The 119,640-nt window shown below is 36.6% G+C and overlaps 8 protein-coding genes, 1 long non-coding RNA gene and 31 other non-coding genes across 44 annotated transcripts; 35 read left to right on the top strand and 5 right to left on the bottom strand.

The window, feature by feature from the left end:
- Positions 1–6,429: 6,429 nt before the first annotated feature.
- LOC143470757 (multicopper oxidase mco-like) lies at positions 6,430–10,970 on the top strand. The gene is made up of 14 exons (XM_076969029.1): positions 6,430–6,567; positions 6,732–6,931; positions 7,081–7,182; positions 7,265–7,396; positions 7,519–7,724; positions 7,938–8,042; positions 8,164–8,170; positions 8,576–8,749; positions 8,888–8,967; positions 9,325–9,418; positions 9,686–9,800; positions 9,953–10,119; positions 10,265–10,370; positions 10,707–10,970. Exons 1-14 carry the CDS (start codon positions 6,465–6,467, stop codon positions 10,892–10,894), a joined length of 1,779 nt encoding a protein of 592 aa, XP_076825144.1. The 5' UTR covers positions 6,430–6,464; the 3' UTR covers positions 10,895–10,970.
- A 5,671-nt stretch (positions 10,971–16,641) lies between these two features.
- Trnal-aag (transfer RNA leucine (anticodon AAG)) lies at positions 16,642–16,723 on the top strand. Its single transcript has one exon. It is a non-coding gene; the product is annotated as a tRNA-Leu (tRNA).
- A 153-nt stretch (positions 16,724–16,876) lies between these two features.
- Trnal-uag (transfer RNA leucine (anticodon UAG)) lies at positions 16,877–16,958 on the top strand. Its single transcript has one exon. It is a non-coding gene; the product is annotated as a tRNA-Leu (tRNA).
- Positions 16,959–17,388: 430 nt separating this feature from the next.
- Positions 17,389–17,461, top strand: Trnak-uuu (transfer RNA lysine (anticodon UUU)). Its single transcript has one exon. It is a non-coding gene; the product is annotated as a tRNA-Lys (tRNA).
- Positions 17,462–17,819: 358 nt separating this feature from the next.
- Trnal-aag (transfer RNA leucine (anticodon AAG)) lies at positions 17,820–17,901 on the top strand. Its single transcript has one exon. It is a non-coding gene; the product is annotated as a tRNA-Leu (tRNA).
- Positions 17,902–18,054: 153 nt separating this feature from the next.
- Trnal-uag (transfer RNA leucine (anticodon UAG)) lies at positions 18,055–18,136 on the top strand. The gene has a single exon. It is a non-coding gene; the product is annotated as a tRNA-Leu (tRNA).
- Positions 18,137–18,566: 430 nt separating this feature from the next.
- Trnak-uuu (transfer RNA lysine (anticodon UUU)) lies at positions 18,567–18,639 on the top strand. Its single transcript has one exon. It is a non-coding gene; the product is annotated as a tRNA-Lys (tRNA).
- Positions 18,640–19,233: 594 nt separating this feature from the next.
- Positions 19,234–19,315, top strand: Trnal-uag (transfer RNA leucine (anticodon UAG)). Its single transcript has one exon. It is a non-coding gene; the product is annotated as a tRNA-Leu (tRNA).
- Positions 19,316–19,745: 430 nt separating this feature from the next.
- Trnak-uuu (transfer RNA lysine (anticodon UUU)) lies at positions 19,746–19,818 on the top strand. The gene has a single exon. It is a non-coding gene; the product is annotated as a tRNA-Lys (tRNA).
- Positions 19,819–20,176: 358 nt separating this feature from the next.
- Trnal-aag (transfer RNA leucine (anticodon AAG)) lies at positions 20,177–20,258 on the top strand. The gene has a single exon. It is a non-coding gene; the product is annotated as a tRNA-Leu (tRNA).
- Positions 20,259–20,411: 153 nt separating this feature from the next.
- On the top strand, positions 20,412–20,493 carry Trnal-uag (transfer RNA leucine (anticodon UAG)). Its single transcript has one exon. It is a non-coding gene; the product is annotated as a tRNA-Leu (tRNA).
- A 430-nt stretch (positions 20,494–20,923) lies between these two features.
- On the top strand, positions 20,924–20,996 carry Trnak-uuu (transfer RNA lysine (anticodon UUU)). The gene has a single exon. It is a non-coding gene; the product is annotated as a tRNA-Lys (tRNA).
- Positions 20,997–21,355: 359 nt separating this feature from the next.
- On the top strand, positions 21,356–21,437 carry Trnal-aag (transfer RNA leucine (anticodon AAG)). The gene has a single exon. It is a non-coding gene; the product is annotated as a tRNA-Leu (tRNA).
- Positions 21,438–21,590: 153 nt separating this feature from the next.
- Trnal-uag (transfer RNA leucine (anticodon UAG)) lies at positions 21,591–21,672 on the top strand. Its single transcript has one exon. It is a non-coding gene; the product is annotated as a tRNA-Leu (tRNA).
- A 430-nt stretch (positions 21,673–22,102) lies between these two features.
- On the top strand, positions 22,103–22,175 carry Trnak-uuu (transfer RNA lysine (anticodon UUU)). Its single transcript has one exon. It is a non-coding gene; the product is annotated as a tRNA-Lys (tRNA).
- A 359-nt stretch (positions 22,176–22,534) lies between these two features.
- On the top strand, positions 22,535–22,616 carry Trnal-uag (transfer RNA leucine (anticodon UAG)). Its single transcript has one exon. It is a non-coding gene; the product is annotated as a tRNA-Leu (tRNA).
- Positions 22,617–23,046: 430 nt separating this feature from the next.
- Trnak-uuu (transfer RNA lysine (anticodon UUU)) lies at positions 23,047–23,121 on the top strand. Its single transcript has one exon. It is a non-coding gene; the product is annotated as a tRNA-Lys (tRNA).
- A 1,556-nt stretch (positions 23,122–24,677) lies between these two features.
- Positions 24,678–24,750, top strand: Trnak-uuu (transfer RNA lysine (anticodon UUU)). The gene has a single exon. It is a non-coding gene; the product is annotated as a tRNA-Lys (tRNA).
- Positions 24,751–25,108: 358 nt separating this feature from the next.
- Positions 25,109–25,190, top strand: Trnal-aag (transfer RNA leucine (anticodon AAG)). Its single transcript has one exon. It is a non-coding gene; the product is annotated as a tRNA-Leu (tRNA).
- Positions 25,191–25,856: 666 nt separating this feature from the next.
- Positions 25,857–25,929, top strand: Trnak-uuu (transfer RNA lysine (anticodon UUU)). Its single transcript has one exon. It is a non-coding gene; the product is annotated as a tRNA-Lys (tRNA).
- A 594-nt stretch (positions 25,930–26,523) lies between these two features.
- On the top strand, positions 26,524–26,605 carry Trnai-uau (transfer RNA isoleucine (anticodon UAU)). The gene has a single exon. It is a non-coding gene; the product is annotated as a tRNA-Ile (tRNA).
- Positions 26,606–27,036: 431 nt separating this feature from the next.
- On the top strand, positions 27,037–27,109 carry Trnak-uuu (transfer RNA lysine (anticodon UUU)). The gene has a single exon. It is a non-coding gene; the product is annotated as a tRNA-Lys (tRNA).
- A 360-nt stretch (positions 27,110–27,469) lies between these two features.
- Positions 27,470–27,551, top strand: Trnal-aag (transfer RNA leucine (anticodon AAG)). Its single transcript has one exon. It is a non-coding gene; the product is annotated as a tRNA-Leu (tRNA).
- Positions 27,552–27,704: 153 nt separating this feature from the next.
- Trnal-uag (transfer RNA leucine (anticodon UAG)) lies at positions 27,705–27,786 on the top strand. The gene has a single exon. It is a non-coding gene; the product is annotated as a tRNA-Leu (tRNA).
- A 430-nt stretch (positions 27,787–28,216) lies between these two features.
- Positions 28,217–28,289, top strand: Trnak-uuu (transfer RNA lysine (anticodon UUU)). The gene has a single exon. It is a non-coding gene; the product is annotated as a tRNA-Lys (tRNA).
- An 830-nt stretch (positions 28,290–29,119) lies between these two features.
- On the top strand, positions 29,120–29,201 carry Trnal-uag (transfer RNA leucine (anticodon UAG)). The gene has a single exon. It is a non-coding gene; the product is annotated as a tRNA-Leu (tRNA).
- A 430-nt stretch (positions 29,202–29,631) lies between these two features.
- Trnak-uuu (transfer RNA lysine (anticodon UUU)) lies at positions 29,632–29,704 on the top strand. Its single transcript has one exon. It is a non-coding gene; the product is annotated as a tRNA-Lys (tRNA).
- Positions 29,705–30,534: 830 nt separating this feature from the next.
- Trnal-uag (transfer RNA leucine (anticodon UAG)) lies at positions 30,535–30,616 on the top strand. The gene has a single exon. It is a non-coding gene; the product is annotated as a tRNA-Leu (tRNA).
- A 430-nt stretch (positions 30,617–31,046) lies between these two features.
- On the top strand, positions 31,047–31,119 carry Trnak-uuu (transfer RNA lysine (anticodon UUU)). The gene has a single exon. It is a non-coding gene; the product is annotated as a tRNA-Lys (tRNA).
- Positions 31,120–31,714: 595 nt separating this feature from the next.
- Positions 31,715–31,796, top strand: Trnal-uag (transfer RNA leucine (anticodon UAG)). The gene has a single exon. It is a non-coding gene; the product is annotated as a tRNA-Leu (tRNA).
- Positions 31,797–32,226: 430 nt separating this feature from the next.
- Trnak-uuu (transfer RNA lysine (anticodon UUU)) lies at positions 32,227–32,299 on the top strand. The gene has a single exon. It is a non-coding gene; the product is annotated as a tRNA-Lys (tRNA).
- A 14,648-nt stretch (positions 32,300–46,947) lies between these two features.
- Positions 46,948–58,584, bottom strand: LOC143471222 (multicopper oxidase mco-like). Of its 3 annotated transcripts, XM_076969623.1 has the most exons (20): positions 58,517–58,584; positions 58,184–58,312; positions 57,969–58,044; positions 56,283–56,427; positions 55,909–56,108; positions 55,663–55,764; positions 55,448–55,579; positions 55,119–55,324; positions 54,791–54,904; positions 54,357–54,564; positions 53,834–54,007; positions 53,600–53,679; positions 53,149–53,242; positions 51,888–52,002; positions 51,566–51,732; positions 50,695–50,800; positions 49,975–50,121; positions 48,095–48,281; positions 47,702–47,995; positions 46,948–47,514 (listed from the first exon to the last, which is right to left on the bottom strand). In XM_076969623.1, exons 4-18 carry the CDS (start codon positions 56,383–56,385, stop codon positions 48,136–48,138), a joined length of 2,094 nt encoding a protein of 697 aa, XP_076825738.1. In that variant the 5' UTR covers positions 56,386–56,427; positions 57,969–58,044; positions 58,184–58,312; positions 58,517–58,584; the 3' UTR covers positions 46,948–47,514; positions 47,702–47,995; positions 48,095–48,135. The 3 variants fall into 3 exon arrangements, with proteins under 3 accessions (XP_076825738.1, XP_076825739.1, XP_076825740.1); XM_076969624.1 differs by lacking the exon at positions 58,517–58,584 and having other exon boundaries at positions 58,184–58,503; XM_076969625.1 differs by lacking the exons at positions 51,566–51,732; positions 51,888–52,002.
- Positions 58,585–59,329: 745 nt separating this feature from the next.
- Positions 59,330–59,806, bottom strand: LOC143469983 (uncharacterized). Its single transcript, XR_013119247.1, has 2 exons — positions 59,635–59,806; positions 59,330–59,500 (listed from the first exon to the last, which is right to left on the bottom strand). It is a non-coding gene; the product is annotated as an uncharacterized LOC143469983 (long non-coding RNA).
- Positions 59,807–61,088: 1,282 nt separating this feature from the next.
- LOC143470916 (multicopper oxidase mco-like) lies at positions 61,089–66,609 on the top strand. The gene is made up of 15 exons (XM_076969208.1): positions 61,089–61,216; positions 61,375–61,559; positions 61,756–61,857; positions 62,037–62,168; positions 63,222–63,427; positions 63,520–63,663; positions 63,798–64,005; positions 64,314–64,487; positions 64,619–64,698; positions 64,824–64,920; positions 65,087–65,207; positions 65,441–65,589; positions 65,659–65,764; positions 66,190–66,272; positions 66,407–66,609. Exons 1-15 carry the CDS (start codon positions 61,126–61,128, stop codon positions 66,509–66,511), a joined length of 1,983 nt encoding a protein of 660 aa, XP_076825323.1. The 5' UTR covers positions 61,089–61,125; the 3' UTR covers positions 66,512–66,609.
- Positions 66,610–72,735: 6,126 nt separating this feature from the next.
- On the top strand, positions 72,736–78,614 carry LOC143470184 (multicopper oxidase mco-like). The gene is made up of 14 exons (XM_076968141.1): positions 72,736–72,875; positions 73,040–73,239; positions 73,391–73,492; positions 73,571–73,702; positions 73,824–74,029; positions 74,192–74,305; positions 74,539–74,746; positions 76,023–76,196; positions 76,336–76,415; positions 76,775–76,868; positions 77,136–77,250; positions 77,403–77,569; positions 77,715–77,820; positions 78,157–78,614. Exons 1-14 carry the CDS (start codon positions 72,773–72,775, stop codon positions 78,342–78,344), a joined length of 1,989 nt encoding a protein of 662 aa, XP_076824256.1. The 5' UTR covers positions 72,736–72,772; the 3' UTR covers positions 78,345–78,614.
- Positions 78,615–84,552: 5,938 nt separating this feature from the next.
- LOC143470186 (uncharacterized) lies at positions 84,553–98,489 on the bottom strand. Of its 2 annotated transcripts, XM_076968142.1 has the most exons (24): positions 98,404–98,489; positions 98,083–98,270; positions 94,859–94,985; positions 92,094–92,170; positions 91,895–91,972; positions 91,362–91,487; positions 91,200–91,284; positions 90,945–91,049; positions 90,807–90,854; positions 90,701–90,730; positions 90,504–90,533; positions 90,057–90,071; positions 89,865–89,888; positions 89,702–89,728; positions 89,555–89,593; positions 89,393–89,437; positions 89,283–89,321; positions 88,864–88,908; positions 88,151–88,195; positions 87,665–87,749; positions 87,430–87,521; positions 87,223–87,321; positions 87,057–87,153; positions 84,553–85,519 (listed from the first exon to the last, which is right to left on the bottom strand). In XM_076968142.1, exons 2-23 carry the CDS (start codon positions 98,098–98,100, stop codon positions 87,086–87,088), a joined length of 1,347 nt encoding a protein of 448 aa, XP_076824257.1. In that variant the 5' UTR covers positions 98,101–98,270; positions 98,404–98,489; the 3' UTR covers positions 84,553–85,519; positions 87,057–87,085. The 2 variants fall into 2 exon arrangements, with proteins under 2 accessions (XP_076824257.1, XP_076824258.1); XM_076968143.1 differs by lacking the exon at positions 90,057–90,071 and having other exon boundaries at positions 98,404–98,426.
- A 925-nt stretch (positions 98,490–99,414) lies between these two features.
- Positions 99,415–99,487, bottom strand: Trnaf-gaa (transfer RNA phenylalanine (anticodon GAA)). The gene has a single exon. It is a non-coding gene; the product is annotated as a tRNA-Phe (tRNA).
- A 1,139-nt stretch (positions 99,488–100,626) lies between these two features.
- LOC143470635 (uncharacterized) lies at positions 100,627–102,590 on the top strand. The gene is made up of 2 exons (XM_076968888.1): positions 100,627–101,204; positions 102,319–102,590. The coding sequence occupies exons 1-2, from the start codon at positions 100,698–100,700 to the stop codon at positions 102,484–102,486; spliced, it is 675 nt and encodes a 224-aa protein (XP_076825003.1). The 5' UTR covers positions 100,627–100,697; the 3' UTR covers positions 102,487–102,590.
- A 138-nt stretch (positions 102,591–102,728) lies between these two features.
- On the bottom strand, positions 102,729–107,984 carry LOC143470634 (uncharacterized). Its single transcript, XM_076968887.1, has 9 exons — positions 107,834–107,984; positions 107,512–107,613; positions 105,876–106,094; positions 105,541–105,577; positions 105,190–105,241; positions 104,942–104,995; positions 104,602–104,759; positions 103,859–104,032; positions 102,729–103,725 (listed from the first exon to the last, which is right to left on the bottom strand). The coding sequence occupies exons 1-9, from the start codon at positions 107,866–107,868 to the stop codon at positions 103,630–103,632; spliced, it is 927 nt and encodes a 308-aa protein (XP_076825002.1). The 5' UTR covers positions 107,869–107,984; the 3' UTR covers positions 102,729–103,629.
- Positions 107,985–109,227: 1,243 nt separating this feature from the next.
- Positions 109,228–113,367, top strand: LOC143470632 (uncharacterized). Of its 2 annotated transcripts, XM_076968886.1 has the most exons (6): positions 109,228–110,243; positions 110,364–110,835; positions 110,929–111,038; positions 111,252–111,395; positions 112,256–112,313; positions 112,571–113,367. In XM_076968886.1, the coding sequence occupies exons 1-6, from the start codon at positions 109,917–109,919 to the stop codon at positions 113,200–113,202; spliced, it is 1,743 nt and encodes a 580-aa protein (XP_076825001.1). In that variant the 5' UTR covers positions 109,228–109,916; the 3' UTR covers positions 113,203–113,367. The 2 variants fall into 2 exon arrangements, with proteins under 2 accessions (XP_076825001.1, XP_076825000.1); XM_076968885.1 differs by having other exon boundaries at positions 109,228–110,835.
- The last annotated feature ends 6,273 nt before the right edge of the window (positions 113,368–119,640 follow it).

Genomic DNA, 119,640 nt, shown 5'->3' with positions numbered 1-119,640 from the left:
TGAACGGAACTTAGTCCAACAATAAAATAACAACATTTTTGTTGTAATATCCATCCGATATATACAGAAATAACATTTACCGGAAAATTGTGAACCATGGTCTACTTAAAAGTTATAATTTTAGGTGAAGATACCGAAGCCGAGACCGCATCTGGAACTGCATATCCCGGCCAATGTAAAAAGAACGATCCTTATCCTTTTAATAAGGTAAACCATTACAAGATACTTATATACCAATAACAAAGTATTTAAATTGTTATAATTTGCATGGCGTTCATGTTAAAGGTTAAATGCGTTCCCTTATTAAAGTAAATACAACTACACAAAAGCATGTTTTTCAGGTGACTAGTGACGATGACGATTTTGGTTACCTTATCCAAAAACTGAAGACGGAGAAAAGTCCGGATGAAACTTGGCAAGGTCAAAGGCAACGCTGGATGACGTAAAGTGCAAAACCCGAAGAAAAAGCCTAAAAATAACTTTGAAATACCAAACTAGAGTAAACGTTTATACCAATAACTAATCTGTTAATTTTGCTTTGGCCGCTTATTTGCGATTTCAAATGTTTTAATTGCGATTAAAAATTCGAGGCTTATTTTGGTTTTGCCAAACTGTTCACTTATTTCAAAGTAAAACACGTTTGATCAACCAATTAAAAAGTAAGGTGGTGTTGTCAGAGGAATTGTCAACGACATGAAATGAAGAAGCAGAGCAACAAAAAAGATAGATATTTTGCAAAGTTTCTTTATTAAAGACCTGTATAAGTAAAAGAAAAGAAGAAAAGCAATATGATTGATTTTGTGCACTTTCACTGATCACTGTCTTGTCTGTGTTGGTAGAAAACTTTCTTTTGTTTATCCACCCAACATCGAAGAACTGCATGGAAATGTACAACACAACTTTACAAGAGTTGTTTAATGGTCCAACTCTTTAAAAATAAAATATTTACCAAACCACATTAACAATATTTAGAATCCGATTTATCAGCTCGGGATGCATATAATAATTAATTCAGGAAACTACATAACCCGTTTCTATAAGTCCAATCGCAATACTGCAATATATCTTTTTTAAACTGTAGTTTGAATAATTCCACTGTGTGTTTAATATGGAACGCCGACTTGCTACTTCCAAATAAAAGTTTATTTTATTATAAATCATTTGTAAGTGGAATTAGATCTACAATTTAAAGTACATATGAAGTCATCGTCGCATATATAGTTAAAGTGCAAATATTAACATTAAAATCCTAAGATTTCGCTAAAGCAGCCGCCGTCAACATACAAATATTGATCCTGTTAGCCGTCAAAATATTATATGGTTTTACGCCACACCAAAGTAAAGAAACGTTGATGTGTAGCGACACAAATTTCAATAAAAGCTGAAAGTCAATTCCAAAACCAATACGACATTATAAGCATGTTCCTGAATATATACGTATAAATATGCTGCAGTCTATATATACAGTATGTTTCAGTGTTGCAGAAGATGTGTTTTTGTGTTTGTGGTGTACGGTACTTTTGGATTGTCAAAAAATCCATAAAATTCTGCAATATAAACTATAATTTTGTTGGCTATTGCTTTATTAAATGGCTATTGGCTATTGCTTTATTAAACTATTTTGTTTTGTTAATTTGGCGGTGGAAGGTATAGAATATTAGCCGTACTCCAACCAATCCCGCTTATGAAACCTAATTATCTAATTATGTAGTAGTCTATTTTCCTTTATAGAACCTCGCATTGTTCGGCCTCTTTAGACTTTAGGCCTATATTCTTTACGACGGGTTTGATTAGTTTGTGTTTTAATGTTTTTCACCCACTCGGTTGCCTTTGTCAGTTAATTGGCACGTGATTCCTATACAGCTCTATGGAGCAGTGACTGATTTGAAATCTTTACTTCTGTGTGTTTGGTGTATTGAAACATTTTTGGATTAAACGTTTGAACAACTAGGATTATTAGAATTTTCTGCAAAGACTCAAGTATAGTAGTAGTAGTAGAAGTAGTATAACCTTTATACTTCAAAGTACAAACGATGCGTAAGACCACGGCACTTATAGGTCTACAGATTTTAAAGCAGTTTGAAATCACTTACAGATAAAAAAAAGTGATAAAAATAGAATTGTGTGTAAAAGTTTGGCGGGAAATTTTACTTGGCCCAATATTGAATTGGTTGGGCGGGTCTTGAAATACGTTCGAGATTTATCGCAGAATAAACACCAGTCCTAGAGAAAGTTTGGAAAGATCAGCAAGATATAAGAGGCAAAATCTTCATTCCAATTTTATTTTTTCTTAAATGCTTATTACGATAAGTATAGCTTTGGAATGCTTGGCAATGTTTTCCGAAGCCTTTGTTTGTATGCACAAAGCAGTAAATCTATATTTACGTTAACATTATTCTAAAGCACTTCACCGTTACAAAATCGTCGTAATCGGACGAGCAAACATTTTAACTGACTGCGCGGGAAGTTGAAAAGCCAATGCAACCAACCATATCCATTGAAGCGCAAACTCGCAACGATTTGGCAATAATATTCACCTTTTTGCTGTGCCTTTTGCATTTGCTTCGTATTGCTGCAAGTCTTGAAATTGACCGATCTAATGCGTTATTGTTGTTGTAATGGTATTAATTTCTCACTGTTGTCAACAAGGCATATATGCTGTTACATAATGATATGAGCATCGACGATGCAAACTTGTTCGCAAAGTGTAATGGCTGTGGTTAATTTTATTTACAGTACTTTCAGTAATGTTAAAAACTTTTCATGACCACTGTAACGATATATTTTTCTTATTTCAATTTGCGTTTACTGTCTGACTAGTTACTTATGTAATTGTGAGTTTCACAGTATCAGTTTACTGCGCTTTTCATTGTTTTGAAAATAAGGTTAGACCCTATACCGTTTTGCTTCCTTCGTATTATTTTATTTCTCGCCTATATGTTTTTCACAGTTGTGAGTTGATTTTCCTTGTGTTTCTATGCCTTTGTTCGCACGCAAGTGTTACTTGCTTGGGCCTAAGGCCGTCACTCTGATTTCGTTGACCCCTCGGTTGATTAGATCCCCGTGCTACATGCTAGAATGGGAAGGGTTACCGACGTTGATATGATGGATTGCCAGATGTGACCGGCTGGGGTACTGACGTTTTGTCAGTTGTATCTCCTGAACAAGTATTTTAGTGGATAGCCAGTAGTTAACGTTCCATTCCTTGTTCCCGTTTTGTTAAATGGTGGGATTGACCTAGTGAGTTCTTGCAGTAGTGATTGAAGACAGCCCGGTTGTTGCGGCAGCAGTTACCTCAGTAAGAACCTGGCAGTGTACTACAGACTTATCCGTTACCAAATTGGCGAGCGCGCCAGGATCGAGATCGCAATATTATGGCTTTCAGTATACAGTCCTGAATCTACTTCGATATTTGACCGGGGGAAATTTTGACGTATTCGTGACAGCATTCAGCGCACATGTTGAAGCTCTCAAGGCTGATGAAAAAGCGAAGAAGTCTATGTTGGTTTCGTCCTTCGTTCGGTATTTCATTATGGATGTTTAAAGTCGGGACGCTTCCATCTTATACGCATTGGAATTGGAGAAGATCATAAAGACGGCTTTTGCAAGACCTTTAACATCATTTTAAAGCCACCATACCAGAAAGAATTAATTAAAATTTTAATAAGTTACATTTGTGTATAGAATTTCATGATGTGTTTAATCCTGAGTCAACGCCACATATATACGATCAGATTTTGAGTTCAAATACAATAAAGGATAAACTATAATAGTGCTTTAAAGGCAGCATTTGTTCTTTCAGTGTGGAAAAGTTTGTTAGGATTTAAACATTGAAGCTACTACATGTTTATGTTATAGTCAATATAGGCTATGGGCTGATTCACTTAACGAGGTAAAAGTATATGTACAAGTGTCGCATCGTTTCGTATTTGTCGTCACAGTTTGTTATGTATATATAGGAAATGATTAAAATCTTTCATGCAAATGAAGAAATAAATCTGGAACTAGAAACAACTCGTTTTGTAAATTTGCTTATAAGACTTTGCCGGAAATCATCTTCAACCATCTTTTTTCAAAGTACGCGGTGTTTCATTTCGTTATGGGATACTGTCTTATACAACTATGTAGAATATACACTCCGTTATAATTATAAAACGTTTTACAGCAAGGATATGATACTCGTTGTAAATCCAAGTATCATTTTTGTCCGAGAGCTTGGTCAAAACAAAAATTATTTGCAAGCTTAACGTTTACTAATAGTTCGTTCGATTGAGCTTAAATAAAAGTGAAATCTTTTCGCGAAAATGTCTGTGTTAACATAACTATTAAAAGATCCTAAAAGTAAACACAAGGTTATGTATCTTGCAACCATAAAGTGAAAAATAAAACGCAAATCAAAGTACCAAGTATAAGCAAAACATTATCTGCACAATCATTGTCAAAATTTCTTATTAAATCATCTTGTTTTAAACAAACTGTACTAAATCAGAGTAAGTAAGAAATCATTAAAGTTCAATAAAAATACACTACATGTAACTGTATATAGTATTTTCAAACCCACACATTTGCAAATAGTGGCATTGGACACAATGTTTATACACACTGTCTTAAAGCGACTGACTCCAGTAGAATTCCCCAGTTGCAAATCCAACTGGTTTCCGTCATTTACTGCGATAGAGGAGGTGGTAGCATCCGCACACCACACAAAAATCATCGGTAAAATTGTTGTTTTTATATTTCGTCATTACTGTCAAAAAACCCGATCTAAAAGGAACAATGCGTAACTTGGTTAATTAACATTGATTCATAATAACTTATGAAACGTATCTGTTCTTTATCGTTGTTGCGTGTTATTGTTAAGCTTGTGTGACGTAAATATTTTCAAAACAATCTTCGACGTCTACAGGTACCAAAAGTTATGGTGTCATCGTCTTGTACGTAACAGCACTTGGGCTTCTTATACATGTTGGCATATTTGAGCAGAGTCAGGCTACTTCCGTACCTTGAGCATCTAGCAGCATGGTATTAAACACCACTTAGCTTATTATGTATTTTGTTTAACACGAGAGGTTTGGCGATTGAAGTATGGCGCATCACTACAGTGTAGAACGAAAAAACACTTAAATTAAGGTTTAAAAAACTATACCGACAAAAACCCATAAGTAAGATTATTATAACAGCAAACAAAGTAAGTTCAGCTGCAAGCTTGAAGTTAATTGAAGTCAAATGAACACTCCATATACCGAATTTAATTGCACTCTGCGCTTGAAAATAGTAACTTGCTGGTGTCACAATAAACACAAAATACAATTACGTAAATACAAAATACAATTACGTATGAGCAGAAGCACGATAGAGAACTAAACTCATAACAATCACCAGCGGGGGGATAAATCTCGGAAATTGGTAAGGATGTGCCGAACCCGAGCTCTAATGCTCGACTCAACGTCATCGTTTTTCAGCGTTCCCTCGAACCCGAGCTTTACTTTTGGTTTTACACGAACGTTTGCGTTTTCGATTAAAAAAACAAAACGTAATAATTATTCTATTTTTTTGCTATCGGGAATAGTTTCTAATCTTACTGTGCCCGTTGTAACTTCAAAATTTTAGTGGAATATACAAAACAGTGTATGATTTTGAAAGATAACTTTGTGAAATATAGTTTCTGTTGCTACATCAATAAAGAAGAACGGTATATTGTACGTATACCTTTCACAAAGGCTTTCAATGTAACCAACAGTATATCGATAAAGACTCTTCTGCTTTCACAAATCAGTTTTTTGTTTATTTTATTGTTCATGTGTTCGTGCTCGGTTTCGGGCTCGCACAAGCTTTGAATTCGAAAGCTTGGGTTCGCACGAGAACAAGTTTTTCACATTTTTTTACATTTTTCTACAACCCCAGTATTGGTTCATTTAAGTTATCATAAATAACAAAAGAGCGTTATTTTTCTGCATTGGCCGTCAAGATATTGTCTTAGTTTTAATAAACTTAATTTACTACAATTTGAAAACAATTCTTTCGTCTTGTTAGTTTAAACCAGTTCTTACCGCACAGCACATCATTATAGCAACTGATTGCATTGCTAGTCCACAAATAGATAACTATTTTTAATCTTTTAGCATATTGTGAGCGTGTTTGAGGCAGCATAATAAAACAAGACTTGTAAATTGAATAATAATAAAGAAATTCTTGTATAGAGACAAACAAGCCCGGAGAGATTTGCATTTATGCTCTTTTACAAAACTAAATCTACTAAAATCGCATCGTTATGACGAGACTATTATATTGTTATAATGTTGTATTAACAACAATACACAGCACCTCCATATAAGGCTCAAGTTGTGTTTTGCATGTTTTGCTACACTGTCATCGTTGGCAGATTTTTGATACACCAACGACATTATCAAATTTTTGTGCAGTTGGTAAGGAGGACATACCTTTATTTTCTAATTTGAACGATTATGAGGGGCGTGGTCGTCATTTTCCTACTCTTAGCAATATGTCAGTGCAATGTTCGAGTCACATCGCAAGAGTGTTCTGAGAGCCAACCTTGCCCATTTGTGGGTAAGTATTATAAACATATAAAATAGAACATGAATCTTCTCACAGTACAGTACACACTTGTTAAAGTACTGTTGCGTTAATTAATGTTATTTAAGTTTTGTAGACCAAATACTATCTTTGTGATATATTTTGTAATTGAAAAATTTCTTTCATGAACCACATAGGGGGAGATCTGTTCAACTTATCTCTTTCGGGACCAATGTCGGATCTTGTGTCGTCTGATGGGTTTTTGGAAGTGGACTTGACTGTAGCAGTAAACCCGGTAGTTATAGAGTGGTTGACTTTGTTCAGAAGAACATACAATGGAGGTTTCCCAGGTCCAGTATGGCGTTTTAAGCCTGGTGACACAGTGATGGTAAATTTGGTAAGTGAGATATCTGCAATCCCTAATAAGCAAAAGGTTAATTCAATTATTTTTTCCAGTTTTGTCTTTAAAAATAAAAACCAAAATTTATCGCTTTTAAGATTGGACAAAATATTATTTTCTTTTTGTAAAAGAAAAATCTAATTTAGATAAATACATTGGAATATCGTGACAGCAGTAACAGTTTTAATGAGCTAAGGTTCCCTAACACCACAAACTTGCATACGCATGGACTGCATATCAGTAGCGAGGTATGTACAGTAGCTGAGAGCTCGTTTGTTTTCTGTTACGTTATTGATATTGTTTGACTTCTTTTATATTTACTACTTGTAGGAACCTCAGGATGACGTTTTTATCCACGTAAACCCAGAGGAAACTTTCACTTATGAATACCAAATCGATTCACAACACCCAGCTGGAACCTATTGGTACCATCCTCATTTGCACGGAAGCACCTTGTTTCACGTAAATACCGCAACAAAAAAGCAGGAAAATCAAAATATCAGATTTTAAAGATAATTTTTTACTTGTCATGCTTATGTTGCATCGGTGCATGATAAACAGCGCTTGTATATAAACTTTATTAGGTACACAGCGGGATGGCGGGCATGATCATCGTGGAGGATAATCCTAATCCTTCCATAACTCCTCAGCATCTCCTGGATGTCTCGTGCCCCGAAAATTGTCATCACGAAGTGAGACTCCTGTTTCAACCGACTTTACTCTACGCCGATAATTACTTCCCAAGCTTTCCGTTTATCGAAAATAGGATGAACGTCAACGATTCATTTCAGTAAAGTTTTAGCTTTTTAAATTTGTATCGAATTGAACTTGATTGTATTAATTATCAGCAACTGAAAAAATTATTGTTTTAATCTTTTAGTTTTAATTGTCAAATTTAATTGTTTTAATTTAATTTTAATTTAATTGTTTTAATTTAATTATCAATAGAGTGTTCAACAAAGTTTACACATACAAGGTTTTAAGTAAAATATGATCTGTATAGGATGAGCGACACATTAAAAGACTGGCTAAAAAACAATGAGGTTGATTATTTTACCACCAACGGACAACTTTGGCCCGAAATAACTTTTCAAGCTGGTCAGATGAAGTAAAAGCAAGATGCTTTCATTTGTTTTGCCAACTTAGAAGCAAATTATATAATTAAGAAAAACTGAAAATTTTAGATATTAACTATATTTTTAACGTTAACAAGAATAAGCTTGTGGCAGAAAAAAAGTGGTTTCAAACCTTTGTAAAAGGACCCTATACTGGTATGAAAGATAAAAAAGTAAAAGACAAGCATAAATATAAGGTTTTAAACATATTTGCCCAGCATGAATTATCACAACATGAGTTTCAGTGAGCGGTTTACCCATGAGTAGGCCTATATCCTTTCGTGAATGACTTCCTGCTATGAAACAAAAGATTGATTGTTTTAAAGTGCGCATAATATCGAAGGTTCAAAATTTGACTGTTTGAGAAACCTTGATGAAAATGCCAAAGACCGTCCTGCCTACTTCTATGAAATTTAACACTTAATTTTTTCCATACAAGTGTCAGCTTGGTTTCTATAGATTCTTATGTATATACCATGGCAAAACAATTTCGCAATAATTATACGGATGGTTATTCCCATTTCAGCTGAGATCAGTAAAATCACCTGATGACGATGTATCAATGGGAGGTATGCAGCAATACCAAGGCAAGCTCCTGACTATAAAAATCAACGGAACACAAACCTCAACTGTCATACCGACATCGCTTCCCGCAAAACAATCTTTTGTGTCTGATTTTCGAAATTTGACGGAAGACGAAGTGAGACTATAACGAATATTTCTTTATAAGATGTACTTTTATTCAAGCATTTTTGAAAATTTATTCATCAAAATTAAAAAACAACAAAGTTAAAAATCACCTCTACAAAGTCATTTCAAAAAAGTTGTTCTTCTTTAGGTAACTGGACGATTTGTTATCGAAGTTGGACCAGATTTGACGTTGAACAGGGAAAGATTTCAATCGAAAACAAATTTTAGGTATAGTACTCTATTACAATGGTCTATGTTAATTGTTTTTATCCTGAACGTTTGTCTTTGCAACAACTTCTGAAATAAGCTTTTAAATGTAGTTTACTATTTAATTTTTACCTCTTTATATGAACATTTGCTCTTACCAAAAAGAAGGTATGTGACCGAAACCAGTCAGCTTTAAAAAGGTTATGTGTTTATCTACATGCAGTTGTATTGCTTTTAGTAAACTCTTGGTACTCGAAAACCATTTGAACATCACCCTATACTCTATAAAATTACACAAGTGCATAAATGCACAAATCACTGGCAGCAGAGTGACCTATACCAATTGTCAAACTTCTTTTGATTTTTTAATTGTTATAGATTTGTAGCGAACTTAGACACTGTTCAGGAATGGTACATCATCAATACTGCTACGTCAGCCCATCCAATTCACATTCACGTGAATAATTTTCAGGTAGTCTATAAAGATTTTTTATGGTATAGTGTTTTTTTAGTTATAATTTAGTTTTATTTTCAATTTCAAAATGTTGAAATTATCTCTAACATGATTTCGTTATCGTTCAGTTAACGATGTAGACAACGACTATAGACACACGTGCATATGTATACACCTATACGGAAAAATAACAATGTTGTGTAAATAAAGCAAGTTTCGCTTAAGGCTTTTTTCTGGGTTTTCAAAAATGTTTTGTAAAATTTCTTGTAATAAAAAACATTTCAGGTCATCAGTTACAACAACTACACTGGACCAATTGGAGCCAAGGTGATGGAAAACAAAGTCTTTTTTGATCAGAATAAACAACAATGTGATCGCCAGTACGAAAACTTCAACAAAAGTAAACACATAGAAGCACGTTTTTATACGTTTTCTATCAAAGTGGTATTTTTAGAAGTCGATCGAGAAAAATCAAACGATTTTGCAAATATCTGTTCATTCCACAATCTACATTGTAGCTCATAAATATAATTGCGTGTAAATTTTTTTTAGGCATACAGGCTATGTTACCTGATAATGATTATAACAAATGGTTGAAGTATCGAGGCCATGCGCAGCGCTGGAGAGATATGGAAAGTCATCCTAATGGAACTTTGGGCTATTCACCAAGTGGAATTTTCCATGACGTAATTCTTGTCCCACCGTTTAGTAATATTACGGTAAGAATATTTCGCGTTATATTTGCCGACTTGCTTCCATCTATAAAACTCTGTATTTTCATGTTATTATAATCGCGTTTTATAAAATTATCCTCCTAATTACTTATTTTGATACTATTAATATTTTGCATATTTCGCATTGAAGATTCGATTCCGAACGGATCGTTTTATTGGTACCGTGGTCATTCACTGTCACATTCTATATCACGAAGATCAGGGTATGATGATGGTTACAAAGATCGTACCAGCCGGTAAGATACTTTATTGAAAAAACTATCACAGCAGATCAGGCCTAATTAACAGAAATTGTTTAGGGTGTTGTTTCTTTTTATTTTTGAAATCAAAATTAGAATAATATTATCACCAAATTAAATACATAATACCTGGCTTGAATAATTCTATCAAAGCAATAAGGTATCAAAACTTTTTTGTACACATTTAGCTATTTTATTCCATCCCTTAATTTAGTGTTGCAATAGCTTTAATGTTGTTTTCATGTTAACTTCATTCGGTTGATCGACTTAATATGGGTTTTCTACCACGCTCCTTTCTACCGCATTTGTAACGAATTGATTAAAATTTTCAAGGAGCCAATACTACTGGCGCACACATTAAGTCCGGCGATGCTTATCCAGGGCAGTGCAGCAAATGCGACCCGTTTCCATTCAACCAGGTTGTCGGAGAATGTTCAGGATCAAGGAGGAAACATTTCAACATCATCATCTTGGTGACAGGTGTCCTGGCTACCTTTATTCTTTTCATTGTCACTGAATAACATTAAATGTATACAGTGATCTGCATTCTTGTGCTTATGCACATTTGTTTGTGAGCGCTCTGAATTGTTCGATTCAAAATCGCTTGTAAGCACTTTATAGTACAGTCGACTCCGCTTAATTCGGACACTTTGGTTCCGCTCACTTTTGGCCGAATTAAGCGGAGAAATAGCTTTGTCCGAATTAAGCGGAAAATCAATTGTTCGTTTCATGGTCATGCATAAAGGCAAAAAACGCATTTAAAATACTGTACTGTTGCGTAATAAATGAATTGCAGCTGCGCTATACTGCAGTAACTGGCACTGATCGCATAAAACGTCTTCGTTTACTTTAGTAAGCAATTTCACTTTTTCTGCTAAACTTTTCTGTACAATTTTGTCCTACAAGATGGACGCAATTGTACCGAAGTAAAAGCGACTTTGAAGCTGGCACGGCGTTATATGAGTTCATTGTTGATTGTTACTGCATGAATCGTCATTGTTTCACCATAATCACTCATAATGCAATTGCATCTTGTGTTAAAACGAAGGAAGTACTGTTTATTGTGTAATAACTAATAACCTAACGATGGAATTGCGAACCTGTGTCCGAATTAAGCGGAGAATTGTCCGAATTAACAGAAGTTTTTTACGTTCAATTTTTACTTTTGTTCCGTTCCCGAGCATTTTGGCCGAATAAAGCGGTTGTCCGGGTTATCCGGTGTCCGAATTAAGCGGATTCGACTGTAATTACTTTTTCTGCTGTTTTCTTATATCCTTGGAAACATTATTGTAAATAACAAAAAATATCACTTCTTTGTAGTCTTTGTATTTACGTTAATTAATAATGCTGGTATATACAGCGATGTATATAGCTGAAAATAATATAGAAAAAGAGAATTTGAAAAATGTTTTCAGATTGCTACATTAATAAATAAAATATCTTAATCATTTTGTTATTAAGTTTATGTTTGTTGCAAGGACAGAAAGCTGACTGCTTGATATTCTGGGGAGGAATAGTTTTAAATAGCATTTATTAATATTCACTAACTTATAGCTATATTTATTAAGTCTTCCATTAAGTATTCACGGCCGAAAAACGTAGGTTTATAATTTGTTTTAGATATCTTCATAAATTATTGGCAGATTATCGAAAAATTATGTTAAGGGAAAATTGTCTAAATGCGTTTCTACCGAAAATAAAAATTCTTTGCGCGCCACCATTATTAGTATATAGGATATTGTAAAACAAGGGATATATGAACAAAATTAAGTGAAACAATTAATTTACTAAGCAGTTTTTACCAAAAGTGACACATTGAATTCCACCAAGTTCGGCCATCATTGAGATCTAAAGAAACGCCGGCAAAAAATTTAACGTGATTTTGTCCCAGAAAAACATAAGAAACCTCACTAATATTTTCCAAAGGCTTATAAGCTTTCCGCAATTTTTTCGTTTTTGCTATAAACTTGCTTGCGTGTATGCATGGTTATTATTTTTACTGACTTTTGATGAAACCTGGGTTGCAAATTGCTATGATGTACAGCAAAGCGATTGACAAAAGGAAACACATTACATCTTGTGTCCGCGTTTACACGTGAACAATGAAAAGAGTTTAGAAAAAACTCGTGAAAAAAACGAAGGAATGTGGGTTGGGATCGGTTCTAGTCTGTGTTGGCTGGCACCTGCAGCATATACTTGCAATTATTGATTGGGTTTAGGCTAAAGGCTAGGTTGAACAGTAACTATAGTCCGACATATAATCCAAAGCGGAAAGTTAATCACCTGTACGCACGAGATTTATCAGCGTTCACGCCGAAATTTTCATTCCAATTAAGCTACATGATGTTTCCGTTCTCTTTGACTGGATAATCACCTTCAGTGCGGTATATTCGTCAAATTGCAAACTTATTGGTTCAAGTTAAGTGCAGCAAAAACAATAACCGCCGTTCTGAAAAGTTTTTCAAGCAAATTAAGTTAGTAAAGGTATTTATATCTTAAATATTCAGTAATAGGCGAACCGGGAAATTAATTTAGAAAGATGAAACTGCCTTTTTATCCTAATCTGCTGAATAAATTTGTGCAGCCCAACAAATCAATGCATTCCTAATATAATTTATTGAGAGCTGTAATTGTCATTCTTGTAATGCAGTCACCAGTCCACTGCGGTTTCAAATGCAAGCGAAACGTTGAGTTTGAGTCTTCATTATACGCTAAACATCTGACATATTACGGCCAGTACAAGCAAGCCTGAGTGCACGAACCGTAGTTCCACTCCAATTGCTTTTCACAGGCTTCCGCAAACTTCTTTAAAAGATGCTGTATAAGGCTCTTTGTTTTATTTAGATTGTATTCTTTACTGCAGTCAACCAGTGATTCTATTTTTGAGGAAAGGATAATCCCAGAATTTGCCAGAAAGAACAAAGACAGTTATTAGGCACTTAGAAATTTTTCGTTACCACTACTCGAAAGGCTAAACTAATTGCTAAACAAGATTACATATTTAGTTTGTAATATGTAGGCTAATTCATGTGTAATTTTACAGAATAACAAATCAAAACATAGTATGATGACCAAGAAAAAGATTTTGCTTATTGCAACACTTTTAAGTGCCTTTTTGTGTTTGCTTTATCTCTTTTTCATTTCTGCTCTTACAAAAATAAAAAAGCATCATGCCATCTCAGCATGGGCAAGAAGAAACGAAAGGAATGGAGCCAGTAACGTCTTAGCCTAAGCCCGCTGCCAATCGATTTACAAATTTTATGCTTAACTTCACTTCTCAATCGTAGAGTGGTCTTCTCTACTTTAATAAATCAATGAGACTTGCCACTTGCCAAACACAAAATATGAAAATACAATTACGTATGAGCAGAAGCAAGATAGAGAACTAAAATCATAACAGTCACTTGAAACTTACTTAAAACTCGTTGCTGAAAATAGGCTTATGAAGACCTAGAGATTCATTGTCGGAAAATTAGGTTATAGTGAGGCTGAAATATTCCATTATATCATTCTAATATAGCCTTGAGCAACGTAACAATAAGAATATTTCTACTTTTTGAGCTAAATTTATGGTTTGTGCAAACGTTTGAATAATGCTGATACGCTGCTGCTATGGTTTTTTCGAAGTTTCAAAGTATTTTTTGTGAACTAAAAAAGTCGATCCTCGCCCATTAATATATCGGCGATGTTAATATTCGCTGCCACCTTCTTAATCATGAGGACATCGGTATGGTGGCACTGGCAAAGTTTGTAAGAAAAGGTGATCTTCCAAATTTTTCACAGGAATCTCAGCATTTTTACTTTCATTCTCCAAGACCTAGCTGTTTGGCGCTTTCTTTATTCCTTCGCTTTATTGTATATTATGCCTCACAACTATTTATAAGGCTTCCATAACATGTTATCCTTTAATTTGACTGAATTTTTTATTTTTCGAATTACGTCTATGTTGCACGTATATAAACGACAGTTGCTGTACGTATAATGCATTTCTAAAAGAAAGAAGTTGGTACTTCTTAGTAGAAATTTTAGAAAACTATTATGGCAATGTTTTATAAGTTATTTGACAGGTTGGCCTGTTATAAGCTTTATTTTAGCAACGGTGACATGTAGGCCTCTCACGAGTTTAGTAAAGTCTACTGGATACTCAACTTGACTTTTATTAAAATAACTTGCTATGACCAGCACTTTGTTAACTTAAAGTTTTAAGGAGCCGTGTATGCTTAAATTTTGCCATTTCCATTGTTTTGTTGAACGTTCTACGTAACTGTATACAGTATAAGCTTATATTTAGGCTATACCGCTAGTGTCACTTATTCACTACACGTTGTGGTATTCCCAAGCAAACAATAGGCTAGTTTTGCGATGTACCGCTAACCAATGTTCCCTCTAATCTTTCACGAGTCTGAGCAAACACACTAACTCCCTGAGCGGTCCCTTGGACCACTGTGAGCAACATCAGACGTGCGCACTGAGGCCATTATTATGCCTTTATTTTATTTTCAACTCAGGCTGGATTTTTTTCTTGTGCGCAGCACAGATTAAATTATCTGTGCGCGGAGACCGTGTCAGCAGTGCGCATTTGCGCAGCTTAGAGGGAACATTGCCGCTAACATGATTTTCCAGTCTTGTCCGAAACGGACAATTTTAGAATTTTGTTTAACTTTTTCACCTTTGGCTATGTAATGGTAATACGGTAGTTAATCGTAGGTTACTATCAAAGTTTTCGAAGTCCACTTTTCGTATGTCAATTCTCAAATCGTTTAAAGTGATTCAGTGATGGTGTTATTAAGCTTTAGAGCAAGGGTCTCAAACTCAAATTGCTCTGGGGGCCAAATGAGGACGTGTAAAATGCCCAAGGGCCACAAGTCACAATGAAATGTCAACCAACAAGAACACAATAAGAGATAAAGCAAATGGGCTGATGATTTAAACTAGTTATTTTTTGTTCTGGCTGCTTAACTGGCAGCGTTTTTCATGGACAAGGACATCGATATTGGGCTTCAACTTGTCAGCAGAAACCAATGTCAGAGTTGCTTGCAGATGTTCATCAGTGATACGTGACCTTCCGTCAGATTTTGAATGCAGGCTACACCCCTGATAAACACAGCACATTGTGCGGTGTCGGAAAAATCTGTGCTCTCATCAGGGCAATCGAAATTGCTTCGAAGTCTTTTACCGTTGCAACTAAATCTGTGACCCTACTTGCAACTGTATTTGGTGATAAGCTTATGCCTTCAACAGTTTTTTTTTACCTGGACATAAAATGTCACTTGCTTTTACAAGGCATTCTTTTATGAACAAACCCTCGGTAAAGGGCCGTGATGACTTTGCTATCATTTCACTGATAACAAAACTCGTTTTTGCAGAATCTTCGTTGGACTGATTAATATTGGTAAAGAAACTTCTTTGTTTGCAAAATGTTGATTTTAGTTGTTTAATTTTTTCTTCTCTTACTTTGCCCTGGTAACCATCATATTTATCGCGGTGCATTGTTTCGAAGTGCCGACTGCCGACGCATGTAATACTTCTTCATAACAGCTATCTTTTGCTGGCAAATAAGGCAATGACTAGTATCTCTGACCGCGGTGATAAAAATAACTCCTACCACTTATCTTGAAAAACTCTCCTTTCGTCTGTGATTTTTCTTTTTTTCGAAGCAGAAGACATGTGTAATTTTGCTTTTTAAACTATATCAATTTATTCAATACTAGCCTAGCTTACACCTCGACAACCAATTTGAACATTATGACTAAGGCAAGTTTTTGCAACTTTTTTTTACAGCTTCCGGCAGCTTCCTAAATAGTCAGAATTTATGTAGTGTGATGTTTTAAGCTGTTTGTAGGAATTTTATATTGCAACTTTTATCAAGTATTGCGCAAAATGTGCAAAATTTTCACTGGGTCACCTTTTTTAGGCTATTGATTTTGTTAAAGTCGCCAACACTGAGTTTTGCTGCAATGCCTTGGATCAAGTTTGCAGAGCGTTAATCAATCTCGATTGGTCTTGTTCAGAGTCAGTCTAAACACTAAATTGGAACATTTAGGAGACACCCTAAATCGTGCAAGTTAAACATGACGCGAGACAGTAGAAACGCAAACTTGTGAAACTTTTATAAATGTTGTGTTACAACCATTATGGTGTAAGATATTTGAAAGTGGTTTGGAACAACAATTACACGTAAACTCTTTTTTATCAAACTTGTTCCCTCGAAGACCGATCTGGTGCAGGGAGGTTAAAACGAGACTCCGATCGCTAACTTAGCAACATAGGTAGCGTGGCCGAGCGGTGTAAGGCGCTGGTTTAAGGCACCAGTCATTTCGATGGCGTGGGTTCGAATCCCACCGCTGCGATTGGATTTACAAATTTTATGCTTAACTTCACTCCGCAATCATGGAGTGGTCTTCATTACTTTAATAAATCAATGAGATGGCCGCTTGTTAGTGTTTCGTACGTTTGAAGATGTACTGAAAATGGAATTAAGATTTCAAATCGCTTGTAAACGCGGTAGTGTGGCCGAGTGGTCTAAGGCGCTGGTTTTAGGCACCAGTCATTTCGATGACGGGGGTTCGAATCCCACCACTGCCAGTGTAATTACGGTGCGTCTTGTCAATATTTCTTCATCCCATCGCGCTGAATAGCGGCTAAGAAATATTCTTTACACACCAAGATGGCTTTCTTTACCTATCGCTTTCGCATTGTATTGGAGAAGAAAGTTAAAGTTGTAAAAGTGACACAAATTTTCAAGCTATCATTTGGAGTAAATCAACATCAAGTTTTCACTTTCGCTGGCTTGAATGGTTGGATAAAATGTAGACGCCTCTCATCAAACAATACATGAAACCAACCAACACTATGTAACACAATATCAACCTCTTCACACTTGAAATTGTTTCCTAATTCAGCCTTATCACAAATGTGCCTGTTAAATTTGAATTTTGTTGCATCAGCCTCCAAGCTTAATATTTAAATTCAAATTTGATAGCACCCATTTCCGATGTAATCTAACAAAAGAGGAGCCCGGTTAGCTCAGTCGGTAGAGCGTTGGACTTTTAATCCAACGGTCAAGGGTTCAAATCCCTTATCGGGCGCGGCTTTTACAGTATTCTGACAGAAAACTGTAAGCCAGATCTTTCGCAAAAGTTATTATTTCATCTCCAGAGCGTTAATCAATCTCGATTGGTCTTGTTCAGAGTCAGTCTAAACACTAAATTGGAACATTTAGGAGACACCCCAAATCGTGCAAGTTAAACATGACGCGAGACAGTAGAAACGCAAACTTGTGAAACTTTATAAATGTTGTGTTACAACCATTATGGTGTAAGATATTTGAAAGTGGTTTGGAACAACAATTACACGTAAACTATTTTTTATCAAACTTGTTCCCTCGAAGACCGATCTGGTGCATGGAGGTTAAAACGAGACTCCGATCGCTTACTTAGCAACATAGGTAGCGTGGCCGAGCGGTGTAAGGCGCTGGTTTAAGGCACCAGTCATTTCGATGGCGTGGGTTCGAATCCCACCGCTGCCATTGGTTTTACAAATTTTATGCTTAACTTCACTCCGCAATCATGGAGTGGTCTTCATTACTTTAATAAATCAATGAGATGGCCGCTTGTTAGTGTTTCGTACGTTTGAAGATGTACTGAAAATGTAATTAAGATTTCAAATCGCTTGTAAACGCGGTAGTGTGGCCGAGTGGTCTAAGGCGCTGGTTTTAGGCACCAGTTATTTCGATGGCGTGGGTTCGAATCCCATCACTGCCTGTGTAATTACGGTGCGTCTTGTCAATATTTCTTCATCCCATCGCGCTGAATAGCGGCTAAGAAATATTCTTTACACACCAAGATGGCTTTCGTTACCTATCGCTTTCGCATGGTATTGGAGAAGAAAGTTAAAGTTGTAAAAGTGACACAAATTTTCAAGCTATCATTTGGAGTAAATCAACATCAAGTTTTCACTTTCGCTGGCTTGAACGGTTGGATAAAATGTAGACGCCTCTCACGAAACAATACATGAAACCAACCAACACTATGTAACACAATATCAACTTCTTCACACTTGAAATTGTTTCCTAATTCAGCCTTATCACAAATGTGCCTGTTAAATTTGAATTTTGTTGCATCAGCCTCCAAGCTTAATATTTAAATTCAAATTTGATAGCACCCATTTCCGATGTAATCTAATAAAAGAGGAGCCCGGTTAGCTCAGTCGGTAGAGCGTTGGACTTTTAATCCAACGGTCAAGGGTTCAAATCCCTTATCGGGCGCGGCTTTTACAGTATTCTGACAGAAAACTGTAAGCCAGATCTTTCGCAAAAGTTATTATTTCATCTCCAGAGCGTTAATCAATCTCGATTGGTCTTGTTGAGAGTCAGTCTAAACACTAAATTGGAACATTTAGGAGACACCCCAAATCGTGCAAGTTATACATGACGCGAGAGAGTAGAAACGCAAACTTGTGAAACTTTTATAAATGTTGTGTTACAACCATTATGGTGTAAGATATTTGAAAGTGGTTTGGAACAACAATTACACGTAAACTCTTTTTTATCAAACTTGTTCCCTCGAAGACCGATCTGGTGCATGGAGGTTAAAACGAGACTCCGATCGCTTACTTAGCAAAATAGGTAGCTTGGCCGATCGGTCTAAGGCGCTGGTTTAAGGCACCAGTCATTTCGATGGCGTTGGTTCGAATCCCACCGCTGCGATTGGATTTACAAATTTTATGCTTAACTTCACTCCGCAATCATGGAGTGGTCTTCATTACTTTAATAAATCAATGAGATGGCCGCTTGTTAGTGTTTCGTACGTTTGAAGATGTACTGAAAATGGAATTAAGATTTCAAATCGCTTGTAAACGCGGTAGTGTGGCCGAGTGGTCTAAGGCGCTGGTTTTAGGCACCAGTCATTTCGATGACGGGGGTTCGAATCCCACCACTGCCAGTGTAATTACGGTGCGTCTTGTCAATATTTCTTCATCCCATCGCGCTGAATAGCGGCTAAGAAATATTCTTTACACACCAAGATGGCTTTCGTTACCTATCGCTTTCGCATTGTATTGGAGAAGAAAGTTAAATTTGTAAAAGTGACACAAATTTTCAAGCTATCATTTGGAGTAAATCAACATCAAGTTTTCACTTTCGCTGGCTTGAATGGTTGGATAAAATGTAGACGCCTCTCATCAAACAATACATGAAACCAACCAACACTATGTAACACAATATCAACCTCTTCACACTTGAAATTGTTTCCTAATTCAGCCTTATCACAAATGTGCCTGTTAAATTTGAATTTTGTTGCATCAACCTCCAAGCTTAATATTTAAATTCAAATTTGATAGCACCCATTTCCGATGTAATCTAACAAAAGAGGAGCCCGGTTAGCTCAGTCGGTAGAGCGTTGGACTTTTAATCCAACGGTCAAGGGTTCAAATCCCTTATCGGGCGCGGCTTTTACAGTATTCTGACAGAAAACTGTAAGCCAGATCTTTCGCAAAAGTTATTATTTCATCTCCAGAGCGTTAATCAATCTCGATTGGTCTTGTTCAGAGTCAGTCTAAACACTAAATTGGAACATTTAGGAGACACCCCAAATCGTGCAAGTTAAACATGACGCGAGACAGTAGAAACGCAAACTTGTGAAACTTTATAAATGTTGTGTTACAACCATTATGGTGTAAGATATTTGAAAGTGGTTTGGAACAACAATTACACGTAAACTATTTTTTATCAAACTTGTTCCCTCGAAGACCGATCTGGTGCATGGAGGTTAAAACGAGACTCCGATCGCTTACTTAGCAACATAGGTAGCGTGGCCGAGCGGTGTAAGGCGCTGGTTTAAGGCACCAGTCATTTCGATGGCGTGGGTTCGAATCCCACCGCTGCCATTGGTTTTACAAATTTTATGCTTAACTTCACTCCGCAATCATGGAGTGGTCTTCATTACTTTAATAAATCAATGAGATGGCCGCTTGTTAGTGTTTCGTACGTTTGAAGATGTACTGAAAATGTAATTAAGATTTCAAATCGCTTGTAAACGCGGTAGTGTGGCCGAGTGGTCTAAGGCGCTGGTTTTAGGCACCAGTTATTTCGATGGCGTGGGTTCGAATCCCACCACTGCCTGTGTAATTACGGTGCGTCTTGTCAATATTTCTTCATCCCATCGCGCTGAATAGCGGCTAAGAAATATTCTTTACACACCAAGATGGCTTTCGTTACCTATCGCTTTCGCATGGTATTGGAGAAGAAAGTTAAAGTTGTAAAACTGACACAAATTTTCAAGCTATCATTTGGAGTAAATCAACATCAAGTTTTCACTTTCGCTGGCTTGAACGGTTGGATAAAATGTAGACGCCTCTCACGAAACAATACATGAAACCAACCAACACTATGTAACACAATATCAACTTCTTCACACTTGAAATTGTTTCCTAATTCAGCCTTATCACAAATGTGCCTGTTAAATTTGAATTTTGTTGCATCAGCCTCCAAGCTTAATATTTAAATTCAAATTTGATAGCACCCATTTCCGATGTAATCTAATAAAAGAGGAGCCCGGTTAGCTCAGTCGGTAGAGCGTTGGACTTTTAATCCAACGGTCAAGGGTTCAAATCCCTTATCGGGCGCGGCTTTTACAGTATTCTGACAGAAAACTGTAAGCCAGATTATTCGCAAAAGTTATTATTTCATCTCCAGAGCGTTAATCAATCTCGATTGGTCTTGTTGAGAGTCAGTCTAAACACTAAATTGGAACATTTAGGAGACACCCCAAATCGTGCAAGTTATACATGACGCGAGAGAGTAGAAACGCAAAGTTGTGAAACTTTTATAAATGTTGTGTTACAACCATTATGGTGTAAGATATTTGAATGTGGTTTGGAACAACAATTACACGTAAACTCTTTTTTATCAAACTTGTTCCCTCGAAGACCGATCTGGTGCATGGAGGTTAAAACGAGACTCCGATCGCTTACTTAGCAACATAGGTAGCGTGGCCGAGCGGTCTAAGGCGCTGGTTTAAGGCACCAGTCATTTCGATGGCGTTGGTTCGAATCCCACCGCTGCCATTGGATTTACAAATTTTATGCTTAACTTCACTCCGCAATCATGGAGTGGTCTTCATTACTTTAATAAATCAATGAGATGGCCGCTTGTTAGTGTTTCGTACGTTTGAAGATGTACTGAAAATGGAATTAAGATTTCAAATCGCTTGTAAACGCGGTAGTGTGGCCGAGTGGTCGAAGGCGCTGGTTTTAGGCACCAGTCATTTCGATGACGTGGGTTCGAATCCCACCACTGCCAGTGTAATTACGGTGCGTCTTGTCATAATTTCTTCATCCCATCGCGCTGAATAGCGGCTAAGAAATATTCTTTACACACCAAGATGGCTTTCGTTACCTATCGCTTTCGCATGGTATTGGAGAAGAAAGTTAAAGTTGTAAAAGTGACACAAATTTTCAAGCTATCATTTGGAGTAAATCAACATCAAGTTTTCACTTTCGCTGGCTTGAACGGTTGGATAAAATGTAGACGCCTCTCATCAAACAATACATGAAACCAACCAACACTATGTAACACAATATCAACCTCTTCACACTTGAAATTGTTTCCTAATTCAGGCTTATCACAAATGTGCCTGTTAAATTTGAATTTTTTTGCATCAGCTTCCAAGCTTAATATTTAAATTCAAATTTGATAGCACCCATTTCCGATGTAATCTAACAAAAGAGGAGCCCGGTTAGCTCAGTCGGTAGAGCGTTGGACTTTTAATCCAACGGTCAAGGGTTCAAATCCCTTATCGGGCGCGGCTTTTACAGTATTCTGACAGAAAACTGTAAGCCAGATCTTTCGCAAAAGTTATTATTTCATCTCCAGAGCGTTAATCAATCTCGATTGGTCTTGTTGAGAGTCAGTCTAAACACTAAATTGGAACATTTAGGAGACACCCCAAATCGTGCAAGTTAAACATGACGCGAGAGAGTAGAAACGCAACGTTGTGAAACTTTTATAAATGTTGTGTTACAACCATTATGGTGTAAGATATTTGAAAGTGGTTTGGAACAACAATTACACGTAAACTCTTTTTTATCGAACTTGTTCCCTCGAAGACCGATCTGGTGCAGGGAAGTTAAAACGAAACTCCGATCGCTTACTGAGCGACATAGGTAGTGTGGCCGAGTGGTCTAAGGCGCTGGTTTTAGGCACCAGTAATTTCGATGACGTGGGTTCGAATCCCACCACTGCCAGTGTAATTACGGTGCGTCTTGTCAATATTTTTTCATCCCATCGCGCTGTATAGCGGCTAAGAAATATTCTTTACACACCAAGATGGCTTTCTTTACCTATCGCTTTCCCATGGTATTGGAGAAGAAAGTTAAAGTTGTAAAAGTGACACAAATTTTCAAGCTATCATTTGGAGTAAATCAACATCAAGTTTTCACTTTTGCTGGCTTGAACGGTTGGATAAAATGTAGACGCCTCTCATCAAACAATACATGAAACCAACCAACACTATGTAACACAATGTCAACCTCTTCACACTTGAAATTGTTTCCTAATTCAGCCTTATCACAAATGTGCCTGTTAAATTTGAATTTTGTTGCATCAGCCTCCAAGCTTAATATTTAAATTCAAATTTGATAGCACCCATTTCCGATGTAATCTAACAAAAGAGGAGCCCGATTAGCTCAGTCGGTAGAGCATTGGACTTTTAATCCAACGGTCAAGGGTTCAAATCCTATATCGGGAGCGGCTTTTACAGTATTCTGACAGAAAACTGTAAGCCAGATCTTTCGCAAAAGTTATTATTTCATCTCCAGAGCGTTAATCAATCTCGATTAGTCTTGTTGAGAGTCAGTCTAAACACTAAATTAGAACATTTAGGAGACACCCCAAATCGTGCAAGTTAAACATGACGCGAGACAGTAGAAACGCAAACTTGTGAAACTTTTATAAATGTTGTGTTACAAACATTATGGTGTAAGATATTTGAAAGTGGTTTGGAACAACAATTACAAGTAAACTCTTTTTGTATCAAACTTGTTCCCTCGAAAACCGATCTGGTGCAGGGAGGTTAAAACGAGACTCCGATCGCTTACTTAGCAACATAGGTAGCTTGGCCGATCGGTCTAAGGCGCTGGTTTAAGGCACCAGTCATTTCGATGGCGTGGGTTCGAATCCCAACGCTGCCATTGGATTTACAAATTTTATGCTTAACTTCACTCCGCAATCATGGAGTGGTCTTCATTACTTTAATAAGTCAATGAGATGGCCGCTTGTTAGTGTTTCGTACGTTTGAAGATGTACTGAAAATGGAATTAAGATTTCAAATCGCTTGTAAACGCGGTAGTGTGGCCGAGTGGTCTAAGGCAGGGCTTCCCAAACTGGGGGTCGCGACCCCGCAAGGGGTCGCGTAACGAAAGTCAGGGGTCGCAGAGCGTATACCAATTTTACACGAAGTACAAAATACAATCAAAACAAAATATCATTCCCGCCTAATCAACATTAAAACCGCCTTGAGACCAGCATTAGCAGATGTTGAGCCACGGCTGGACTTGCTTTGTAGCAGAAAGCAGTCGCACCAATCACACTGAATAAATGTGTGTGCTTTTTTTGTTTCCAGTGGCCTACATATGTGTAAAGTAGTAAGTAGGCTTTGAGTACTGGTTGCTTGAATTCAGTCTTTGCATATCAATAAATGTCACTAATGACAAAGGTATATTTCGCACTGCTAATCAATTTAAACGTGAAGGGTCGCGGAAAACTTAAGAAGTTTGAAAGGGGTCGCGAGCAAAAAAGTTTGGGAAGCCCTGGTCTAAGGCGATGGTTTTAGACACCAGTCATTTGGATGACGTGGGTTCGAATCCCACCACTGCCAGTGTATTTACGGTGCGTCTTGTCAATATTTCTTCATCCCATCGCGCTGAATAGCGGCTAAGAAATATTCTTTACACACCAAGATGGCTTTCTTTACCTATCGCTTTCGCATGGTGTTGGAGTAGAAAGTTAAAGTTGTAAAATTGACACAAATTTTCAAGCTATCATTTGGAGTAAATCAACATCAAGTTTTCACTTTCGCTGGCTTGAACGGTTGGATAAAACGTAGACGCCTCTCATCAAACAATACATGAAACCAACCAACACTATGTAACACAATATCAACCTCTTCACACTTGAAATTGTTTCCTAATTCAGCCTTATCACAAATGTGCCTGTTAAATTTGAATTTTGTTGCATCAGCCTCCAAGCTTAATATTTAAATTCAAATTTGATAGCACCCATTTCCGATGTAATCTAACAAAAGAGGAACCCGGTTAGCTCAGTCGGTAGAGCGTTGGACTTTTAATCCAACGGTCAAGGGTTCAAATCCCTTATCGGGCGCGGCTTTTACAGTATACTGACAGAAAACTGTAAGCCAGATCTTTCGCAAAAGTTATTATTTCATCTCCAGAGCGTTAATCAATCTCGATTGGTCTTGTTGAGAGTCAGTCTAAACACTAAATTGGAACATTTAGGAGACACCCCAAATCGTGCAAGTTAAACATGACGCGAGACAGTAGAAACGCAAACTTGTGAAACTTTATAAATGTTGTGTTACAACCATTATGGTGTAAGATATTTGAAAGTGGTTTGGAACAACAATTACACGTAAACTCTTTTTTATCAAACTTGTTCCCTCGAAGACCGATCTGGTGAAGGGAGGTTAAAACGAGACTCCGATCGCTTACTTAGCAACATAGGTAGCGTGGCCGAGCGGTGTAAGGCGCTGGTTTAAGGCACCAGTCATTTCGATGGCGTGGGTTCGAATCCCAACGCTGCCATTCGATTTACAAATTTTATGCTTAACTTCACTCCGCAATCATGGAGTGGTCTTCATTACTTTAATAAGTCAATGAGATGGCAGCTTGTTATTGTTTCGTACGTTTGAAGATGTACTGGAAATGTAATTAAGATTTCAAATCGCTTGTAAACGCGGTAGTGTGGCCGAGTGGTCTAAGGCGCTGGTTTTAGGCACCAGTCATTTCGATGGCGTGGGTTCGAATCCTAACACTGCCAGTGTAATTACGGTGCGTCTTGTCAAAATTTCTTCATCCCATCGCGCTGAATAGCGGCTAAGAATTATTCTTTACACACCAAAGATGGCTTTCTTTACCTAACGCTTTCGCATGGTATTGGAGAAGAAAGTTAAAGTTGTAAAAGTGACACAAATTTTCAAGCTATCATTTGGAGTAAATCAACATCAAGTTTTCACTTTCGCTGGCTTGAACGGTTGGATAAAATGTAGACGCCTCTCATCAAACAATGCATGAAACCAACCAACACTATGTAACACAATATCAACCTCTTCACACTTGAAATTGTTTCCTAATTCAGGCTTATCACAAATGTGCCTGTTAAATTTGAATTTTGTTGCATCAGCTTCCAAGCTTAATATTTAAATTCAAATTTGATAGCACCCATTTCCGATGTAATCTAACAAAAGAGGAGCCCGGTTAGCTCAGTCGGTAGAGCGTTGAACTTTTAATCCAACGGTCAAGGGTTTAAATCCCTTATCGGGCGCGGCTTTTACAGTATTCTGACAGAAAACTGTAAGCCAGATCTTTCGCAAAAGTTATTATTTCATCTCCAGAGCGTTAATCAATCTCGATTGGTCTTGTTCAGAGTCAGTCTAAACACTAAATTGGAACATTTAGGAGACACCCCAAATCGTGCAAGTTAAACATGACGCGAGAGAGTAGAAACGCAAACTTGTGAAACTTTTATAAATGTTGTGTTACAACCATTATGGTGTAAGATATTTGAAAGTGGTTTGGAACAACAATTACACGTAAACTCTTTTTTATCAAACTTGTTCCCTCGAAGACCGATCTGGTGCAGGGAGGTTAAAACGAGACTCCGATCGCTTACTGAGCGACATAGGTAGCGTGGCTGATCGTTCTAAGGCGCTGGTTTAAGGCACCAGTCATTTCGATGGCGTTGGTTCGAATCCCACCGCTGCCATTGGATTTACAAATTTTATGCTTAACTTCACTCTGCAATCATGGAGTGGTCTTCATTACTTTAATAAATCAATGAGATGGCCGCTTGTTAGTGTTTCGTACGTTTGAAGATGTACTGAAAATGGAATTAAGATTTCAAATCGCTTGTAAACGCGGTAGTGTGGCCGAGTGGTCTAAGGCGCTGGTTTTATGCACCAGTCATTTCGATGGCGTGGGTTCGAATCCCACCACTGCCAGTGTAATTACGGTGCGTCTTGTCAAAATTTCTTCATCCCATCGCGCTGAATAGCGGCTAAGAATTATTCTTTACACGCCAAAGATGGCTTTCTTTACCTATCGCTTTCGCATGGTATTGGAGAAGAAAGTTAAAGTTGTAAAAGTGACACAAATTTTCAAGCTATCATTTGGAGTAAATCAACATCAAGTTTTCACTTTCGCTGGCTTGAACGGTTGGATAAAATGTAGACGCCTCTCATCAAACAATGCATGAAACCAGCCAACACTATGTAACACAATATCAACCTCTTCACACTTGAAATTGTTTCCTAATTCAGGCTTATCACAAATGTGCCTGTTAAATTTGAATTTTGTTGCATCAGCCTCCAAGCTTAATATTTAAATTCAAATTTGATAGCATCCATTTCCGATGTAATCTAACAAAATAGGAGCCCGGTTAGCTCAGTCGGTAGAGCGTTGGACTTTTAATCCAACGGTCAAGGGTTCAAATCCCTTATCGGGCGCGGCTTTTACAGTATTCTGACAGAAAACTGTAAGCCAGATCTTTCGCAAAAGTTATTATTTCATCTCCAGAGCGTTAATCAATCTCGATTGGTCTTGTTGAGAGTCAGTCTAAACACTAAATTGGAACATTTAGGAGACACCCCAAATCGTGCAAGTTAAACATGACGCGAGAGAGTAGAAACGCAACGTTGTGAAACTTTTATAAATGTTGTGTTACAACCATTATGGTGTAAGATATTTGAAAGTGGTTTGGAACAACAATTACACGTAAACTCTGTTTGTATCAAACTTGTTCCCTCGAAGACCGATCTGGTGCAGGGAGGTTAAAACGAGACTCCGATCGCTTACTTAGCAACATAGGTAGCGTGGCCGAGCGGTCTAAGGCGCTGGTTTAAGGCACCAGTCTTTTCAATGACGTGGGTTCGTATCCCACCGCTGCCATTGGATTTACAAATTTTATGCTTAACTTCACTCCGCAATCATGGAGTGGTCTTCATTACTTTAATAAGTCAATGAGATGGCCGCTTGTTAGTGTTTCGTACGTTTGAAGATGTACTGAAAATGTAATTAAGATTTCAAATCGCTTGTAAACGCGGTAGTGTGGCCGAGTGGTATAAGGCACTGGTTTTAGGCACCAGTCATTTCGATGGCGTGGGTTCAAGTCCCACCACTGCCAGTGTAATTACGGTGCGTCTTGTCAATATTTCTTCATCCCATCGCGCTGAATAGCGGCTAAGAAATATTCTTTACACACCAAGATGGCTTACTTTACCTATCGCTTTCGCATGGTATTGGAGAAGAAAGTTAAAGTTGTAAAACTGACACAAATTTTCAAGCTATCATTTGGAGTAAATCAACATCAAGTTTTCACTTTCGCTGGCTTGAACGGTTGGATAAAATGTAGACGCCTCTCATGAAACAATACATGAAACCAACCAACACTATGTAACACAATATCAACCTCTTCACACTTGAAATTGTTTCCTAATTCAGCCTTATCACAAATGTGCCTGTTAAAATTGACTTTTGTTGCATCAGCCTCCAAGCTTAATATTTAAATTCAAATTTGATAGCACCCATTTCCGATGTAATCTAACAAAAGAGGAGCCCGGTTAGCTCAGTCGGTAGAGCGTTGGACTTTTAATCCAACGGTCAAGGGTTCAAATCCCTTATCGGGCGCGGCGTTTACAGTATTCTGACAGAAAACTGTAAGCCAGATCTTTTGCAAAAGTTATTATTTCAACTCCAGAGCGTTAATCAATCTCGATTGGTCTTGTTGAGAGTCAGTCTAAACACTAAATTGGAACATTTAGGAGACACCCCAATTCGTGCAAGTTAAACATGACGCGAGACAGTAGAAACGCAAACTTGTGAAACTTTTATAAATGTTGTGTTACAAACATTATGGTGTAAGATATTTGAAAGTGGTTTGGAACAACAATTACAAGTAAACTCTTTTTGTATCAAACTTGTTCCCTCGAAGACCGATCTGGTGCAGGGAGGTTAAAACGAGACTCCGATCGCTTACTTAGCAACATAGGTAGCTTGGCCGATCGGTCTAAGGCGCTGGTTTAAGGCACCAGTCATTTCGATGGCGTGGGTTCGAATCCCAACGCTGCCATTGGATTTACAAATTTTATGCTTAACTTCACTCCGCAATCATGGAGTGGTCTTCATTACTTTAATAAGTCAATGAGATGGCCGCTTGTTAGTGTTTCGTACGTTTGAAGATGTACTGAAAATACAATTAAGATTTCAAATCGCTTGTTAACGCGGTAGTGTGGCCGAGTGGTCTAAGGCGCTGCTTTAAGGCACCAGTCATTTCGATGGCGTGGGTCCGAATCCCAACGCTGCCATTGGATTTACAAATTTTATGCTTAACTTCACTCCGCAATCATGGAGTGGTCTTCATTACTTTAATAAGTCAATGAGATGGCCGCTTGTTAGTTTTTCGTACGTTTGAAGATGTACTGAAAATACAATTAAGATTTCAAATCGCTTGTAAACGCGGTAGTGTGGTCGAGTGGTCTAAGGCGCTGGTTTTAGGCACCAGTCATTTCGATGACGTGGGTTCGAATCCCACCACTTCCAGTGTAATTACGGTGCGTCTTGTCATTATTTCTTCATCCCATCACGCTGAATAGCGGCTAAGAAATATTCTTTACACACCAAGATGGCTTTCTTTACCTATCGCTTTCGCATGGTATTGTAGAAGAAAGTTAAAGTTGTAAAAGTGACACAAATTTTCAAGCTATCATTTGGAGTAAATCAACATCAAGTTTTCACTTTCGCTGGCTTGAACGGTTGGATAAAATGTAGACGACTCTCATCAAACAATACATGAAACCAACCAACACTATGTAACACAATATCAACCTCTTCACACTTGAAATTGTTTCCTAATTCAGCCTTATCACAAATGTGCCTGTTAAATTTGAATTTTGTTGCATCAGCCTCCAAGCTTAATATTTAAATTCAAATTTGATAGCACCTATTTCCGTTGTAATCTAACAAAAGAGGAGCCCGGTTAGCTCAGTCGGTAGAGCGTTGGACTTTTAATCCAACGGTCAAGGGTTCAAATCCCTTATCGGGCGCGGCTTTTACAGTATTATGACAGAAAACTGTAAGCCAGATCTTTCGCAAAAGTTATTATTTCATCTCCAGAGCGTTAATCAATCTCGATTGGTCTTGTTGAGAGTCAGTCTAAACACTAAATTGGAACATTTAGGAGACACACTAATTCGTGCAAGTTAAACATGACGCGAGACAGTAGAAACGCAAACTTGTGAACCTTTTATAAATGTTGTGTTACAAACATTATGGTGTAAGATATTTGAAAGTGGTTTGGAACAACAATTACACGTAAACTCTTTTTGTATCAAACTTGTTCCCTCGAAGACCGATCTGGTGCAGGCAGGTTAAAACGAGACTCCGATCGCTTACTTAGCAACATAGGTAGCGTTGCCGAGCGGTCTAAGGCGCTGGTTTAAGGCACCAGTCTTTTCGATGGCGTGGGTTCGAATCCCAACGCTGCCATTGGATTTACAAATTTTATGCTTAACTTCACTCCGCAATCATGGAGTGGTCTTCATTACTTTAATAAGTCAATGAGATGGCCGCTTGTTAGTGTTTCGTACGTTTGAAGATGTACTGAAAATACAATTAAGATTTCAAATCGCTTGTTAACGCGGTAGTGTGGCCGAGTGGTCTAAGGCGCTGCTTTAAGGCACCAGTCATTTCGATGGCGTGGGTCCGAATCCCAACGCTGCCATTGGATTTACAAATTTTATGCTTAACTTCACTCCGCAATCATGGAGTGGTCTTCATTACTTTAATAAGTCAATGAGATGGCCGCTTGTTAGTTTTTCGTACGTTTGAAGATGTACTGAAAATACAATTAAGATTTCAAATCGCTTGTAAACGCGGTAGTGTGGTCGAGTGGTCTAAGGCGCTGGTTTTAGGCACCAGTCATTTCGATGACGTGGGTTCGAATCCCACCACTTCCAGTGTAATTACGGTGCGTCTTGTCATTATTTCTTCATCCCATCACGCTGAATAGCGGCTAAGAAATATTCTTTACACACCAAGATGGCTTTCTTTACCTATCGCTTTCGCATGGTATTGTAGAAGAAAGTTAAAGTTGTAAAAGTGACACAAATTTTCAAGCTATCATTTGGAGTAAATCAACATCAAGTTTTCACTTTCGCTGGCTTGAACGGTTGGATAAAATGTAGACGACTCTCATCAAACAATACATGAAACCAACCAACACTATGTAACACAATATCAACCTCTTCACACTTGAAATTGTTTCCTAATTCAGCCTTATCACAAATGTGCCTGTTAAATTTGAATTTTGTTGCATCAGCCTCCAAGCTTAATATTTAAATTCAAATTTGATAGCACCTATTTCCGTTGTAATCTAACAAAAGAGGAGCCCGGTTAGCTCAGTCGGTAGAGCGTTGGACTTTTAATCCAACGGTCAAGGGTTCAAATCCCTTATCGGGCGCGGCTTTTACAGTATTATGACAGAAAACTGTAAGCCAGATCTTTCGCAAAAGTTATTATTTCATCTCCAGAGCGTTAATCAATCTCGATTGGTCTTGTTGAGAGTCAGTCTAAACACTAAATTGGAACATTTAGGAGACACACTAATTCGTGCAAGTTAAACATGACGCGAGACAGTAGAAACGCAAACTTGTGAACCTTTTATAAATGTTGTGTTACAAACATTATGGTGTAAGATATTTGAAAGTGGTTTGGAACAACAATTACACGTAAACTCTTTTTGTATCAAACTTGTTCCCTCGAAGACCGATCTGGTGCAGGCAGGTTAAAACGAGACTCCGATCGCTTACTTAGCAACATAGGTAGCGTTGCCGAGCGGTCTAAGGCGCTGGTTTAAGGCACCAGTCTTTTCGATGGCGTGGGTTCGAATCCCAACGCTGCCATTGGATTTACAAATTTTATGCTTAACTTCACTCCGCAATCATGGAGTGGTCTTCATTACTTTAATAAGACAATGAGATGGCCGCTTGTTAGTGTTTCGTACGTTTGAAGATGTACTGAAAATACAATTAAGATTTCAAATCGCTTGTAAACGCGGTAGTGTGGCCGAGTGGTCTAAGGCGCTGGTTTTAGGCAACAGTCATTTCGATGGCGTGGGTTCGAATCCCACCACTGCCAGTGTAATTACGGTGCGTCTTGTCATTATTTCTTCATCCCATCGCGCTGAATAGCGGCTAAGAAATATTCTTTACACACCAAGATGGCTTTCTTTACCTATCGCTTTCGCATGGTATTGGAGAAGAAAGTTAAAGTTGTAAAACTGACACAAATTTTCAAGCTATCATTTGGAGTAAATCAACATCAAGTTTTCACTTTCGCTGGCTTGAACGGTTGGATATAATGTAGACGCCTCTCATCAAACAATACATGAAACCAACCAACACTATGTAACACAATATCAACCTCCTCACACTTGAAATTGTTTCCTAATTCAGCCTTATCACAAATGTGCCTGTTAAATTTGAATTTTGTTGCATCAGCCTCCAAGCTTAATATTTAAATTCAAATTTGATAGCACCCATTTCCGATGTAATCTGACAAAAGAGGAGCCCGGTTAGCTCAGTCGGTAGAGCGTTGGACTTTTAATCCAACGGTCAAGGGTTCAAATCCTTTATCGGGCGCGACTTTTACAGTATTCTGACAGAAAACTGTAAGCCAGATCTTTCGCAAAAGTTATTATTTCATCTCCAGAGCGTTAATCAATCTTGATTGGTCTTGCTGAGAGTCAGTCTAAACACTAAATTGGAACATTTAGGAAACACCCCAAATCGTGCAAGTTAAACATGACGCGAGACAGTAGAAACGCAAACTTGTGAAACTTTTATAAATGTTGTGTTACAACCATTATGGTGTAAGATATTTGAAAGTGGTTTGGAACAACAATTACACGTAAACTCTGTTTGTATCAAACTTGTTCCCTCGAAGACCGATCTGGTGAAGGGAGGTTAAAACGAGACTCCGATCGCTTACTTAGCAACATAGGTAGCGTGACCGAGCGGTCTAAGGCGCTGGTTTTAGGCAACAGTCATTTCGATGGCGTGGGTTCGAATCCTACCACTGCCAGTGTAATTACGGTGCGTGTTGTCAATATTTCTTCATCCCATCACGCTGAATGGCGGCTAAGAAATATTTTAATAATTCTAAATAATAGATCTTTCGCAAAAGTTATTATTGCGCAAAATTCCTTTACGTTTCGAAACTACATACAAAGTATTGCTTAAAACTTCATGTTTTAGTAATATTTCACAAAATTATTCTGAAAAAGATAGGTGTTAGTGTCTACTTTAAAAAGAAAGCAGTTGCTGTTGTTGCAGAACAAGTAAACATTGACCTGGAGTGTCGCATTTGGCACATTTTAACCAAGCGGTTGTGTTTGCACGAAGTAACTGGTGGTGGTCAACTCAGTACGCACTGATGGTGGATGCCACCACCTCCTTTTTGCTTTCAAGATGGTTTATGTTTTATTTTCCTGAGCAACATATATGATAGATGTCTACTTTCGGCCTTCAAAAAGAAGAACAAAAATTCGTAGGTGAGTAAGTTTTAAAGTGTGAGACGAGATTGTGGTTCCGTTACCTCGAAGAAGATAAAATGTGGTTCGATAAAGTGTCTTTCGATAAAGTGTCATAGTACCTGTTAGAGGGGCCAAGCCTGTTCAAACTATTCGATAATTCGCCTCGGATCTTCCAAATGTCACCTCAGGTACAACTGATGTATACCCGGGGTGCCTGAAACAAATTTACCATCGCATTTGCTTTGACGGCCTCTACCGACGACAAACAATATAAAAGAAAAGAAAAAAGAAGTAGAAAAACACACAAAAATACAAAACTTACGTTTATAGAAGCTATTTAGTCCGATAGTAGAATGTCCCTTCGGTACGACAAAATAATTACGTCCATGTTTGTATTTTGAAGTTTATTGCGTCAACTTGGTTGATTTTCATTTCATTTCCACAGACATCATAGATTGCGGGTTTAAGCTCAAAATTACTTCTCAGCTTTTTACGCGGATAATTTTGGAAGGAAGCCAAACTTTAATCAACGCGCCCCGCGCCGAATGCCAGGTGACGTCACAAACAAATACAGAAACTCGTGGTCATTTTATTTTGACGGTGGCAGAGAAGGTCGCAGCTGTAAGAACTTGTGCGTTGGCTTGGTCAGTTCAACATTTCCAGAGTTGAGTGAAAGCTTGTTCTGGTACGTTTGGTGAGTTGTGTAACCAAACTTTGTTTACCAGGTAAGCTCCCCGCTTAACGGCTAGTCAATTAGCCAGACTGTCTTATTTCTACGAGTCTTCCTTAGATAAAAACAAACGTCTTCCTTTATTAAAACCAAACGTAGACTGCCTTCACTCGCCCAGCCGAGCGCGACACCTCACAAAACACAAATTCCACGTAATCAAAGAATCAACGTGGGACGCTGAATACTAATTAAGCGCTCGGGGTAGCGAGACGAGACGTCACTAGTGAAAAAATACGTGTACACATAAACATGTAAAATATAGCAGAACGTGAACATGCACGAAGAGACAATACGATGCAAATAAAACGGTGTATAAAACGTGATGGTGATAATGCGAATAAAAACGAATAAAACGTGACGGATATAAAAATAATTCTCGTGACAAGTTGAACATTCAGTATTTTGTTGATAGCGATAAACATGCTTATGATAGTGGTATATTTTGTCCAAACTTGTTAGCTTGATCCTAACTTAATATTATGTAGCACAATTGTATTGTTGTCATCTTGCATGTTTGTAAAAGTTCGAGTTTTACCACTTTTTCCTTTTCGTTAATTGTGCGAGAGCATGTTCTCTATTGTGCTATGACTAAATGGCTGAAGTTTATGAGACTGTCAGTTTTAAGTATTGGTGATTAAGTATCCAAGTCGCGTGATTAAATGTCCTAGTGATTATGTGTCGCGTGATTAAATGTCCTAGTGCAGGGATGTCCAACCTTTTATTAAAGTGGGCCGCATTGTCACTTGAAATAATTCAATGGGCCGCAGAACCTATTAAATTTTAAGAAAAATGGGTACATAAAGTACATACTTTTGGAGTGAAAATGACTAACGCGCCGCACAAAAATCTCAGGCGGGCCGCAGGTTATGTGTCGCGTGATTAAGTCTCCTAGTGATTATGTGTCGGTGATTAAGCGTCGCGTGATTAAGTGTCGGTACACCGTTATTTAAACTGGTTTATAGCTTGCTAGGTTATATAAGTACAAGTTAGCTTTCAAACTGGTTTTGGCTTGTTATATTTTTGTAAACAATATGACAACATTTTTGATCAAATTTTGTAATCTACAATTATAGGCTTAAGTTTTTGTTGTAAAATATAATACGTTTTTAACTTGGAAACTTTAGATGCAAAATAGCGTAAACGATATCTTCAATCGAGCCATTATGTTTGTAGGTTCAAGCGGTGATTCTCGGATCAACAAGCCGCCAATGACGTACACTTTCTACAAAGGTTCTGTCTTCCAGCGGAACAAAGTTTTCATTCTTATGCAGCTAATTCTCAGAATTAAGGGGCTGTAGCAAACTGTAGAATTGTTTATTACAGTTCACATAATTAAACTTTGTTTTTTGTAGTGGATCAGCTTTGTTCATGTGCTTAGTGAAGTTCTCCGATGATAATGTATTCATGAAATTTCAACTACTTTTGGTGTTAATTTTTGAGCTGTCGCTATTTCAACGAAAACATCGTACATTCATAATTACCTTTCCATACCTCACGTTAATTAAACTTCAATGTTTTATCATATACTGTTGATAACTAAACCTAACTATATATGTTTTTTAGACTAAATCAAACACCCAGTAAAATTAAAGCAGCTTCGAAGACTGGCTGCGTGACCTATTTCGAGTACGGCTGAGAGTGAAATAGTCAGTTATTTTTTTGCGGTCCATTTAACAAAATTAAAGACACGTTTAATCCGTGTGAAATATATGGTGGGCCTCTAATGGACACCGAATCACTCAATACTAATAGTGTTTTGGAGTTTTCAAGAAATTTTCCATGTTTATGAGGTTTAGCCACGCTACAAAACGCTGTTCAATTTTTTTTTCAAGCTTGTCGTTTGCTGACCTGGATGTCGTACATATTGGTTTGGTGGAGCTGCTTCGTATCCTGCTTGACCTTGTGGTTGAAACGCAGGAGAAGTCGACCAATGGGTCTGGATCTAGAGATGATTTCACTGTGAGAGATGTCCTTTGAAATTCCGACATAGGGACGTCCGCGACCTTGCCTTAGCTTTTCGAGCTAGCGTGCTTTGATGTGATAGGGTAGAGAGCTGCAGCCAGTGCGCTCGGTCACACTGCTGTTCCTGATCTTGGTGCGCCCAAGTGACTCATTAACTGCGTCGCAGACAGCGCCTATTAAGGTGTCAAACACCTAAATCTAAGATCTCTATGAGTTTGTTGGACGTCCAACGTAGGGCTTTAAAAAAATGTTTAGACCAATCAGAAGGCAGCATGGTTGGTGTTGTTTTCTAGCCTGGGAATTACCCTAGCAGTTGGCGTGCTTCAATATCTCAGCTCGCGTACAGAATTTGGCTAAAACTTAGCATGAAAGTAGCTAAAATTGGGTTTTTTAGACCAAAACTTCTAGTGTTTATTTTGGGCCTCTGTTATTTTGTTTTTTTAATGGCGTTTTATGGAATGGCAGTTCAAAGAATACTAAATTGACATGCAAAATTTCAGTGAGCCCCGTGGAGGATGTTATGGGGATGGGTGGTGTAATGGTCTAGGGATGGCCTAAGCCAAACCCAGTCTTTCAGTTTTATTGTCTGACTCCTATGATTGTCTTTGACTCCTTTGCGTTTACTGTCTCTATATTGCTTCTTAAATCAACACCAATTTCGTAAGTTCAAATTGTTATATTGTCCGAATAAGTTGTATCGAAATAGAGACGTTTACACCATTCCCATTTTTGAATAAAACTATCACTTGAATTCAATACTGAATAAGCCAAAACGTAAAACAGATCCAAAACTAAAAACCGAGAGAAGTACTAGCAAGTCCTGAAGGGACAAGCCCTTGCAGAGACTCGCCAGCCAGAGCATCCAGGACCATTTGAACCAAGCTTAACCTTTTATATCATACTCGTCAGCCAATCAGCTAACGCCATGTTAATTTATCGTTGCTACGTGTATGTGTGTAATATCTATTATTCTACGAATCTACGTCATCCAAACGTTTCATCAAGTACACTTCAAACTTTACGCCGTGAAAACAATGCTATTTGAAATACTTCAATCTGCGTCAATATGTCGGTTAGAATTTCTTTGTTTGAATAAGAGCTTAGCATGAATACGAAGCTTTTGCAAACATTACATTATCTAAACTGGAGAAAAAATACAAAAACTCATACAATGCCAATTTATATAACTAATTGCAATTTCTACATGATCCCCACAATGTTTCGAGTAAACAGACTTTTAGTAAATTCACTGTTTAATAAAACAAACAAAGATTTTATGGCATTTTTTGGTGTTTGACCTTAAAGCGTTCAACTTTCTCTTCTGTTACGTATATGTAAGACTTCTCATTTACTAGGTTGTTTGATTTCGTTACGGTTTTGTGGCAGATGCTGCGCATCAGTGTTGGTGCTGATGACCATTGAGAACCTCCCGCATTTGTTTGCAAAATCATTCATGAGTGTAAGGCCGCTTGTACACTTAGGCAAAGTTCTCTAAAATGTATCCTTTAGTTGTACACAAACTTTCGTGCCGTCAGTTAAGGGTCTAAACTCTAATGAGCACGATGGGACGTCCTTGTTCTCGATACTTTTCTGGGTTAGTCGGATAGAGAAAATAAAGTCAATTGATGACCTGTTTCTTTAAAGTCGCCTTATGATTCGGGATAAAAACTGTTTGCTAAGATTTATAAAAGTTTAAATTGTACTCTGGCAATAACTTCGCCAACAACGCTCACCAAAGAGATATCTCTACGGTTGTTACAAGCTTTTCTAGTAACTGTTGTTGCCACGGCACTTTTCAGCTCCTCGAGAGTTGTCAATTGTTTAAGCTCGTGCATCGGTGGAAAACTTTGTGTTTTGCTTCCGTCATGTTTTTGTTTGCTCATTAATTGCCACTGTTCCGTTTCATCACAGTAGTTATTTCAAAATTATTTGCAAAACAACGTCACACCTTTTTCGGATTTCTTCTTGTCGTGCTCAGACATTGGTCTGTTTCTCGATTCTCCTCCACCTACTCCACTGTTAAGAGATGTTAATGCACAGTGGTGTTGCGATCGATGTAGCGCGTTTAAGTTTTCTCTGGTCCAGTTAGTTTGAGACTTTAGGGCTAGGCAGTCGACAACTAGTCCTTTTTTTATCGGGCTTGTACATGGACACATATTAGGTTGAGGGGAAAAGGCAGTGCTGGCATCTAAGATAGGTTCAGAAACATGTAGCCTACAGGCGTGATAATTTTAGCCGACGTATTCAATTAAGGTCGTAGCGTCATCAGTAGAAACGGTGATCGGTGGATCCGCAGGATCGTTGTCTAGTTTACGAAAGGCCCTGTTAACCCAAGCCAATCAGCTAGCGAGTAGGCACCTTTTAGATTAAGGTCGGCTGGACGGGATATCTTTCGTATGGTGGCCATCTAGTGGACACCTAAACATTTTTATGACTGAAAGGCGTCATAAATAATTTTACTGCATCTGCTGCACTAGCTGGGTATCGAACCCGCTACCTCCATGCTAGCAGGCAAATTTTATCCAAAAGAGCTATACACAGGAATTTATTTTGCTTAGAATTTCAAATATATATTTTTCGAAAACACTAAAAAAAATAAAAAAGCAATGTACACTCACGGAATCGAATCCCCTCGTCCCTTCCCATTCTTGCAGGACCTTCGGTTCTACATCCTGTTGAGTGGTTTTTCACCTCCCTGTATTGCATTCTTTTCTACCATAGCTGGGGATCGAACCTGGAACCTCTAGCACCGAGTGCAGTGTCCAAGCACACGAGCTATCAAGTTGCACACGTATAGGATGTGGTGTAACAAATATAACCAACAACGATGCATCAGTTGTTAAATTTTGAAAAGGGAAAGACACAGGTCATATGGCTCCACAGAGACCTGAACTCGGTAACTTTTTCTCCGATTTCTGTGATAAACGTCGCAAGCTACAACGCGTCTGGCCTAATCGACATTTGTTAGCAAAGATACCATCACATCAGTTAAAAAAAATAAGTTGAAGTTTGTGAGGAATCAAAGCAAGAACCTTTGCACCGATGTCAATGACGGAAGGCGCGATCAGTTCTGTGAAGTATGCATGCCTTGCTCCTGCTCTTCGTTTAACCCTTTGTTCGTCAGGATAACATTCATTTCAACTCACGGTCGATTCAACTCTGGAACTCAACCAACGTAAGATGAAACCAAGGATAATTGAGTCCAAGGTTTCAATCCACAGATGTTGGTTGGGTCATCCTGAGTTTAATTGTTCTAGAAGTATCTTCCTCGACTGTACAGAAATCGAATTCACCTGAAACCGTTCATCAATATCATAGAAAAGGATAAGTGACTCGGACGTGATTTGAACACGAAATCTTATCATCTGGAGTCGGACGCGCTACTGTTCAGCCACGTAGTCATCATGTTGACAAACATTGTACCAAGATATATGATGCAAAGGTATACATGTAATCATTACACACATTATGTCGTGATGTCAGAAAGCTAAGTTTATACGATCGTCGATCATGTTAAATACATATTTTCACTTTGCTGACTCAGTTCCAGTTTCGAAGGTTATTATCAGTCGGAATTACGTTACACTTGTGACCGTGGACCAGGCTGCTTATGTTTTATTCACGCATGAGTGGCTTAAGAGCTTAACGCCGGGAATCGAACCTGGAACCTCCAGCACCGAGTGCAGTGTCAAGTCACATGAGCTACGAATTAACTCATGTAAACGATGTGATGTAACAAATGTGACCAATGTACATGCATCAGTTCGAAAAAATTAAGATACAACCATTCCACTGCAGGGGGATCTGAACCCAGGATCCTTCGCACCGAATCCTGCGATTCCTATCGCGAGCTACAAATCGTCTAACGAGCGTCCTTAATCAACACTCATATGTTCACCATTTTAGAGCGAAATACACAAGTTAAACCATAACATTATCAATTAATATAACCCACACACAAAACATACAAAATCTACACAGTAAATGTAAAACTGAATACAATGAAACAGAAATTAGCGCAATAGATGCAAAATAAATATGATGACAACAGAAAACAGTATGACAAACTTAATTGTAACTTATTAATAAGCCGTGCCATTTATAAAGACGAGGGTTCCAATGTTTTATTAATAAAGCTTCCATCACTAAGCTGTTATACTCCCAAATTGCTAAATATTGTTTATATGTTTTCGATAGATATGTTTTCCAATCCCACCATTACTCACAAAGTGACGCGCAGTGTCACTGATGAAAGCTCGTTATCAGCCAATCATCAGGCGGTTACTACAAATTTATTGTTTATTTACTAGGTTTAAAACGTACACGAATAATGGTATTATTTTGCGGACGATAGCGGGCAAGTTAAGTTGACGAGATGTTTGTTTCAGCAAAAATGCCAAATTACAAGTCATGGTTTCATCAGCATACCAGCAAATAATCATGGTCGAAAATCGAATGATTTGCTACGAACTTTGTTGATCGATTTGTTATATTTATATTGTTACACAATTCTATATTAGAATTTTACTACATTATATTTTATTATATTGAACCAATGATACTGTTTTGCGGCCACAAGTTCGGAATCACTTAAACCGTACGAGTATTTTTTACGAGCTAATATATTATTTTATCATATTACAGTGCCCGTCATTGGGACTCCAGAACACAGGAAAGAATTGGAAATGACCTTCAATCTGTTTCCAATCATCAATCATCAATTGGTTGTTCGTTGGTATCATGTTGTTTGTTTCATTTATATTGCATTAGCATTGTGTATTTTATATATTTTATTAAAAGAATTAGGTTACCGTGAGGCTTTGTAATAATAATGTTAATAACCAATAATGTTTTCCAGTGATTTAATTCCAACCAATTAATTATTTATATTGTTTATATTGTTTTGTGCGGAAATATTTGGAAATGACCTTTAACCTGTTTCCAGTCACTAATCAGCCGTGTTGCGAATACGATTGCGGTTTGTTGACGATTTCAATTTTATTATGTATCATGCAGTTGTACAGTTCATTATTTCTAGAATTTTGTATATTTTGTGTATTTTATTGTAAGAATTAAGTTACTGTGATCTTTTAACCGATGGTAACGAGGGTAGTCTACAAGATTAGCCAGTACCTGTAACCATTAAGAGCCAAGGACCATCAGTCAGAAATTAAGACCATTTAGAATGGAACATGCCAAGGATTTGTGACGTAATATGCAGTGTGACGTGCAATGCAGTGACATGATGTGAGAACTAAAAACACAGCAATGGTATAAACATTGCATAGATAATATTGAACACTGTTATAGAAAGTCATGTTGTCGTCGTTCCATCAGAGAAGCTTGAGCGTACGTCTTAGGCACAGGATCAAACGACGACTTTTTTTGGCTGAAAAAAATATAGAACAAAATCTTGATTAAAAGTACGAAGCCATAGAATTAAAGCTGATGTAAGCCTGCTATAACGCCAACGTTAAAAATTCGTAAAACATCTAAACGATTAATGCTGGTAAAAGCTTAAAATTGAATGCGTTTGGCGATGTTGCCAGAAAGTAGGCAGTCGTCGGAACGGTTCTTTAGGAACGGGGAGAATCCCCCACTTCGCTACCGATGGGTGTAGAGAAGCAGGATAATGACCGTTGTAAAAAAACAAATACCGAATTCTACTTTTGTATATATTATATGTTTTATACTTTATACTTTTTTAGTATATAATTTGGTACGTTACGACGCGACCTCCTTCTCTTAAAGCCAAGGGGAATCCGCCCAACCGTTGATTGTTGTTTCATTTCATATAATTACCTGTAACCTGTAAATAACCGCCGCAATCGCGCAAAATGAAACAACGAGGTTGGGCAAACAAGCATTTGGGGACCCAAGAAGAAATTTTTTAAAACTTTTCTATGGAGGAAAAGGCAAAAACAAAACAAGTCATGACCCTACCTCATCTAAGAAATGTCGGAGGGACCTAGCCGGTATCGCGCGGTGTGGTGTAGTGTGGGAATTTTATACAAGGCATTAAGAGAAGGCATATGGTCGCGTTAGATGTTGTGGCCTATTGTTGTTGTTTCAATTTTATTTGACTGAAAATTCAGTCAACAAGACCGAAGTACGGTCAATCTAGGATTGTTTTACTTAGTAATACTTTACCTGATAACCTGAAAAAAAAAATAGTTGAAACCAACACCGGTAACTCAAAACGGCCATACAGTATGTGAATCATCTTAAAGATTGTGTTTGTTTTAGTTTGTGTTGCGCGCGAAGGCACCATAAAAAATAGAAATATAACTGCACTGGAGTCGATGGACACAATGGGAATAACTAAATAGAATTGTGTGGTTCCAAAAACAAAAACCCTAAAAGTTTATTCGTAAGATTGAAATAAAATAGTGCTGGATAACCTAAGCGAGCTACACCCTAGGAGCACTATTTTATCTGAGGACCCACAACAAACTCCATAAACGTCGAATTGTTTGTGTCTGTGGCTTAATGCCCCGTCGGACCTACTTGTTATATTGAGTGCCACCATCTAGGGGAGGCGCGAAATGTCGGAGGTCCCTACCCTATTCTACACGGCACTTTGTCCCCCTAGGATAGGGTTATGAGAATGCAGGGTAGTATAGGGGCGCGAGGGCAAAATGTTCTTAATTTGGGCCGGGGACACTGGATCGCTTTGGGCTTCGCGAATCCAGTGCTGCATCGGGTCCTGCACCCTCCCGACGATAAAACAGTCAACACACAACAATATAAGACAGAAGAACTCACTGATTCAGACCATGAGAGAATAAGACAAGCGATAAAACAATACACAACAACAATCCCATCAATTTTAAGAGATAGAGAAAGTCATTATGCCATCGACTCCAGCACCTCCACTATCTTATTGTAGGCCTATATAAGGTAATCCCAGTAAATTTGTTACTGGTTTTAGATATCTGTCCTTTGGTTAAATCGCAAAACAGTTTTATTGAAAAAATGTTTAAAATTATCTTTGCATTTATGGTAAAATGTAAATGTAACGGGTATCAAAATAAGCAATAGTTAATCTGCTCCATATTATTATTGCTATTATGTTAACACCCACAATTATTAGCAAAATAATTGTAACAAAAATAATATCATTGTAAACTATGCAACATATAAAAGGCCTAAGAAAACAAGATATTTGAAAATTTACCTCGGATCTTCCAAACTTTACTACTTCAGGTACATTTGGGATATACCCTAACTGAAAAAAAATTACCATCGTATTTGCATTGACGCCCTCTACCGACGACAAAAATAATAGAAAAAGAGAAGGAAGGAAGGAAGTAGAAACACACAAAAATACAAAAATACGAAATGTCCCTGTCTTTCATAGAGGTGAATTTAATGAATTCTTATAGAAGTTATATTAGTCTGATAACATAATGTCCCTTTTTGCTGCACTACATGGTTTAACATTTCTACACCAGGGGCGCAATGTGCGATGGTAATGCCGCCTGAACCGTAACCTACGATGCACTGGCGCGCCGGCAACTTGTAGTCGGAAGCTTTCTCTCTCTTCCGTGTTTGTCTCATCGCTACTTCTTCTCATCGTCCCTCGTTGGTTACCAGCGCGCTCCTAACATTATAAAGCCCTGCCACTAAATATTGCTTTGGTTGGTTGGTTGGTTGATTGGTGGTTGGACTTCCATGAGACCTTAAAAGTAACAGAAGGGTCAACCCATGCTTACACAGCCAAGTCATCACCCATGATTAATAGCTTGACACCAGCAATTCATTAGTTTAATTCAGGAAAATAGTTGCTCAAACGAGACCTACCGATGGCGAGCTATAGCTGGGTTGAGGCCGCACCGCCAGCTTCTTGATATTGAACAAACGCTATCGAAGTTATTGAAGTGGAATTGAATGTTGGCAAAGAGTCTGAAACAATATTGTTATTATTAGTTGACGATCGAATACACTTGCTAAAACTTTGAAGTAGCTTTTAATCGTAGCTATGTGTCTAATAATTTCATTACTGTTTTGAAGTCTTGTACGTCTTGTATATGTACGTCTTGAAGCTTGTGTAAGATGTCACAATGGTTGGGAAACGTGAAACGTGAAAATGTTTGGTTTATACGAGAAACTATCAGGGAAATGACCTGCAAGAAATTAAAACCAGGAATGAAAATAAACAAATATCAACACCGATTCTCGCGAAAAGCGATATTTAACATGGTGAGAATTAGATACGGGCCCAAGAAAGACATTACATTACCACTTACTATGGGCGTAACCACTATTAGTTACTGGTTGCACGGAAGTAGATGAAAGTGACTAGAAGACTTGGAACTTCAAAGTAGAATCTTCAGCTGATGGAAGAAATATCTTGGGAAACGAGTATGAAAAAATTTAAGTTTTATTTTCAGCAATAAAACGAACTCACCTGAACTATAAATTATCGTAGGATGGTGACGACCCACAAAGGGGCGATGGGGAGGACACAATCATTATCAAACTTGGCCTCCAATGACATCATAATTGTATTGTTGGCAATTATTAAGGCCCTGGAACTTTTATGAAATAGAAAAATTCCTAGAAATATTTACAACATACCTTGCAAATATTAATGCCGTCGTAGAATAGACGTCATGTTTACACGTCACCACTTGCGTCATCTGAAAAAGGGGAACTTTTGGCAACGTGACCGTAATGTTCAATAAAGCTTAAAATACACCCCCAACACAATCTTACTGAACTGAACAAAGCCAAAGCAGATTTCTAAGTTTCTATGCTGCCTACGTATACTGTAGTTCTGGTACAAATCTTGACATGTTCAGTTCACAGCAAGAAATGTTCAGATTTGCAGATTTCAGATCAGCTTTGGGGGTACAAATTCTCCTGAAACACCGATGCCAGATATCTCGAGCTCAAATTTTGAACAGAATCCAGATAAACTGAACATATTTAAACTGAAGGTCACTGCATGGCCAGGACAAAATAAATAAATAAACTCCAACAAAAAAAACTCAATACAAAATCCAAAAAAATCACCAATTTACAGGCTCCAAAAATACTCTTTAACACAAACTGTACAAACGCCAAAGCGCAAAAACGCAACAACGAGACCAAGACGCTAATGCGCGCGCAGAGAGCAGTTGCAACAAAGCAGGAACAAAGGTTAACAACAAGAACATCGAAGTGTACAACAAAGGTCAAACAAATACCAAACTCAACAACAAGCGCGAGCTGTGTTTCAGCATCAAACAAAATACAACTTGCAGTCCTGACCAAAAATTTATCGTTATTAAACAAGTCAGACAAATCGGCCAACAAATATGGGCCTTAAGCCAAGCAGTGACGTTTCAAATCAGCATAGACAAGCTGTTACTTCAAACCAGTCACACCAAACTGTACTCCGCTTTATTGTAAATCCATTGTATCGCATCCATTGTATTGTACATTCTAAACTACTCATAACCACCAACCAACCACCTCAACTGCACGAGGTAAAAGAATGAAATGTGGAACGAACACGCGCAGTGAAAATTCAAGAAATCTCGCGCAAATTCCTCAGCTGATGAAATAAGCGCGAAACTTGCTCCAAGGTTGACTCGAAGCAAAAAGGTGCCAGCTTCTTGCTAGAAAATTTGCCACAATCTCGCCTATTGCTTAACAATGCCACAGCCCTACACAATAATATAGTATATTGTTGTGAATTACGATTCAACTGAAACGTTTGAAACTGTTTTGAGCGGAACAACGAAATGGTTTCCGAGTTTCCAAAGTATTGAAATACTCTTGCTAACATTAAATGAAAACCAATTACGACGAATTATTCGAGCATCAGAATGACAGTGCCTATATACACCGTATTTGCTAAGGAAAATGTCCGCTAGACGATGAAGCGGAGCTGCACAAATGGCGCTGATTTATAAATGAGATAAAAGAATGACGGAGTAAAAGTTCCAGTTTATTAGATTAAAATTAGCAGTTAACCTTTAAAATTTTTTGAAATATTTTAGCTTTCGCCAAAGTCAAACCTGATGCTCTGTCTTTGGCTGCTGCTTCATAATGATAGGTGTTACGTCATTAACGACCAGGCAATGTTTACAAATGTCATCAACAACTGATGCTTACAAATCACGTGACCTTTGTTGGAAATAGCTCAGATTACTCTTAACGACTGTGAAGTTGTCTCTGATGACGACTGATCCAGATGATAGATGATCTGATTTTGTTCCATCCGTAAATCGGTTTTGCTTCTAAACTCTTTTCGACAATTTAATTCAAAATTTCTGAAGAGATAAGTAGAATGCTTTGTATGAAGAGCAATCAACTTCTCCGTGAAGTTTAAAGTCAAATTCCATTTTCATTCGGATCCGCAATGGCAACGCACAATGCCAGAATAATCCATATACATGTAAGATTCTTAACAACAAAATTCTCGGACCGGTATCTCTTGCAGAAAGGAGTTTTATATTTTGGTGTTATTGCTTTTACGCGTTTCCGTTGGTTTCCATCGCTTCCCAACTAAGCGCAAAAAGGATGATTGTGAATGGACGTTTTTGATATGAACATCGAAGGTGGAAAATACAACAAAACAAAATAGTACTTTTGAAATCTCTTTCATTTTAACCTGGTTAATTTTAACGTTACATTCCCGAAACTGTTTACACCGGAGATAAACTCACGCTAAGCAATAAAGCTTCAGCGTAATATGCGAATGTTCCATTAATCAACAAATTTTCCAAAGCTGCTAATCACAAACTTCCACATTTAAACAAATTGATTTCAATTTTTTCTACTTGCACGACTGTTTATACTTATTATAGCCTACATCGTTTGTTGAGGATTCGAGTTAAAGGCACATTCAGTTAAGAAATTAAATTAAATCCATTAAAATGTTCTTTGTTTGTTCTTTTCATTACATTTTTTCTATTGTACTTGTAGTGAGGTCATTTTCTTCGTCATTCTTCGTCGTGACGTCTTACTTACTCTAGCGGCGAGCAGAGCATACGGATAAAAGCAAACGTTTATGTATTTGAACGAACACTCCGGCTCCGCTACTATTTGCAACCACTCTTCTATTTGCACACCTTGTTCTTCATGCACTTGTCGCAAGCAAATACACGCCAGCGTGAAGTTCATGATTGCTTTGCCGTAATATGTGAAAAATATTGCAACGCGCTCATGGGAAAAGTGACGACACATCAAGAAAGTTCGCGACTTACCACTGCAAAGGAGTTTTTACGCGGAACTCGAAAGTTGTACATTTTCAATTATTGGAAAGATTTTAAATGCTACCATCGCGAAATGTTACTGCTTGTTAAATATTAACGAAAGGAAGGTGTTGACGAATTTGCAGTTAATTTACATTCAAGTTACTGATTATATGCGAGTCAGACAGAAAAACAAGAAATTGACATTTGGAAAACCGCCAGATAAGACCAATGTGCTCAAAATTTCTCCAGTATCGGTGCTCGGGTTCATCATAGAAGGGGTCATGACAAACAGCATCAGAAAGTTCCATTGCAAAGTCCTCGGTCGAACTGGCAAAACCTTCGCGGAATACAAAGAGATGATTCTTCACGCCGACTATGCTTTCAAGCTGGTCGACGTCAAGTTTACCACGCGAGGACTGAACTCGATCCAAGCGCAAATATCTGAAAATTGTATATGTAGAGAGTTCTGTTACCACGTGAGAAATTTACTGGTAAAAATGTTTATAGGTTACAAAACTCAGCCTGTATAATATGGAAGCCTATGACGCAACACTACGCGTTGCGTCAATGTATGCGTAAGTGCACAATAAATTCAGGTCGTGGTTTGCATGCTTATTTAGAACTTTACCAGGACACCCTTGTTTCGAAGTTTCATCGCCGGCACCGCCACGTCCATCAAAGGGTTGTCAGGACAAGGCACTGCAATAATACTCTTCTATGTTGTTGTGAATTATTAAGGTAGTTTTGTAAATATTCGATATCCTCTGGCATTGTTACACATTTAATGATGTAATCACAGTAGACCGAAAAAACGCTGCAGCTCATGTGGTAGAAAAACAAGTGTGGACGATTGGTTCCATTTGTAACTACCAGATAGTTGACAAAAGAAAACATGTCGTACCGTCATCAGTTTTGTTCCGATCTTCAACATTATGACGTAAGTGTTTATATTTTGCATTCAACTCACGGGATAACGTATGCAGTATAAATTTTTATATCTTATATGTTTCTAATAACGTACATGTTTGCTGGGTTTGCAGGTTCACGGTTCGTTAAAATGTTTTAGTCACTCCGTATGCTCTCGCAAACAGTCTTTATTTTCATCCGGCATAGTTTCCGAACCAAGCAAGATGTTACGGGCTCCATTCCTTTCGTTTCTTCATGCGCATGTTGGGATGGCATGATGATTTTTTGTTTTTGTAAGAGCACTAAAGAAAAAGGGATAAAGCAAACACAAAAAGCCGCTGAAAAATGTTGCAAAAAACAAAACCTTTTCCTTAGTCATCATACCTTATACTTTGATCTGTTATTCTAGAAAGTTACAGCATATGTAATCTTAATTTTTTTACCAACTGTTTAGCAATTAGTTTAGCCTTTCCAGTGGTGTTAACGAAACATTTCTAAGTGCCTAATAACTGTCTTTGTTCTTTCTGGCAAATTCTGGGATTATCCTTTCCTCAAAAATAAAATCACTGGTTGGCTGCAGTAAAGAATACTATCCAAATAAAACAAAGAACCTTAAACAGCGTCTTTTAAGGAAGTTTTCGGAAGCCTGTGAAAAGCAATTCGAGTAAAATTACGGTTCGTGCACTCAGGCCTGCGTGTACTGGCCATAATATGCCAGATGTTTAGCGTATAATGAAGACTCAAACTCAACGTTTCGCTTGCATTTGAAACCGCGGTGGACTGGTGACTGCATTACAAGAATGTCAATTACAGCTCTCAACAAATTATATTAGGAATGCATTGATTTGTTGGGCTGCAAAAATTTATTCAACATATTTTGATAAAAAGGCAGTTTCATCTTTCTAAATTAATTTCCCGGTTCGCCGAACGATCCCAACCAACTTTCCTTTGTTTGTACACGCGTTTTTTCCAAACTCCTTTCATTGTTCACGCTTAAGCACGGTTACAAGATGAATTGTGCTTTCTTTTGTCAATCCATTGGCTACATCATAGCAATTGGCAACCCAGGTTTCATCAAAAGTCAGTAAAAATAATAACCATGCATACATGCAAGCAAGTTTATAGCAAAAACGAAAAAATCGCGGAAAACTTATACGCCTTTGGAAAATATTAGTGAGGTTTCTTATGTTTTTTCTGGGACAAAATCTTGTTAAAATTTTTCGCCCGCGTTTCTTTAGATCTCAATGATGGCCGAACTTGGTGGAATGTGTGTGTCACTGTGTCAAAATGCGTCACTTTTGGTAAAAACTGCTTAGTAAATTAATTGTTTCACTTAATTTTGTTCATATATCCCTTGTTTTACAATATCCTATATACTAATAAGGGTGGCGCGCAGAGAATTTTATTTTCGGTAGAAACGCATTTAGAAAATTTTCCCCCAACATACTTTTTCGATAATCTGCCAATAATTTATAAAGATATCCGAAACAAAATTTAAACCTACGATTCTCGGCCGTGAATACTTGATGGAAGACTTAATAAATATAGCTATAGTAAATATTAATAAATTCTACTTAAAACTATTCCTCCCCAGAATATCATGCAGACAGCTTTCTGTCCTTGCAACAAACATAAACTTAATAACAAAATGATTAAGATATTTTATTTATTAATGTAGCAATCTGAAAACCTTTTTCAAACTCTCTTTTTCTATATTGTTTTCAGCTATATACATCGCTGTATATACCAGCATTATTAATTAACGTAAATACAACGACTACAAAGAAGTGATATTTTTTGTTATTTACAATAATGTTTCCAAGGATATAAGAAAACCGCAGAAAAAGGTAATTACTATAAAGTGCTTACAAGCGATTATGAATCGAACAATTCAGAGCGCTCACAAACAAATGTACATAAGCACAAGAATGCACATCACTGTATATATTTAACGTTATTCAGTGACAATGAAAAGACTAAAGGTGGCCAGGATACCTGTCACCAAGATGATGAAGTTGAAATGTTTCCTCCTTGATCCTGAACATTCTCCGACAACCTGGTTAAATGGAAACGGGTCACATTTGCTGCACTGCCCTGGATAAGCATCGCCGGACTTAATGTGTGCGCCAGTAGTATTGGCCCCTTGAAAATTTTAATCAGATCGTTACAAATGCGGTAGAAAGGAGCGTGGTAGAAACCATATTAAGTCGATCAAACGAATGAAGTTAACATAAAAACAAAACTACAACTATTGCAACACGAAAATCAAGGGATGGAATAAAATCAATATCGTATTTTGCTATATGTTTACAACATAGTTTTGATACCTTATTGCTTCGATAAAATTATTCAAGCCATGCAGGTATTTTGAATATAATTTGGTGATTATATAATTCTAAATTTGATTTCGAAAATTAGAAGCAACAACACCCAAAACAACTTCTGTTAATGTTACCGGCCTTTTTCTATGCTGGTTCGAAGAGACCTGCAGTTAAACTATAAAATTGTATTTGATAAGAATGGTAAAAACATGGCACGTCTGCACACAGTTCAGGCATCGATAGAGTGACATGTTAGCCAACTAGCAAGGCGCAATTACAACCATCAGCGCCCCCGGCCGAAGGCAGAAACACAAGGCACGTCAAACGAGCACAAAACACGTAACATTAATTAGGTATGATCTGCTATGATAATTTTTTCAATAAAATATCTTACCGTCTGGTACGATCTTTGTAACCATCATCATACCGTGATCTTCGTGATATAGAATATGACAGTGAATGACCACGGTACCAATAAAACGATCCGTTTGGAATCGAATCTTCAATGCGAAATATGCAAAATATTAATAGTATCAAAATAAGTAATTAGGAGGATAATTTTATAAAACGCGATTATAATAACATGAAAATACAGAGTTTTATAGATGGAAGCAAGTCGGCAAATAATACAGTCGACTCCGCTTAATTCGGACACTTTGGTTCCGCTCACTTTTGGCCGAATTAATTAAGCGGAGAAACAGCTTTGTCCGAATTAAGCGGAAAATCAATTGTTCGTTTCATGGTCATGCATAAAGGCAGAAAACGCATTTAAAATACTGTACTGTTGCGTAATAAATGAATTGCAGCTGCGCTATACTGCAGTAACTGGCACTGATCGCATAAAACGTCTTCGTTTACTTTAGTGAGCAATTTCACTTTTTGTGCTAAACTTTTCTGTACAATTTTGTCCTACAAGATGGACGCAATTGTACCGAAGTAAAAGCGACTATGAAGCTGGCACGGCCTTATATGAGTTCATTGTCGATTGTTAATGCATGGATCGTCATTGTTTCACCATAACCACTCATAATGCAATTGCATCTTGTCTTAAAACGAACGAAGTACTGTTTATTGTGTCATAACCTAACGATGGAATTGCGAACCTGTGTCCGAATTAAGCGGAGAATTGTCCGAATTAACAGGAGTTTTTTACGTTCAATTTTTACTTTTGTTCCGTTCCCGAGCATTTTGGCCGAATAAAGCGGTTGTCCGGGTTATCCGGTGTCCGAATTAAGCGGATTCGACTGTATGCGAAATATTCTTACCGTAATATTACTAAACGGTGGGACAAGAATTACGTCCTGGAAAATTCCACTTGGTGAATAGCCCAAAGTTCCATTAGGATGACTTTCCATATCTCTCCAGCGCTGCGCATGGCCTCGATACTTCAACCATTGGTTATAATCATAATCAGGTAACATAGCCTGTTCGCCTAAAACAAATTTACACGCAATTATATTTATGAGCTACAATATAGATTGTGGAATGGACAGATATTTTGCAAAATCCTTTGATTTTTCTATAGACCGACTTCTGAAATTACCACTTTGATAGAAAACGTATAAAAACGTGCTTCTATGTTTTTACTTTTGTTGAAGTTTTCGTACTGGCGATCACATTGTTGTTTATTCTGATTAAAAAATACTTTGTTGCCCATCACGGTGGCTCCAATTGGTCCAGTGTAGTAATTGTAACTGATGAACTGAAATTTTTTTTATTACAAGAAATTTTTTGAAAACCCACAAAAAAGCCCGAGATGTCATTAAAGAAGCAAGGAAACATCTGGTAAATTGTCCTGAGCCTTAAGCGAAACTTGCTTTATTTACACAACGTTGTTATTTTTCTGCATATGTGTATACATGTGCACATATGTCAATACTCGTTGTTTAGATCGTTAATTGAACGATCACGAAATCATGTAAGACATAATTGCAACTTTTTGAAATTGACTATAAAGCAAAATTACAATTAAAAAAAAACATTATACAGTCGACTCCGCTTAATTCGGACACTTTGGTTCCGCTCACTTTTGGCCGAATTAAGCGGAGAAACGGCTTTGTCCGAATTAAGCGGAAAATCGATTGTTCATTTCATGGTCATGCGTAAAGGCAAACAACGCATTTAAAATACTGTAGTGTTGCGTAATAAATGAATTGCACCTGCGCTATACTGCAGTAATTGGCACTGATCGCATAAAACGCACAAGAGTACGAGTAAATGAGTACGCATAAAACGCACATTCTGAGCCGATTCCTCTCTGTCTTTAAACCTCGTCCACGAAGCATAGTCTCTTCACGTTGTTCACGCAGATTTGCATCATTTTTCTGCCAATCTTGCAAAGTACGTTTTGATATCCCCACCAACGCAACTAACTGCCGAACTGTCAATGAAGCGTCGTCATTTTTTTCTTCGTTTACTTTAGTGAGCAATTTCGCTTTTTCTTCTAAACTTTTCTGTACCAATCTGTTCTACAAGATGGTCGCAATGGTACCGAAGTAAAAGCGACTATGAAGCTGGCACGGCGTTATATGAATTCATTGTCGATTGTTACCGCATGAATCGTCATTGTTTCACCATAATCACTCATAATGCAACTGCATCTTGTGTTAAAACCAACCAAGTATACAGTACTGTTTATTGTTTCATAACCTAACGATGTAACGATAGGAATTGCGAACCTGTGTCCGAATTAAGCGGTGAATTGTCCGAATTAACGGGAGTTTTTTACGTTCAATTTTTACTTTTGTTCCGTTCCCGAGCATTTTGGCCGAATAAAGCGGTTGTCCGGGTTATCCGGTGTCCGAATTAAGCGGATTCGACTGTACTATAAAAAATCTTTATAGACTACCTGAAAATTATTCACGTGAATATGAATTGGATGGGGAAACGAAGCAGTATTGATGATGTACCATTCCTGAACAGTGTTTAAGCTCGCCACAAATCTATAACAATTAAAAAATCAAAAGAAGTTTGACAATTGCCATAGGTCACTCTGCTGCCGGTGATTTGTGCATTTATGCACTTGTGTGATTTTATAGAGTATAGGGTGATGTTCAAATGGTTTTCGAGTACCAAAAGTTTACTAAAAGCAATACAACTGTATGTAGATAAACACATAACCTTTTTAAAGCTGACTGGTTTCGGCCACATACCTTCTTTTTGGTAAGAGCAAATGTTCATATAAAGAGGTGAAAATTAAATAGTAAATTACATTTAAAAGCTTATTTCAGAAGTTGTTGCAAAGACAAACGTTCAGGATATAAACAACTAACATAGATTATTATAAAAGTTTACTATACCTAAAATTTGTTTTCGATTGAAATCTTTCCCTGTTCAACGTCACATCTGGACCAACTTCGATAACAAATCGTCCAGTTACCTAAAGAAGAACAAACTTTTTGAAATGATTTTTTAGAGGTGATTTTTAACTTTGTTGTTTTTTTTTAAATTGATGATGATTGATTGATGAATGATTTTTCAAAAATGCTTGAATAAAAGTACATCTTATAAAGAAATATTCGTTATAGTCTCACTTCGTCTTCCGTCAGGTTTCGAAAATCAGACACAAAAGATTGTTTTGCGGGAAGCGATGTCGGTATGACAGTTGAGGTTTGTGTTCCATTGATTTTTATAGTCAGGAGCTTGCCTTGGTATTGCTGCATACCTCCCATTGATACATCGTCATCAGGTGATTTTACTGATCTCAGCTGATGATTTCAAATGATAATTTTAAAGTTATTTCATAACTCATCGTGTATTATGATAATGAATAAATGCAACGTAGAATGAAAAAATTGGACCCAATACTTCGATCAGAAAACACAAAAGTTCTCTTCTTTATACTGGTAATAACTGATTAAAAACAAAAGTTAACTTTGTGATTCAAAAAATTCATTCCGTTGTCTCTTTTTAGGTTCATCATGGGTGACTTCCCCTTTTCTACTAACATAACTAAAATAACATCCCTAACTTTACCAAAAAAATTTTGAAATTTTTCACTGTATTCATCCTACACTTGTGTCAGGTAGGACAACATTATAATCAACAATTACGAACTTCGTAGGTTCTAGGTATGTTGCAGACTACCAGCCAGTCAGCTTTTGCCGATGGAACAAGCATTGTTTTACCGAGTCGTGGAGGTGTTGCCGAATCAAAATAAATTCCATCCAATGCAATTTGGTAAACAGTACACCCTTCAGCAATAGCGCCGTTAGTGTCCGTAATTTGAAGAATAAGCGCTGCATTGCCACCAGCGTTAACCATCCTATACAAAAAGAAACTTGACTGTTTGACCATAAGTCATATTACTGTCTGTTGGAACTTCAACAATCTGTTTCATTTTTATTTCTTAATCGGTAAAGCTACATTGAATTAGAAAAGCGTAAGTAACATTTAACATTTTCAACTCTTGTTTAATCTTTTTTTAATCTTAGTTTAATTAATCTTAATCATTTTATTTACTGCACACCAGCTACTCATACGTTTTCTACCTGAATCTTTTCACTTGACCAGCTTGAAAAGTTATTTCGGGCCAAAGTTGTCCGTTGGTGGTAAAATAATCAACCTCATTGTTTTTTAGCCAGTCTTTTAATGTGTCGCTCATCCTATACAGATCATATTTTACTTAAAACCTTGTATGTGTAAACTTTGTTGAACACTCTATTGATAATTAAATTAAAACAATTAAATTAAAATTAAATTAAAACAATTAAATTTGACAATTAAAACTAAAAGATTAAAACAATCCTTTTTTTTAGTTGCTGATAACTAATACAATCAAGTTCAATTCGATACAAGTTTAAAAAGCTAAAACTTTACTGAAATAAAACGTTGTCGTGAATATCCTCTTGGATAAACGGAAAGCTTGGGAAGTAATTATCGGCGTAGAGTAAAGTTGGTTGGAACAGGAGTCTCACTTCATGATGACAATTGTCTGGGCACGAGACATCCAGGAGATGCTGAGGAGTTATGGAGGGATCAGGATCATCTTCCACGATGATCATGCCCGCCATCCCGCTGTGTACCTAATAAAGTTTATATACAAGCGCTGTTTATCATGCACCGATGCAACATAAGCATGACAAGTAAAAAAAATATCTCTAAAATCTGATATTTTGATTTTCCTGCTGTTTTGTTGCGGTATTTACGTGAAACAAGGTGCTTCCGTGAACATGAGGATGGTACCAATAGGTACCAGCTGGTTGTTGTGAATCTATTTCGTATTCATAAGTGAAAGCATCCCCTGGATTTACATGGACGAAAACGTCATCCTGGGGTTCCTACAAGTAGTAAATATAAAAGAAGTCAAACAATATCAATAACGTAACAGAAAAAAAAACGAGCTCTCAACCACTGTACATACCTCGCTACTGATATGCAGTCCATGCGTATGCAAGTTTGTGGTGTTGGCCAACCTTAGCTCATTAAAACTGTTATTGCTGTCAGGATATTCCAATGTATTTATCTAAATTGATTTTTTTTTTAAAAGAAAATATTATTTTTTATAATCTTAAAAAAGATAATTTTTGGTTTTATTTTTAAAGACAAAACTTGAAAATATATTTGCATTAAAATTTTGCTCAATAGGGATTGCAGATATCTCACTTACCAGATTTACCATCACTGTGTCACCAGGTTTAAAACGCCATACTGGACCTGGGAAGCCTCCATTGTATGTTCTTCTGAACAAAGTCAACCACTCTACAACTACTGGGTTTACTGCTACATTCAAGTCCACTTCCAAAAACCTATCAGACGACACAAGATCCGACATTGGTCCCGAAAGAGATAAGTTGAACAGATCTCCCCCTATGTGGTTCATGAAAGAAATTTTTCAATTACAAAATATATCAAAAAGATAATATTTCGTCTGCAAAACTTAAATAACATTAATTAACGCAACAATACTTTAACAATTGTGTACTGTACTGTACTGTACTGTAAGAAGAAATATGTTCTATTTTATATGTTTATAATACTTACCCACAAATGAGCAAGGTTCGCTCTCAGAACACTCTTCCGATGTGACTCGAACATTGCACTGACATATTGCTAAGAGTAGGAAAATGACGACCACGCCCCTCATAATCGTTCAAATTAGAAAATGAAGGTATGTCCTCCTTACCAACTGCACAAAAATTTGATAATGTCGCTGCTGTATCAAACATCTACAAACGATGCCAGTGGAGCAAAACATGTAAAATACAACTTGAACCTTACATGAAGGTGCTTTGTATTGTTGTGAATACAACTTTATAACAATATAACAGACTCGTCATAACGATGCGATTTTAGTACGAAAAATAACATTAAAAGCACTATAATGACATCAATTTTGAACGTAAAGAACAAAGTGCTTCTATTTTGTTTCGGAAAATATGTTTCGGGAAATGCTGCACGTTCGGTTCGTTCGCTGCGATGCGTTTTGTAAAAGAGCATAAATGCAATTCTCTCCGGGCTTATTTGTCTCTTTACAGGATTTTCTCTAATATTATTCAATTTACAAGGCTTATTTTATTATGCTGCCTCAAACACGCTCACAATATGCAAAAAGATTAAAAATAGTTACCTATTTGTGGACTAGCTATGCAATCAATTGCTATAATGATGTGCTGTGCGGTAGGAACCGGTTTAAACTAACAACACGAAAGAATTGTTTTCGAATTGTAATAAATTAAGTTTATTAAAACTAAAACAATATCTTAACGGCCAATGCAGAAAAATAACGCTCTTTTGTTACTTATGATAACTTAAATGAACCAATACTGGAGTTGTAGAAAAATGTAAAAAAATGTGAAAAACTTGTTCTCGTGCAAACCCGAGCTTTCGAATTTAAAGCTTGTGCGAGCCCGAAACCGAGCACGAACACATGAACAATAAATTATATCGCAGTAAATGACGGAAACCAGTGGGATTTGCAACTGGGGAATTCTGCTGGAATCAGTCGCATTAAGGGGAGTGTGTATAAACATTGTGTCCAATGCCATTATTTGCAATTGTGTGGGTTTGAGAATACTATATACAGTTACGTGTAGTGTATTTTTGTTGAACTTCATTGATTTCTTACTTACTCTGATCTAGTACAGTTTGTTTAAAACAAGATGATTTAATAAACATTATTGATAATGGTTCTGCAGATAATGTTTTGCTTATACTTGGTACTTTGATTTGCATTTTATTTTTCACCTTATGGTTGCAAGATACATAACATTGTGTTTACTTTTAGGATCTCTTAATAGTTGTGTTCAAACAGACATTTTCGCGAGAAGATTTCACTTTTATTTAAGCTCAATCGAACGAACTATTAGTAAACGTTAAGCTTGCAAATAATTTTTGTGTTGACCAAGCTCTCGGAAAAAACTGATACTTGGATTTACAACGAGTATCATAGCCTTGCTGTACGACGTTGTATAATTATGACCGAGTGTATATTCTACATAGTTGTATAAGACAGTATCCCATAACGAAATGAAACACCGCGTACTTTGAGATAAGATGATTGAAGATGATTTCCGGCAAAGTCTTATAAGCAAATTTACGAAACGAGTTGTTTCTACTTCCAGATTTATTTCTTCATTTGCATGAAAGATTTTAATTATTTCCTATATATACATAACAAACTGTGACGACAAATAAAAAAAGATGCGACACTTGTGCATATACTTTTACCTCGTTAAGTGAATACGTCGATAGCCTATATTGATGCAGTAGCTTCAATGTTTAAATTCCAACAAACTTTTCCACACTGAAAGAACAAATGCTGCCTTTAAAGCACTATTATAGTTTGTCCTATATTATATTTGAACTCAAAATCTGATCGTTTATATGTGGCGTTGACTCAGGATTAAACACATCATGAAATTCTATACACAAATGTAACTTACAAAAATTTTAATTAATTCTTTCAGGTATGGTGGCTTTAATACCGTGGTTTTCAACCTTTTTCGTACGGCGTCACTCTTAGCAACTCAAGATGACCTGACGACCCCCTTGCAGTATGTACACAAGTACAACTAAAAATAAGGCAAAATTAATGTATGAAAGGTATAAATAAGTAAGTCTAATAAATAAGTCTATTTATATTATATTCTACAAACACTGTACATTGCTTGGCAGCATAAAATCAATAAAAAATTCTTAAAAATTACTAATTGTCTTTCACTTAAGACTAACTGTTAAAAGTCTGCATGCAGCAGTTGTTAGTGTTAAGAACTGACCGTATAATGTTTTACAAGAAAAGAGCTGTTTACGCAACTAACAATGCTAATCAAGATTATCGAAAAGCAACCGCCGAATGGGGCATAGACAACAACTGAAGCTGATGTTGTGATGTTGTTTGGAATGTTAAGATAAATGACCAAAATTCAAAAGAATTGAAAACGGATAGTTTCGAAAAGGATAAAACAAAAGAGACGAACTGGTTGTGAAACTCTCACATAACATTCCGGACAACATCACATGATGTCTGGCCTATAACTGAGCCCAAGCAAGTATGCTTCACACCTCACCGCCCAACCGTTATAGCAATTACACAATACATATACACAATTTAACCAAGAAAGTGCAAAACCCGGCCGAAGTGTATGAGCACATGATAAGAAGCGAAGCAATTTATTTTTCGCATACTGTGGTGCAGCCTATTTTGAATATGGCTTTCTTCTTCTTCATTCGCGTTCATGGACTGCACTGATCAAAAAACCATTGCGTTAAGTTTTTGTTAGAAGAAGATTGGAAATGGTTAGCTTTGTTTCTACTTGTTTTCTTCTTTTCTTTTACTTACACAAGTCTTTCAGAAAGAAACTTTGCAAAATATCTATCTTTTTTGTTGCTCTGCTTCTTCATTTCATGTCGTTGACAATTCCTCTGACAACACCACCTTACTTATTAATTGGTTGATCAAACGTATTTTACTTTGAAATAAGTGAACAATTTGGCAAAACCAAAATAAGCCTCGAATTTTAAATCGGAATTAAAACATTTGAAATTTGCAAATAAGCGGTCAAAACAAAATTAACAGACTAGCTATCGGTATAAACTTTTTCTATAGTTAAGCATTTCAAAGTTATTTTTAGGCTTTTTCTTCGGGTTTTGCACTTTACGTCATCCAGCGTTGCCTTTGACCTTGCCAAGTTTCATCCGGACTTTCCCCCGTCTTCAGTTTTTTGGATAAGGTAACCAAAATCTTCATCGCCACTAGTCACCTGAAAAACATGCTTTTGTGTAGTTGTATTTACTTTAATAAGGGAACGCATTTAACCTTTAACATGAAAGCCATGCAAATTATAACACTTTAAATACTTTGTTATTGGTATGTAAGTATCTTGTAATGGTTTACCTTATTAAAACGATAAGGATCGTTCTTTTTACATTGGCCGGGATATGCAGTTCCAGATGCGGTCTCGGCTTCGGTATCTTCATCTAAAATTATAACTTTTAAGTCGACCATGGTTCAAACATCATGAAAAGTGCCCGCGTCGCTGTAACCTAATGTACCTTTTCCTCCAGCTTTCCAGCGTTGATCATGCCCGAGGTATTTCAAGGGGTCATCTGATCTCTTAATTCCATCAGTGCCTATGGTATACAAAATGCATTACAAAACATGTAAAATCTTTAAATATGCTCATAAACTATACAGAAAGCTTTATTAAGGCTTCAAATCGACAGTAATGAGAAAGGTTAAGCATTTTGGCTCTATTTAACATATAGATTAATAAAAAAGTTTATTTGTAAAAGTTCGAATTTGATCTCATTGATACTGTCTGCGTCTCAATTCCAAAGCTACGCCATTTAGCATTAAATTACCTGTATACAATTCGTGTTGATGGAAGCACACTGAACCATCTTGGGCGTAAAGCGCCATTGGATTCAGGCTGCTAGCTGATGTTTCTGTATATGGACCCGTATAAGGATTGTAGCTTATCACCTATTGTAGATGAAAATAAAGCTAGCTACCTTCACTGTGTATTGCCGTATAGACGTTCATTGTTTTACTAGTTTTGTTAAAACTGCATAACCCAAGCCGTTTCCGGATCGGTTAAAACAATCTGTTACAAAATTACCTGGAAATGATTGACGTGAATATCACGTAAATGTCAATGTCTTTAATGTCAACATTAATTTTAAACGTTAATGTCAACATAAATATAGGTTTACTGCGTTGTGCATACAAACGAAGGCTTCAGAAAACTTTCCCACGCATTCCAAAGCTGAATACTTATGACCATAAGTATTTAAGAAAAAATAAACTTCGAATGAAAATTCTGCCTCTTATATCTTGCTGATCTTTCCAAACTTTCTCTAGGGCTGGTGTTTATTCTGCGATAAATCTCGAACGTATTTCAAGACCCGCCCAACCAATCCAATATTGGGCCAAGATAAAATTCCCGCCAAAATTTAACACACAATTATATTTTTATCACTTTTTTTTTATCTGTAAGTGATTTCAAACTGCTTTAAAATCTGTAGACCTATAAGCGCCGTGGTCTTACGCATCGTTTGTACTTTGAAGTATAAAGGTTATACTACTACTACTACTACTACTAATATTACTACTGCTGTACTGCTATATTACTGCTTGCCAGGATAGTGGAGATGCGTCCTTCTCGCGCACTGATGGAAAACACGATTTTAGGCAAATTTCTTTCATAAACTGGTTAAACGCTTACATTTAAATAGTGAGCTGATGCTGGTGTGAGCAAAATTTGAAACAGCTGAGCGTTGAAAAAAGTTAAAAATGTTGCGTACTTTTGCCCATCTTCCTTTAAGGCATTACTTGCTTTTGCAATTTTAGTTCAAAGTAGTATAGAACGGTTATTACAAAACAGTGATGAAAATCATTGCTATTGCAAGTATTTGTTTTGTCGTTGCATGTGTGTCCTCAAATGAGTGTTCACATAATAAACCGTGCAAGTTTATTGGTGAGTGGTAGATTTTTTTGCAATATTTTGCTCTAATTCATTCTGGGAAGTTTTAGTTTGAAAACGGAACCTCATTAAAACCAATTTAGCTCGGATAACAATATCTTCAATTTCACGCTTGTTAATTTGTAATAACTTTGACGTGAATAATTTCTCAGGCGGAGAAGTCTTTTCGGAACCAAGAGAATATGACGCCGTCAATGGAGCTCTGAATCTGGAATTGCAAGTACAAATGAAAGACTTTAAAGTGGAATGGCTAACAATGGTACGAAGAACGTATAATGGAGAAATACCGGCACCCACTTGGAAAATAAGGAAAGGTGACCGCGTAAATTTAAAATTGGTGAGTCAATGATGATATGTAAGTCTTGACTTCTTATAGCATCACCTGGCAGCTGAATGCAAACATGCAGTAAACCACAGGCCAGTGACATAAAAAGGACCCAAATTTCTAACAGTAAAAGTTTTACTGTTTAACGTAGCCTATATTTTGTTGCTTGTGCTTGTTTAAGAAAACTTTTATTCTCTATCATTTGTAGGTTAATAACTTGGAGCTCACACAGAAAGTGCTTCCCTTTAACGGGTTTAGGTTTCCTAACAGCACTAACCTTCACACACACGGTCTTCACATCAGCGGAGAGGTAAATTTGAGGGATGCCCTCATGGGGTGACATTATCACAACTTAAACAAACCTATGAATACAGTTTGTGTGTATATAATTTACTTTTAGGCTCGCATATTTTGGGTAAGTTATTTGAAACGTATATTAAGTTGTACATACAGGAGTATACGTTGTAATGCATTTGATGCTTACCACAGGAACCTCAAGATAATGTCTTCGTTCATGTGGGACCTGGAAAGAACTACAACTACTACTACCAAATAGACGAGGATCACCCGGCCGGGACCTACTGGTATCATCCTCACCTACACGGCAGCACTTTGTTTCAGGTTCTTTTAATTTGTTATTATCGCTAAAATGTAAAACATAATTTGAAAAGCACTCAGAAAGTGTGTGCCTCCGCCAAAGAAATAAAATGCTTTTATGTTGTATTTGTCATAATACAGCATGTTTTTCACGGCAATTCGTTTATACTTTCCTTCGTTATGTCAACGTTTAACAGGTAATTGGAATAAAGTTTCGAATGTAAATTAACCACAGTGTTTTGCAAACATACCTCCATTCTCTCATGATGAGGTATTTAGAGTAAATTTGATGATATAAAGATAGAGTCGCTTTTAAATATTAACGTTCAATAGTTACTTGCTGGCTGCTGCAATTTGCATTCAAAAGCGGCCTAGGATCGTTTGAGATGACTCTTTCGTATGACCTATTAAGAAGCGTGCTGGTTCATAATTGCAGCAATGCGGTATGTTACGCTAACACCAACAAAACCGAATGATGGACAGGTAGAAAGTTGACGTTTTTATATATCTTAAAAACTTTTAATATTTGTAGCCGACCAAATTTGTATTGAGTTTACTAATCACATGTTGCACAAAAATCTACTATACACGCGACACGTATGTTTTTTCTCTCACAGCAAGGGTAAGCATGACCTGAGATTAGTTTCAGTAACGGTTTTTTTAATTTAAACTTATTTCCCAAAATTTAATCATTTTTTACTTGTATCATATAGAATAGACAATACACCTTGAAAACTTGATTAAAATACGATAGCAGGTAAAAGCGATACTAAATCATTCAATCATTTTATTTTTCGTTAAAAGCGCGGTGGGGACGAAAATTCAAAGCCAGTTGCTACTAGCACGCGCCAATGAACAGTACAAGGTGTGTGGGCTTAAAACATGCTCAAACATAATCAGCGTAATAATCGCTGGTAACAACTAGCACGGCCACTGCACCTATAACAACATACTCGAGCGATGCTGTTAACAGACAAACAAACAAAAGGTAATAATTTTCTTTGGCGGAAATAATTAGGAAACTATAACACTGAACATGATAACCAAATAAATTTCGGGAATATTTTTTTGTGATAGGTACATAGCGGGATGGCGGGCATGATCATCGTGGAAGATGATCCTGACCCCTCCATAACTCCTCAGCATCTCCTGGATGTCTCGTGCCCAAACAATTGTCATCACGAAGTGAGACTTGTGTTTCAACCAACAATGATGTTCGTAAACAACGGTTTCCGCGGTTTTGTACATCAGCAAGAAGAGATGGAAGACTACGATGGATTCAGGTACCTTGACTCAACTTCTTTTCTGTCACCATACAACCCTTTAAGTTCGAAATACTGCATTTCGTTGAGTTATACTGAAATTACTTGTGCAGGCATCGACAATTTCGTTTATTTGGCGAAAGCAGAACATTAGAGGACTGGCTATCTGACAAAAACGCCGGCATCGAATACTTTACGACCAATGGAAAACTGTGGCCTACTTACACTCTTGCGAGCGGTCAAATAAAACGATTCAGGTACTGCGTGTTTCGTCTTATATTGTCCAGCATAATGAATATAACTACTTACACATTTTACCGTGACTATTTACCCAGATAATCAAAACAATATCTCAATAAACGGACCCAAAATATTTATTACTTTCTTCAAGGCTGGTCAATGCCGGCGGAAGTGCGTCACTCGAGCTAACAATTACGGACACTTCCGGTGCTAAAGCAAAAGGATGCCAAGTCAGGGAAATTGCTCAAGACGGAATATACCTTGACAAAGCAAGGTTTCAGAAACACAAAAGAACACTGCTCGTTCCATCTGCTCGTGCTGATTGGCTGGTCGTGTGCAACACTCCTGGAACATACAAGGTAGTTGGATTGCATCCTTCATGTACATTGTACTGGTTGACTTAGATCGCAAAAGATCCTAAGTTGGCTTGGACCGTTTCTATCCAACCCTTTGACAACTTTGGCAATAAACTGATCATTTCATCAGGTTTGTCCGTGCCACATAAGCTTTGCAAATTATTTTTAAACTGAAGGAGTGAGCCTGTTGATTTTAGATGCAAGCTTATAGTAATCCAGTCACTAATCACTTTTATAGGACTTTTTTACAAGTTAGCTCGTTAGCTTAGACAAAGTTAATGACAACATGACAACAGTAGCAATTGTTACAGCTACAATCTGTTGCGTTGTACGAAGACAACATGTCTATGGGACCTGTTCAACGTTGGAACGGAACGCTTTTGAAACTTGTCGTTACGGGAACTGCAAAGAAGACTTTTATACGCACAAAGTTACCAGCAAGGCAGCATTTTATTGGCGACTTTCGACAACTATCCCAAGAAGAGGTAAAATAATTTTGTTTGCTTTAAGTTTTTAAAGGTATTTCTGAAAAGAAATTAGATTTAAAACTTAGGCATATGCTTTGTAACTGTTTTCTTGTAGTTTTATGATTTTATAGACCTTAGTATTTATACAGGTTACGGGAAGATTTGTGATTGAACTCAATCCATGGACGAGACTGAACAGAGAAATCTTCAAATCTCCGACTTACTATAGGTAGGCTACTGTACAATTCTGCACATTTGAAAAGTAATGAAAACATCACATTTTGTGTATTTAAAAGAATTAATGCGTTTTGTCTGTAAAAAAACTTTAAGCAGTACTTTGGTTTTTTCAACTAGATTTAAAGCTCATCTTGGCACTGTACAGGAATGGTATTTTGTCAATACCGATCATGTGACCAGTCACCCAATTCATATTCACGTCAATCATTTCCAGGTAATTTTGTAACGCATTGTTTTAATGATTAAAACAATGCGTTATTAAAATTTAATCGATCAGGAAACGGCTTGCGTTATGCAGTTTTAATAAAGCTAGTAAAACAATGAACGTCTATACGGCAATACACAGTGAAGGTAACTAGCTTAATTTTCATCTACGATAGGTGATAAGCTACAATCCTTATACGGGTCCATATACGGAAACATCAGCAAGCAGCCCGAATCCAATGGCGCTTTACGCCCAAGATGGTTCAGTGTGCTTCCATCAACACGAATTGTATACAGGTAATTTAATGCTAAATGGCGTAGCTTTGGAACTGAGACGCAGACAGTATCAATGAGATCCAATTCAAACTTTTAGAAATAAACTTTTTTATTAATCTTTATGTTTAACAGGGCCAAAATGTTTAAAGCCTTTCTCATTACTGTCGATTTGAAACCTTAATAAAGCTTTCTGTATAGTTTATGATCACATTTAAAGATTTTACATGGTTTGTAATACATTTTGTATACTATAGGCACAGATGGAATTAAGAAATCAGATGACCCATTGAAATACCTCGGGCATGATCAACGCTGGAAAGCTGGAGGAAAAGGTACATTAGGTTACAGCGACGCCGGTACTTTTCATGATGTTTTGCTTATCCCACCCATGAGTAATATTACGGTGAGTTTTCCGTAATAGGTCAACAAATTTGTGTAATTTCTATGTCTAATCGTTTCTTTTTTTAATTAGATTCGTTTTATGGCGCACAAGTACGTCGGCGTTGTTGTCATTCACTGTCATCTTCTCAATCACGAGGATGAAGGCATGATGATGGTGGCACAGATAGTGCCAGAAGGTATTGTACAGTATAATTTTATAAATCATCAGTTTATTTGTAGACTTAGTTGTTGATGAATAACCAACTAGTGCTTAACCATAGTGGAACAATCACCGGATTTAACAACGCTTTTTCGGTTACGCCTCACACACCAAATCTTATGACCGAATATCTGATATTATGCAATTATTCAAATATAGATCACTTTCACTTAGAGCTAGTTTACTTAAGTATAGTGGTTATAATGTTTTTTCAAGGTACCGGCCTATAAATGAACGAGTTAAGTTGGAATAAATCCGTTGGATTATTGACTTTGAAGTGAACGGGACCTAGTCCAACAATAAAATAACAACATTTTTGTTGTAATATCCATCCGATATATACAGAAATAACATTTACCGGAAAATTGTGAACCATGGTCGACTTAAAAGTTATCATTTTAGGTGAAGATACCGAAGCCGAGACCGCATCTGGAACTGCATATCCCGGCCAATGTAAAAAGAACGATCCTTATCCTTTTAATAAGGTAAACCATTACAAGATACTTACATACCAATAACAAAGTATTTAAAGTGTTATAATTTGCATGGCGTTCATGTTAAAGGTGAAATGTGTTCCCTTATTAAAGTAAATACGACTACACAAAAGCATGTTTTTCAGGTGACTAGTGACGATGAAGATTTTGGTTACCTTATCCAAAAACTGAAGACGGGGGAAAGTCCGGATGAGACTTGGCAAGGTCAAAGGCAACGCTGGATGACGTAAAGTGTAAAACCCGAAGAAAAAGCCTAAAAATAACTTTGAATTACCAAACTAGAGTAAACGTTTATACCGATAACTAATCTGTTAACTTTGCTTTGGCCGCTTATTTGCGATTTCAAATGTTTTAATTGCGATTTAAAATTCGAGGCTTATTTTGGTTTTGCCAAATTGTTCACTTATTTGAAAGTAAAATACGTTTGATCAACCAATTAAAAAGTAAGGTGGTGTTGTCAGAGGAATTGTCAACGACATGAAATGAAGAAGCAGAGCAACAAAAAAGATAGATATTTTGCAAAGTTTCTTTATTAAAGACCGGTATAAGTAAAAGAACAGAAGAAAAGCAATATGATTGATTTTGTGCACTTTCACTGATCACTGTCTTGGCTGTGTTTGTAGAAAACTTTCTTTTGTTTATCCACCCAACATCGAAGAACTGCATGGAAATGTACAACACAACTTTACAAGAGTTGTTTAATGGTCCAACTCTTTAAAAATAAAATATTTACCAAACCACATTAACAATATTCAGAATCCGATGTATTAGCTCGGGAGGCATATAATAATTAATTCAGGAAACTACATAACCCGTTTCTATACGTCCAATCGCAATACTACAATATATCTTTTTTAAACTGTAGTTTGAATAATTCCACTGTGTGTTTAATATGGAACGCCGACTTGCTAATTCGAAATAAAAGTTTATTTTATTTTAAATCATTTGTAAGTGGAATTAGATCTACAATTTAAAGTACATATGAAGTCATCGTCGCATATATAGTTAAAGTGCAAATATTAACAGTAAAATCCTAAGATTTCGCTAAAGCAGCCGCCGTCAACATACAAATATTGATCCTGTTGGCCGTCAAAATATTATATGGTTTTATGCCACACCAAAGTGAAGAAACGTCGATGTGTAACGACACAAATTTCAATAAAAGCTCAAAGTCAATTCCAAAACCAATACGACATTATAAGCATGTTCCTGAATATATACGTATAAATATGCTGCAGTCTATATATACAGTATGTTTCAGTGTTGCAGACGATGTTTTTTTGTGTTTGTGGTGTACGGTACTTTTGGTTTGTCAAAAAATCCATAAAGTTCTGCAATATGAATTATAATTTTGTTGGCTATTGCTTATACGAAATTATTTTGTTTTGTTAATTTGGCGGTGGAAGGCATAGAATATTAGCCGTACTCCAACCAATCCCGCTTATGAAACCTAATTATCTAATTATGTAGTAGTCTATTTTCCTTTATAGAACCTCGCATTGTTCGGCCTCTGTAGACTTTAGGCCTATATTCTTTGCGACGGGTTTGATTAGTTTGTGTTTTAATGTTTTTCACCCACTCGGTTGCCTTTGTCAGTTAATTGGCACGTGATTCCTATACAGCTCTATGGAGCAGTGACTGATTTGAAATATTTACTTCTGTGTGTTTGGTTTATTGAAACATTTTTGGATTAAACGTTTGAACAACTAGGATTATTAGAATTTTCTGCAACGACTCAAGTATAGTAGTAGTAGTAGTAGTAGTAGTAGTAGTAGTAGTCGTATAACCTTTATACTTCGAAGTACAAACGATGCATAAGACCACGACGATTATAGGTCTACAGATTTTAATGCAGTTTGAAATCACTTACAGATAAAAAAAGTGATAAAAATAGAATTGTGTGTAAAAGTTTGGCGGGAATTTTATCTTGGCCCAATATTGAATTGGTTGGGCGGGTCTTGGAATACGTTCGAGATTTATCGCAGAATAAACACCAGCCCTAGAGAAAGTTTGGAAAGATCAGCAAGATATAAGAGGCAGAATCTTCGTTCCAAGTTTATTTTTTCTTAAATGCTTATGATCATAAGTATTCAGCTTTGGAATGCTTGGCAAAGTTTTTCCGAAGCCTTCGTTTGTATGCACAAAGCAGTAAATCTATATTTACGTTAACATTATTCTACAGCACTTCACCGTTATAAAAATGTCGTAATCGGACGCACAAACATTTTAACTAACTGCGCTGGAAGTTGGAAAGCCAATGCAATCAACAACATGCATTGCAGAGCAAACTCGCAACGATTTGGAAATAATATTCACCTTTTTGCTCTAGCTTTTGCCTTTGCTTCGTATTGCTGCAAGTCTTGAAATTGGTCAATTTAATGCGTTATTGTTGTTGTAATGGCATTAATTTCTCACTGTTGTCAACAAGGCATATATGCTGTTACATAATGATATGAGCATCGACGATGCAAACTTGTTCGCAAAGTGTAATGGCTGTGGTTAATTTTATTTACTATACTTTCAGTAATGTTAAAAACGTTTTACTTTTCATGACCACTGTAACGATATATTTTTCTTATTTCAATTTGCGTTTACTGTCTGACTAGTTACTTATGTAACTGTGAGTTTCACAGTATCAGTTTACTGCGCTTTTCGTTGTTTTGAAAATAAGGTTAGACCCTATACCGTTTTGCTTCCTTCGTATTATTTTATTTCTCGCCTATATATTTTTTACTTTTGTGAGTTGATTTCCCTTGTGTTTCTGTGTCTTTGCTCGCACGCAAGTGTTATTTGCTTGGGCCTAAGGCCGTCACTCTGATTTCGTTGACCCCTCGGTTGATTAGATCCGCGTGCTACATGCTAGAATGGGAAGGGTTACCGACGTTGATATGATGGATTGCCAGATGTGACCGGCTGGGGTACTGACGTTTTGTCAGTTGTATCTCCTGAACAAGTATTTTAGTGGATAGCCAATAGTTAACGTTCCATTCCTTGTTCCCGTTTTGTTAAATGGTGGGAGTGACCTTGTGAGTTCTTGCAGTAGTGATTGAAGGAAACTCGGTTGTTGCGGCAGCCGTTACCTCAATAAAAACCTGGCAGTGTACTACAGACTTATCCGTTACCAAATTGGCGAGCGCGCCAGGAGCAACAACGCTGTATTACGGCTTTCAGTGTACAGTCCTGAATCTACTTCGATATTTGACCGGGGAAAATTTTGACGTATTCTTGACCGCATTCAGCGCACATGCGAAAGCTCTCAAGGCTGACGAAAAAGCGTAGTAGTCTATGTTGGTCTCGTCCTTCCATCGGTATTTCATTATGGATGTTTAAAGTCGGAAAGCTTCCATCTTATACGCATTGGAATTGGAGAAGATCATAAAGACGGCTTTTGCAAGACCTTTAACATCTCTTTAAAGCCACCATACCAGAAAGAATTAATTAAAATTTTAATAAGTTGCGTTTGTAGGCTATATAGAATTTCATGATGTTTTTAATCCTGAGTCAACGCCACATATATACGATCAGATTTTGAGTTCAAATATAATATAGGATAAACTATAATAGTGGTTTAAAGGCAGGATTTGTTCTTTCAGTGTGGAAAAGTTTGTTAGAATTTAAACATTGAAGCTACTGCATGTTTATGTTATAGTCAATATAGGCTATGGGCTGATTCACTTAACGAAGTAAAAGTATATGTACAAGTGTCGTATCGTTTCGCATTTGTCGTCACAGTTTATTATGTATATATAGGAAATGATTAAAATCTTTCATGCAAATGAAGAACTAAATCTGGAACTAGAAACAACTCGTTTTGTAAATTTGCTTATAAGACTTTGCCGGAAATCATCTTCAATCATCTTATCTCAAAGTACGCGATGTTTCATTTCGTTATGGCAGGGGTTCTTAAAGTATGGGTCGCGACCCAAACATGGGTCGCGGAGGGTCAGAAAATGGGTCGCGACATAGTGACATAGGTGGGTCGCGACATAGGTTAATATAATATAATATAGGTCTATAGGACATTAAAATGGGTCGCGACATAGGTTTGGGTCGTGAGGTGATCATGAAACTCAGATTTGGGTCGCGCTCAAAAAAGTTTAAGAACCGCTGCGTTATGGGATACTGTCTTATACAACCATGTACAATATACACTCCGTTATAATTATAAATCGTCGTACAGCAAGGCCATGATACTCGTTGTAAATCCAAGTATCATTATTGTCCGAGAACTTGGTCAACACAAAAATTATTTGCAAGCTTAACGTTTGCTAATAGTTCGTTCGATTGAGGATAAATAAATGCAACATCTTCTCGCGAAAATGTCTGTGTTAACATAACTATTAAAAGATCTTAAAAGTAAACACAAGGTTATGTATCTTGCAAACATAAGCTGCAAAATAAACTGCAAATCAAAGTACCAAGTATAAGCAAAACATTATCTGCAGAACCATTGTCAATAATGTTTATTAAATTATCTTGTTTTAAACAAACTGTACTAAATCAGAGTAAGTAAGAAATCAATGAAATTCAATAAAAATACACTACATGTAACTGTATATAGTATTCTCAAACCCACAGAATTGCAAATAATGGCATTTGAAACAATGTTTATACACACTGTCTTAATGCGATTGACTCCAGCAGAATTCCCCAGTTGCAAATCCAACTGGTTTCCGTCATTTACTGCGATAGAGGAGGTGGTAGCATCTGCACACCACACAAAAATCATCGGTAAAAACGTTGTTTTTATATTTCGTCGTTACTGTCAAAAAAACAGATCTAAAAGGAACAATACGTAACTTGGGTAATTAACATTGATTCATAATAACTTATGAAACGTATCTGTTCTTTATCGTTGTTGCGTGGTATTGTTATGGTTGTGTGACGTAAATATTTTCAAAACAATCATCCAAATTTACAGGTACCAGAAGTTCCGGTGTCATCGTCTTGTACGTAACAGCGTTTGGGCTTCTTATACATGTTAGCAAGAATATATTTGAGCAGAGTCAGGCTACTTCCGTACCTTGAGTATCTAACAGCATGGTTTAAACACCAGTTAGCTTATGATGTGTTATGTTTTACATGAGAGGTTTGGCGATTGGAGCATGGCGTATCACTACTGTGTAACACGACAAAACACTTAAATTAAATAACGAAATTATACCGATAAGAAAAAACTCAAAAGTAAGATTATTATAACAGCAAACAAAGTAAATTCAGCTGCAAGCTTGAAGTAACATGAAGTTAAATGAACTGTCTGTTTACCGAAATTAAGTGCACTATGCGTAACTTGCTGGTGTCACAACAAACACAAAATGCAATTACGTATGAGCAGAAGCAAAATAGAGAACTAAAACGCATAACAATCACCAGCGGTGGGATAATTCTCGGATATTGGTAAGGATGTGCCGAACCCGAACCCGAGCCCGAGCCCGAGCCCGAGCCCGAGCCCGAAGACTCAACGCCAACGTCATCGCTTTTCAGCGTTGTCACGAACCCGAGCTTTACTTTTGATTTTACACGAACAATTGCGTTTTCGACTAAATAAAGCAAAACGCAATAATTATTATTCTAATTTTTTGCTACCGGGAATAGTTTCTAATCTTACTGTTCTCGTTGTAAGTTCAAAATTTTAGGGGAATATACAAAACAGTGTATGGTTTTGAAAGATAACTTTGTGAAATATAGTTTCTGTTGTTACATCAATAAAGAAGAACGGTATATTGTACGTATACCTTTCACAAAGGCTTTCAATGTAACCAACAGTATATCGATAAAGACTCTTCTGCTTTCACAAATCAGTTTTTTGTTTATTTTATTGCTCATGTGTTCGTGCTCGGTTTCGGGCTCGCACAAGCTTTGAATTCGAAAGCTTGGGTTCGCACGAGAACAAGTTTTTCACATTTTTTTTACATTTTTCTACAACCCCAGTATTGGTTCATTTAAGTTATCATAAATTACTAAAGAGCGTTATTTTTCTGCATTGGCCGTCAAGATATTGTCTTAGCTTTAATAAACTTAATTTACTACAATTTGAAAACAATTCTTTCGTCTTGTTAGTTTAAACCAGTTCTTACCGCACAGCACATCATTATAGCAATTGATTGCATTGCTACTCCACAAATATGTAACTATTTTTAATCTTTTAGCATATTGTGAGCGTGTTTGAGGAAGCATAATAAAATAAGACTTGTAAATTGAATAATAATAAAGAAAATCTTGTAAAGAGACAAACAAGCTCGGAAAGATTTGAATTTACACTCTTTTACGAAACAAAATCTACTAAAATTGCATCGTTATGGCGAGACTGTTATATTGTTATAATGTTGTATTCACAACAATACACAGCACCTCCATACAAGACTCAAGTTGTATTGTGCATGTTTTGCTACACTGTCATCGTTGGCAGATTTTTGATACACCAACGACATTATCAAATTTTTGTGCAGTTGTTAAGCAGAACATACCTTTATTTTCTAATTTGAACGATTATGAAGGGCGTGGTCGTCATTTTCCTACTCTTAGCAATATGTCAGTGCAATGTTCGAGTCACATCGCAAGAGTGTTCTGAGAGCCAACCTTGCCGATTTGTGGGTAAGTACTATAAACAGATAAAATAAGACATAATTCTTCTTACACTACAGTACACACTGGTTGAAGTACTGTTGCGTTAATTAATGTTATTTAAGTTTTGTAGACCAAATATTATCTTTGTGATATATTTTGTAATTGAAAAATTTCTTTCATGAACTACATAGGGGGCGATCCGTTCAACTTTTCTCGTTCGGGACCAATGTCGGATCTTGTGTCGTCTGATGGGTTTTTGGAAGTGGACTTGACTGTAGCAGTAAACCCGGTAGTTGTAGAGTGGTTGACTTTATTCAGAAGAACATACAATGGAGGCTTCCCAGGTCCAGTATGGCGTTTTAAACCTGGTGACACAGTGATGGTAAATTTGGTAAGTGAGATATCTGCAATCCCTATTGAGAAAAAGCTTATTTGCAATTATATTTTCAACTTTTGTCTTTAAAAATAAAATCCAAAAATTATCTTTTTTAAGATTACACAAATTAATATTTTCTTTTTGTAAAAAAATCAATTCAATTTAGATAAATACATTGCAATATCCTGACACCAATAACAGTTTTAATCAGCTAAGGTTCGCTAACAGCACAAACTTGCATACGCATGGACTGCATATCAGTAGCGAGGTATGTGGTTGAGAGCTCGTTTTGTTTTCTGTTACGTTATTGACATTGTTTAATTTCTTTTATATTTACTACATGTAGAAACCTCAGGATAACGTTTTCGTCCACGTAAACCCAGAAGATGCTTTCACTTATGAATACGAAATAGATTCACAACACCCAGCTGGTACCTATTGGTACCATCCTCATTTGCACGGAAGCACCTTGTTTCACGTAAATACCGCAACAAAGCAGCAGAAAATCAAAATACCAGATTTTAGAGATATTTTTTTACTTGTCATGCTTATGTTGCATCGGTGTATGATAAACAGCGCTTGTATATAAACTGTATTAGGTACACAGCGGGATGGCGGGCATGATCATCGTGGAAGATGATCCTGATCCCTCCATAACTCCTCAGCATCTCCTGGATGTCTCGTGCCCAGACAACTGTCATCATGAAGTGAGACTCCTGTTCCAACCAACTTTACTCTACGCCGATAATTACTTCCCAAGCTTTCCGTTTATCCAAGAGAATATTCACGACCACAACGCATTTGAGTAAAGTTTTAGCTTTTTAAATTTGTATCGAATTGAACTTGATTGTACTAGTTATCAGCAACTGAAAAAAAGGATTGTTGTAATCTTTTCGTTTTAACTGTCAATAGAGTGTTCAACAAAGTTTACACATACAAGGTTTTAAATAAAATATGATCTGTATAGGATGAGCGACGCATTAAAAGACTGGCTAAAAAACAATGGGGTTGATTATTTTACCACCAACGGACAACTTTGGCCCGAAATAACCTTTCAAGCTGGTCAGATGAAAAGATTCAGGTAGAAAACGTATGAGTAGCAGGTGTGTAGTAAATAAAATGATTAAGATTAATTAAACTAATATTAAAAAAAGATTAAACAAGAGTTGAAAATGTTAAATGTTACTTACTCTTTTCTAGTTTAATGTAGCTTTACCGATTAAGAAATAAAAGTGAAACAGATTGTTGAAGTTTCAACATACAGTAATGTGATTTATGAGTTATGACCAAACAGACAAATTCCTTTTTCTATAGGATGGTTAACGCTGGTGGCAATGCAGCGCTTATTCTTCAAATTACGGACACTAACGGCGCTATTGCTGAAGGGTGTACTGTTTACCAAATTGCATTGGATGGAATTTATTTTGATTCGGCAACACCTCCACGACTCGGTAAAACAATGCTTGTTCCATCGGCAAAAAGTGACTGGCTGGTAGTCTGCAACATCCCTGGAACCTACGAAGTTCGTAAATTAGAAAGTTGTTGATTATAATATTGTCATACCTGACACAAGTGTCGGATGAATACAGAGAATAATTTCAAAACTTTTTGGTAAAGTTAGGGATGTTATTTTAGTTATATTAATAGAAAATGGGAAGTCACCCATGTTGAGCCTAAAAAGAGACAACGGAATAAATTTTTTAAATCACAAAGTTAACTTTTGTTTTTAATCAGTTATTACCAGTATAAAGAAAATAATTTTGTGTTTTCTGATCGAAATATTAGGTCCAATTTTTTCATTCTGCAGTGCATTTATTCATTATCATAATACACGATGAGTTATGAAATAACTTCAAAATTATCATTTGAAACAGTTTGTCATTTAGAAATGGTTAAATAGCAAACGACATATAATATCATGCTTCTTCCAAAATGGGTTTAATGAAATACTAAAACTTATAATGCAAATTCATTTTATTTCATTATTGCACGATTCCCAAACAATCATTATTATAAGAGGTTAATAGAAGCAATCTACTACTCTGTTTGGTATAATATGGGAACTGGGAAGTGTATGAAGAGAAGGATAGCTTATCTCTTTAGTTAGTTAGATTAAAAAATAAAAACAATCTTGGAAAACAGACAGAACAAAACTTCATGTGATACGTAATTAACCCAACTCCATTTTGGTTATAGCCTCGTCACAAGAAAACGTTTTCATTTGACTCCCGGAACCAATTGGTAAACCCAACGGGTTACTAAAAAGTAAAACCAAAATGCTTTAAACTTTTTGGGCCATTTTCGAAGCAAATTATGTAATTAAAAAAAACTGAAAACTTTAGATTTTAAGTATATTTTTAACGTTATCAAGAATAAGCTTGTGGCAGTAAAAAGTGGTTTCAAAACTTTGCAAAAGGACCCTATACCGTTATGAAAGATAAAAAAGTAAAAGACAAGCATAAATATAAGGTTTTAAACATATTTGCCCAGCATGAATTATCACAACATGCGTTTCAGTGAGGGGTTTACCCACGAGTAGGCCTATATCCTTTCGTGAATGACTTTCTGCTATGAAACAAAAGATTGATTGTTTTAAAGCGCGCATAATATCGAAGGTTCAAAATTTGACTGTTAGAGAAACATTGATGAAAATGCCAAAGGCCGTCCTGCCTACTTCTATGAAATTTAACGCTTAATTTTTTCCATACGAGTGTCAGCTCGGTTTCTATAGATTTTTATGTATATACCATGGCTAAACAATTTCACAACAATTATACGGACGGTTATTCCCATTTCAGCTGAGATCAGTAAAATCACCTGATGACGATGTATCAATGGGAGGTATGCAGCAATACCAAGGCAAGCTCCTGACTATAAAAATCAATGGAACGCTAACCTCAACTGTCATACCGACACCGCTTCCCGCAAAACAATCTTTTGTGTCTGATTTTCGAAACTTGACGGAAGACGAAGTGAGACAAAAACGAATATTTCTTTATAAGATGTAGGCTACTTTTATTCCAGCAATTTTGAAAAGTTATCAAAATTAAAAAACAACAAAGTTAAAAATCACTTCTACAAAATTGTTTCAAAAAATTTGTTCTTCTTTAGGTAACTGGACGATTTGTTATCGAAGTTGGACCAGATTTGACGTTGAACAGGGAAAGATTTCAATCGAAAACAAATTTTAGGTATAGTAAACTTTTATAATAGTCTATTTTATTTGTTTATATCCTGAACGTTTTGTCTTTGCAACAACTTCTAAAATAAGCTTTTAAATGTAGTTTACTATTTAATTTTCACCTCTTTATTTGAACATTTGCTCTTACCAAAAAGAAGGTATGTGCCCGAAACCAGTCAGCTTTAAAAAAGGTTATGTGTTTTTCTACATGCAGTTGTGTTGCTTTTAGTAAACTCTTGGTACTCGAAAACCATTTGAACATCACCCTATACTCTATAAAATCACACAAGTGCATAAATGCACAAATCACCGGCAGCAGAGTGACCTATACCAATTGTCAAACTTCTTTTGATTTTTTAATTGTTATAGATTTGTAGCGAACTTAGACACTGTTCAGGAATGGTACATCATCAATACTGCTACGTCAGCCCATCCAATTCACATTCACGTGAATAATTTTCAGGTAGTCTATAAAGATTTTTTATGGTATAGTGTTTTTTTAGTTATAATTTAGTTTTATTTTCAATTTCAAAATGTTGAAATTATCTCTAACATGATTTCGTTATCGTTCAGTTAACGATGTAGACAACGACTATAGACACACGTGCATATGTATACACCTATACGGAAAAATAACAATGTTGTGTAAATAAAGCAAGTTTCGCTTAAGGCTTTTTTCTGGGTTTTCAAAAATGTTTTGTAAAATTTCTTGTAATAAAAAACATTTCAGGTCATCAGTTACAACAACTACACTGGACCAATTGGAGCCAAGGTGATGGAAAACAAAGTCTTTTTTGATCAGAATAAACAACAATGTGATCGCCAGTACGAAAACTTCAACAAAAGTAAACACATAGAAGCACGTTTTTATACGTTTTCTATCAAAGTGGTATTTTTAGAAGTCGATCGAGAAAAATCAAACGATTTTGCAAATATTTGTTCATTCCACAATCTACATTGTAGCTCATAAATATAATTGCGTGTAAATTTTTTTTAGGCATACAGGCTATGTTACCTGATAATGATTATAACAAATGGTTGAAGTATCGAGGCCATGCGCAGCGCTGGAGAGATATGGAAAGTCATCCTAATGGAACTTTGGGCTATTCACCAAGTGGAATTTTCCATGACGTAATTCTTGTCCCACCGTTTAGTAATATTACGGTAAGAATATTTCGCGTTATATTTGCCGACTTGCTTCCATCTATAAAACTCTGTATTTTCATGTTATTATAATCGCGTTTTATAAAATTATCCTCCTAATTACTTATTTTGATACTATTAATATTTTGCATATTTCGCATTGAAGATTCGATTCCGAACGGATCGTTTTATTGGTACCGTGGTCATTCACTGTCACATTCTATATCACGAAGATCAGGGTATGATGATGGTTACAAAGATCGTACCAGCCGGTAAGATACTTTATTGAAAAAACTATCACAGCAGATCAGGCCTAATTAACAGAAATTGTTTAGGGTGTTGTTTCTTTTTATTTTTGAAATCAAAATTAGAATAATATTATCACCAAATTAAATACATAATACCTGGCTTGAATAATTCTATCAAAGCAATAAGGTATCAAAACTTTTTTGTACACATTTAGCTATTTTATTCCATCCCTTAATTTAGTGTTGCAATAGCTTTAATGTTGTTTTCATGTTAACTTCATTCGGTTGATCGACTTAATATGGGTTTTCTACCACGCTCCTTTCTACCGCATTTGTAACGAATTGATTAAAATTTTCAAGGAGCCAATACTACTGGCGCACACATTAAGTCCGGCGATGCTTATCCAGGGCAGTGCAGCAAATGCGACCCGTTTCCATTCAACGAGGTTGTTGGAGAATGTTCAGGATCAAGGAGGAAACATTTCAACATCATCATCTTGGTGACAGGTGTCCTGGCTACCTTTATTCTTTTCATTGTCACTGAATAACATTAAATGTATACAGCGATATACATTTTTGTGCTTATGTACATTTGTTTGTGAGCGCACTGAATTGTTAGATTCAAAATCGCTTGTAAGCACTTTATAGTAATTACTTTTCTCTGCGGTTTTCTTATATCCTTGGAAACATTATTGTAAATAACAAAAAATATCACTTCTTTGTAGTCGTTGTATTTACGTTAATTAATAATGCTGGTATATACAGCGATGTATATAGCTGAAAATAATATAGAAAAAGAGAATTTGAAAAATGTTTTCAGATTGCTATATTAATAAATAAAATCTCTTAATCATTTTGGTATTAAGTTTATGTTTGTTGCAAGGACAGAAAGCTGACTGCATGATATTCTGGGGAGGAATAGTTTTAAATAGAATTTATTAATATTCACTATAGCTATATTTATTAAGTCTTCCATTAAGTATTCATGGCCGAAAAAAAGTAGGTTTATAATTTGTTTTAGATATCTTCATAAATTATTGGCAGATTATCGAAAAATTATGTTAGGGGAAAATTGTCTAAATGCGTTTCTACCCAAAATAAAAATTCTTTGCGCGCCACCATTATTAGTATATAGGATATTGTAAAACAAGGGATATATGAACAAAATTAAGTGAAACAGTTAATTTACTAAGCAGTTTTTACCAAAAGTGACACATTGAATTCCACCAAGTTCGGCCATCATTGAGATCTAAAGAAACGCCGGCAAAAAATTGAACGTGATTTTGTCCCAGAAAAACATAAGAAACCTCACTAATATTTTCCAAAGGCTTATAAGCTTTCCGCAATTTTTTCGTTTTTGCTATAAACTTGCTTGCGTGTACGGTTATTATTTTTACTGACTTTTGATGAAACCTGGGTTGCAAATTGCTATGATGTAAAGCAAAGCGGTTGACAAAAGGAAACACATTACATCTTGTGTCCGCGTTTACACGTGAACAATGAAAAGAGTTTAGAAAAAACTCGTGAAAAAAACGAAGGAATGTGGGTTGGGATCGGTTCTAGTCTGTGTTGGCTGGCACCTGCAGCATATACTTGCAATTATTGATTGGGTTTAGGCTAAAGGCTAGGTTGAACAGTAACTATAGTCCGACATATAATCCAAAGCGGAAAGTTAATCACCTGTACGCACGAGATTTATCAGCGTTCACGCCGAAATTTTCATTCCCAATAAGCTACATGATGTTTCCGTTCTCTTTGACTGGATAATCACCTTCAGTGCGGTATATTCGTCAAATTGCAAACTTATTGGTTCAAGTTAAGTGCAACAAAAACAATAACCGCCGTTCTGAAAAGTTTTTCAAGCAAATTAAGTTAGTAAAGGTATTTATATCTTAAATATTCAGTAATAGGCGAACCGGGAAATTAATTTAGAAAGATGAAACTGCCTTTTTATCCTAATCTGCTGAATAAATTTGTGCAGCCCAACAAATCAATGCATTCCTAATATAATTTGTTGAGAGCTGTAATTGTCATTCTTGTAATGCAGTCACCAGTCCACCGCGGTTTCAAATGCAAGCGAAACGTTGAGTTTGAGTCTTCATTATACGCTAAACATCTGACATATTACGGCCAGTACAAGCAAGCCTGAGTGCACGAACCGTAGTTCCACTCCAATTGCTTTTCAAAGACTTCCGCAAACTTCTTTAAAAGATGCTGTATAAGGCTCTATGTTTTATTTAGATTGTATTCTTTACTGCAGTCAACCAGTGATTCTATTTTTGAGGAAAGGATAATACCAGAATTTGCCAGAAAGAACAAAGACAGTTATTAGGCACTTAGAAATTTTTCGTTACCACTACTCGAAAGGCTAAACTAATTGCTAAACAAGATTACATATTTAGTTTGTAATATGTAGGCTAATTCATGTGTAATTTTACAGAATAACAAATCAAAACATAGTATGATGAACAAGAAAAAGATTTTGCTTATTGCAACACTTTTAAGTGCCTTTTTGTGTTTGCTTTATCTCTTTTTCATTTCTGCTCTTACAAAAATAAAAAAGCATCATGCCATCTCAGCATGGGCAAGAAGAAACGAAAGGAATGGAGCCAGTAACGTCTTAGCCTAAGCCCGCTGCCAATCGATTTACAAATTTTATGCTTAACTTCACTTCTCAATCGTAGAGTGGTCTTCTCTACTTTAATAAATCAATGAGACTTGCCACTTGCCAAACACAAAATATGAAAATACAATTACGTATGAGCAGAAGCAAGATAGAGAACTAAAATCATAACAGTCACTTGAAACTTACTTAAAACTCGTTGCAGAAAATAGGCTTATGAAGACCTAGAGATTCATTGTCGGAAAATTAGGTTATAGTGAGGCTGAAATATTCCATTATATCATTCTAATATAGCCTTGAGCAATGTAACAATAAGAATATTTCTACTTTTTGAGCTAAATTTATGGTTTGTGCAAACGTTTGAATAATGCTGATACGCTGCTGCTATGGTTTTTTCGAAGTTTCAAAGTATTTTTTGTGAACTAAAAAAGTCGATCCTCGCCCATTAATATATCGGCGATGTTAATATTCGCTGCCACCTTCTTAATCATGAGGACACCGGTATGGTGGCACTGGCAAAGTTTGTAAGAAAAGGTGATCTTCCAAATTTTTCACAGGAATCTCAGCATTTTTACTTTCCTTCTCCAAGACCTAGCTGTTTGGCGCTTTCTTTATTCCTTCGCTTTATTGCATATTATGCCTCACAACTATTTATAAGGCTTCCATAACATGTTATCCTTTAATTTGACTGAATTTTTTATTTTTCGAATTACGTCTATGTTGCACGTATATAAACGACAGTTGCTGTACGTATAATGCATTTCTAAAAGAAAGAAGTTGGTACTTCTTAGTAGAAATTTTAGAAAACTATTATGGCAATGTTTTATAAGTTATTTGACAGGTTGGCCTGTTATAAGCTTTATTTTAGCAACGGTGACATGTAGGCCTCTCACGAGTTTAGTAAAGTCTACTGGATACTCAACTTGACTTTTATTAAAATAACTTGCTATGACCAGCACTTTGTTAACTTAAAGTTTTAAGGAGCCGTGTATGCTTAAATTTTGCCATTTCCATTGTTTTGTTGGACGTTCTACGTAACTGTATACAGTATAACTTATATTTAGGCTATACCGCTAGTGTCACTTATTCACTACACGTTGTGGTATTCCCAAGCAAACAATAGTTTTGCGATGTACCGCTAACCAATGTTCCCTCTAATCTTTCACGAGTCTGAGCAAACACACTAACTCCCTGAGCGGTCCCTTGGACCACTGTGAGCAACATCAGACGTGCGCACTGAGGCCATTATTATGCCTTTATTTTATTTTCAACTCAGGCTGGATTTTTTTCTTGTGCGCAGCACAGATTAAATTATCTGTGCGCGGAGACCGTGTCAGCAGTGCGCATTTGCGCAGCTTAGAGGGAACATTGCCGCTAACATGATTTTCCAGTCTTGTCCGAAACGGACAATTTCAGGATTTTGTTTAACTTTTTCGCCTTTGGCTATGTAATGGTAATACGGTAGTTAATCGTAGGTTACTATCAAAGTTTCCGAAGTCCACTTTTCGTATGTCAATTCTCAAATCGTTTAAAGTGATTCAGTGATGGTGTTATTAAGCTTTAGAGCAAGGGTCTCAAACTCAAATTGCTCTGGGGGCCAAATGAGGACGTGTAAAACGCCCAAGGGCCACAAGTCACAATGAAATGTCAACCAACAAGAACACAATAAGAGATAAAGCAAATGGGCTGATGATTTAAGCTAGTTATTTTTTGTTCTGGCTGCTTAACTGGCAGCGTTTTTCATGGACAAGGACATCGATATTGGGCTTCAACTTGTCAGCAGAAACCAATGTCAGAGTTGCTTGCAGATGTTCATCAGTGATACGTGACCTTCCGTCAGATTTTGAATGCAGGCTACACCCCTGATAAACACAGCACATTGTGCGGTGTCGGAAAAATCTGTGCTCTCATCAGGGCAATCGAAATTGCTTCGAAGTCTTTTACCGTTGCAACTAATTGTTTCTCCACATTTGCAGCTAAATCTGTGACCCTACTTGCAACTGTATTTGGTGATAAGCTTATGCCTTCAACAGTTTTTTTTTACCTGGACATAAAATGTCACTTGCTTTTACAAGGCATTCTTTTATGAACAAACCCTCGGTAAAGGGCCGTGATGACTTTGCTATCATTTCACTGATAACAAAACTCGTTTTTGCAGAATCTTCGTTGGACTGATTAATATTGGTAAAGAAACTTCTTTGTTTGCAAAATGTTGATTTTAGTTGTTTAATTTTTTCTTCTCTTACTTTGCCCTGGTAAGCATCATATTTATCGCGGTGCATTGTTTCGAAGTGCCGACTGCCGACGCATGTTATACTTCTTCATAACAGCTATCTTTTGCTGGCAAATAAGGCAATGACTAGTATCTCTGACCGCGGTGATAAAAATAACTCCTACCACTTATCTTGAAAAACTCTCCTTTCGTCTGTGATTTTTCTTTTTTTCGAAGCAGAAGACATGTGTAATTTTGCTTTTTAAACTATATCAATTTATTCAATACTAGGCTAGCTTACACCTCGACAACCAATTTGAACATTATGACTAAGGCAAGTTTTTGCAACTTTTTTTTACAGCTTCCTAAATAGTCAGAATTTATGTAGTGTGATGTTTTAAGCTGTTTGTAGGAATTTTATATTGCAACTTTTATCAAGTATTGCGCAAAATGTGCAAAATTTTCACTGGGTCACCTTTTTTAGGCTATTGATTTTGTTAAAGTCGCCAACACTGAGTTTTGCTGCAATGCCTTGGATCAAGTTTGCAGACCTAGGGGTTTTGGGGTGTGGTATTTGACTTGTTTCGGGGGGAGGGGAGGGGTGGGTTATCGCTTTGCTGTTTGGCTTTTTGCGGAAAATTATTTCCGCATTGCATTATTTTCTTGCTGCGTACCGGCAAAAAATGTAATTTTCGGCGGTCTCGCCAGGCCGCCTGTGAAATGGGAAAGTACCAAATTTGACAGCTCTGCAGGAGCTGATAGCGAAATGCTGTCATGTAGGTTTCAAACCTAAAGAACATAAAAATGTATGCATGATCGATTGAATAGCGAAGATAGAAACGGAACAAGCAGACACCCTGCAAATCTTAAACTGTTGGGTTTTACAACGGAACCTTTCGAGTATCTCATACCCTAATAATTTTAAAAAACTTGTGCATAAATGCAACTTTTGTTAAAATTAAGTGCAACTTTCTCACGATTTTAGTGCAACAAAAACTTGCCCTAATTATGACCAATTCCACTAACACCTGACTGGCGCAATTTCCAACGTTTTTGTGACAACTGTACAGAAGTGATTAGGCAATGTGTCGTAATAGCAGATCTTTCACCGCATTTATGGTAGAGATTGAAAGTGATGTGATAGAAAAGTTTAATGAGTAGTTTCAAATCGTTTGAGCAATTTTAACTTTTCAAATCTGAATTGTCAAATACTTGAAAATGCAGTACGCGGGCTGCACAAAAGGTTGTTGCGGGCCGCGTGTTTGAGACCCTTGCTTTAGAGCAGGGATGTCCAACCTGCGATTTTTGTGCGGCCCGCTAGTCATTTTCACTACAAAAGTATGTACTTCATGTATCCATTTTTCTTGAAATTTAATAGGTTTTGCGGCCCAATCAATTATTTCAAGTGACAATGCGGCCCACTATAATAAAAGGTTGGACATCCCTGATTTAGAGCGACTTCGAATGACTCATAATTACAAAATACCGGTAACCAGAAAAGAAATCATCTTTACAACTACCTAATATTTGCTTTCAGCTTCGGGGCGTTGCTTGAATTCAAGATTCGGAGCAATTACATGATTGGAACTGTATCACATTTTTCTGGAATACGCACAAAACAGCTCAAATTTGAACAAATTGAAGGCTACGCAAATAGCGCCAGATTTCAACAGTGATTTTAACACGACAATTTGAAGCTGACATACAAACTGACTGCTAACTTTTCTGCCTTTATTTCTAAAGAACTTAAAAAAAAACGAACTGCAAGCAAAGTTACTCTGACAAATGATTTTCATCACTAACTGGAGCACACATGGCACTGAACAACAAGGCTTCATCTATCTACAATGGAAACACTACATTAAATGTATCTATGCGGCTCTATCAGAAATATGTTAGTTGTCTGCTGTATTATACAAAATCCTATAAATTCGATGTTTATTGATTATCAAATCGACCTAAGCATTTCATCGAAAAATAAAAGCATTAGTAACGGATGGTATACAAGCAATTAGTATACCTTTATCCAGAGCGTGTACAAGCACAATTGACATGATGGCTGCAGTTGTTAGTTTTCAGAGGCGTATATACAAAAAAGCAGGGGAGTTGGTGTAAGCATTTGTAACAGCTGTTGTCACAATTACGACACGTAAAGCTCGATAAAAATGGCACGATACACAACACATTTCGTTAATCCATCGAATACCTACGCGAAGCGATGGCAACCGACATCAGGAACGGCCGTTGATCTGCCATCCTATTGCTTATAAAATAGTAGTTTTGACCGTTGAAGATGTCGGTATACAACTAAAGGGTTATTTTGAATAGGCATCCCACTTAATACACACACAATCAGCTGAGTAAAACTTGATTTACCTGGCTACAAAATCCTCGATTTAAGACACCCCTGCAAAAATCCGTGAAAGTAAAGGTGCATACGGTACTAACCCCTCCTGTGAATTGCCATATAAGTTATCAATATAAAAGATGCTTGACAATGCACTCCTGCGGCTGATGATTTGGTCTTTTCGCTGGTACCTGAAGGCGGCATCTTCTGACGTCACTAACCATAAAATGGGCGACTAAACGCGAAGGGTTGAAGGCTTTTGGATGAAAAATATATCGGCTTGGCTTGTTTCGCTGTGTACTTCAATTTGCCGCCTTTTAAACTTCTTGCCTCACTGGTAATGAAGTATACTTCTTGTGGGGGTGGGGGTTAAAATAGCTGTCATCGTTGGTAGCTCAGTGTTGTGCGTTCTCTTCACTTATAATAAGGTTTGCGGGTCAGCCGGGACAGATACTCAACAAGTCTCAAAATTGTCTTACAAGTTCATAATTTGGTGGATACAAGTCATATTTACAACTGTACGGGGTTCTCGACTGACTGCCTGCAAAAATAAGGTAAAATGTTGAAAGCGTGATAACTACATCACATTGGTAGGGACGGGGCTTGTTTTCTGGGCTAGTCTTTTTTTTTTATTAGACTCCAGTTGGATTGACCTGATTTGGATACATTGGCTACTAAAACTGGTCGTGAGCACAGTTATCAGGTTTAGCACTCGTAATACTTGGTAGCTACAGTAGTAGATATTTACGTTTCATATTTACTGGAAAATTAGTCTCGAGCATTATCTCAAATCAACTTCTTAAAGAGAACTTGATGTTACTGTGCCCAGTTTAGCGCTTCACAAGACAATACTCTGCAATCTCTGCATTCATTGTATATATATTAATCCCAACAGTTTGGTCTAACAATTATTTCCTTAAAATTGACAAATTACAGGATATTTGAGTAGACTGTGAAGCACTAATGATGATGATCGTTTATTTTTTGTGAAGCTGCATGACTTTTGACTGGAAGAGCTTACAAAGGCGCTAACACTTAGCTAGTACAAGTTCTTACTTACTGAAATTTGGCTTTTTAATCTCAAATAAAGATTCAGTCTATGCCATATACGTTGGTCAAGAAATTAATTGAGAGCATAATGTCAAAAAAAAGTAAATAAATCTAAGTTAATATTGATGGAGCTATGCAGAAGATTCAAGCTTCCCATTTAAACTCTTGACACAACGTACTAAAACTTAATTGTCGTTTAAAGTTAATACGAAGCTAACAGGAGTGAGAACTGTGTTACCATATTCACTGATTTTAAGACTAACACTAAAAATAAAATAAGGTTTTGGTTGGCCAACTATATCAGGAAAGGGATGAAATTTTATCTTAATGCGATGAAGTGCTGGAGCCTTATTAATGTTCTCACTGAACCTTTGCAGTTCTGGAGATTGAAAACAAGACTTTCTACCCATTCCAAGTAAAAAAAAAAACTACTATAAACTACAGATAAATCACTAAAATGACCTTTGAATTGTAGTAAAATATCTTTGCCAATGTGGTTGTGGCAAGAAACTTCACTAACAAAGGAACACAAGAATTTTACCTTAAATGCTAACTACATATTTCTTACTGGACAGAAAATAACTAAGGCATAGCTGTGATGGACTGCTAAGCCACATATAAAACGATTGCCACTTCACTCTGTGTAAGAGTAGTTTCGAAGTTCTGGCCAAAAAACAAATTAGTTTAGACAAACGCAAAACATTCTAGGGAGGGTGAAAAAGTAAAATGTTTTAGCTGTTTTAGTTTTTTAGCTTAAAGAAATTTAAAAAAAGATAAACCGTTCAGATTTTCTGTATGACAAAATCATATCAAATCAAAGTACTCTTGAAAGAAAGCATGGAATTGTAAACAATTTTAAAAATTCTTGGCCAGCATTTTGAAACTACTACACCTTATTACAATTTGCTGAAATGTCCAATTCTAGGCAAATGTGTTGCTTTTCAACAGTGGCAAATTCTGTAAATGTGCCCTTCAATAACTAACATTCCTCACTCGCTTATTGCTCACAACTGCTTTCGAATACTTACAAAAACTGCAACCAGAGGAAAAGTGTTACTTAGTAACGAGAGCTGGAGTAAGCACCAGAACTACCGCTGGGAGTTGAGCTTGAGCTTGGATAGGATCCTGTAGAAATAAAACATGTTGAGACTTGCCATAATTACAGGATTTTGTTTGCAGGTCGTCAGTACTTACCATACGGGCCTGATGACCTTGAGCTGTACGAACTGCTCTTCACTGGTCCATAGCTGCTACTGCTGTTCATGTAGGATGAGTAATCATAACCATTGCTACCTGCAAATATATAAACAGACACCTTTCTCAAGTGGAAGAATTTTCCATAACAACATTAGCAGCTAAAATTAATAACCAGCAGTCTTTGCAAACAACGTTTAAACTTACTCTCAGATTTCACTCTCTGGTAATCATACTCTGGCGCAGCACTGCTTGAACTGCGTGAATATGGATCACGGTCACGTGTTTCACGTGTGTCCCTTGTTTAAACAGAAAACAATTAGTAATTAATTCAAATCAACATGGCTTATTAATTGGGTTTAAAAGGGAGAATAAAAAACTGTGTAACATTAATTACATTATGAACCAAATAACTAAAACACAGGAGCTCAAGATTATCTACCTTTCATGCGAAGTCTGGTAGGCAGCACGATCATGAGAGCTACGTTCAGTCGAGCTTGGTGGCACCGCCACCCTGTCTCTATCAGCTAAGACATAGGTGAAAGAATTTAGCTTATTCAAAGCCATACAATACATAATCGTTAAATCCAAAACATTTAAGTTTGTCCCCGTGCATGGTTTCACTCGCTGATAATTGACAGCTAGTGACTACAGTAAGTGAAAGGAATATGCAGTGGTCACTTTCAGGTTTTTTCAAGACAAAAATTCAAAATCTTGAACATTGTGCTTGACAATTTCATGAAAGGATTTCTTTTTGATGTTGTGGCTCAGACTAGACGCCATTAGTTGGGGCTCCTACACCACACAGGCAGAGCCGGGAAGTGTTCAGCTCTTCCCAGGTTACCTTACATCAGAACTACTGGCAAACAAGTCAAGTATATTGCTATTTGGAGTGAGTAATTGATTTATAAATGATTATTCTGCTTACCTTCTCTTGGTGGGTAGTCATATGCTGAAGGTCGGTCACTATAACCTAAAATAACAATTTTAACAATTAAAAAAGATTGTAACTTGATAAAACATCAACATATTTAGTGGTATAACACATTGACATTGTTATTATTAGTTATGATGCTTAGTACTTCATAAATAAACAATGCACAGCTTTCGGCTTGCCTTTCTCTTCTGTGTTAACCTGAACAACTAACCTGACCGACACTGCCTTGAATTGCTTGCACTATAAAACTTAGTCCGATACTCTGTCGTGCTGATTAACATAGGCTGACACTCACTGGCTGATGACAAGTCATTATTACTGGATAAACTCTGTTCAGAACTGCACAGTGCAAGCCTGCCACCACCTACTTGCTTGGGTGAAAGTGAACTATTGCTTACTGTTGTCGCCTCGTAATAACTTGCACTGTATGGGGAGAAGCTGTAGGCTAAACTGCCTTTAGTTTTCAATGCTCGTCTGTATTTGGACAAAGCTGCCTTGATGCTGCCTATAAAAAAAATTGATTTTAAGTGTTAATCAGAAGTAATTAAAGTATTTTCTGAACTGGCAGGCCTAGATGTTTGAAACTAACAAATGCCCTAAAATGTTCTCAATTGAAACACCAAAAATGATTAAGAACTTGTTGCATTAAATGAACTACTGTATTTTAGCGATTTATGTTAGCATTAGCTTAAAAAGTTACTTACCTTCACGCCTGTAATAATCAGATGAAGAGCTTCGCGATGAGTATTCTGCAATGTCAAAATAAACTTTACTAGTTTTTCCCAGAGCAGATTTTTCCTTGCTAGCTGTATACAGTTCATATTGAACTGAACACTTTGTCCCCGTGCATGGTTTCACTCGCTGCTAATTGACAGCTAGTGACTACAGTAAGTGAAAGGAATATGCAGTGGTCACTTTCAGGTTTTTAAGACAAAATTCAAAATTTTGAACATTGTGCTTGAAAACTTTGAAAGGATTACTTTTTGATGTTGTGGCTCAGACTAGACGCCAGTAGGTGGCGCTCCTACACCACACAGGCAGAGCCGGGAAGTGTTCAGCTCTTCCCAGGTTACCTTACATCAGAAATAAATGACAACAGATTTTGAAATCATAAAATGCCTACCTGGCCGAGAAGCATAGTCTCTGTATTCACGATAACGATCTGCAATTGAAGCTTTGCAAGTTAGTTTGATATTTAGTGTCATTTCTGAAAACTCGAAAGTTTCTACGAACCATATTCACTAGAATATTCCCTTGGTGGAGCATATCTGTCATAATCTGCAATAGAAAAAGCTTACATTTCAAACACGATATTGCATTTACAAAGTGTTCATGTTTGAAGAGTAGAAACGTTGACTAAGACTATTGGACAACTATGTTTGCTGCATAATTCACCTCTGCTAGATGGTGGTGGTGGGTAGCTCCGATCATATCCTACAAAAAATATAAGTTTATTGAAAAATTAACTTTGTGAAATTCAAAATGTTGCAAATTATTCTAAGGTATGAACATTGTAAACGAAATATTTGAAAAACGGCTCACCTGATGGAGGACCATATCGATCATAAGCTGCAAATAAAATTTACACAACATGAAAAAGCAGAAAAGACATTAAAAAACAGGAACAAAATTAAGCGAAGAATTAAAAGATACTGAACAGTAACAACATTTCTAGTAACATTAAATTAACAGCTAACAAACTTACGACTGGGTGCAGCATATCTCTCGTCTGAAAATGAGTAATTTGTATAAATATTAGATGCGGTAAGGATAAATAACAGTTGTATAGAGATAAGTTAACTCTACCAATTAAAAATGTGATGAACTCTCAATTGGCTACAGATTAACTTAGAAAAAAAAAGCCAAATTATGTGTTTTCTGCCAAATGCATACTCACAATGACGATCCATCACTGTAATAAAAACAAGACAATGCTGATAAACATTGCTTCAAAATTGTAAAAACTACAGATGTTTACAAATTTCCAAAAAAAAATCTAACCAAATAGCACAATAATCACAAGTTCATCACACTTTCACATTAATCTGTCCCGTGCATGGTTTCACTCGCTGCTAATTGACAGCTAGTGACTACAGTAAGTGAAAGGAATATGCAGTGGTCACTTTCAGGTCTTTTCAAGACAAAATTCAAAATCTTGAACATTGTGCTTGAAAATTTCATGAAAGGATTTCTTTTCGATATTGTGGCTCAGACTAGACGCCAGTAGGTGGCGCTCCTACACCACACAGGCAGAGCCGGGAAGTTGTTCAGCTCTTCCCAGGTTACCTTACATCAGAAATATTTACACAACCATTTAACTGAAGTGAAAGAGGTATATACTCACTTGATGGTGGATATCTGTCGTGCACATAACCTGCAAAACAAAAATCACCACCAAATATAAACAAACCACCTTCAGTAATACTGTATGTTTGCACCATTGTTTGTAGCAAAATTAGTTACTATAATATGAATATTAAGTTATGGAAAAATAAAGCGCACAAAAAATGAGAAAAAAATGACATTAGAAAATGAGATTACCTGGTGGTGGTGGTGACCTCCTGTAGTAATCTAAGCACATAATAACAGGTTTTATTAAAAACCAGTGGGTCAGTAAGGATATATTTTTATATGACTACTTGCATACCTCGATCTCGATCTCTCATATACTCAGGTGGTGGTGGGCCTCTGTCATCTAAAAAAAATCCATCAATCTATATAGTCTATGTTTTGTGGAAGGGTAAAGTCTAACAGTCCACAATTATCTTGAGTGATGCTGACTTACCGTAACGTGCACCTGATGATTTTGTTTTATACTTTTCCAGTTCATTTTTGGGCAGTGCTTTACGTACTTCGCAATTGTGAGAGTTTATAGTGTGGTACTTTTGGCCTGTGCATTAAAAAATTATATTATAATGTGAACTGAACTTGGATTACATAATACATACTAAGCCTACTTGACATAACCACTGATTGTTACGCAATGATCAACACAGGTACAACTACTGGACTTAGCAAGTGTAACACAAGCTCAACTCACTGACGATCTTGTCCACAGGATCATGGTCAGCAAAAGTGACGAATGCAAATCCTCTTTTCTTATGGGTTTCTCTGTCTTCCATGACCTATATGAAAAGTTAACATAGTTAAGAACCTATACAAGGACTAGTTTTCAAATACAACACATTGGTTGCACACATACCTCGACGATATCCACTGTGCCAAACTTTTGAAAGTATTCCCTCAGCATTGGCTCGGTCGTATCTTCCTTGATACCTCCAACAAATATTTTTTTGACAGTGGCATGAGCACCGGGTTTTTCCGAGTCCTGTCGCCAAAATAACAGCAAGGTTAACATTATAAATTATCGTATGAATACGAAGGTATACTATTGAATGACAAAAACTTGATCTTGGGAACTGCCTCTTTTTAGCAAATAAGTGGTTTGATTGGCACTGGCATGCACAGTAATTGTACATGTCTTCAGTGCATGTCAAAGTACACTTTAGTTCAGATGCATCACAGAACCAAACAGCCAAACACTATCATATACTAGTCATTTCGAATTTAGATATTTCATACCTGAGCTTGTGAAAACTAGGATATAATGAATTTTGTATATAGCTCAATGTAGACGTCAAAATACAAGCAAATGAAATTACACACCTGGAATTAGACCATAAGCTACATTAAAATTAGAGTTTGGTGTGACAACAGAAGTTTCACATAAGCTACCTCTCTCGAAACGGCACGTTTTGGAGTAACTGTTCGTCCATCGAGTTTGTGTGGTCTTTCGTCCATGACTTTATCGACCTGGAACGATATACAGAATCATAGACAGCTTAACTATATATTTAATGTAACATAAAATAGTTTATAATCTACTTGTATGTCATATAACATCTTGAGAAATACCAATCTACCAGTAACATACCATCATTATGCGCCGAAAGGTGACAAACCCAAATCCACGAGATTTCTTAGATTTTGGATCTTTCATAACGATGCAGTCTTTGAAAAATGATATTAAAGTTAATGTTGTTAAATTACAATCAAATAAAGAAAAATCCAGCAACAATTACTTTGAGGTGTTTGTTTCGTGTTAATGCTTAAAACTAAACCACAAAACACTATAAGACTATTTTCAAGATAATCACCAAACATTTGTTTCATAAAAATCATACATGAATAGCTGGTACATAAAGACACAAAAAAGGTGAGAAGTATTCTGGTATATTGAGTATGACAAGGAACATCTTTTTACCTTTATTGTGACTCTGGGACTTAAAATTTTTCAACTGCATTTTAATGAAGCTACTTCATGGAACACGTTTTGAGAACTTCGAGATTTATGCACCTCATTCTGAACATTTTCTTTTATTACAAAAGCATTTCTTGAAGGGTCTTGTCCTCAATTAATCTGAGTTTTTACTAGATATTTAGTGGAATGTTCCTGTTGTCTTAACTGCTTATCTTATGATTCACTTGTTTATTTTAATTCATGTTACAAAATTTTTGCCACTTCTTAGGATAACTGTGTATGTTAATGTTTAAATGTTTGAGTTTAGATTTCATCGAATTTTGTACCATATATTTAAAATTCCATTTGTTCAACATTTACGCTAAAAAAAGATGGAGCACTAATTTATTTTAACTAAATGAAATGACATGTGAGCAATACTGTACTACGATATGATATCAAGATGCCGCTTACTTATTATTGTTTTTATGTTGACAATATAACAATCTGGTCTTTCCTTTTTTACGGACAGTCTTCTCTAAAAACAACTGGTATGATATATGAAGTTACATTGTTCAACAATTATAATAAAATGATGTCACATAGACAAGCAATGCAAGCTGATCATATTGGCATGTTTAAATGAAACCAAGATTTGAGCTTTGGTAAATAGATAGGAACATATTTGAGTTTATCGAACACCAAAGCATAATCTTCAGATTATTAAAAACCCTAATTTTTGATTGAGCAGTCAGCACATGATTAAATAATACTATAGTGTGCTAATGATCAAGTTAAAGACACCATTAAAGCGCACGGAGTGGAGATTGCCAAAGCAACATTCAAGTTTTAAACTGGATGAGAAAATTGGAAGGCTAAATGCTTGATGGCATGGTTGGAAAAAGACAACATTGTGTCCTATATTTGACACAACATAAGTATATTATAGTATAGTGTATTATATGTAAGTAACAATGTAAAAGGAAAACCCCATACCACCTTTAGAGGAACGCAAAAGGATACGATCAAATATAAGATCGTAATGAAGGTGAATGTTGGAAGCTTGGGGGATTATAATATGCAGTAAAATGGTACTGCAACTGCAAATGGGAAAAGGGAGGAAAAGCAAAAAAAAAGATGAAGGGACTACATGATAGAGGATATAAAAACAATAAGATTACAAAGAATGCTGAAAACATCGACTGTTATGGAAGGCTGGGTTCCACATCTGCACCCCAAATAAAGTGGGAATGAAGCTTTATTAACATGTTGTCAATGTCCGAATATGATTCTTAGTTTCTCTTTAGTTTAAGTAAAGTTATATACAGTGCAAATGTAGGAATGGACTATAGTGGTGCGCAGAATGGTGTCACAGCAGAAAGTGTGAAGAAATAGAACGGAAATGCCAGTGCTGAGATTACCATGTCTACTGTAAAAGTGCAACAATGCCAAGGTCAATGAAAATCAGTTTGAATTAAAAAAAAATCACTTCTATGGATGACAACACACTATATACTATTAAAAATTTTTATCCCCACAACTGTTCGGATTACTGCTAATTTATAGTAAGTTAAGTTAAGTTTAATGAAAGTATGGAAGGTCAACAACATATACCGTATATACTCGAGTATAGGTAGATCTCTACATTTTTGTTGATATTTTTATTCTCTCGTGAACAAGTCGACTAGTTTGCTGGTACTAGAGTAGAACTTCAGCAGCACTTTTTTAAGACAAGCCTATGAAGAACTCGTTTGACACAAGTCATATTCGTCTCGTGCAAGCAGCAGGCATGCAAGTTATAAGTAACTTATACGAAATGGCCAGTAAGCGCAATAAATTCACATTAAAGTTTAAGCTAACCGTTGTTGAATTAAATGTAAAAACTAACAATTCTGCCGCTGCCCAGGAGTTTAACAGGTCAGAGAAAACAGCGATAATACTGAAAAGAGTTTGATGGATTTTAAAACTGATCTAATATCGCTATGCGTCTTCTGGCTTTATTTCGTACTGTTGGTTGCATTTATTATTTGGTGATTAAAGTTTTTTCTTTTATCGGGAAGCTTTCTTTACTTTGTAAGCGTCAGTCACCGTGCTGTTAGCTGGACGTTTTACTTCGGATTGTCCCGCGTATGTGTGAAAATCAGTTGCGAAAAATTTGAGTATATACGGTAGAAATTATTTGCAATTACCCTTTTTTTTAATAGTATCACATAGGCTACTTGACCCGTATTAAAGAAAGTGTTATGCACCGAACATGTCCGATGCACAATGTATCTACCTGGTACACAAAATGGGACAAAAAAGCTTCTTCATGAGCTAGTCCTAAGTAATTCCCAAACAGCGATATTTGGTGCACACCATTCTTTGAAAATTACGCGGCCAGGTGAACAGAAAACTTACATTCCATACTGCAAGATAAGCTAAGAAACTGTTTAAATAAATACAAAAATACCACTCACCAGTTACTTCACCAAACTGATTAAAATACTCTCGTAGGCTGTCATCAGTTGTATCAAAATTCAATCCACCAATGAACAATTTTCTCTGTTGCTCTGGTTCGTTTACAGCTTCACTTCCATTTGCAGCCTACAGATCAAATAGAATAGTTTCAGGCATATCATACAAGCGCACAACCAGATGACGTCACAGTTTGAGTAGCTGGGATCTAGTATACAAAGGCATCCTGTGGGTGCAGAGTTGTATACTAGACCCATAGTTTCATTGCATTTGCAACTGTACACTTTGAAACCATAAACTAGACTTCTACCAGTATACAGATAATACAGGTAGTATTCACGCTAGAGCCTAGGCTAGGTTGTCACATGTCTTCGTTCGTTTGGTGTCTTGAAATTCGACAAGAGTATAAACATAATGGATGATATGGTAATAATGTGACGTTTAATATACTGCCTATAATAGGTTATTAGCAAAATAATCACATTAGGCTTATTGACTAAACCTATATAGCCCGTGTAGTGTTACCAGTGCTAGGGTAGGCTAGCCAATATGCGAAAGTAGCCAGTAAGCGAAATTTTGCCAAAAATCGCTAATCAAATTTTAAGTTTTGTACATTTTGGACTAAAATTTCGTGTGCAACATTTTAACGCCCTTCTCTGTTAACATACAATTTTTCAAGTTTCTACCTACAAATTATCCTTGTTTTCTATATAGAGAAACACACCGTACTCAAAAAAAAGCTAAATTTCTTGCTGAGGCAAGAAATTGCTCCCTGTACAAATCTTTTAATTTTTCGCGAATAATAGGAGCTAGAGAGCTCTTTTTTCGCACACTTGCGCAGCAGTTCCTCTTCTAACTCTCTTTAAATTTTCGTGGAGCTCTTTCATCTTTAAGTTTCTTTTTTAATCACTTTTTCTACATTGGTCCAACTTTGATGCAGTAGCCAATATGCGAATGTAATTTCACAGAACTGTAGAATCGTTTGAGTCACACGTGGTTAGTTTCAGTGAATGGGTGTAGGACTGTAGGTGCGTTAAATTGCTCTATAAATTTTTGCTTTGACATTTTTCAATAAACGTTCTTCTAAAAGGTACTTGAAAATTTCAAGACGTTTCTTTGGTATCTGTGAAGGATGCCTGGCCACCTTACCAAACAGGATTTTAGAACTATCATCCTCTGCAGAGATCACAAAGTTGTACTTTTTAGCTTGCCCCACATACGTCTCACGTATTGCAACCACTTGATAAAGGCTTTTTTAGCCCTCTAAAAGCCAAATGGAGATCAGCTTGCTTAACTTTTGTGAGGAACACGAAAGCACCTGTGACAAAATTCACTTTTGGTGAAGTACTTACCACAGCGTTGCAAAAAAGTTCACAGCCCGCGAATATCAAACAATCTTTCAAAGCTTGTGGTATATGGCCGATAGACGAAAATGCTGTTGATTACTCCCAGACGATTCCTTCACAAGGATTTTCTTTAGGGTCTGAGGACCGAATAACTTCTATCACTGCAATTCAGACATCAACTCCAGATGACAATGTACAGCCAGTTATTTTTAGTGACAAACACACGCAACGCGTTACTTCCAACCGATCGGAGGCGGCTTTCTCTTCCGACATTTGCAATGATGTGTTGACGTCTTCCCCATAGTGCTCCAATTACGTCAAAAAAAGGAGGCTAATATTCGTGAAAAACAGAAAAAAAGGATGAAAGAAAGATTTTGAGGCTTTCCAAGACACAGAGAAAGAACAAAAAAAGAATAGGTAAGAAGCAATCTCCGAACGAAAGATCGATAACTATCTCCGAGGATATTTGTACAGAATGTTGTGTTGTGCAGTTTTCAGGGGGAAAAGACGAACCCAGGTGGGTAGATTGCGATAATTGCGATCGCTGGTATCACGTTAAATGTACCCACTTGGATCCCAATCTCACCCAACATGACGTCGAACAGCTCACTTGTACCTCTGTCATAACTGTGAGTGAAGGCATATCTGAATGCTAGTTTCAGATGACAATTTGAATTTTAACTCTTGTTGCCATTCTTACTGTTGTTATTTTGAAGTTGTTTGCTTTCCATATTGTGATTCCGTTCAAGCGTGATATTTAAAATCATTCGTTGCAAAGGATTTTGCTATTTTCGTTGAAGTCTTTAAAAAAACACATTTTATACAAATACAATGCCTCTGATTGCACGTGGATGTTAAACATTGAAAGACGGTTGTGGATTGGTATGTTCCTTTATCTTAAGTTTCCGATGTTCGTTAGCCGTAAATAAAACGATTCGCTACTTCTGATTTCTCCGATTTCTTGGTATTTGGTTCTTTTTATTTTAAACTGGTCTTAATACTTTGGTGTATGCGGTATACCGTATAGTCCTATGTTTTAAACATTTATCGGTACATGTTTGGGCACGGTCTAAAAGCAAGAATAGCACCTTTATTTTCCAACCCTACAGTCAATGTCAAAAATTAACGATACAATTAGAAAACGCATTTGCTTAGAATCGGGGTACAAATCTAAAAAAGAATAAAGGTTATGGTTTCTGTTCGAAACATATGTAACTTACTATAGGTTTATTTTCGAAAAATGCCATTTTTATGGCAAATAATCGTCAGGGTTTTAAGCTAGAATGAATATTTGATGTCTATTTAATTAAAATTAACCAATCGGAATACAGTAAACTAGCTCGAATAAGTGTGAAATTCATGTTTCTTCCATTCGCAAACTGGCGCAATTTTCGCACACTGGCGCAAAATTTGCTGTTGCAACTTTTGCTACCACCTGAAAGATATTTATTAAAAATTTACGGTTTTAAAGTATAACGTAAGGAATGAAAATACGCTTCTAATGATATAAAAATTATGGCTGTGTGATCAGTAGAACTTGTTTTATTTACGTTTTACTTTGCGTTATATGAAGTTATTCGCAAATTGGCTACCCTACCCTATGCCAATTGCCATTTCGCAATTGATATGTTAAAGCTTTAAACGCTAGTTGCAGTTAAATCTCTAGCCTAAGGTAATCTTACAACTCGACATATTATTTTATGTAAAAATAGAATAAGCATTGTTATTTTTAATCGTAACTTATTTAGCCTAGTCTAGCAGCTATAGTTTTATAAAACTGGTGCTTTAACATCAACCAGTAAACGTCTTATGAAAATCGATATATGCATGAAAAATGCAACTTAATTAATGGAGATTACCAAATAGACGAAACAGCTTACCGCATCGTGAGAATCCATGATTTTTGTGATTGAAGACACCTGGAAAACAGACTTTCCCACGCTTCGTGCTGAAAACTTGGCCGCGTGTCAACGAGTTTAACAGCAACAATGGCGTACTACGGCAGCGGTCAACCAATCAGGAAGTAAGGATTACGTAAGAACTAGAGAACAGCCGTAGCTTGTTTCTTCTTAAAATGAAAATGCGCAATTAAAAAAAATTGCTTAAGTAAAAGTAACGCAATGAGAAACATAGCACAACAGTTATAAATTAATGCTGCGATAAAATTTTTTGAAGTTAACCAACTAAAACATCTATCTAACCTAGCGCAAAGCGACTGCTGCTCCTTCTACTGATTAAAAGAACTCATAAAGAAAACACGTGACATGACGTCAAAATGATCTCGCATCCACAATAAAAATCAGTCGCGTTTCCGCTTCGCACGTGGTTGAATGATTTCAACGTTTTGAAAAGGGTATAGTGCTGTAACCCACAAAACTTTTTTCATGTAAAGTGGCAGCCAAAGGAAAAAATTTTAAATTCAAAACCTTACCGTTGCGTACGCCAATGTGTGAAACGAGCTCAAAAAAAGTAATTTCACTGCAAGCGCGTGAACTTTATATCATATTCGTAATGATAACTTGCAGAGCATAAAAAACAACTGGCAGAAAGAGCGTGCATTTCGGTTCATCATCAGCTGCGTTGCTTTTTGTATTATATGATTTGTCCTATCTCTAAAACTCCAAGTGCCAAATCATGATTAATTTACTTTACGCCTTAATTATGCCCTATGTTGTAAGCAATATGATCGAGGAAAACAAAAAGTGTGTATATCAATCGAAACTTGAACAACGGCCACCTCCGTAACACGAAATTGAGGGAATGGGGAGATGAGTTTACCATACCATTCAATGCAAGCATTGGCTAGAGCGGATTTAAGTTGAAGTTGTCAAAGTTTAATTAAACGGTATGTCGCAATTTTAAAGTTCGATGAAATATGACTGTTATTCGTTGACTTTATTCAGTTAATTGCCATCTTTAATTTGCGGATTTAGCACCGTGGAAAATATGTACGCTATGACAGTAATGAACAGTTTGGCTCTAAGTGAAGATATTCCCGAAAACAAAGACAAGACGCCGAAGAGCGAATACTGTAGTATCGCATCATTCATATTTCGCCAGTGACGATTCACTATGGGGATCGAAACCTATGATGCTGATACTAGCTTTATTTCATAACAAGAAAATGGATGCAGGCTCACAAATAATTAAAAGTAGTGAACGGGTGAACAGGACCTGAGACTTTAAGAAAAGTAATGATTTAACAAAAGGGTTGCCACGACCCGGGATTGAACCAGGGACCTTTAGATCTTCAGTCTAACGCTCTCCCAACTGAGCTATCGCGGCTGATACCATATCAGGCCCCTTTACGAACTATTTTTAAACAGTTAACCAGTACCAATACTTAACGAGAAAATGCAAGAGAACAAGTAAGTCAGGGGTGTCCAACCTTTTTCGAAATTTAGAAACTAAGAAATTTAACCATATGTAATTTAAATGACATATCAGACTGTTAACGGCGACTGCATATAGATCCAGAATTAACCTAAGTAAAACCACGAAGCTTAAGTTCTAAAAATCTCCAGTATTTACCAAAACGTTATTCTTTTAATGCTGAAAAGTTTAAAATAATATGAAACACATTGATGTTTAAAATTAGGTTACAAATATTACAACGTTTTTATATTTTGAGAAGAAATTACAGGTGTTAGTTTGGCTATTTAGTACAGTTTTACCAATTTAAGAATGACTTAAAAAATTGCGACTAATAGTTTGTCTGGAACCAAACAAAAGCGGTCATGACCTTATAAATTATAGCTTTGCCGGTCCATGATGTCCGATAAATAATTTCTTGCAAATCGACGTTTAAATCTGTGCACTGTACAGCACCTGAGTTGGTGAAGTGGAAATGGACATAGTGTCGTAATAATGTCAAGAGAACGGGCAAAAATAAGAAATATATGATGCTTATTTTCTTGTAAGTTACAGCAATGAATAGACCCAGACAATATCTATTTGACACCAGAATGCAAAATTAAGTCATTCATGTTTTTACAAGTACGTTTCTGGCTAGGATTGCATGACAAAACGTGTTCATGTTCAACAAACAGAGTAGTATTGCGCGTAAAACTTTAAAAAATCTCTCCTTCTTGTCAGTGTCCTTGCTCAGTACAAGCCATTTTTATTAATGTTTACATTTAAAACCAAGATCGAACATGCCTAAAACGGTGCTTTGCTTATAGCAAAATATGTCTATAGGAAAGACACACGTAATCAGATTATAATTGATTGCACGAAAATATTCATAGCAAATATTGAAAAGTTGGACAATGTGTTAGCTATGCAAATTTACCTAACAGTATACTCTACTGTACATAGGCTACCGAAAATTATGGGGAGCTGGAATCATAGAAAATATAATTATGACGTCACTATTGATAATGACAGACACCAAAACGGCCGTATTTTGCCAAATGCATTTGTCCAGAAAGAAGAACCGTGTTAAGAGTATATCCTACAATCTCAAAATCTTTAATTGGACAGGAGTTCCAGCGCAATGTCTAGTATTTCCGAAAGCCCTGAAGACGAAGATTGCAATAAAGCAATCGACGCAACCAAAGATTACAAGTTATCCGATAATAATGGATCAGAAAATGTTATCCCACTTGAAGATTCTTCATTGGTCAGAGAAACGTCCGAAGATGCAGGTACTAGCGAAGAGGGTTCTGCATCTAGCAGCTCAACGGCGGCGCCAACTTCTAGTAAGGCAAAGAAAAACTGGCTGAAAGGTTCGAAACTCGCTTCGATAGTAGGCTCAGTAGTTTCAAGTGAAACAGCAGCAAAGAGCAAAAAAATGACCCTAAAGTCAGTTGCTAAAAGGGTCAATCGCCAAATTAAGACCATGACTCTAATAAAAAAATGGGCACAGACAACGTCACATAGTCAGTTTGCGACCGACTCCGACCATCTCAATTACATGAGAAATGCTGCAAAAAACGCAACTATTGAGTTACCGGAACCATTGATCGCAGGTGTCAGAGATGAAGTGCTTCCAATCTTGCAGGTACAATACAGAGTTATTACTTAAACCTATAGCCAGAGTTGCCATCGGTCTCAACTCAAAAATAAGGACGACTGGGAAACGAAAGATGAATACCACCTTAAATAGTGCACAACAGGAGAAAGCAACCAATGTTCCTAAAAAAACAAAAAAACAAGACACTATCTGCATGTTCTTAATTTTGGTATCTCTTTGGTACAAAATGGTATACTAAAGGTGTCAAAACGCCCAAAATACGAACCTCTGCCCTAAAAATAGGACGAAAATAAAGACACTTCTTAGAAAAAAAGGACAAACATATTTTCTAAGACACGGACCTTTAAAATAAGGACAAATCTTAGAAAGTAAGGACGGTATGGCAACCCTGCCTATAGCCAACACAGCTTCTCCGATGGGAGCCTGTCTTACAATTGCAATCGTTTCTTTCGTTAACAAGCAGCGGCCAAGTGTGATGGAAGCACAACAAATGAACGGCCACGGAGAATTTTTAACGATTTTGTGTCCCACGCCACAGAAATTCTTGAAAGAGTCAATAAATCATTGATTTTGAGGATGAAAACATGGCACATCAATTTCCGTAAATATTGTAGCCTATGTAGGCCTACTGTATAGTGGTGCAGTGACGTGGAACATTATCGCAAGCTTAATTTTTGAAAGGTCCCAATGGGCGAGATATTGCGCTGCATATCACAAAAATTAGAGCTGATTTTTGTGCAGATCTGATAATTATAATATGTTATTCGTTTTTGTGATGTGTTTAATTCTAAAACGCTTTACTATTGTAATTGGCCTCAGTTAATGCCACATTCTGTATTTTGAAATCTTTTCTCTGACTCATATGTTTGGTAATCAATTCAGTGCTACAGCTCCAGGATTTGACGCTTTTTGAATAGTTGTTGTTTCTAACATAAATATTTGCTTGACTTAATATATTCATATCGATACCACCTCTCAATGTACGCAGCACAACGTCTTTCGTTAAGGTCTTCCATACGCAACAGTCACGAATAAGTACAGACAGGCTCCACATGGAAAAGTAGTTTGATTTGCTAAGTTTTGTTAGTAGGCCTACCTGTATATGGGGTTTTGTGCTAACAAGCTCATCGGTATCACGCAGGATACACTGAAGCAATACAAGACGGAACTGGGTGCAAATCACCATCTGACACAAGAAATGCAAGCCAAGATACAAAAACTACGCGAGGAAAGTAATTATATCTCGGTAAAAGATGTGAAAAGAGACACCGCATTTTTCCGTAGTTTATCAACCCTAATTAAAGAATAGTTGTTTGGTTTAGCCGCAACCGTTTATAAAAATCTCTGCAATTTCTCCGCGTTCTGATTATAAACTTTGACTACTGCAAATCACAAGATTGATAAAAATACATAGCTTACGAAGGAATTAATAGAACTTTCGTATTCATATAATAGGCCCTGTATGTGTAAATTTAGGAGAATATAAGTAGTATTCTACAAGTCAACAACTGAATAATTTAACCAAATCTCAATCATACAAATGCGACAACAAACAACTTCTTGTTTTTTAATGGTAATTTCAAAACTGACACCAACTCAATTTATTCAACAATGGAGTCTCTATAAACTTATTATTACATATATACTATAAAGACGAATTTTACAAAATTTACAAACTTATCATTAAACGACGGAGTTGTAATCAAGTCAACAAACTCGAGTCTCAAGTCAAGTTATTTACCTTTAAAAACTCAAGTAAATTCGATTATTTTGGTTAAGTAGGTAATTTAGGTTATGTACGTTTTCAGAAAGCGATTCGAGTCAAGTTTTAGGAAAAAGTGACTCAAGTCAGTTAATAAGTAGATAACTAAATATGGCATCATTTTAGGCAGGTATCGGTTAAACCTTTTTTCACATTTAATTTATACGCATGACTTTTGCTGTTACGTCGTATTTCTCTCTCCCCAAGAGAAAACACTTTTCCATCTCATGAACACCATCTGGAATAATGTTGTCCAAACTTATCAGAACGACACTTATATACAAGGGCTATAACTTGTTTATTACATTTCGATATTTTTTATGGTAAAATTTTTCGGATTTGGAAGTCTTCGAACTTCTTCAACATACAGTTTTGGAGTAATCGCTAAAATCGCCAATGCAATCGTTCACAAGATGGTAAGTCTTCAAACATTCTCAAAGTCCAGTCAAAGTAATTCAAAAACTAATCCAACTCAATCCAAACTTGCATATCATGAATTGTTGGCAAAAACGTTGAAACTCGTTTAAAAATACACAGAAGTACCGATAAACATGATCTCAATGCTGTGGTTTCAAACAGCATACAAGATTGTCCTTCTCTCTATCGTAATCTCTTTGCCCAAGCAAAGGCCTCTTTTGAAACGAGGGAAGCTGTTAGTTGAAAGAAACGCTTTGATTCCACAGTGCTGTGCTACGGGTTGGTGTTTAACTCATGCACAAAACGTTGACGTAAGGAGGCTAACTTCGAACGCCATCTTGCGGCTACTTTGTCAGGCCCAACCAAGAGCTGCAAAACGAAAAACGATTTCCTGTTACTTTATATGGCTCAGTTCTAAGCTGTATAACGTAAGTGACAAAATGCGCAGGTTATGGTTAATATTATCGAAATGTAAACAATTATAAGAATGGACTATATCAACCTCAGGCGCAAGAAGCGTTCTTGGGTCTCTTTGTTTGAAGTCAATCCTCTTCTTCGCTTTATACAAAGCTGCCTCGTCCGTTTCCTTTTTACGTTTCATCGCTTCATCCATGGTAAGCATGCTGGCATGACCGAACATGGCAAGTTCATGTGTGCTTTCTCGTTCCATGAATGTCTGCAAAACCAGTGACTTTGCTTTGCTGAATATTATATTTACTTGATTGTTAAGTGCAGCTCTCCATTGTAAACCGCATATAATGATGCTTAAAGTAATTATTAGCCTCTATTGCTTGTAAGGGGTGTACAATGGTAAAATAAGCCGAACTGGACATATACGGTACAGTAAGCATCTGCAATGTAGACTCTATTCACTTCAACGATATCATAAACAGCAGAAGAAAATATTAAGAGAGTTTTGTCAATAAAGTATGGATAAATTTCGGATATAAATTTTGATAAAAGACACAAAAAATAACGGTAAAAAATTTTTACAAGCCGCGGCTTTCAATCGAATAAATACAGTACCTAGAAAAACACCATTTCATTTTCACTTCCAACGCCCCTAAATAAAAATGTGGGTGTTTCATACATCCTAAAACGTTTTAACCACTTTATTTGTTCTATCCCGTCATAGAATGTTGCCCTATGGCTATAGTAGTATCAAGGCCCTGAAAGCAATAATTTTTACCGCGACACAAAAATAAAGCTTCAAACTTATGCCTGCAAAGATTCAACAAATTTTACCGTTTTAAGTTGTTCTTTTTCCGTCGACTTTTTCTTGGTTTTGTTTGTCGAACGGAAGTGTGAAGGCAAAAAGTCAACGCCAAGGTCATCGTCGCCTTCTTCGATGGCTTGTATCGCTTTCGCCCTTTCTATCTGATTTCGCACCGTCGTAGTGTCGTCTGCCAAAAAGAAGCAAGACTGGTACAACCACATGTGGCAAATATCAAGCATTTTCGCATGAATGCGGTTATTCCTAACTAAGCATGGTGCAAATAATACCGTCATTATTAAGTGGGGCCGAACTGTTTATAGTATAGATTAATATATATGTTGTCATTGTAGACGAGTGTTTAGGCTTCACCTGTAGTTTCGTCCGGTGTTTGTACAACATCCTGGGTATCCTCCTCTTTGTCAACTGCAAAAAATAGAGAAGAAACAGTGCCAGGTGTTGAAATACTGCAAAACGGTATAACAACTTGACAAAGATCGAAGCTGCCTTGATGGTGGCAGCTCTGGTTGCAATCATGTATGGCAGGCTTGCACTTCAGTACGAAATAAAAACTACGTTGTTTATTAACGAGCAATACAGAAACTAACTACAGCAATCACCTGCCGCTTGTAATGCGCGTTGAATCCTTATTCGGCTTTGTTCCGCTGGTGCCTGTTAAGTTGAACGCATTTGAAAAGCTTCGGTACGTATTAGTAAATAGTTATAACGCCTACTGTTATTATAACAATATCCAGCATTACTTCGAATAACGGCGGCAACGATGAATCAACAATACTTAAGGCGAATGTGTAAATCAATTTTGATTCATCCAAATCGTTCTAACTTACATGTTAAGTTAATACAATCTATTTTGTTTCAAGTCCACATTTTCCAGCATACTTCAGGTGCGTGATGCTGGCAAGTATACTCGACATTTCATGCATAGTTTATTCAAATAAACAGCAACTTACCATTTTCGAAAATCCAGGCAAAATATCCATGACGTCTCTGTAAATGTTATAGTAATTTAATGATCGAAATTTCAATTGTCGATAGCATTAATAAGCAACGCACCAAAATACGTTCAACTAACAGTCATGTCAACGTTCAGATAGCGACATGGTTCATGGGTGAACTTTAAAGAAACACTGAATGAAAGCTCGTAATTATCCTACAACCAATGAAGTGAATTACGTGGAACATCGCGCACTATACAAAAATGAAGCAACAGCAATAGTTGCAAAAATAAACCTAATAGCAAAGTCAGTTCTTCAAGTTGGATAAACAAAATACTAAAACAACTTACTTCATCGTTCCGGTAGATACGCCCATGACAGCATCGACGTGTTTCTTGCGGCGGGGAGCACTCGGTGACTGTTCCCGGGACTTTTTACTCCGTTTTGTCGAGGAATCATTCCTCGAACTGCGATGACGCGACTTGTCACGTGACCGTGATCGTTTTCGTCTGCTGTCGGTGGTTCCCCTTTCTTCATAACTGCTGCTTCTACTGCGACTGCGATTGCGCCTGAAGTTGATAGAAACTTGGGTCTATTTAACCGGAAAAATCGAACAACCAAGTGACGTTTTTTCAATTAAATATAACTGTAACCGTTTTACTTTAAACGTTATTTATTAGTGAAATTCATCGTAAAACATGTTAGTAATAAGCTTATTTCTGAAATACATTTTAGTTCATCATATAGACCACCAAGACCATAGAATGAGTTAATGTTAACCTTAATCCCAGACATAATTGTGGCTAAATAATCAGAGCTGAATTAAAGTAATGATACCAAATAGCCCACTATACAATATTTCGTAAAATTCATTTAAATATCGTGTTAGAATCAGAATCCGCTGGAAGCCAAAGTTAAAGCGTTTAAGAGCTGTAAACGGAAAATTGCCAATCACCATAGTTTAGTTGGTTAATCATTAGCAATTTCTTTTAAACTGCCTAAGAATTAACAGAAATAAATGTTTGCTAAATTTCTGTGAAGTGCGCACAGTATTGTATTTTGATGTTGGCGCGTATGTTTAAGTTTCTTTGATTTCTAGTGTTAGCCATTTGCTTCTATTTACATCGTTTTTTTTGTCAGCATAAAAAAAACATTTTCAGAAAATAACGCATGGCGTGCGCCAAAACACTCTCCATTATCCACAAGGAGGTGATTACCCGTATGTGTGAAATGCTGCAGAGATTAATTGGATTAAATTTAAAGGATAAAAACGTAGGACATTGAACAAGTTAAGCCGCAAATCTTTATATAGCACGGGCCACATAATTTCAACGATAAAAATAGCAAGGAAAGAAATTTTTGAAATGTGTTTAGCAATTAGCATGTATAACTTGTTGTTAAACGAGTTTATTTATTCCCGTAGATCTATGGTTTGTTGGTGGATAGGTTTGATTTCCAGGTATAATTCTAGTCTTTAATCATATAAATGCATAGACATTGGCCTGGGGCCGTGGCCCTGGGACTACAACTCTATCAGACATAACGCTTTTTGTTCAAAAGCGCATCCTTTTGGTGTTGTAGGAAGAAGTAAAACGGAGAATTAAAAATAAGAAAAAATGCAAACGAGGGCTTAAATGACGAAATGCATCCAGCCGATGGCACTCCAAATTCTATTACGACATTAGACTGATGCAGAAATGGGTTCGATTTGAGATTTAATTAGTCGCTTGAAGTGAAAGTGAAGATAATAAAGATGAAAGTATAATTAAGTAAAGCCCCGCCGTTTGCTTTGAAATTTATTCAACACAGAACATTTAATGTGACTAACTCAATTACATAAATTTTTTCAAAAATAGGCTCTTTATAACTGCAAGCGTGCGCTAACCATCAAAGGGTATTTCACACCTATTAGCTATCGTATATTCCCTTAAAGCTGAAAAAAGTTACAATTCGTTGAAAGTAAGATAAATAACTTGGGTAAAAGACCTTGATTTTCCGTGTTTTCTTTTTGAGCTATCGTAGCTTGAACTTCTGGATCGGCGCTTACGACTGCTTTTCGTCTTCCGTTTCGAGGATGAACCTCGATCACTGAAAATCACATAACATGCAGGTTCGCAATAAATTGTCACGGTAGGAGTTCATAGTAATCATTATGCACGAATTCACGGTGCCGAAACTACGTCACTTTCGGACAGCAGCCGTGATCTTAATAATCCAAAAAAAATTTAAAAGGTTTCTGATACAAGCACGTTATTTCGTTGATAATATTAGAAAATATTTTAATTTGATTTCTTTTAAAAAGACGAACCTGTTTTCTGAATCTGAACTAGAGTAACGTCCCATGTCTTGTAAATATTAGTAAAACTTGATGCTTGAAAAACAGTGAAATTCAAAAGTAATCTTTTAGAAAGCTTCACAGTGCTTACAAAAACTTACTTCTACGTAAAGAAAATAAACTAAGATAAAAGTTTTCAATAACATAGATATAACAACAATAGTTGTAAAGATAGAAATTTAAAGATTATATGTGATTTCAATGCAGATAAGTCCATATGATATGTATTTTATGAATACGTTGTTCAAGTTTTCTCTTTTCCAATTCAGAGCTTTAAAAAACAACAGATATCGGTCCAATATATACACATTTTACAGTGGATATAGGAAAGATAAATAAGTGCAAATAAACCCAAAATATCTGTCAAATTTACGATGCCGTGCACTCAGTGAAACGAAAATCGTTTACGAAATTACATTTCGCTCGAAAAATAAAATGAAATCAAACAAATCAAATTAAGTTTAACGAAAGGCTCCGAATAAATGAAGTGACGCTATTCCCATCAAAAGGTATGCTAGCGCTATGAGCCACAAATCGAAAGAATAACGAAGGTCCGGGCGATATCTGAACGAAGGCACCATCGACATTTAATTAATCGATCAAATTAAAGGTCTAGGTTTAACCAACAAAAGTTAAAGGCGGGGAAACGCTAAGTGTTTTAAGCTGATTAAAAACGACAGCAGTGGTATGCGTCAGCTGAAATTCGTTTAGCTTAGATTGGCTGTAAGCAAGATCCAAACCTAATGCACACCGTGTAATACACTAGCGTACTACATGTGTTAGCCGCGTTAAATTAGGCATATTACAGCTTAGCGTTCTAAGGACCTTTTGCGTGCTGGGAAAAATAGTTGAAGTTTCTCGGTATAAAATAAAATTTCGCACAAAATCAATGCCAATTAAAAATACCTTAATTTTATTTTGATTTTTTTCTTACGGCGTTGTGCTATTTCTGAAAGATAGACTTTCCAGCGTTTAATTCAATTTGAAGCAAATTCTTTCAATTATTCGAAAACAAAATCTAATATAACAACACACTTATTTTGCATAGGTAGAGTTTAAACTGAAATCGAATGTTTAAACTTAAACCAAACACTCGCTGCAATCGAGGACAGAATCCCTGGAAAGTGACGCAGCAACAAAACAAGCAAGCTTCTCCCATAAAAAGTACAACTATAAGACTACCTATAATAATTAACCAGTTTCTCATTTTTTTCCGTACAAATAGCTCTGCGATAAACGCCAATTTTGCTAAAAAAAGTCAAAAAGTGCCAACAAAATATAATACTGTAAATTTAAAGACCCGTTTAACACCAAACCCAATTTGAAATTTGGAGACAATGTGACTGAAGCCGAGAGGTCAACCAGAGCAAATATCTGTGAGGTTTCCTGCGGCGGTTATGGCAAAATTGACCAAAAAATAGGGAATAATCAGAACTGACAGTTAAGGTTCGTGTCAGCCTATTCGATTATGCAAGGACAAAGAATAAACTGTGACGCGAATGTTAAAAAGCGAAAAAATATACCACACCAAGCCCTAGGATAGTAATGAATTGAGAGCGGGTGGAGTGAATGAATTAGCGGGTCGCTGTCGGTCGTATTTAAGGCGCGGTTGAAGGCTTTGCTGTCACTGTTCATAACTTGTGATTGCAACAAATTTGGACTCGCTTTATTCCCGAGGGAAACGGACGAAGTAATCCAGAATAGCAGGGAATAAATACAAAGGTTCGGCGCTTTCCAGACTGAGACAAAACGTAGTAAGTGTGGGGTTTCGGCAATCCCGTTGGGGATATTTAATTACTAATATATAGAGCGATCTCTTAAATCTATTATGCCGGAGCAACTGCTAAAACGTGTGATACATCAAACCGCACAGAGAATGGAAGATCGGGTGCAATTACGCAACTGTTAACAAAGAAGGCGGCAAAAGAGAGTTTGACGTTGATTAAGAAAGGCTCTACAGTAAAAGCACAAGAGAGGGCTTTTCGAGATTTAATTTGTACGCAAAATTCATATTGAACGAAGCTGGCTACCTTAACTTTAGAATAACAACGACTCAATGCAGACTGGAGAACAGGACATGACAATGTGCGGGCTCCGAAGCTCCACGAAAGCGGGTACAACAAACAACCTCACTCGAAAAACGATCCAAGATTTGATTGAAGCTTCAAGGAAAACATCAGGTGAAATGAACAGGGATGTTGAGAGCGAGGACTTTCCCCTTCAATCTGAAAAAGGTTTAAATCTCTGGAAGCCCAAGGTTGAAGTTGCTAAAGAAAAAGTCCAAATTTTGGAAGAAACGTCATTGGCTTTAAGCAGAAAATGCGAAGATAACCGAAAATCTTCCACGATTACAGAAGTATGTCCCTTCTCCGTGCAATCAATAGTAAGTGATCTACAACCTTCTTCCGTAATGAAAATTTCAAATGAACTAAATGCATCTTGTATGAGCAAGAGGAGAAAAAGACAAGCAACTGACCAAACAAAACTGAACAATTTTGTTAAGAGAATGTCTCCTGCTCCGAGTGATTATGGATGTTCGACACGAAAAAGAGAAGAGCCAACCAGTGACACCACGTCCAGTAAAAGCAAAGACTTCACAACTCCGCATCCTCTCAACGTGCTGGAGAAAAAATTTTTTAATCAAGTCTTCACCAGTAAGATGACAGAGAGGAAGATGGAGATCGAGGAAGAGGACACAAAAGCCACATTCCTTGTAACAGCAAACAAACAACGATTATGTGTTCCGAAACTCCAAGATAAACGTAATCTAATGCAGCCAGAAAATCTCACTTTTGCAGGTAGGATGCTAAAAGAACAGTTAAACCAGGGTGACAGTACGGACATCGCAAGCCCGTTAATTATAAATTCCTCGCAAAATTTTGAACAAGAGAACCCAGCAATCAGTGACGCGGTTAATCGTCGAAGTTCACCGACGTTAGTAAACATACTGCACTGTCTAACGCCGTCGTCATCAGGTAGAGAAGACATTTATTCTAACAAAACCGGATTAAAACGAAATAGAATAAACGAGAGCTCTTAACTATAACCTCATATAACTTCAACTGCAGGTATATCGTCCGGTAAAATGGAAAACGGTTTGTCACAATCATTCCAAGGTGATGGCATCGACAACATTTCTGAAACCAGTAGAAGTTCTAGTCCTTCTGAAGACAACAAGGTAAGGAACATTATGGAAGGCTGACAGTAAATAACAAGAAATACATTTTATATTGACGAAAAACTGATTACTATTATCAATCTTTATTTAACTTTTTGTATCTCTACGCGACATTGCAACAAAAGTGGAGATTTTTATGGTTTTAACTCAAAATCGAAGCCTTATTTTTAAAGACATCGAAAGTAAATTAAAGTTACTGTCTTTTTTTTAAAGAACAAACAGCGACGAAGTAGAACAAACTTTACAACGGAACAGTTACGCGAACTTGAGCAGCTATTTGAGGAAACTCACTATCCCGATGCGTTCATGCGAGAGGAATTAAGCAAACGACTTGGCCTTTCTGAGGGCAGAGTTCAGGTGAAAATATGAGCATAGTTTACTTTTAGAACTTTTACTTTTCACATGAAACGTTTCGCGAATTAAAGTTAATAACAAAAAACCAACGCCACCGAGTGTGACATCACAAGCAAAAGTTCCATTTTGAGTAAAGTAGCGGTACCAGGTTTTCAACCTAAATCTATAATGCATTGTCAGCAACTGCAAATTCTATGTGCATGGTATGATTATGAGTAGGGTAAACAGTATGTTCTTATTGATGAAAAAAAAACCTAGACCACAATATGATTGAAATAACAAAATCAATAATGGTTGTGATGCGGTTCTAAAATTACTGGATCATTCATCAATGTAATTAAAAAACATTGATGAATAAATACACGGAGTCATTGACAAGATACGAAATCACAAAAAGCAAATACGCATCGATGATCGGTTTCAAGCATCGTCCACAGTCTATCCATTAATGAAAGAGATATCGCAGTTAATAACGTGATCTGGTCCCTCAAGTCGCATAAGTAGCGCAAAAATGACGAGTAATTCCATTACGTTTGACCATAAGCGTAATTTATACGGCACGCGTTCCGATTTCGATTTCCGAGTTGTCATAAATTAGTGATCGCTTGCACGTAATGAATAAACGATTTGAAGTAAATTAAAACAACAGAGTAACCTGCAAGTCCCGCTGGGATTGCCTATGGCCTCATTTTTCCAAAACGACTTCGCTGATTGATTAAGAACTTCTAGTAAATAAAATTTATACGAAGGCATATTACTTGAACAATTAAAGTGGAAAAATATCGACCTGTACCGCTATTGTCTTCAGCTTCAATATACATTCTCTGATTGCGAAATTAAATGGTGATTTATATCGTGAGCAGGTTTGGTTTCAAAACCGAAGAGCAAAATGCAGAAAGAAAGAAAATCTAATCCAGAAAGGTAATATCAAACAATCCCGCTGTAAATTTGCTTTTACTCTGAGGCAATGTTTGCATGCAAACAGGCAGTCCAGGCAAACACGAAAACACAGCCGATATGATTACGTAAAAATGCTTGCAATGATACAACATATACAAACTTTCTAATGAATTTGGATAAACGTTTTGTCAAAATATCACTGTGGAATGTAGTTCAATTACACCACAATACGTTTAAGCGTTTTTGTGTAATTGACTTATTTTGTCGTTGCGTTCTAGAAATGGTGCTAACCGGAAATGGACTGGGGTGTCGGGTAGCGCCTTACTTTAACATCGGGGTATTACAATCGCAGTCTCTGACAAACCCCCCTTCCCATCTAGTGGAAACCGGGGGCAAATCGGAGAGCTATGGAGACCAGATAAGACCGAGTTCGACGGATATGGACTCGTATTTTTATCCGAGACTTCACCTTTATCAGCCGGCAAACGCGGTAAAGTCAGTGATGGGGAATCTCCCTAATTTCGACCCGGCGAGAACGCCTCACACTACGGCCGCCGTTGGTTCATTCATGTTCCCGCACCGGCACCCTTTGATGCATTCCTTGAGACTGGCGAGCTTGCCGTGGCCTGGCGCAGTGCCTCTCTGTAGTGCTTTCAGCGACCAAACCCAGAAGTCTTTCACAGCACAAGACCCAACGCAGGGTAGTGGCGTTACAGCTGGACTTGGCGACATTAGACAAGAATGGGAAAATTTCGTTTACTTCACCAAGCTCGCATCGGCGTATAAGTTGAACGGTTTCCCGCTTAATAATACGCAACAGGGGGCGCCACCTGGTTTGCCGATGGCAACGTCCTTTTTATCGGCGGATAAAGCACGTGAAGAAAAAGTAGTTGAAAGCAAAGATTTTTGATGTAACATAATCGTGTGAAGTATAATTGTTCCATGTACCTCATGCATAACGGTTGACGATGTTTGTTGTGGCCCAGAGTAAAAAAATATGATATTTTGTGTTTAGCATTGTAAACGCTTTTTACCTAAAATACAATAGAAAACGCCTGCAAATTTATGGCCTGGCTCAAACACAACTAACAAAGGTTTGAAAGTTAAAAGCCAAACCGACAAATAAATGTATTCATGATGCATAGAAAAATGCCATTCGTTGCTTTTTCTGACGAATGCACATGCGTTTTTATTTCAAACTAAATATCCGAAATGGTCAGGTCACACTCACACAGGGTTGAAGTTACGGCATTTAAGCTCTACTGAAAATGTGTAACATCAACTAGTGCTTCCTAGACTTGATTGTGCTGGCAAGTGGCATATCAATACTTTGATCGTGCCTCCTGAACTGATAGCAAACAATTGTGAATTGACAACAGACGTGAAGATAAAAGCAACATACTTTTTTACACTTTCATCTGCCGTATTTAATAAGTGTACAAATCTGCTAACTGCGTCTAGCTAAACGTTCTTTGGCCTAACTACAAATGTTTTACGAAGTGTGCAGCACAAGGATTCCAGAACATATTCAAAACAAATATTTAATTTTGTTGCCTAGTGATTTGATTATATTTAAATAAAGCTTTAGAGTTTTAATACAACTTTCCAAAGTTTCTGTAGAACTTAATGGACTTTTTCAATTACATATTAGCATTATGCAAAGTATCTGTGATTCAAGGTGAAAAAATGTCGTAAATGGCCAGTATTTATTTGTTTGGTCTGTTTGTCAGGAAAATTACTCATTATGATGTCTCGAACTAGATCTTTTTTATCTTGATTCACAATCGCAGTGGAGCTATGTACAATGAGTAAAGAATTTAGCAATTTTTTACACAATCTTGGGTGAAGTGCAATTAAAACATTATGAAACATAATTAAACGATGAAAATGAATAATATTTTGGATGTGTTTAAAAAAACTTGTGTCAACTTGAGTGGAAAACATAATTCGTAATTTGACCCTTAAAATATTTTGCAGTTGACAAAACCGTTAAAAATTTTGTAACCATTGTTGAAGATAAGCATGGGTCAGATTTAGGTAATGTACATTTCATTATATAATATGGCAGCCAGCTGAGTAGAAAACTATACTGCCCAAACTAAGCTACTGGCTATTGGATTTAATAACAGATGTACAACATCAAAGCTAACAGAACCACAAGGAAAAAGTGAACATAAGCCCAACACACTTCCAGTACAAATGCTGTAACCTGTGCTCCAACTACATGCGGAGTTGCAGACCATAGTTGCCATAATGGCATATACAATCACATTACTCATCAACAAGCACAACATTTTCTTACATGTTCACATTGATTTATAATTTAACAAACTAGGCAAATTAATTTGTATGGATGCTAATTAACAAAACAACAACAAAGAATTGTGGCATCAGTGCAAAATTTTATGTCTCTGCAAATGTCATGATTTCTTGCCAAAAACTCATGGGTAATGGAAAAAAGATTATTTCCAATTTTACCAAAATTAGCAGTCAAAGAACTGTATGCACTTTGAATGAAACTGAGATAATTACCACCAGTGCGTTCAGAGCAGAAAATTTTTTAACTTGTCTAGTTTCACTGGTACTGAACTTACAATTGGTTGCATTGGACCTATTGATTACAATCATATTGGCTTGTAAATAGACTTTTCCGCTCCTATGTATTCTGGGGAATTGAAATGGAGAAAAAGAATTTCAAAATCAGCAATTTTAAACAAGTTTTAACGGTTCTGTTTTCATTTTGGCTCGATTGATTTTTAATAATCTTTGCATCAGCAAAATCCTACTGCTTTCTGCTTGCTATAAATTTATTAGGAAAAAATATTGATGCCATGTTTTATTGTTGCTTTAAAATACAGTACCTTATACTTTTTGATTTCTTGCCATACTTGGAAGCAAAATTCCAACAAAAACATTTAATTTATTTCAATGACTTTTACATCATAAAATAGTGGCATTTTTGTGAATTCACTAATTTTAAAATTACGGCAACACAACATTAATATCTCTATCACAACAGTTTAAAAACAATAATTCCTTTTCAAAAATATAAATTTTTATCTACGTTTGATGTCAAGTAATAGTTTCTATAGTGAGGCACACACACAGCATTTCTAAACCAACAGCTTTATTATTTTAAAGTTTTATGAAAACAGCTAATACAATTAATCATTATTGCACCTTGAAAGTCTTACCTGCAGTTGCTTTCTATTAGTATGGTACAGTAGAACTTGCTTAATTCAATACATGGCACGAAGGCAAACACTGCTGAATCAGGTGATTGCCGTAATTTGCAAATAACATACGAACATGCACAAAACACACATTCATACAATTAAATTGAGTTTATTTGTACATTCATGCTCACATTTATGCGTAGTTTATGACAAATTAGATTAATTAAACAAACAAAATACTTGTCGGTAATGAATGGTGCCAAAGTAATCTAATTTGTCAAATTATGCAAAGCTAAGTTAGATGAACTCGAGAACAATGAAATGTACACAATTTTGCAGAGATCAACAAAAATGTGACAAATTAAACAAAACCCGATTAGGTAAGTTCTGTTGTAATTCACAATTTTTATCCTCGGACTGGGGAAAGTGTTTGCAAGGCTTAAACTCGGCAATGGCTAGTCTTAGTGCAAGTTCCGATTAACACAGATATCTTATTTACTTTTTTTGTGTTGTCTGATCTTTGAACTGTTCTCCAGAACTATGCTATTTTTTTAGCTGGGTGTGCAGAGGGTTTCTGCCCCAAAAGCACTTGACTTAACAGACTGGAAAACAAGTACAAGATGTACAAAACAAAAAGTAGTAAGATTTTACTGATGTGAAGATTATTAAAATCGGTTTGAACAAAACAGGATAAAAACTGGTTTAAGTTGGCTTAAACTACTGATTTTGAAATTATTTTCCTGTTGCAAACAACTATGACAAAAAAAAAAAGTCTGACTGGAAAGAATGGCCGTTTTTCATTGCAAATTGTGTTGTATTGCTTGTTTTTCATCATTGTCATTGGGCCATAGTGGAAAGTGTGGCACCTGCACACGATTCATGAACATGCATGCCGATTTTACTCATCACACCGATTTATAATAATTAATAGTAACTAAAGAAAGAAGAAACTGGCTATTTCACCAAAAGTAGGTCACACAGGCTATAGTTAAAGCTAGGCGGTTAGGAAAACTAGTATTTTAAACTAAATTTAATTAGATTTCAAAAAAGTTAAATTTAGATTAGAAGGTAGATTTAAGGTAAGCTTAGGTTACTGAGTTATAACATTTTAGTTAAGATAACAAGAAACTGTGAAAAAGAGCTCTAAACGCACAAATTTCTCCAATGCAATAATGGCAGCCAAGAAAAAACGTTGTTTTAACGTTAATCATTCCAAACTTTGCACCCACAATTTCTCATTAAAAACTGCCACAGTTTCCAGTTGGGTCTGATGAAGAACGAAAAATAAAATGCTAACGATTATAGTGTGGCAACATAACAATTCCACCACCAAACAAAAATATGTTGTCACAATTTAAGTAGCAGGGGTCTTTCATCTGAGTATACAAATGCATCACAGACGATATGGTTCTGTAAGTGCTACATCCAAGACCCGAAGAGTTTAACAACGGTAATGGGCTAAAGATAATATGTATATGAACTTTATTCACCAGTGTCAGAATCGTGTACAACTGAATAAACATCAAGCTGTCAAGGTAACAGTAAATTGTACAGTAAAATGTGCAATAATTATTAATTATTATCTACCGTACAGTCTTTTCGAGTATTGACTCTTAAATACAGGCTGAGGATATACACTACTGCTAGCTCGGTAACCAAGCAGCAATGAGAAATCGTTGCCATGTAACAGGTTCAACTTCATGAAGTTGAGCAAAAAAAACTTTACTTAATATGAGGATAGATTAATTACTAAGGACGTGCTGCGAGTAAGATTATTCGAGTTCGTGTGAATCCGAATGTATCATAAAGGTTGAAATGAACAAACCCCGAATCTATTTGTAGGCCTACCATCACCAAACGATAAAATATCATCCAACAATTGCAAAATCAATCATCATTTCTTACCAAAGTCGATCAATTTTAGGTATAGCCTAGGCCTAATACTATATTCGGGTTCGCCCAAATCCTCTACACAAGGGATATTTGCCGAATCTATTCGAGTTTGGATTCGCATCGGTCCATCCCTATTAATTTTATCACAACATTATATCATACAGGCTAGCTCTACCAAGACAGAAAACCACATCTAAATGATGCTTAAGTTAAGCATTTCTGCGCTGTGGTAGCGCTTGGCGCGTTATATGAATTAATGAGTTTATGAGCTAGAAGTTGTGGGAAAGTGAAATGGGGAAAGTGTATTATGTCTCTATGGTTAAACAGTCAACTCAAGATGTAGAACTAACGATATAAACGAATAAAGTTCGATATAAAGTTATAGCGATTTAAAAGTTCGAATTCTTATATTCCAAAATGTATTCGTCTTTTGCATCAGAAGAAATTATGCGTTTATCATTTCCCAAACAAACTATTTCAGAGAAAGCTTTCATAAACGGAGATTTTCACAAAAGACATTTTAAAAGAGAATTAAACCATTTCCATTTCATTTCAATTAAATTAAACCATTTCAATTAAATCACTAGACTATTTCCTTTTTTTATAGCCTTATGTTGTAGCCAGCCAATCAGATTAAGCCATCCGTTAACGTCACATGTCGATCTCTTTTGTGACACAGAGATACTAACAATCTGACAATACTTTTACGTCACACAGATATTGTCAACAAGAACACATCTAAATTCGTAACACTCTAAGACCTAAGTGTACTGCAGGTAGGCCAACTTGAAACGCACTTTCCAAATACGTAAAATGTTTGAATGAGATGACTAATCAAAGACAGTACAACTTTTTTAATAATATGCACAACTTGTAATTTGGTATATCACTACAAATGTCACACTATACTACCACGTCCGCATTAGTAAAAACATTTCTTTTTGTTTTGCATAATTTTAGTCTGTAGGGTACGTTCGTTACTTCAATTTCTTTACTTAAAACTAGGCCTACATGATTCCGTATTATATCTCGGTAATAATAATTGCTTAACCACTATGCATACCAAGGTCTATTATTTAAAACAATTTTTCTCTTGTATATTTGCTGACACTTAACTTTAATAGGAAAAATAGCCTGTATTTATATCCTTTCCAACTTATAAGCTTTATCAGGATGCAAACCTAGATGCCACCTGGTGTTTTGAAAGCAGCAACATTTCAACCGGTAACAAGCGCAAAAGAAACATAGTTTAAGCTGATCAAAAGTCTGACAATATTTTTCTGTGTGTGCCAAATTGCGCAAGAGAAGCAACTTAAAAAGCTGCAAGACACTACTTTGTGGAAAAAGCCTAATTCATGCATGAATTCAATAATAGTTATAAATATAAGGTTATTAGTTTTTCGAAAAAAAGAAAAATAAGAGGTTTGATGGCCATTGTTACTTATCAAGTTATAAAAATAAAAAGCCTAAGTGTACTTCAACAAAAAATGCCTCAAAATCTTGGCCGAGTTATAAACCACCGCAAAATATTCATATACCTTGCCGCATAATACCACAGACTACATTATATAGCACTATTGTAGTGATTCAGTCGAATGCATGTTACGAATAGCTCAAACAATTGACGACTCTGAAGAAATGATTCATTTATTTCTTGTCTTAATGCTTACGCAAAACTATAATAAAACATGAATACTGCGACGAGTTTTTCTTGTGTTATATCTGTTGTACCTGTAAGTATAAAATGTTATTTTGCAAATAGTCAGTGAATTAATACTGCAAAGGAAAAGCTTATTTGTACACAGTGATGATGTAAGCTTGTATAGCATTTGATGAACAGAATCCTGAACAGGTGTGAAAATTGAAAAGGCAAATATAACCTATATACAGAATATCTTTTAGCCAAGCTAATAGTAACTTATTTTGGCGGCGGTTACTTAAGGTTTAAGTCCTAAACAATGCATTGAACATGACCAACAGGTAATATTGATGAATGTACTCACTGTAACCAAATAGTGTAAAGGAAATTGCTGAAAAAGTGTAAGTAATTTGTTCAAACAAGATATAGCTTGCTATAGCCCATACTAATTCCGAAACTAGACTAAAAGATGTATATGGGCATACATAGCAGAATTCTAAACGTACTATACCAACAATACGGAAGCTTGTATGAGCCTATACACCTCATACATGGCTTATAGCCTACTATGTATAGGTCTATAGTTTCAAGACGAATGTAAGGCTTAATATCACCTCACAATAAGAAAAATGTTCTTTTT

Source organism: Clavelina lepadiformis, chromosome 9 (genome assembly GCF_947623445.1).
Source record: "Clavelina lepadiformis chromosome 9, kaClaLepa1.1, whole genome shotgun sequence".
NCBI classification, from domain to species: Eukaryota; Metazoa; Chordata; class Ascidiacea; order Aplousobranchia; family Clavelinidae; genus Clavelina; species Clavelina lepadiformis.
This window is presented reverse-complemented; position numbering and strand designations above follow the sequence as displayed.

Bases quoted from the DNA above. Each gene is read 5' to 3' on its own strand.
- LOC143470757 (XM_076969029.1), top strand. From the start codon at position 6,465: ATGAGGGGCGTGGTCGTCATTTTCCTACTCTTAGCAATATGTCAGTGC. The intron at 6,932-7,080 runs GTAAGTGAGATA...AATCTAATTTAG, and splicing joins ACACAGTGATGGTAAATTTG to ATAAATACATTGGAATATCG. The intron at 8,968-9,324 runs GTATAGTACTCT...TAATTGTTATAG, and splicing joins CAATCGAAAACAAATTTTAG to ATTTGTAGCGAACTTAGACA.
- LOC143471222 (XM_076969623.1), bottom strand. From the start codon at position 56,385: ATGAGGGGCGTGGTCGTCATTTTCCTACTCTTAGCAATATGTCAGTGC. The intron at 53,680-53,833 runs GTGAGACTATAA...GTTCTTCTTTAG, and splicing joins GAAACCTGACGGAAGACGAA to GTAACTGGACGATTTGTTAT. The intron at 48,282-49,974 runs GTATCCTGGCCA...CTTTTTCTTTAG, and splicing joins CTTCATCATCTTGGTGACAG to TGCTCTTACAAAAACAAAAA.
- LOC143470916 (XM_076969208.1), top strand. From the start codon at position 61,126: ATGAAAATCATTGCTATTGCAAGTATTTGTTTTGTCGTTGCATGTGTG. The intron at 61,217-61,374 runs GTGAGTGGTAGA...ATAATTTCTCAG, and splicing joins TAAACCGTGCAAGTTTATTG to GCGGAGAAGTCTTTTCGGAA. The intron at 65,765-66,189 runs GTATTGTACAGT...TTATCATTTTAG, and splicing joins GGCACAGATAGTGCCAGAAG to GTGAAGATACCGAAGCCGAG.
- LOC143470184 (XM_076968141.1), top strand. From the start codon at position 72,773: ATGAAGGGCGTGGTCGTCATTTTCCTACTCTTAGCAATATGTCAGTGC. The intron at 74,030-74,191 runs GTAAAGTTTTAG...TGATCTGTATAG, and splicing joins CACGACCACAACGCATTTGA to GATGAGCGACGCATTAAAAG. The intron at 76,869-77,135 runs GTAGTCTATAAA...AAAACATTTCAG, and splicing joins TTCACGTGAATAATTTTCAG to GTCATCAGTTACAACAACTA.
- LOC143470186 (XM_076968142.1), bottom strand. The intron at 91,285-91,361 runs GTATGTGTGCAA...CTTTTCATATAG, and splicing joins GCACAGTGGATATCGTCGAG to GTCATGGAAGACAGAGAAAC. The intron at 87,322-87,429 runs GTAAGTTTAAAC...ATATATTTGCAG, and splicing joins CCAGAGAGTGAAATCTGAGA to GTAGCAATGGTTATGATTAC.
- LOC143470635 (XM_076968888.1), top strand. From the start codon at position 100,698: ATGTCTAGTATTTCCGAAAGCCCTGAAGACGAAGATTGCAATAAAGCA. The intron at 101,205-102,318 runs GTACAATACAGA...GGTATCACGCAG, and splicing joins AAGTGCTTCCAATCTTGCAG to GATACACTGAAGCAATACAA.
- LOC143470634 (XM_076968887.1), bottom strand. From the start codon at position 107,868: ATGGGACGTTACTCTAGTTCAGATTCAGAAAACAG. The intron at 105,242-105,540 runs GTAAGTTGCTGT...TCAACTTAACAG, and splicing joins TGCCTGGATTTTCGAAAATG to GCACCAGCGGAACAAAGCCG. The intron at 103,726-103,858 runs GTTGATATAGTC...TTCGTTTTGCAG, and splicing joins GAACGCTTCTTGCGCCTGAG to CTCTTGGTTGGGCCTGACAA.
- LOC143470632 (XM_076968885.1), top strand. From the start codon at position 109,917: ATGCAGACTGGAGAACAGGACATGACAATGTGCGGGCTCCGAAGCTCC. The intron at 110,836-110,928 runs GTAGAGAAGACA...CTTCAACTGCAG, and splicing joins TCTAACGCCGTCGTCATCAG to GTATATCGTCCGGTAAAATG. The intron at 112,314-112,570 runs GTAATATCAAAC...GTTGCGTTCTAG, and splicing joins AGAAAATCTAATCCAGAAAG to AAATGGTGCTAACCGGAAAT.